At 53.6% G+C, this 125,993-nt stretch overlaps 10 protein-coding genes and 1 long non-coding RNA gene across 21 annotated transcripts in view; 6 read left to right on the top strand and 5 right to left on the bottom strand.

Annotated features, from left to right (window-relative positions):
* Positions 1 to 22: 22 nt before the first annotated feature.
* On the bottom strand, positions 23 to 23,926 carry NUMBL (NUMB like endocytic adaptor protein). Its single transcript, XM_049621771.1, has 9 exons — positions 23,760 to 23,926; positions 22,148 to 22,287; positions 21,082 to 21,156; positions 20,919 to 20,993; positions 19,596 to 19,736; positions 10,010 to 10,199; positions 5,443 to 5,748; positions 2,402 to 2,524; positions 23 to 1,530 (listed from the first exon to the last, which is right to left on the bottom strand). Exons 2-9 carry the CDS (start codon positions 22,271 to 22,273, stop codon positions 896 to 898), a joined length of 1,671 nt encoding a protein of 556 aa, XP_049477728.1. The 5' UTR covers positions 22,274 to 22,287; positions 23,760 to 23,926; the 3' UTR covers positions 23 to 895.
* Positions 23,927 to 28,088: 4,162 nt separating this feature from the next.
* On the bottom strand, positions 28,089 to 47,693 carry COQ8B (coenzyme Q8B). 3 transcript variants are annotated; one of them, XM_049621807.1, is made up of 15 exons: positions 46,092 to 47,693; positions 45,574 to 45,678; positions 45,304 to 45,423; positions 45,101 to 45,167; positions 43,238 to 43,315; positions 39,608 to 39,730; positions 39,376 to 39,461; positions 37,316 to 37,456; positions 37,146 to 37,227; positions 36,369 to 36,462; positions 34,899 to 35,040; positions 34,645 to 34,752; positions 32,130 to 32,195; positions 29,387 to 29,473; positions 28,089 to 28,973 (listed from the first exon to the last, which is right to left on the bottom strand). In XM_049621807.1, the coding sequence occupies exons 2-15, from the start codon at positions 45,673 to 45,675 to the stop codon at positions 28,692 to 28,694; spliced, it is 1,578 nt and encodes a 525-aa protein (XP_049477764.1). In that variant the 5' UTR covers positions 45,676 to 45,678; positions 46,092 to 47,693; the 3' UTR covers positions 28,089 to 28,691. The 3 variants fall into 3 exon arrangements, 2 of the variants coding, with proteins under 2 accessions (XP_049477764.1, XP_049477763.1); XM_049621806.1 differs by having other exon boundaries at positions 46,096 to 47,693; XR_007455748.1 differs by lacking the exon at positions 28,089 to 28,973 and adding an exon at positions 33,596 to 33,759 and having other exon boundaries at positions 29,453 to 29,473; positions 46,096 to 47,693.
* Positions 43,246 to 48,656, top strand: LOC125915796 (uncharacterized). 2 transcript variants are annotated; one of them, XR_007455750.1, is made up of 4 exons: positions 43,246 to 43,334; positions 45,367 to 45,444; positions 47,664 to 47,744; positions 48,522 to 48,656. It is a non-coding gene; the product is annotated as an uncharacterized LOC125915796 (long non-coding RNA). The 2 variants fall into 2 exon arrangements; XR_007455749.1 differs by lacking the exon at positions 43,246 to 43,334 and having other exon boundaries at positions 45,357 to 45,444.
* A 509-nt stretch (positions 48,657 to 49,165) lies between these two features.
* ITPKC (inositol-trisphosphate 3-kinase C) lies at positions 49,166 to 64,806 on the top strand. Its single transcript, XM_049621790.1, has 7 exons — positions 49,166 to 50,431; positions 54,519 to 54,618; positions 56,983 to 57,196; positions 58,416 to 58,620; positions 60,679 to 60,780; positions 61,423 to 61,494; positions 63,342 to 64,806. The coding sequence occupies exons 1-7, from the start codon at positions 49,325 to 49,327 to the stop codon at positions 63,543 to 63,545; spliced, it is 2,004 nt and encodes a 667-aa protein (XP_049477747.1). The 5' UTR covers positions 49,166 to 49,324; the 3' UTR covers positions 63,546 to 64,806.
* Positions 64,807 to 65,373: 567 nt separating this feature from the next.
* ACTMAP (actin maturation protease) lies at positions 65,374 to 72,409 on the bottom strand. The gene is made up of 6 exons (XM_049621798.1): positions 71,121 to 72,409; positions 68,805 to 68,873; positions 68,193 to 68,317; positions 67,753 to 67,882; positions 67,591 to 67,661; positions 65,374 to 66,817 (listed from the first exon to the last, which is right to left on the bottom strand). The coding sequence occupies exons 1-6, from the start codon at positions 71,462 to 71,464 to the stop codon at positions 66,480 to 66,482; spliced, it is 1,077 nt and encodes a 358-aa protein (XP_049477755.1). The 5' UTR covers positions 71,465 to 72,409; the 3' UTR covers positions 65,374 to 66,479.
* Positions 72,410 to 72,485: 76 nt separating this feature from the next.
* On the top strand, positions 72,486 to 83,121 carry SNRPA (small nuclear ribonucleoprotein polypeptide A). Its single transcript, XM_049621799.1, has 7 exons — positions 72,486 to 72,569; positions 73,021 to 73,115; positions 76,071 to 76,243; positions 78,919 to 79,098; positions 80,896 to 81,069; positions 81,525 to 81,613; positions 82,740 to 83,121. Exons 2-7 carry the CDS (start codon positions 73,043 to 73,045, stop codon positions 82,897 to 82,899), a joined length of 849 nt encoding a protein of 282 aa, XP_049477756.1. The 5' UTR covers positions 72,486 to 72,569; positions 73,021 to 73,042; the 3' UTR covers positions 82,900 to 83,121.
* A 2,588-nt stretch (positions 83,122 to 85,709) lies between these two features.
* On the top strand, positions 85,710 to 88,399 carry MIA (MIA SH3 domain containing). Of its 2 annotated transcripts, none has more exons than XM_049621802.1 (4): positions 85,710 to 87,167; positions 87,260 to 87,423; positions 87,872 to 87,982; positions 88,294 to 88,399. In XM_049621802.1, the coding sequence occupies exons 1-4, from the start codon at positions 87,041 to 87,043 to the stop codon at positions 88,315 to 88,317; spliced, it is 426 nt and encodes a 141-aa protein (XP_049477759.1). In that variant the 5' UTR covers positions 85,710 to 87,040; the 3' UTR covers positions 88,318 to 88,399. The 2 variants fall into 2 exon arrangements, with proteins under 2 accessions (XP_049477759.1, XP_049477760.1); XM_049621803.1 differs by having other exon boundaries at positions 86,863 to 87,167; positions 87,260 to 87,393; positions 88,294 to 88,397.
* An 810-nt stretch (positions 88,400 to 89,209) lies between these two features.
* On the top strand, positions 89,210 to 97,753 carry RAB4B (RAB4B, member RAS oncogene family). Of its 2 annotated transcripts, XM_049621801.1 has the most exons (8): positions 89,210 to 89,346; positions 90,542 to 90,622; positions 90,895 to 91,009; positions 92,351 to 92,413; positions 92,502 to 92,656; positions 93,701 to 93,796; positions 93,892 to 94,022; positions 97,377 to 97,753. In XM_049621801.1, exons 1-7 carry the CDS (start codon positions 89,331 to 89,333, stop codon positions 94,005 to 94,007), a joined length of 642 nt encoding a protein of 213 aa, XP_049477758.1. In that variant the 5' UTR covers positions 89,210 to 89,330; the 3' UTR covers positions 94,008 to 94,022; positions 97,377 to 97,753. The 2 variants fall into 2 exon arrangements, with proteins under 2 accessions (XP_049477758.1, XP_049477757.1); XM_049621800.1 differs by lacking the exons at positions 89,210 to 89,346; positions 90,542 to 90,622 and having other exon boundaries at positions 90,678 to 91,009; positions 92,289 to 92,413.
* A 92-nt stretch (positions 97,754 to 97,845) lies between these two features.
* On the top strand, positions 97,846 to 108,312 carry EGLN2 (egl-9 family hypoxia inducible factor 2). Of its 6 annotated transcripts, XM_049621796.1 has the most exons (6): positions 99,120 to 99,297; positions 100,341 to 101,413; positions 106,352 to 106,471; positions 106,947 to 107,083; positions 107,305 to 107,372; positions 107,654 to 108,312. In XM_049621796.1, exons 2-6 carry the CDS (start codon positions 100,577 to 100,579, stop codon positions 107,707 to 107,709), a joined length of 1,218 nt encoding a protein of 405 aa, XP_049477753.1. In that variant the 5' UTR covers positions 99,120 to 99,297; positions 100,341 to 100,576; the 3' UTR covers positions 107,710 to 108,312. The 6 variants fall into 6 exon arrangements, with proteins under 6 accessions (XP_049477749.1, XP_049477754.1, XP_049477753.1 ...); XM_049621797.1 differs by lacking the exon at positions 107,305 to 107,372 and having other exon boundaries at positions 99,105 to 99,297; XM_049621792.1 differs by lacking the exons at positions 106,352 to 106,471; positions 106,947 to 107,083; positions 107,305 to 107,372; positions 107,654 to 108,312 and having other exon boundaries at positions 97,846 to 99,297; positions 100,341 to 102,078.
* A 46-nt stretch (positions 108,313 to 108,358) lies between these two features.
* LOC125916159 (cytochrome P450 2F2-like) lies at positions 108,359 to 112,157 on the bottom strand. Its single transcript, XM_049622320.1, is given in 12 exon segments — positions 108,359 to 108,525; positions 108,527 to 108,596; positions 108,696 to 108,834; positions 109,041 to 109,141; positions 109,144 to 109,235; positions 109,291 to 109,430; positions 109,517 to 109,693; positions 110,064 to 110,224; positions 110,462 to 110,770; positions 111,042 to 111,204; positions 111,852 to 111,918; positions 112,105 to 112,157. Coding segments are annotated over 12 exon segments (1,560 nt in total). The 3' UTR covers positions 108,359 to 108,437.
* Positions 112,158 to 115,345: 3,188 nt separating this feature from the next.
* Positions 115,346 to 125,993, bottom strand: part of LOC125915793 (cytochrome P450 2F5) — an 11,370-nt gene continuing 722 nt past the window's right edge. Inside the window, exons 2-10 of the mRNA XM_049621805.1 lie at positions 125,542 to 125,733; positions 125,280 to 125,442; positions 122,423 to 122,572; positions 119,939 to 120,099; positions 119,424 to 119,600; positions 118,872 to 119,013; positions 117,848 to 118,035; positions 117,114 to 117,255; positions 115,346 to 115,631 (exon numbers count right to left, since the gene is read on the bottom strand). Of these exons, the coding sequence (XP_049477762.1) occupies positions 115,450 to 115,631; positions 117,114 to 117,255; positions 117,848 to 118,035; positions 118,872 to 119,013; positions 119,424 to 119,600; positions 119,939 to 120,099; positions 122,423 to 122,572; positions 125,280 to 125,442; positions 125,542 to 125,733 (1,497 nt within the window). The 3' untranslated portion in view covers positions 115,346 to 115,449. The remainder of the gene's footprint in view (positions 115,632 to 117,113; positions 117,256 to 117,847; positions 118,036 to 118,871; positions 119,014 to 119,423; positions 119,601 to 119,938; positions 120,100 to 122,422; positions 122,573 to 125,279; positions 125,443 to 125,541; positions 125,734 to 125,993) is intronic.

Below are 125,993 nucleotides of genomic sequence, written 5' to 3'. Positions count from 1 at the left end.
CCCCCCCCCCCTTTTTTCTTGCTTTTGAGATGACTCAGGAGGAAAGGCTCTGTCACCACACCATCCCCCCTGGACACACCCTGCTGTCCGAGGGGCACCATTATAGTCTTCCTTTATTGGCTGTCCTTGTATAATACAAATCTGTGAGTTTAGATACAAAAAAATCTGGAAATAAAAGATAGAAAAGTACCCGCCAGGCACCCCCCCCTTCTTCCCGGGCCCTTCCCCAGCGGGCACTGACGTGAGGTAACTGAGCATCTCCTTCCTCTTCCCCCCACCCCAACTCCTGGGCCCCCAACTTGGCCCCTGCCCCCACGAGACCTTGGCCCAAGGAAGATGTGGGCCCCCGAGTGGGGGAGAGGGGTGATAGGGGTGAGCACAGCATTGGCAGTGAACGCAGCAGGTGGGCAGAGGGAAGCCCTTTGCTTGTGCTGTGTCTGGAAGGGGACGGCCAGACTTGGGGTGGGCACTCCTGTGGGGTCCAGAAGAGCCCCGAAGTGGGCCTCCCTTTTCCATCCCACCCAACACTGAAAGGTCGAAGGTCAACAACAGAAACTGGGAGATGTAGCTTGAACCGAGGGCACTCAGTGGGACGGTGGCCATCCCGCTGTGTCTGGGGTTTGGGGGAAGGGAGGAAGGGCACCACCAGCCTAAGTCTGGCAGTGAAATGGGTCCCTTAGCCAGGCTGGTCCGTCCCTGAATCCCATCCTGTCACAACCTGGGCGTTACAATGTCGGTTCTGTAGTGGTTGTGGGGGGGGGTTCCGGGGGGGGGGGCGGTTAGAAGGGGTGTTGGGGGTGGGGCGTAGCCCCAGGGAGCGGGACTAGGGAGAGGTTGGGCCTCCATTCCCAGGTGTGGGCACCTGGAGATGCTGGGGTGGGCAGGGCAGCTCGGGCTACAGTTCAATCTCGAAAGTCTTCTGCAGGTCGCCCGAGAAGGGGTTGGAAGGCTTCTCTACAGCAGGTTTGCCTTCTAACGCTGCCCACTGAGCCTCAAAGGGGTCCAATTCGGGGGCCGGGGCAGGTGCTGGCTCTGGGGGCCAGGGTGCCCCATTGGGGCGTGGGCGGACCTGGCCCCCCGGGGCAGTGGGCATGGCCGGGGGTGGGAAGGCCCCAGCTTTCCCAAGCAGGGTGGCTGGCTGGGGCTGGAGCTGGGCGGCTGAGCAGAAGGCATTGGCCACCATCTGTGAGGGTGTGATGCCCACCACGGGCACCCGGGGCATGGGCGGGTAGCCCAGGCCCGGGTAGGCGGGCACAAAAGGGGGCTGCATGTGTGGGGGCGGCAGGAACACGGCCACCTGTGCAGGTGTAGCGTCGAAGGGCCCCACGGGGGCGGGAAAGGGCTGCAGGGCAGGGGCCACAGGGGGCACTGAGGCCGCTTGCTGTTGCTGCTGCTGCTGCTGCTGCTGCTGAGCTTTGGCCACCTGGGACACCTCCTCTAGCCACCTCTCGGCCTCCGAAGGGGTTCGCTTGTGCCCAGGCTGGAAGGCCGGTGCAGGGGGCACGGAGGACTCACCCCAGGCAGAAGTCCCTAGAGGGAGGAAACGGGCAGTTGAGGGGCATGGGCGGCAGCCAAGAGAACCCGAGCCTGGGGATCAGAGTCTGCAGCCAGTCTGCGTGCCTTGAATCGAGTTCTGCTCCTCACTAGCTGTGTTGACTTTGGGGCAAGTGGCTTAACCATCCTGGACCAGGGCATGGTTCTGAAGTGCTAAGAAAGTACAGTTCTGAGATTCTAAGGCCCTAAGATGGAAAAGCACAGGCAAGACTGACAGGCACCAGCCCAGGTTCCCTTCTGATTGGTCAGTGCCAAACCCATTATTAAAGATTTTTAATACCACCGTTCATTCTGGTATTTTGACAATGTATTGTTTTAGGAGGCTAAGATTTAAAGACTGCATGGACAGGTCTCACCTAGTGAGTGAGGTTCAATGGTTTTAAGCTTGTGTTTTCTAAGATTCTAAATCGATAGTGCAGGTCCAAGTGCTTCCATGGTTCTAGAACAAGCTCATGGCTCTAAGGTGATGCCAAGGTTTCATGGTTCCAGAACTGGACACTCTAATATCCTGTGATTCTGAAGCTGTAGGTGTCTCAATTTTATGGTTCTAGGACAGGAAAGTTTAAAATTGATCCCGTGGTTTGAAGTGGCCCCCCCCATGATTCTAATGTTATCTCATGGTTCTAGGATGAGCCCATGGCTCTGAGAAGACCCTGTGCTTCTAAGACGATCCAAGGCTCTAAACTGATGCCACGGTGCCAGGACGGTCCCATAGCCTTTAGATGATCCGTGGTTCTAAGCCCGTGGGATTCCAAGGTTCCTGGAGTGTCTGAGGTACTCCCTGAGTGGAGCAGGGGGCTGTAGGGGGGCACTGCAGGGGGGCACTGCAGGGAGGGGCAGAGTTTACCTGCTGAGGCTGGTGGTGGCCCGGGTGCCGGTGCTCCAGCACTGGCGAAAGACGAGCTGATCTGTGTGCACAGAGCATTGATGCCGTCGCTGTCACTGGCTCCAGGGGGCTCCATCTCAGGCACTGGGAAGTCAGGGAAGGGTGGAGGTCAGAGAAGAGGCCCAGGCCCTACCCTTGACCCCGTGCCCTTAGGTGGCCCTCTCTCACCACCTGGGGTCCTTTCCCTCACAGGTGTGTAGGTCGTGGGTCTACTCTGCAGTAACCAATGGCCGGGGCCATGAAAGTGCTAACTCCGTGCTTGTGTGTGCGTGACATCTGAGTGGTACGACAGCCAAGAGGTACGTGACATTTTGGTGGTTGGGGTCCCAAACCAAGGAGGATATCATGATCTGTGTATAGTGGGGCACCTGGGTGGTTCAGTCCGTTGAGCATCCGACCCCGGCTCAGTTCACGATCCTGTGGTTCATGAGTTTGAGCCCTGTGTGGGGCTCTCTGCTGTCAGCACAGAGCAGGCTTTGGATCTTCTGTCCCCCTCTCTCTCTGCCCCCTCCCCCACTCGTGTGCGTGCACGTGCTCTCTCTCTCTCTCTCTCTCAAAAATAAACATTAAAAAAAATCTGTGTGTGGCTACAAATCAGGAGAAATATTTTAAATGTTCGACAATATATATTAATTAAAAAATACATCCGACCACATACATGGCAAGAGCTCTGATGAGTCAGGATGAACGTTGGCCACACTGTTGTGCGGTGGCTGGGGATCATTCGTCCTCCTTTGGGTGGAGAAGGGGGGGGCGCCCTGTCCACCATACCTGGCCTGGCCTATTACACACATCATGAAGCTAGAGATGCACCTGTGCCAGCAAGACAGGGGACACTGAACAGGTGCGGTGGCCTCATGAGAGCTTGGGATGAAAAAAAGTGCCATCCAAATAGACAAGAGAAACGCCAGTGTGGTGGGACAAGAGCCTGTGACATCTCAGCAAGCGGTCGTCTCCAAGGGAGCACATGCGATGCCCCACTGAGCATCAGAAAGAAATGGGCTGGAGGACTTAGCAGGTGTGACAGGGGCGTGCCCAGGTGGGAGGGTGTGTGGTTTCTAGGTCAAGTCTATGATGACTGTAGTCCAAATAGGTGTGCAGCTTCTGAGGGCCTGGCATCTAAGTGTGACCGAGATCCAGGCACGTGGCGTCCTGTGATTCCCAAGCGTGAGCCACTCCAGGCAGCCGCGTGTGACGTATGAATGTGTTTGCAAGCGTGCGTGAATCTGCAGGTGCGACTTCCACGTGTGTGCGAATCCGGGTGTGTGGTTTGTGAGTGTGCGCCGATCTGCGTGGGGTATCTGGACACGTGCCTAAGTGTGTGTTAATGGAAACATCTGGTTCTGTGACACCCAAGAGGGGGTGTGACTTTTGAGTCACATTGAGCGTGTGACTTCTGTGTGTGGCACCTGCGGCAGAGTGACTTGTGTGAATCTGAAAATTCCGGGGGGGCAGGTCACATCCGAGCAAGTGTGCGACTGGCTACGGGCGCGTGAAGCTTCCACCTGAAGCCTGGGGAGCCTGCCACCTCTCAGGGAGCGTGTGTGACAGGCCTGGGGGGTGCGTCATGGCAGGGTGCATGAGGACAGCAAACGCGAGGCTGTGTGAAGGCCGAGGGACATGGCGGGACACGGAGCGCGTGTGCGTCAGTCTCGGCAAGCACTGGCATCTGCTCAGCAGTCACCTTTGCGAGCAGCCCAGCCTTCTGGACGCAGATCAACGCCTCCCACGCCAGTCCCCGAGGCCAGGAGAGGTGGGTGTCTCCGATCTGGCATATGGAAGCAGGAAAGCGGGCCAGACCACGTGACTTCACCAACAGCTGGGAGGAGAGGCAGCCCGCTTGCCCACCTCCCTGGGGCAGAACATGGCACCATGCCACCTCTCTTCCCCCTCTCTCGTGGCAGACATTGCTTTGAGAACATGACACTTGCCACCTCTCTCCTCTTCCTGGCCCATGGCAGACATTAGTAATCAAGCACGACGCGTTTTTTCCCACTCACCTCTTTGCTCACCGTCCCCCTCACCTGGCCAAACCTCATGGCTCTACTGGCCAAATGCTGGGTCCTTGTAACTCCATCTTCCTTCCAAGAAAAACAGAACAGCTATACTGCCTCTCCTATCACTGCCCAGGGCAGGCACTGCTAATAGATGATGACGTGTCACCGCTTCCCTCAGCACTGTCCCTGGAAGATGGGGGTGCTGCTTCTGCCTGATCCTCTGCCGACCAGCGACATCACAAATCCATCACTATGCTCCGTGACCCCTGATCCCCGTGCTCACGTGTGCCCTTCACCTCATGTCTCCACTGGCCAAATTCTGGGAACCTCTCCTTGGGTACAACAGAACTTCTGCTCTCTCTTCTCCCTTATCCATGGCAACCTTCACTAATCACATGGTGTATCGCCTCGCTCCTTTTTCTTGCTCATGGCAGGCACTGTAAGGAGATCATGACATATGCCATCACTCTATTCTCCCTGCCCCGGGCGGACACCGTTAACCCATCACAATCCTCCCTTACCCTGAGCCTGTATCCTTCACCTAGTCAGATCTCATGTCTCTCTGGCCAAATGCTTGGAGGGAGCATTAGCCTATGGAGTCTCAGTCTCCTCCTGAGCAAAAAGGGGCGTCTAGGCAGCTTTCTTCTCCCCCGGAACCCATGGCAGGCTTTGCTAATCAATCATGATGCGTGCATGTGTGAGGTACCTCTCGGTTCCGTACCTAGAGCAAACATTACTAATTGATCATGGCTTATGCCATCCTTCTGCTTTTCCTTGCCATTAGTAGACATTGCTAATCGATCATATTTGCACTACCCCCCCCCCCCCCCCGCCATGGTGGCCGACACTGCTAATCAACCATGACGTGTTCCACCCCTCTTTCCTTTCCCGTGGCAGACAGTGCTAATCAATCAAGGTGTATCCACCTCTTCTCTATCTGTTGCCTCCTACAGAGGGTGGTATGGTATTGATCCTGATGTTCTTCCCACTGAGACACGGGCTCACCTGTGCCCTTCACCTGGAAGTCAGTGCGGCGCTGCAGTGTGGACGGCAGCTCATTCAGCCGTAGGCTCAGCTGCCGTTTGAAAGGTGAGTTCTTCTGGCTGAGTGCTGGGAACCCGCGGAAGGAACCCTGGCGAACCAGCTGCTCCAGGGGGGCGTGGCGTCGGGGGATGGCAGCTGCACTGGTGCCTGCAGCCACCGGGGTGCCCGCCTCACCCTTCTCCCCAGGGGATGTGGTGGCCGGCGTCGGGGACACATGCCCAGGCTGGGCAGGGCCAGGAGCCGCAGATGGGGCAGCTGCTGCCTCTGCTGGAGACAAGGCGGGGGGACAGGCGGTTAGATACCCCACCGGGGCATTTGCTCCTCTCCCACCCGGCCCCCTTGATCATCCTCCAGTGCTGCCTTCCTCACCCAATGTGTCCTCTCCTCGCGACAGGCTGGTAAGAGCCCTGAAATGCCTCTCATCTTCACCAAGCCAATACCGCCTGCCCCAGGAGGCTCTCGGGAGTCCTCCTCCAGCCCAACCTTCTGTGTCGCTAGTTTCTGCCCCCAATCTGGCTTTCTCTGCTGCTTCTTCTGTTTTTCTCTCTGAGACCTTCTGTCTCCCTTTCTGATTAATTTAACGAACGCTTATTTGGTGCATAATGAATGTATCAGGCATTGTTCCAAATGCTTGCAAGCAGTCAGTGATTCGAGCCTCACAGCTACCCGATGAGGTCGATATGACCGCTATCCCCATTTTACAGATGTGGAGACTGAGGCCTCTCAATGGTACGTGACTTTGCCCAAGCCACAGTGCTAGGAAGGGGCAGGCTGACCCCAGAGTCGGTGTCCCAGACAAGTGCCCTAACCTGTCTCTCCCTCTGGCCTGCTCTCTCCACATCACGCCGTCTTCCTGTCATTCTGTCTTTTCTGTTTCCTACCATTCTTCCCACCTCAACTACTTCGCCCCTCCCACCCGTTGCTACCTACTGTTCTAGACCCAGCTTGTTCCATCCTGTCCACTCTGGGACTGCCCTCTGTCCTCTGGGGGTACCTGGTCTCCCCACCTAGTACAAGGTGGGATCTTCAGAGGCAGGGACCCTCCCCCCGCCCAAGCCCTGTCAAAACACAAATAGACACCCATCCTCCAATCAGGGCCTCACCCGAGCTGCAGCCCAAATCGGAGACTAAACTCAGGCCCAGAGAGGTAGGGAGGTCACCCAGCACTGCTTCTCCCATCTTCCAGGTGGAAGCGGTGAGGCTCTCACCCAGACCTGGCTGGGGGCAGCTTGAACCACGTGGGGCAGGTTGGAACCAGGAAATCACCTCTGTCCCCACCTTACTGGGGGATCTCAGGAAGCCCCCTCCCTTTCGAGCCCCAGTTTCCCCGACTAAACCTGGGGTAACCACCCCTAATACTGCCCTCCTGAGGCCTCCTGAGAGGGTCAGTTGAGGCAGCGAATGTTCAGTGCTTTAGAATCTGACAAAAGCTTGGTAAACAACACTGTGAAAAGTGCACTGGTTCGCAACTCCTAAATTGGAAAGAGCTCTTTGTCAAAGGGCAAGTGAGGTGCCTTGAGACTGTAAATCGGGGCATCTACGGCAAAATGCTGGGTGATGTGTTCAGCAAATCATACCATACTTCGTGAACTCTCATTTTGCTGTGCAAGCTGTAAAGTGCTTTCCATAATGCAAAGTACCTGGAAACCATAACATCCTTTGGAAACAGTAAAACCGCTTGCAAACTCTAAAGCGAATGACATGTTTTGTAAATTCCAATAGCCTCTAGAAACAGTAAAGAAATACCTGTGAACCGTGAAGGACTGTGTACCCAGTGCGTTCATTTGTAAACAATATAAAACATCATACACTGGATCAGGCCCTCTGTTAACTTCATTTCGTATCTGCTTTGTGAATGGTAAAATACTTTACAAATTCAAATAGATGATGAAGGGGCACCCGGGTGGCTCAGTCGGTTAAGCATTGGACTTCAGCTCAGGTTGTGATCTCACAGTTCGTGAGTTTGAGCCCATGTCAGTCTCCGTGCGGACAGCTCCGAGGCTGGACCTGCTTTGGATTCTGTGTGTGTGTCTCTCTCTGCCCCTCCCCGGCTCGCTCTCCGTCTCTGTCTCTCTCTCAAAAATAAATATAAAAAAAAATAGATGATGTAAACTGTAAAATATTTTGTAAGCTGTGAAGAGCTTTGTAAATTGTCAAGAGGTTTGCAAATGGTCATGTTATTTATAAATAGAAACATACTCTGGGGACACCCATGTGGCTCAGTTGGTTAAGCCTCCGACTCTTTGATTTCAGCTCAGGTCATGATCTCACCGTTTGTGGGACTGAGCCCCAGGCTGTCAGCATGGAGCCTGCTTGGGATTGTCTCTCCCTCTCTCTCTGCCCCTCCCCTGCTCCCTTGCTCTCTCTCTCTCTCTCAAAATAAATAAACATTAAAAAAAAAAAAGAAACATACTTTGTACACTCTAATATTCTAAGTAATAAAAAGTTCTGTTTTCCTAGCTCTTTAGTTAGAAATATTTTATTATTATTATTATTATTTTAGTTAAAAATATTTTAATTTTGGGGGCACCTGGGTGGCTCAGTTGGTTAAGCATCCGACTTCAGTTCAGGTCATGATCTCACGGTTCATGAGTTCGAGCCCCATATGAGGCTCTGTGCTGACAGCTTGGAGCCTGGAGCCTGGAGCCTGCTTTGAGTTCTGTGTCTCCCTCTCTCTCTCTCTCTGCCCCTCTTGCACTGTCTCTGTCTCTTCTCTCTCTCAAAAATAAATAAACATTAAAAAAAATTTAAAAAAATCATGTCCCTTATAGACACAGATAATCCCAAATCCAGTTCAGCGTTCAGGGTCACCATACCTTGTGTTTATTACTACTTGTCAAATCTCTTTAGTCTCCTTTAATCTGGGTCAGTTCCCCATGGTAAGTTCTTTGTCAATTCTTTTTTTTTTTTTTTTTTTTTGGAGAGAGAGAAAGAGAGAGGATCTTAAGCAGGCTCCATGATCAGCATGGAGCCCAACGAGGGGCTCATTCTCACAGACTTGAGATCGTGACCTGAGCCGAAATCAGGAGTTGAATGCCTAACCGACTGAGCCACCCGGGTGCCCCAGTTCTTTATGAATTCTAAGCAGTGTTTTCCAAAAATTAAAAAACTAGAATACACACACACACACACACACACACACACACACAACTGGGGGTGGGGGCACCTGGGTGGCTCAGTCAGTTAAATGACAGACTGACTCTTGGTTTCAGCTCAGGTCATGATCTCCACAGTTTGTGGAGCCCCATGTCAGGCTTTGTGCTTGACGGCATGAGGCCTGCTTGGGATTCTCTCTCCCTCTCTCTCTGCCCCTACTCTACTCTCCCCTACAGCTCTCTCTCTCTCAAAATAAATACATAAACTTAAAATTACACTGTGACTCAGAACACAGTATGCTTATATTTTAAAAAAAACACACTGTTTCGGGGCACCTGGCAGTTCAGTCAGTTAGGCATCTGACTCTCGATTTCGATTCAGGCCATGATCTCACATTCATGAGCTCAAGCCCCCCATCGGGTTCGGGGTTGGGTGTGGGGCCTGCTTAAGATTCCCTCTCTTCCTCTCCACCTGCCCCTCTTCCCCCCCCCCCCCCCCCCCCCCCCCCCCCCCCGGGGGGCACCTTCGTGCTCTGTCAAAAAAAAAATAAATAATTAAAAAAAAAAAGAACACAGTTTTAGAACTTACGAAGTATTTGCCACTTACGTACAATGTTAGAGTTTACCAGGTGTTTTCTTTTTTCTTTGTGTGTGTGTGTGTGTGTGTGTGTGCGCGTGTGTGCGCGTGTGTTTATTTTTGAGAGGGAGAGAGAGACAGAGCATGAGCAGGGGAGGGACCAAGAGAGAGGGAGACACAGAATCCGAAGCGGGCTCCAGGCTCTGAGCTGTCAGCACAGAGCCCAACGTGGGGCTCCAACTCACAGGCTGAGATATCACAACCTGAGCTGAAGTCCGACGTAACCAGCTGAGCCACCCAGGTGCCCCTTACCAGGTATTTTCTTAAACCCTTTTGATGGCAACCCAGAGCAAGAAATACCTTTTGCACGGTAACCTGTTACACACACACACACACACACACACACACACGCAAATATATATACTGAAATAATAGTATCATTCAACTACACTTACCCTTACTACATTCAGCTAATCTGTTATTTTCTATTTCTTTTTTTTTTTTTTTTTTTTTTTTTTCTTCAGCGCAAGCCACAATCCACCAAGCTGACTTCACAACCCATTAGCCGGCCGGGATACACAGTTTGAAATGCCTCATAATGAAGCGCCGGGAGCTCTGCTGTGATTTGTGGCCTGCAGCACACTGCCCAAAGAACTCCTTAAACCCAAGTGAGCTTTATAAACTGGAACCAAACTTTGTGGTTGGTGCTCTGCTTTGTAAACTGCAGAGTCCCGGTACCTCTGCAGCTCTCCGCAGCGACACCGGATCCCCAGCCCCCCTCCCCCCCCCCCCCCCCCCCCCCCCCCCCCCCCGGGGCCCACTCTGTGCCCAGCCCTGCCCTCTGCGCTGCACCCACCTTTCTTTTTCTCGGGGGCCTCTCGCTCAGCGGGCCGCCCGCCGCCCGACAGGCGGAAGGAGCCCTCGCGGGCGAAGCTGGTGCGGCTGGCATCGAAGGCGGCCGTCACCCCGCATTCCTTCTCCCGCCGCTGTTTCCGCTCCAGGCAGGCGGCAAAGGCACAGCCCACCGCGTGGCTCAGCCTCTCGCCCTGTGGGTGGAGATCCGCGCGGGCTTAGAGACGCTGTGCTGTGCAGGCCGGACGCCAGACGCCCTGGGTTCCCCGCGGCTGGGTGTCGGGTGATCCTGGACAAGCGCCCCCACCCCACCCCGGGGCCTCCGTGTGCCTCTGCACCGGGACGGAAACAAATGACAGCTCTGAGGGAAAGAAGCCAGAAACAAGAGAGCAGTGCCGTCCTGCTCCATTTATGCGAAGTTCGAGAACCAGCAAAACTCATCTACCGTGAAAAAAAAAGTCAAAGAGTGGCCGTTCTTTGGGGGGTGGGGGTGGGAATTTTACTTCAAAAGAGAATGACCTGGGGTGGGGGCGCCTGGGTGGCTCAGACGGTTAAGCGTCCGACTCTTGGTTTCCGCTTAGGTCACAATCTCAGTTTCGCGAGTTCGAGCCCCATGTCGGGCTCTGTACTTGTGGTGTGGAGCTTGTTTGGGATTCTCTCTCTTTCCCTCTCTCTCTCTCTCTCTCTGCCCCTCCCCTGCTTGTGCTCTCTTTGTCTCCCTCAAAATAAATAAATAAATAAACTTAAAAAAAAAAAAAGTTAAATTCTTAAAAAAAAATGAAAACAGGGGCGCCTGGGTGGCGCAGTCGGTTAAGCGTCCGACTTCAGCCAGGTCACGATCTCGCGGTCTGTGAGTTCGAGCCCCGCATCAGGCTCTGGGCTGATGGCTCGGAGCCTGGAGCCTGTTTCCGATTCTGTGTCTCCCTCTCTCTCTGCCCCTCCCCCGTTCATGCTCTGTCTCTCTCTGTCCCAAAAATAAATAAATAAAAAACGTTGAAAAAAAAAATTAAAAAAAAAAAATGAAAACAAAAACAGCCCATTTCTTGAGTACATATTTTTTTTATAAAGTTTTTTTTTTTTTAACGTTTATTTTATTTTTGAGACAGAGAGAGACAGAGCATGAACAGGGCAGGGGCAGAGAGAGAGGGAGACACAGAATTTGAAACAGGCTCCAGGCTCTGAGCTGTCAGCACAGAGCCCGACGCGGGGCTCGAACTCACAGACCGTGAGATCATGACCTGAGCCGAAGTCAGATGCTTAACCGACCAAGCCACCCAGGTGCCCCTCTTGAGTACATATTTAAGAGGCTCCAAGGCCACACTGATTCTGGCTTCCTACTTTTCCAACTGCGTGTTCTCAAGAACACCACTCTACCTTTCAGTGCCTAAGCCTCCCTGTCTGTAAAATGTGGGCCCCAACAGCACTCACTTAGCAGGGTTGTTGCAAGAATTACATGAGCTAATATATGCAAGGAGGCACATAGCACTGGAAGCCGGCACGAGAGCCTAGCACAGGGAAACACCACATAGGTGTCACTTTAAATCTGTCCACCCTTTGTTGGAATCTTCACAATCATGCCAGGAGATGGACATGCTTATGAGCCTGTTTTACAGATGAAGAAACTGAGCCTTAGTCAACACACCCGTTATAAGTGAGTGGCAGGGTTGGGATTCTCATGAGATCAACCTAGCTTCTGTTTCCTAACCAAGATGCTCAGCCACCTTTTTTTAATTTTTTTATTTTTTAATTATTTAAAAATTTTTTTAATGTTTATTTATTTTTGAGACAGAGAGAGACAGAGCATGAATGGGGGAGGGTCAGAGAGAGGGAGACACAGAATCTGAAACAGGCTCCAGGCTCTGAGCTGAGAGAGCTCACAGAGCCCGACGCGGGGCTCAAACTCACGGACCGCGAGATCATGACCTGAGTCGAAGTCGGCCGCCCAACCGACTGTGCCACCTAGGCGCCCCTCAGCCACCTTTTAAAGATAAACTTGGGAACAGAAGTTCTCAACAAAATACTAGCATGCTGAACTCCTCAGCAGAGTAAAGAGGTTATGCACCAAGGTCAAGTGAGATTTATCCCAGGAATGCAAGGTTGATTCAACCTCTGAAACCAGTGAATGCAATACACATTAACAGAAAGAGGGAAAAAAGCCACATGATCATCTCCCTTAATGGGGAAAAAGCATTTGACAAAATCTAACATCCTTTCATGATAAAACAAAGTTCAACAAACTTGGAAAAGAAGGGCACTTCCTCAATCTGATAAAGGATTTTCATGAAAAACTCACAGCTAACATCATACTCAATGGTAAAAGAGTGAAAGCTTTTCCATAAGAATAGGAACAAGATGAGGATGCCCATTTTCATCACTTCTTTTCAATGCTGTACTGGAAGTTCTAGCCAGAGTAATTAGACAAGAAAAAGAAATAAAGGCATCCAAATTGGAAAGGGAGAAGTAACATCATCTCTATTTGCAGATGACATATCTTATATATAGAAAATCCTAGAGAATCCACAAAGGAACTATCAGTGGTAATAAATGAATTTGGCAAAGTTGCAGGATATAAGGTCAATACACAAAAATCAGTTATATCTATATACCCCAGCAGTGAACAACCCAGAAATGAAGCTACAACAATCCCATGTACAACAGCATCTAAAACAGTAAGATGGTTAGGAATAAATTTAACCAAGGAAGTGAAAGACATGTGTGCTGAAAACTACCAAACATTACTAAAAGAAATTAAAGAAGACCTAAACGAATGGAAATACATCCCATGTTCATGGATTTGGAAACTTAATATTGTTAACATAGCAGTACTTCCAAAGTGGTCTGTACATTCAATGCAATCCCATCAGAATCCCAATAGACTCTTGAAGAAATAAGAAAAGCTGCTCTTGCAGAAACAGCAAAGCTGATCCTAAAATTCATATGGAATTGCAAAGGACCCAGAATTGCAGCCAAAGGAATTTTGAAAAAGAACAAAATAAAAGAATTTACACTTTTTTTTGAAGAATTTTAGAAGTTTTTAAAAAAAAATTTTTTTAAGGTTTATTCATTTTTCAGAGAAAGAGAGACAGAGCGTGAGCGGGGGAGGGGCAGAAAGACAGGGAGACAGAATCCGAAACAGGCTCCAGGCTCTGAGCTGTCAGCACAGAGCCCAACGCGGGGCCCGAACTCACGGACGGCGAGATCATGACCCGAGCTGAAGTTGACGCTTAACCGACTGAGCCACCCAGGTGCCCCAAGCATTCACACTTCCTTGTTTAAAATAGTACTCCACAGGCACATGAAAAGATGTTCAACGTCGCTCCTTATCAGGGAAATACAAATCAAAACCACACTCAGATATCACCTCACGCCAGTCAGAGTGGCCAAAATGAACAGATCAGGAGACTATAGATGCTGGAGAGGATGTGGAGAAACGGGAACCCTCTTGCACTGTTGGTGGGAATGCAAATTGGTGCAGCCGCTCTGGAAAGCAGTGTGGAGGTTCCTCAGAAAATTAAAAATAGACCTACCCTATGACCCAGCAATAGCACTGCTAGGAATTTACCCAAGGGATACAGGAGTACTGATGCATAGGGGCACTTGTACCCCAATGTTTATAGCAGCACTCTCAACAATAGCCAAATTATGGAAAGAGCCTAAATGTCCATCAACTGATGAATGGATCAAGAAATTGTGGTTTATATACACAATGGAATACTACGTGGCAATGAGAAAGAATGAAATATGGCCTTTTGTAGCAACATGGATGGAACTGGAGAGTGTGATGCTAAGTCAAATAAGCCATACAGAGAAAGACAGATACCATATGGTTTCACTCTTGTGTGGATCCTGAGAAACTTAACAGAAACCCATGGGGGAGGGGAAGGAAAAAACAAAAAAAAGAGGTTAGAGTGGGAGAGAGCCAAAGCATAAGAGACTGTTAAAAACTGAGAACAAACTGAGGGTTGATGGGGGGTGGGAGGGAGGGCAGGGTGGGCGATGGGTATTGAGGAGGGCACCTTTTGGGATGAGCACTGGGTGTTGCATGGAAACCAATTTGACAATAAATTTCATATATTGAAAATAAAATAAAATAAAATAGTACTCCAAAGCTACAGTAATCAAAATAATGTGATACCGCCATAAGGATAAACATACACATCAATGAAATAGAATTGAGAGCCCAGATATAGACCCACACATTTATGGTCAATTGATTTTCAGTGAGGGTACCAAGACTATTCAAAGGAGAAAGAATAGTTCTATTAGCAAATGGTGTTGAGACAAATGGATATTCACAGGGAAAAAAAATTAAGTTGGACCCCTACCTCACACTGTTTACAAAAATTACCTCAAAATAGATCAAAGGCCTAAATGTAATAGCTGAAACTATAAAAGTCTTAGAATAAAACATGGAGTAAATCTTCATGACCTTAGATTTGGCAATGGATTCTTATGACACCAAACACACACACAACAAAAGAAAAAATAGATACGCTGAATTCATAAAAATTAAAAACAATTTAGGGTGCCTGGATGGCTCAGTGTTAAGCATCTGACTTCGGTTCAGGTCATAATATCACAGTTCATGAGTTTGAGCCCCAATTTGGGTGAACCCTGCTTCTCTCTCTCTCTCCCACCTTCCCCTGCCCCTCCTAGGATTCTCTCTCTCTCTCTCTCTCTCTCTGCCCCTAGCTCACTTGCACCCTCTCTCTCTCTCTCAAAGAAAAAAATTAAAAACAATTTGTACATTAAAGGACACTACCACGAAAATAAAAAGACAACCCACAGAATGGAGGAAAATTTTTGCAAATCATAGAACTGATAAGAATCTACTATCCAGAATATATAAATTTCTTACAACGCAACAATAAAAAGACAAACAGTTGAAAAAAATGGACAAAGGATTAGAATAGACATTTCTCCAAAGAAGAGAAACAAGTGGCCAATAAACACATAAAAAGAGTCTCAACATCATTAGTCAGCAGGGAAATGCAAATCAAAACCACAATGAGATACCGCTTCACACCTACTTAGGGTGGCTATAATTAAAAAAAAAAAAAAGGAAAATAATAAGTGTTGGCTAGGATGTGGAGAAATTGGAACCGTTGTACATTGCTTGGTGGGGATGTAAAATGCTGCGGAAAACAATTTGGCAATTCCTCAAAAAGTTAGACGTAGCTCTACTGTATGATCTAGCAATCTAGCTTCTAAGTACAGACCCCCCCAAAATTAAAAACAGCTATTCAAACAAATGCTTGCACAGCAATGTCCACAGTAGCATTATTCACAATATCTGAAAGGTAGAAGCAACCTAAACATCCATCAATGGATGAACAAACAACTTGTAATAGAGCCATACAATGGAATACTATTCAGCCATGAAAAAGGAAGTACTGACACACGCTACAACACAGATGAACCCTGAAAACATTCTGCTGAGTGAAAGAAGCCAGTCACAAAAGACCGCAGGCTGTATGATTCAATCTGCATGAACTATCTAGAAGCGGTAACTCCAGAGAGACAGAAAGCAGACTAGCGGTTACCAGGCTTGGGGAGGTGGGTGTGGGGAACAGAGAGTGACTGCTTAATGGGTATAAGGTCCCTCTTAGGAGTGATGGTAAGGGTGCCTGGGAGGCTTGGTCGGCTAAGGGTCCGACTCTTGATGTCAGCTCAGGTCATGACCTCATGGTTTGTGGGTTCGAGCCCCACACTGGGCTCCATGCTGACAGCGCAAAGCCTGCTTGGGATTCTCTCTCTCCCTCTCTCTCTCTGCCCCTCCCCAGCTTGTTCTCTCTCTCAAAATAAGTAAATAAACATTAAAAAAAAAAAAAGGAGTGATAAGGGGCACCTGGGTGGCTCAGTCAGTTAAGCATCTGACTTCAGCTTAGGTCATGATCTCACAGTCTGTGAGTTTGAGCCCCACGTCGGGCTCTGTGCTAACAGCTCAGAGCCTGGAGCCTGTTTCAGATTCTGTGTCTCGCTCTCTCTCTGCCCCTCCCCTACTCATGCTCTGTCTCTCTCTGCCTCAAAAATAAATAAAAACATTTAAAAAAAAAAAGGAGTGATGAGGGGCGTCTGGGTGGCTCAGTTGGTTAGGCATCCAACTCCTGATTTTGGCTCAGTCATGATCTCATGGATCAGGCTCTGTGCTGACAGCGTGGAGCCTGCTTTGGATTCTATCTCCTTTTCTCTCTGCCCCTCCCTGCTTTCTCTTGCAAAAATAAATAAATAAATAAATAAATAACAAACAAATAAATAAATAAATAAAAATAAATATTAAAAAAAAAAAGAGTGATGAGAACACTGGAAACTAGAGATGATTAGTGAACAGCATTGCACGTATACTAATGCCATTGAACTGTATGCTTTAATTTTTTTTTTAATGTTTATTTATTTTTGAGACAGAGAGAGACAGAGCATGAACGGGGGAGGGGCAGAGAGAGAGGGAGACACAGAATCGGAAACAGGCTCCAGGCTCTGAGCCATTAGCCCAGAGCCCGACGCGGGGCTTGAACCCATGGACCGCGAGATCGTGACCTGAGCTGAAGTCGGATGCTTAACCGACTGAGCCACCCAGGCGCCCCGAACTATATGCTTTAAAATGAAGAATTAAAAAAAAAATTTTTAATGTTTATTTGTTTTTGAGAGAGAGAGAGACAGAGCATGAGCAGGGGAGGGGCAGAGAGAGGGGGAGACACAGAATCCGAAGCAGGCTCCAGGCTCTGAGCTGTCAGCACAGGGCCTGATGCAGGGCTCGAACCCACGAACCGTGAGATCATGACCTGAGCTGAGGTAGGGTGCTTAACTGACTGAGCCACTAAAATGGTGAATTTTATGTGAACTGCACCTCAAAAAATAAAGCATCACTTTGAGGAATCCTGGGAGTCCTATTGCTTAATGCTTAAAATCTGAGGCTCACGAGTGGAAAGCAATTGCAGACAAGGTCACACTCTTTTCTTGCTTGGATTCTCACCCTCAAGTACTTGTCTTTTCTTTTTTTTAAGTTTATTTATTTATTTTGAGGGGGGGGGATGAGAGTGAGTGCACAAGCAGGGGAGGGGCAGAGAGAAGAGAGAGAGAATCCCAAGCAGGCTCTGCACCGTCAGCACTGAGCCTGACACGAGGCTGGAACTCACGAACTGTGAGATCATGGCCTGAGCCAAAACACCTAACTGACTGACCGGCCCCAGGTGCCCCAAGTACTTGTCACATGAAAGCAACCGCTCCTAGTTACTGGACATTTGTTATGGGACCCTATTTAACACTTTCTGTGTGTGACCATAATATACAGGCTTCACCAACACACCTGTCAGCAGCCACTGTTATTATCTCCGTTTTATGGAGGGGGAAACTGAGTCCCAGAGAGGGAAGCCACTTGTGCCCGATGTCCCACAGCTAGGTGGGGTGACACTGAATCCACACTAGCCACATGGCAGTGTGTTTTCCAAAAATAGCCACAACAAGTTTCTGGCAACCACACGCTCTTCCAGAATTATGTCATTCCCCTATCAGAGATGGAGTCTGTGTTCTCTCCCCTTAGCCTGGGAAGTCCTCTGTGACTGCCTGGACAAACAGAATATCACAGAAGCAATGCCGTGTGGTCTTCAGGACTAAGTCCACACAGGCGACAGCACTTCCTCCTGGCGCAAGCTTGGGCTCTCACTCTCTCGCTCCTTTAACTCACTTGGGAGCCCTGAGCCACCGTGTAAGAAGTCAGCCCTCCCGAAGCCTCCAGGCTTGGAGAGACCTTCTGGAGAGGTCCTGAGACTACATGAAGAGTGGGAGACGTCCGGCCAGTCTCCTGGTGTTCCAGACTGTAACAGCCATGACCGACTCTGGACCCACCCAGCTGAGCCTTGTCCAAATTCCTGACCTACAAAACCCCCGAGAGATAGTAATTGATTGCCGCTAAACATTGGGGCAATTTGTTACGCAGCCACAGATAACTGCTACAACTGGTACACTATGCCCAAGAAACAGCAGTTGCTATGGGCTCTGGGCTTCTCGTATCTCCATGCTAGCCCCCCAGCCAGCCATAATCAGTACTGACTAATCAATCCTGACATGCTCAAATTTATCTTTCTCCCCCAGTTCTGAGATCTGGAGTTGTGTGTACGAGTGAGGAAGTTGGGGGTACTAACTAGTTTTGGGGGTTCAGAACTCCTGGAGTGGGGATTTCTGAAATACGAAGGAATCCTTGTGGGGGATACTGTTAGAATCTGAGAGGGACGCATGTCGTTTTACTTGCCCGGTATCCATTCTTCTTGCTTTTGATAACAGCACCCTGGATTCCCTTTGGGGAGCTCCCCCTCAACACTGGGTATGTCAGGCTGTGTGCTCCAGCCTCCCCTGACCAAGGGGTGGGCAGTGACCCATTGCCAGGCCAATCCCATGCCCTCTTGTTGGAATTTTAACCCACGACACTGGGAGGCTGGATTCATTTCTGCAGCAATGCAGTGAAAGGAACTGTCCCCTGACGTTCTGTCCCCAGGCTGCCCAGCTCCCTGACCTTTCTGATGCTTAATGCTCTGATTGTCCTTCGATTCTGTGAGATGACTCCTATCACACTATTCTGGATTTATGTTAGCCAGATTAGTTTCTGTTGCCAGCCACTGAAGACTGGCTAATGTACGCAGCTGAGACTGCCTTCCTACCAAGTTGGGTGGGGTCTGAGGTCAGGGTCCAGGGAACAGGACAAAATAAAGACTATATATTCCACTTTTTTTTTTTTTTTTTTTTTTTTTGCAGCCAGGGATGTCCAACGGGATGTAATTGTCCCGTGACTCCCCAAAAGGAGAGGGCGTGCCCCTCTTCATGCCTCCCTCCCTCATGTGGCTGGAATGAAGATGTGAAGGCTGGAGCATGTGCACCCATTTTGGATCATGGAGGGGAGGCCACAGCCCTTGATGAGCAGAGAGAAGCACACCAATCCTGCCCTGCCTGCCTCTGGATGTCTTTCACATGAAACAGGAACAAACTTCTATCTCACTGAAATGACTGACAGCTGGGGGTTTTCTGTCAGAGCCTCAGAATCCTAACTGTGAGACTGTATCACAGAAGACAGTCCATTTGTGGCTTTCATCAGATTCTCAGAGGGGGCCTTCACCCCCTCAAATGTAAAGAACTGCAAGCACAATGAATCAAGGTTGAAAGAAGCAGGAGGACCTGGGGGGGTATCTTTGAGAAGGGCTGGAGGGAGCCTGCTGGGGGCAGGAAACGCTCTACAACTTGACCTGGGTGGGGTTTTTATGTAAGCAAGAATTTTACGGAGCTGTGCCGGGACCACCTGTGCATGTTACTATATGCATACGACCCTCGTAAAAAAGAAAAGTAAGAGACATATGAAGAACCACTGATAATGAGGAGGACGATAACTAATGTTTCCCCGAGCGCTTCTGATGTCCGGCCATCATTCCAAATACTTGGTATTAACCCACGCAAGCTTCCCCATAATCCTCTAAGTTAGGAGCTGTGAGGACACAGGGCACAGAGAGGAGAGGGGAGGGGAGGGGAGAGTGACTGGCCCGACTCCAGGGAGACAAGACTCAGCCTGGCTTCCTCCTGGTGATCCTTCCTCCGGTGATACTCACAGAGTCCTTGAGTGCCAGGAAACAGTGGCAGATCCATCGGCGGGTGGTACCGTCACGGCAGATGTAGGAGAAAGCCTTGTCCAGGTTGCGGTCAGGGGCACAAAAGGAGACCTTTTCGATGGTCTGGTCTACCAGCAGGTCCTGGAAGGTGGCCAGGGAAACCAGGAGAGGAACTTGAACTATCTTTCATGTACTCATTCAGCACTCCCCTTAGCGACTGCTCTCTGTCCTATTCCGCACGGGGTGGGGACCCTGCACCCATTGAAACAGCAGTGGGCCCTGCTCGCATGCACGGGGATCCCGGCTTAGTGTTGGAATCAGGCCCATCACCAGACAGAGGCACAGGCGAGGGGCCAGGGCCGGGGTGGGGGAGGTGCAGGGACCTGTGGCGGTCAGGAGCGGGTGCCTGACACAGCTTGGTGAGGAACCAGGCAAAGCTTCCTGGAGGAAGTATTTTTTTTTAATGTTTTATTTATTTTTGAGAGAGAGAGAGAGACAGACAGAGCACAAGCGGGAGAGGGGCAGAGAGAGAGGGAGACACAGAATCCAAATCAGGCTCCAGGCTCTGAGCTGTCAGCACAGAGCCCAACGCAGGGCTCGAACCCACGAACCGCGAGATCATGACCTGAGCCGAAGTCGGACACTTAACCAACTGAGCCGCCCAGGCGCCCCTGGAGGAAGTGTTAACCAGGCAAAAAGGCAGGGAACAGTCTTTCAGGGTAAAGGAACTGCGTGTGCAAAGGTGTCCATCCCGTTCAGTTGGTAACCTGACTCTTGCCCTGTGCTGCCGCCTCCTTGGGCAGTCTCTGTGCAGGGAAGTCGATGGTGAGCAAACAGATGCTCAGGTCCGGGCCCCGGGATGCTCCCGTCTGGCTGGGAACATGGACAATAAACACGGAACAGCTAACATCCACTGATCTGAGCACATATGCTGCCCCAGGGACAGTTACACGGCGTGCATACACCTTCTCACGTAAGGGTAGGGGCCACGTTTATCCACGTTTTACAGATGAGGCAACTGAAGCATGGAGGGGTTGAACCTCACACTCTGGGTCACCCCGCAGATATGTGGGCGAGCAGGGATGCGAGCGAAGGCGACGGCTCCACACCCACTACCTGTGCCAGCTCACAGGTAACTGTAGGACTCGGTCCTGAATTACGACCATGAGGAGTGCCAAGATGCTGCAGGAGCACATGGCCTAGAAGGTCCGGGAGGGAGGGACATCAAGGGGGTGGGTGGGAAGGTGTCCTGAGCCCCGATTCAAGCAGGGTGAGGAGAGGGGGCCCACTGGGACCCACTCCCACCCCCCTCAAGCCTCCTACCTTGGTCTTGTCGTCCACCACTCGGAGCCCATCGGCCGACACCCAAAGGACAGACTTCACGGACTTCCGGCCCATCTGGGGGTGGGGGAGGAGGAGCGAGGGCCTGGTCAGGGCTGCCTCTTCCGGTGCGGCCCTGCCCCCTCCCGGCCCAGCCCTCACTCACCGCCTTCAGCTTCTTCACAGCGTCTTCGCACACGTGCATCCCCCGGGACTCCTCCACTTCCACGTGGCCCAGGTACTTGGTGGGGACGAGACGGGAGGACAGGAAAGCAGCACAGTAATCAATACCGCCTAGTGTTTCCCGAGCAGCTGCCACGTGTCACCCCATGTCCCCTAGCCCATCACACATATTAACTCACTCACGGTGCCGCCACTCTGCGAGGTGGGTCCTCTGTTCCCATCCCAGATACACAGAGGAGGACACTGAGGCTAGCGGGTAGTTCCGACTCCCATCTTGCCTCTACTCCTGGCCCTAACATGTTACTTCCCGTCCTTCTAGGGGCCAGAGTCTGCGTCTCCGGGCCTCAGCACCGGTCTGCCAACGACCCATGGGAGCTGGGGTGCGCTCACCCCAGCCTCCTTACCCCGTTGGGGGGATGGCTCTATTTCCCAGCATTTTCCCGATGACATCAAGCTCGAGTGCCCACAGCTGCAGGTTAGTGACACAACCTTTATTGGCTTTCTTTCCTTCCCAGTGTTTCTCACACTTCCAAATGGACCCCCCCCCCCACTCCCACCCACTCCATGCCTGCTTCCAGGGGAAGGGAAAAGAAAACGGAGGGTTTACGACAATCGGCTGTCGTCACCCCGCCAGGCAAGGGACTAAGTTGGGAGTTGAACCTGAATCCTGCTGTCTCCCTCACGGAAGCGCAGTGTGCATTTTGAAGAGTCGTGATGGTCTAAACCAAAAAGCACTTCACAGTAAAGGGCTGTGCAAATACCACAGGCTTTTGTGGCCTTCCGGTGCCTTTTGTTAATTGTGAGCTCCCAGAGGATGGGGTGACTCAAGGAAGAATGTCCCCTGGCTCCCCAGGTAATACCTTCCTGGTACAAGAGAATGTGTGTTGGGTTTTAATCCCAACTTTGAAGGGCCCAGGCTGTGGGGTTCTTTGGGGATGCGTCGTCTCTCGCATTTGGGCCAGGGCCTCAGCCACATCACCCAGCACCCCGGGACCCCGGGACCCCAGGACCGCATACACACAGCCCCTGCCCGCGCCCCGCCCACTCACCCTGACTGGGAAGCTGCAAGTGCCCTTGCGCACCGCATCCTCGTCCGCCTGCCACTGGTGGGGGCGCGACGCCTCCGGCACGTAGGCTGGTTTCCGCCGCCGCAGGCTCTGCCGTAACTTGTTCATGGTGCCCGCCCCTTCTGGTGACACAGGACAGGGGCGCAGGTCAAGGGCAGGGAGGGTCAGATAACACGGGATCTGGGTTACAGGGTCAGGGGGTCCCTGGGTCAGAGGGCGTGGCACTCAGGGAACATGCAGCGGCAGCGGTCAGGGGCCGCTGGAAAACGGGGCAAGGGAAGGCAGGGGCGTGCCAGAGTCAGCGGTGGGGATTCAGAAGAAAAACATAGGGCAAAGGTGCATGGAGGTCTGGGATGGGGGTCAGGAGTCCGCTTTGAGCTGTCTGGAGATTGGGGACGTGGCAGTCAAGAGGCATGAGGATCCAAACTAATGGGGAGTCGAGACATTGGAGGGCATGGGGGTTAGAAGGCATAGGGCTCAGGGGTCACAAGGCCAGGAGTTTTAGGGGTAGGAGGTCAGGGGCTGAGACGGTCAGAGGGCACAAGAGCTGGTGTTGCACAGGTCCGATGTGGGGGATGTGGGAGGCCTGGGTTCGATGTGGGGGGGGACACAGAAGGTCCAGGGACTGAGGTCCAGAACCCAAGGGTGTGGAGGCTGGGGGCTCGTCTCTGTGCCTCTGAGATGCACTCCTCTGACAACTGTGTCTGGTCTAAGGCAGGAGCCCCTGGGGCGGTGGGCACCTGTAACCATCAGGGGAAGGGGCGGTAGTGGAGGTGGCCACAACGGAGGTGGGGACAGTCTGTGTTGACTAAGATAGTCTTCTCTGACTGATAAGCCATACGGACTGTCCCAGGAGGAGCCCGAGAGGACACCGAGGATAGAACACTGCCAGCAGATGGGGACTCTGTGTGTGTGTATGCGCGTAACTGGTGTATTCCTGAACGTTGTCTGGATCTAAGCATGCAGACATTATCTGTGAGCGTGTATTTCTGAAGGCTGAACATACGGAAGGACACTGGTCTGACAGTGGCTGTCTGCGAAAGTGTGTGTCCGGAAATGCTATCTGTGAGGGGGGGGGTCTGGGTCCAAGGGTGTGGTTGTTTCTGGAAGAGTAGGTCCCTGAAGGTTGTTGCCGAAGGGGATCTAAGTGCGAGAGTGGTTGTCCGTGTGTGTCTGGGAGCCGTGCCTGTGAGGATGTGGGCGAGCATGAAGCCGTTGTCTTTCAAAGGCGTGGCCATGACCGTCGTCTTCCAAGCCGTGTGTCTGCCTGAGGGCGTGGCTGTGGTCTTCGATGGCGGTCACCTGTGGCAGTGTGCAGCTGTGAGGCTTGTCCAAGAGATCCTGTCCCTGGCCGAGAGTGCAGCGGTTGAGAACGCGGGGCTGTCGTCTGTGAGAGTGTGTTCACGAGTGGTATTTGTGAGGGTGTGACTGATGGTCACTGAGTGTGCGGGGAAGACATTCGAGGGTGTCCCCTCATGGGTGTGATTGCGCCTCTGCAGCCTTTGCGGTGGGAGCAAAGGGACAGTTGCTCTGGTTGTGTCAGGCTGACCCACCTGCTTGCTCAGCCTTGCCCTGGCCCCACCTGGTCACTCACCTGGCTCCGTCCTGGAGGTTTCGGGGGGCCCCAGGGCCCCACAGGGGGCTGGGGGCAAACGCTGCTCAGGCCTCTTGGGTCCGCCCTGCCCAAGGAAGGGAGGAGAAGGTGAGACACTGGCTTGGGTTGGGGCTCGGTCCCCTACCTCCCCACCTCTTTGGACAACAGTCAACCCCCCCCCCTTCCATCTCAGGCTCCCTGGTGAGAGCCCTGGTTGTCATAGCAACCGTTACTCAGGAGATCAGCCACCTGGTAGCAAGGGCCTAGGAATGAGTAGGTGTGTTTCTGGGGGCACGTGTTGGGGATGTCCTGGTCTCAGGAGGCAAGGGGACGGTGTGAGGAGGGAGTGGCTTTGACCTCCAGACGCCTGTCCAGGCTACACATAAACATGCGGTCACATGCACGCGTGCAACTCATGTCTACAGTCGCCCCAGGCACCTGGTCACAGCTCTCCACGTGTGGTCATACACAGGCACGACCACAGCCACACACACCGCATCGCACAGATGCACATAAACAGTCGCAGCCACAATAACCATCTGGTCACAGATCCACGTTCACAGACACGGACGTTGTCCACGCGCATCTCCAGCCCCAGCCTGCCGAGGCACTGCCACAAACATCTGGGCCCATCAGCTACCAAATATGTGGTCACTTCTGTCTTCTCAGCCACATACAAAGAGCTGGGCCCAGGCACAGCCCCCCCTCACCAGAGGAGCGCACTCCCCACGACAGTCATGACTCCTCAGGCCCTCGCCCAAGACACTCATGTTGCAGACCCACGCACACAGAATCACGGCAGTCAGAGGGCACCCATTCGCCCCAAGTCACACACAGGCACGAGTGCTGTCGCACCTGACACACGTTTGGCCACGCACAGCCACATCCAGCCACGTGTGTTTAATCATCTACAGGCCCACAGCGGCACACGGGTACCCAGCCCCTCTGGTATCGGTCACACCAAAGCACCGTTTTGGTCACGTGCTGTCACAGTCACACACACCCTGTCAGGGGGGCACACATGCGGTCACGGTATGAGCCACACTTACACGGATGGTCTTCCACACCCAATCACACACAGAGACACCGACGGCCATGGCCTATGCCTTCTAGAGACACAGGCACGCACACTCAAGACACGCAGGTAACCAGAGACAACCGTCCCTAAGGATGGCCACACTCAGGGATGGCCAGACAATTGCCGGTTCAGAGTCACAGCCATACACATTTCAGAAATGGCCACGTGGGCAAAGTCACACGGCATCAGTGTCCACATTACCCAGCCACGTACCCTGGTCTCGATACAGTCACCCCACGTCCCACCGTGTCACCCCATCACAGAGAAACGCACAGTCTCTCTTCAGGCGAACACACAAGTCACAGGGATAAGCATGTGGTCGCATACAATCACAGCCCCGTGTGGACAGACACACATCTCACACATAGAGACATCTGCACACAATTTCTACTTCACACATCATGAGCACACAGTGATGAAGAAAGAGAACTCAGAAATGCAGTGACCCAGGCACAGCATTTATAGCTGAGTTGACACAGGAGACATGGTCCCTGAGAGAGCCACGTCCACAGTCAGCCAGTCACCAAATCACGCAGACTGAAACCCAGGCAGTCCAGCATGCACATGGGGACACACACACACACACACACACACACACACACAACTATAAATGCACAGAGTCACTTAGCATCAACACACAGAGCTAGATGGAGTCATTTATACAACCCTTGTTACACAGATGTGGCCATGAGCACACAACCCCCGTCATAGAAGTCACAGTGCCATTACACAACCACACACAACGTGACTTCATGTACAATGGCAGACACACACCCAGAATTGCAGGGAGACTTGTGTGTCACACAGACATATGCGTGACCCACATATACAATCAGTTACGGACACAACTACAAACACTCACAAGTCAGTGGGAGAGTGGCACATGGACATAGAGTCATAGACACAACTCCATGTACACGGTCCCAACTCCACCCACAGCTTGTCAGCCACACAAAACTCGCCCAACCCCACGCCCAACACACACACCGTCACAACACAGTTATAGCTACCAAAGCACACACCCAGGGTCACAAAAGATGTAATCACAGACACAACCACGCAGTCACAACCATGCACACACAAACACACACTAAAAAGTGACAGGGTTCTGCACAAGGAGCAGCTGTCAAACACACATAGTCGCACAGATGCTGGGGTCACAAACAGACACAAACGCGCACACTGCGAGACACAACCACAAGCACAACACGCAGACACACATACAGGATTCCTCACAGTCACCAGCTCCAGCACACGCGCGCGCGCGCACACACACGCGCACACACACACACACACACCCCACAGTAACACAAACACCGGGTCACACTCTTAGCCACCTCCCGTCGCTTGCTTCCCCCCTTCCCCCCAGGTACCACACACAAAGCCGCCCGTCACCGCAGACGCTGCAGACAGACAGGGCTGTGCTGGGTCCCTGGGGAGCCGCCCCCACCCCCAGCCTGAATCCTGAAGCCTGGGGGGCCATACCCGGGAGGGGGAGGCGGCGCATTGTCTGCGGGTGGGGCCACTCCCAGGCAGCTAGGCAGCCCCAGGGACTCTTGACCAAGCCTTTGGGGGTTGCCTAAATTTTCCCTATTTTATTCAGGCTAGGTGGGGGGTGGAGTCCCAGGCCCAGGGACCTTGTTTTGAGAAGGGTCTATTCCTGGGACGCCGCCCAAGGATTGGGGGGGATGCTGTGCCCAGGGTGTCTCTGAGGCCTGGGTACAGACTGTGCCTGGGATGCCCCCTAGGCCTTGGCTTGGTGGGGAAGCCATTCCCAGGGACCCCAGCCTCAAGACCTTGCCTAGAGGGTTGTTGTGCTCAGAGACCACCTCAGGGAGGGAGGGGTAGGGATTGCGTCTGGTCTGGAATGGCCTCCTGGAGGCCTTGGCTTGATGTGGGGGTTGTGTCCTGGACCCCATCCCCAAAACCTTGCCCAGGGAGTTGTACCTAGAATCTGTCCCCCTGTCCTTGGTTTTTTTGAGGGGCAGGTCTACGTCCAAGATCCCTATCTTCAGGGCCTTGGCAAGAGAGGGCCTGTGCCCCAGACCCCCTGTCGCTCAAGCTTTGGCTTGGTGGGGGCCTGTTCTGGACCCCCCACCCAGGCCCACCCTCCCCAGTCTTGGCACCCTCTCTCCATCCGGGCGCCGCGACCGCCTCCCACCCTCCGCCACATCAGCAGCGGCGCCGCCCCCCACCCGAGTCCCCCCTCTCCCGCCCTTCTCACGCTGGCCGCCGCGCTGCGGGACATCCAGGGCCCGGGCGCCCCCGCCTCCCGCGGCCCCGGCTGGGCCCGGATCCCCGAGCGCTGCTGCTGCTGTGGCGGCGGCGGCAGCGGCGGCGGCAGCGCGGTCTGACGCGGGCCGGGGCCGGGGGCCGGGGGATGGTGCGGGATGCACGCGCGCGAGCCTGCTCCGCTCCCGGGAGGATTCCGTTCCGGGGGCGGGGGAGCGCCCCTCCTGCCTCGGCTCCCCGCCCCAGCCCCGCCCATTGGCCCGCCGCCTGCGGGATATGCAAAAAAAACCCCGCCCCGGCCCGGCGCCTGGCCGGCTCAAGCCCCACCCCCTGGCCGGTAGGCCACGCCCACACGCAGATATGACCCCGCCTACTCCAGCGTGGCCACCGCCCCGCCACGCCCATTGGCCAGTCCCCGGTTGAGGCAGCATGTGAGCCTCGCAGAGACCTTCCCCCCAGGCCCATCCTGGCGTGGGCTCTCTTCCCCTCCGTGACCCTTGACCTCCGGTCCCCTTCTGTTCCACGTCCGCAAAAGAGTTGCTTCGGGAAGCTCTTTGCCGCCCCACATACCCAAATCTTCCAGCTAACCCCACGGTTCTTCCAGCCTAGCGGGGGCGGGCAGGAGCGGTGACGAGGCACTTTTTGCAAGGAAGGGGAGGGGGAATGAACAGACCCCGGCATCCTGGTGCGGGAGCCCTTCGGCTTTGGGGGCGGGGGCGCGGGGCTGGGACCTGGGCGCGGTTCTGGCCGCCACTGCACCCCAGCTCCCACTCAATCCTGTGGGTTTGGCAAAGCAGCTGGCAGGGGCATTACGGCCCATTAGCAAAGGCGAGGTTGCTGGGAGCCGAGGGGAGGGAGCGAGGGGCCTGGGAGGTGGCCGGGGGGGGGGGGGGGGGCAAGTGGGAGGGAATGGGTAGAAGGAGGTTCCCGGCAACAGATGGCCCAGGCAGGGCTGGGGCTTTCAGACCAGAGGATGGGAGGGGGCTGGCCATCTGCACCTGGAGGCTGGCTGAGAGCTCCTCCCCACCCCCACCGCCACCCAGCGCAGAGAAAAGAGCCGGGAAGGGGACAGCCACTTTTATTCTGACTGAAGTTTCAAACACCCTCCCTTACCCCCTCCCCAGCACACAGAAAGGATGGAGCCCGGGAGAACGCAGCTGGTGGAGGGGTGAGGGCAGCAAAGGTGAGGGCTGCCTCCACCAGCCACCGCTCCTCCCCTTTCACTGGCCAGATCCGTGAGAGACCTGACCCAGAGGTGTGGGGCTCCCCATCTAGATGAGTCTGGATCTGCATGACTGGGTGCAGAGGGCCTACGGCTCTTAAACATTGGCAAAAATAAATTAATCCCTGGCGTAGAGTTCCTGGGTGCCCACACGGGAGTGGGAAGATCAGGATATGGGGGTGTGAAGTTGGGAGTTCCCTAGCTGGAGGTTTCCCCAGCCCCAAGGAAGGGAGCTAGGCAAGATGGGGAAATCAGACCGGATGGTCCCCAGGCTTGCAGGGGAATGGAAAGGAGGCATCACAGCAGTGGATGGCCTGCTTTGGGGCCAGAATCACAGGATGGAGGCCATCTAAAGGGTCTGACCCCAAGTCCCTTCTGGTCAGGAGGCTGCAGGCAGAGGCTAGGCCTGGCGACTGGCCCAATAGCGGTGGTAGGTGTCCTGGAAGAGGTCCCGGCAGGCGATGTGGGCGCGGAGGCGGGCGCAGGCCAGGAAGGCCCCTGCCAGCTTGCGGTGCAGGGCATAGGTCTCCTCCGGCGGTGGGCGCAGCCGGTGCTGCAGCAGCACAGGGATGAGGCCCTGCACTCGGCGGGCAGTGTCACCTGCCCCAAAGTCGTAGGGGCCCTGGGTGGCGAAGGGCTCCCCCAGGATCATCACTGCCTCCACATGGGCATCCGAGAATGCCTATGGACGGGGAAAGCAAGAGACCCACAGTGTGGCATACAGCCCCCCACTTAACCCATCTCCCTCATAGTCTCAAGTATAAACACAAGCCCCCTACTCCCTGAGGAGTGTTAAGTATCTGCCACTCCTTCCAGAACCTCTAGGCCTCCCCCAAATGGCTCTTTACTTCCTCTCAGAGCCTCCAATAGAAAAGTAGCCCTCAGTCCCTAGAACAGAGAAACAGCCTCCATTTCCCCACCCCCAGTACCCACTAGCAGTCCCCCACTCCCTCCTTCTAGAATAGATAAATGGGGCCCGTTTCCCCAGGGTTTCTGTGTAGCCAAGTAGCCCTCATTCCCCCACTCCTCCCCAGAGCCCCCCCAGTACAGATAAGCAGCTCCCAACCCACCCCCGCCCCCCAAGTGTTTCCCAACCTTGGTTTCAAAGCCTGTGAGGAATTTGAGGTCCCGGGATTTCTGCAGGACCCGGTCTCTGTCTCCATTGGCTGCTGCCATCACCACCTGGGAAACGGATGTTCATCAGAAAGTCAAAGGCCAAGGGAGTGGAGTTCAAGGAGGGCTCTTGAAAACTGGAGATGAACCAGCTAGAAGCCTGGCCCTCCCTGTACCCACCTGCATTCTTGTCTACTTAAGCCCTCTCCCCTAGAAGCTGCTCTCTCCTCACCTTGCCCCTATCTATATCTCCCTCAAGACCGTTCCAGAACCTGGGGGTGGGGGTGGTCAGGGGTTCTACCCACCTGGCCTGGAACATAGTGCCTGCCTGGAAATTACCACAGTGAAACAGCCAGAGGGAAGTAAATGTCAAGTGCTATTTGTGGGTCCACACACTCAACTGGACAAGGATGTGACCATGACCCAGACCTGCATGTGAGGTTGCCATGGGGCCATCTCTGTCATTGCCTAGTTGTCTGTCTCCTACAGGGGCTTGGAGCCCCAAGAGAACGGGGATCCCGGTTGTGCTTAGTCCCATGTGGCACAAGGTCTGGCATTCAGGAGATCCTTGGTGAACCTTTGTTTGGCAAATTAGTGTGCGGAGCTAGGCACCTGGCCAGAAGTGAGTGCACGTGGGGAGAGCAGGGGTTGAGGGCGCGGACAGACAGAATCCAGAGCCAGCCTGCTTGGGCTCCATCCCAGCTACTTGCTGGCTGAGAGACTCTGGGCAAGTCGCTTTGCTCTGGGGCCTCCACTTTCTCATCTGTCAAGTGGGGATGATGAAAGTGTCTTCCTCATGGGTGGCTGCAGGGACAAAGGAGGTGGGATCTGTGGGGTGCTTAGCACTGAGCCTGCCTGTAGAAAGAGCCATAACCATGATGAGCTACCATTATTAAGAGGTGCATGTGAAGGTCCCTACTTCACAGAAAAGGACAAAGGCTGACTGGGGGAATAGCAAGGCGAGGAGTGGAAATCTGAACCACTTTCTCGGGAGGAAGGGGAATATGGAATTAAATGTGGCAGTTCTAGTCTGTCTCAGTCCCCCCTGCCCGAGCCTGTCTGGCCATCTGTCAGGCCTGTGGTCCTCAGGGACTGGTGTGACAGGGCTTTTTTAAACTGGAAAAGGCTGGAGAGACTGGAGGAGAGCCTTGCCAATAGCCCTGGGGGAGAATGGGGGGACACACAAGACGTCCCAACTACACAGAGAGAGGCCTCAGCTTTGTGCCTCCAGTGGCCTTGAGAGAGGGCCCAAGGGGCCTGTGTGTATGTGTGTGTGTGTGTGGGGGGGATTACCAGCCCCTCCTTCCTGTCCTTATGTCACCAGTGGCCCCATCATCCTCTAGTCCCCAAGCCAGAGCCCTGGGCCTTGTCCTTTCTTCCCTGTCCTGGGCTCCCAGCCCCCAGTCTCCCAGGCTACCTGCTATTCTGAGGGAGTTTTCTAATTCTCTGTACTTCCCTGCTCAAATCCCTTCCATGGGTCCCCACGGTACCTGGATTAAAGTTCAAGCTGCAAAGCATGGCTTTTCAGACCCAGAGTGATTTGGCCTCAGAGCTGGCTCCTACTCTGTCCTAACCTGCTGGCCCAGTCAGAAATGAACTTCCTTTTGGTCCTCTAGGACTTTCTATTGAAAGTGTGGTCCTGTACCAGTAAGCTTTGACATCACCTGAGAGTGTGTTAGAAATGCAGCATCTTATGTCTGACTCCAGACCACAATTTGCATTTAATAGGATCATGCTGGTCGTGGGGACTGTGGGGTTCTCATATACACTAAAGTTTGAGAAGCGCTGCTCTAACGGGAATATCCCTTCTCTCCTCTTGGCCTTTTTATGTTATCAGTCTGGAATACCCTCTTTGCCTCTTCCTGACTGGCCGCCTCATCCTTCAGGTTTCTTCTCTGAGGCCTTCTCCTCCAGGAAGCTCTCCCTGACCCCCTAGGCTGGCCCAGCCTCCCCCTCTGGGGTCCTACAGTCTCCCGTGCTTCCCCATTCCAGCCCTGACCACTCTGGGTCCTTACTGTCTGTTCCCTCCTGGTCTGTGAGCTCTGTGAAGGTGGACAGTAGGTTGGATTGGTTGCTGTTGTCCGTGGGCCCAGAAGAGGGCTGGGTACAGGGGGAATTGTCAGAGAATATTTGGATTGATGAGTAAATGAATAGAAGACCCAGGTCAAATGGCTAATCTCAACAAATAAATGAGATGCCTTGGAGGCAACGAGACGCCACCAGTAAGTGGGTGGGAAGGACGGGTAGCAGAAGTGAGGAAACGCTTCCTGAGGAGAGCTGTGCCCCCCGCCCCCACAAGCAGCCTGCCAGGGAGGTATCTGAGTGTAAGGCTGAACACTAAGGCCTGGGACAGCCTGGGGTGTGGGGAGGTGGCAGGATGGCCACTGTGGGCCTCTTAGAAGGGAGCTGGTCAGGGTTTGGGAGCCCGGGCTCTGGACCTAGGCTCCCTGAGTCTGGATCCCTAACTTCTTTGAGCTCTAGTAACTTCCTCTGTAAAGTGAGACTAAAAATGGTCCCGCCCCCACACACTATGGTTTAGATCAGGTGTCACATGTATAGCACCTAAAGCAGTGCCTGACATCATATTAAGGGCTTGGTATTTGTTAACTGTTACTATTACTTTTGATTTCTTAACTCCAGACATGATACTGCTCCTTCTCCCCCTCACCTCAGTAGTGGGCTTAAGGCTTGGCCCTTCAAAGACCCCAGAGTTGGGGGGACTCACCTCGATGTAATGGTCTGTGAATTCAGTCCCAAATTCCCGGCTTGCACCAAAGTCCAGCAGGGTCACCTGGGAATGGGAGATGGTAAAAGGGATGCTGGGAGTCCACCCCCCACCCCCACTGTCCATGGTGGGGGGTGGGGCACCCGGGTCCCTTCCCACACCCTGCCTCTCCTCTCAAGAGTCCCGGCCCGGCTGCCTCCCTGGGTTCCTGGCTTTGGGCCCACACTTCCCATCCACCCCTGCATAAAACCTGAAGGGACATAGCTTTTATATTTCTGGTCCTACTTATTTTTATAATAACAGGTTTTAGGCATAGAAAGAAATCTAAAGAATAAAATACGTAGAAAAGTGAAATGAACACCCACAAATCCCACCACCCGGTTTAAAATATTAAATACCTCCCACGGCCCCCAGCCTGTCCTGTCCCCATCCTCTCCTCCAGGGCCACCACTTTCCTAAAGTTATTATTACTAAATTATCATTTCCTGAAATTCCCATGTGTGAATTTCTATATTCTCTACATATTCGGGCATGTGTGAGCAATAAATAGTAATGCTTCGTGTGTTTTAAAACTTCCTTCCTACTGGGGGCACCTGGGTGGCTCAGTCGGTTAAGTGTCCAACTCTTGGTTTTGGCTCAGGTTATGATCTCACAGTTTGTGAGTTCAAGGCCTGTGTCCAGCTCTGCACTGTCAGTGCAGAGCCTGCTTGGGATTCTCTCTCTCTCTGCCTCTCCCCTTCTCACTCTTTCTCTCAAAATAAATAAATCAACATTTAAGAAAACTTCATACAAAGGGCATTTATGATAGGTGTCCTGCAGCTTATTCTTTGTGCCCAGCATGGTTTTGCAATTTATCCCCGTTGCTATGTGCAGCTCGAGCTCATTCATTTTTTTCAGTACTGTGTAAGGACTTCGTTGTGTGAATCTATCACAAGGCGTTTAGCTGGCTGATGGACACCATGGTTACTTCTGGGTCTGGCTATTAAAAACAGTGCCCCGTGGACACATGTGTAAGAGTTTCTTTAGGGCAGCAGGGTTCACACTATTGATCACAACCCACAGTAAGAAATACAGATCATACTGGACACCAGTGCCCATGCACACACAAATATAAGGTCAAACAAAAGCATCCTGAAATACTCTGGATCCCTCCCATCTGCGACACACTGATATTCTCTACTCTATGGCTTTAAAACAAAAAATGCTGTTAGGGGCACCTGGGTGGCTCAGCATCCAATTCTGGATTTCAGCTCAGGTCATGATCTCACAGTTGTAGGATTGAGCCCTATGTTGGGCTCTACACTGGGCGTGGAGCCTGCTTGCAATTTTCTCTTTCCCCCTCTCTCTGCCCCTCCCCCACTTGTTCTCTCTTTCTTCACTCTCTCTCTCTCTCTCAAAAAATAAAAATAAAAAAAGATGTTGAGACCCAGTAAACTGATGTCAGGACTCCTATCACACCCCCTTACCTGCAGTTAGAAAAATACTTCCAAGCAGTTTGAGCCTAGGAGGGATACAGGGTATCTGTGTACTTGGGGGGGGAGGAGGTGTCAGGGGACTGAGGCTGGAGACTCAGTGGGGCCACATCACACTCAGCAGAAGGCTCAGACTTGATCTTGAGGCGGCTGGCGAGCTGCAGAAGGGACAGCTTGGCCAGATTTGTTTTTAGAAAGATCCCTCTGGGGACAGAATGGGTACAGACGACTTTGGAAAGCCATCTGGCAGCCAGGCACGCTAAGTCTTTCAGTCCAGACCCTCGGCCACCCTGTGTCCCCTGCTAGGAACACTCTTCGCTGCTCTTCAGGTGGCCCTCCCCTTCTCATCCTTCTGGTGTCAGCTTGAATGGCACTGCCTTTGAGAAAACTTCCTTGACCTGGCCTACGCCGTGCTGAGTCAGCCACTTTCCCTGGCTTCCCCCAGCCCCCTGTGCTTCCCCTTCACTGCCACTCTGGCCCACGTTTCCCCATCGTGGTACTGACTACTCAGTCATCACTGTCTGGTCACGGGTCCCTCTGCTGTTCTGGGAACTCTGAGAAGGGCAAGGATCAGAGTTGTCTTGGCATCACTGTCAAGAGGCAGTAGACGCTTGGCGCGTTCTAAGTGAATGACAAGCGTGGCAATGATGAACAGCCTTCCGTAAGCGGTGCCACTAGGCAACCACTGCCTCGCGGAGATTCCGTTTCCCAGCAGCCCTTGCACCTAGACAGGCTGTGTGACCAGTTCTTATCAATGGAATGGTATAGGGAATGATGGGCCACGTCTGGCCAAAGCAGTTAGGCAGGGCGCTACCCTCTTAACTTCTCTTTCCCCTTTCACTGGAAGGAGAGCATGGCAAGGCCTAAGGGCATGGCACAATCACAGAAGGGAAGGTGCCTGGGTCCCTGAACCACCGTGCGGAGGACGGCCACTCCAGCCTGTTATGTGGGTAATAACTACTATTGTGTTGAGCTACTGAAATGATCGGGAACTATGTGTTACAGCAGCTCATGGACCCTGATACACATCCTAGGGAACCAACCTGGTGGCTGGAGGCATCGTACAGGAAGTTGGCCCAGTTGGGGTCCGTCTGCATGAATCGGAATTCAAACAGCTCCCGCAGACACAGCCTCAGGAGCTGGAAGCAGATCTGGAGTGGGGAGGAGTAACAGACATCACTGAGTCGGCCCCTGTAAAGCTCTTTCTGACCGGAGAGGGAGGACTACGTGTCTAGCCAGCCCTGCCAGCACTGACCTGGGGCAGTGCCCTCCCTACTGTCCCCTCAAGACCACATACCTGGTTCCGGATGTCCTGGCTTAAGCCCTGGCACTGGTCCAGGGGGACCCCTCCAGCCAGTTCCATGCCCAGCACCCGCGTTGTGCACAGCTCCTCAATCACAGCTGGCACTCGGAAGAAAGGGTCACCTGCCAACAACTGCCTGGGACAGAAGGGAAGGGAAGGGACGGGACTTCATAATCGACTGAAGTAAGTGTGTCAACGTAAGATTTGGGAGGCAAAGATTATGAGCAAGACTCGTGGTTGGGACCAGTGGGAGGGCTGGGCAGGGGGTGGTTCAGGGGGGCAAGGAGGTCGTGAAGGCCAGGGGAATGATGTGGGTTTTATTCTAAGGGTACTGAGAAGGGGGCTTCCAGATCTCACAGACGAGTGCTCTCACCCAGCCCACTTCATCCTGTCCTCTTCAAGGCCCCACTTTGACACTTGTATTTTTGTCCCTGTTATAAAATCTCCGGTATTTGAGCCACTCCTGCTGGGCTGATTAAAGCACAATCCCCTTTTTCCTTCACTCCCCTATGAGGAGGATGCTGTCCCAAGCATGCAGATTTCAGCCACCCAGGCTGCTAAGGGCTGACCTGGGACTGAATCCCACATCCGAGCCCAGGGCCCATGCCCCTAGTCACTGTCTTCTACTGCCCCTTCTCTTGCTCCGTATCTACAGACCGTGGCTCAATAAACCCGTGGGCCATGCTGTGGAGGGTCTCACCGAATGTATTTTAACTGCTGCACATCACGATGCTTCTAAGATACCACCACATGGTTCCCCGTAGCTGGTTCATTGATTTTCGCTGCTGTGTGATATTCCGCTGATGGATTATGCCTTCATTTATTTATCTACCCTGCTAGATGAACTTCGTAGATCTGGGTTGTGACCACTTTGGGGCTATTGCTGCTCTGAGCATTCTGGAAAAGGCTGATGGTATACACCAGCCCAAGGGGCCCTGGAGCATTTATTTAGCAAGGAGGGCAATTACGGGGTTGTATGGGAATACTGAGCCTTGATGATGCCAAACTGAATGCTTATCTCAATTTCTCTCCCTGCCCACGGTATGTAAGGGTTGGCCTGGAGCCCTGTCCTCTCTCACCAGCATCACTGTCAGACTGCTTATTCTTTGTCCAGTGGAATGACGGTATCTCGTGGCATGACTAAGTGCCTGTCGACAAGTCCTTCTTCCTCCTGACTCCATGTGGTTATGTGTCCCATTCGACAGATGAGAAAAGCGACAGAGAGAGGAAGTGGCGTGCCCAAGCTCCCAGAGGACCCAGGGGGTAAATCAAGGCAGGGGTGAGGGAGAGATGGATGAGCAAGTGAAGAGAATAAAGAGTTTGCAGGTCCCACCCCAGGGTTCCAGCTGCCAGCGGCTGGGGGGTGGGGATATCCATTTCCCTCTCCTCCTGGGAGGGAAGCAAGGGGTCCCGGGGCTGGGGGGGAGGGTGGGGGGCGGCAGGGACGCAGGGGGCTCAGCTCACCTGAAGTTCTGGGCACAAGCTGCCTCACGGCGGTAGTCACACTCCCAGGCCAGCTCCTGCTGCAAGGCCTGCAGGCTTTGCTCAGCAAACAGGCCTGAGGGGGCAGCCGTGTCAGCCAGGGCAGGCCACGGCCTGTCCCCGCCATGACAGCCACCCCCAGGCTTCCACTCAGGGACGTTTTCTCTCGCTGTCCGTTTGTCTCTCGAAGCCCCTCATACCTTCTGCTCCATGCCTTTTACCACGTCATCTGTCCACACACCTGCCGTCTGGCCCTCACACGGGCCTCTTCTGCAGTCTCTCCTGGGGCCTCTCCCACAGGCTTGTGTACCAGTCCCCAGGCATCTCTTCTATGGTCACACACACCACCTACTCTCTCTTTTTCATAGCCTCTCACACCGTTCTCACGGCCTCGAAATCTTGTGTCCAGGACTCTCTCTCTCTCTCTCACACACACACACACACATGCACGCGCGCAAGAGGTCCTGCTTCTGTGGCTCTTTTCCAGACCTCCCTTCCTGCTACTGTGGCTCTTTTCCAGACCGCCAGTCCCTCTCTGGGCACCCTGTGTGTCTGTTTCTTTCAGCATAGGCTTCTGTCTCTGGTTGTGTCAGAATCTCTAAGTTCGTCTTCTTCTCACACACTCAGGTTCTCTGGGCTCTCCCTGCCTTGGTGTCCCTTCTGTCTCAAACGCGTGGACTTACACATTCGCCCACACTCACACCCTGCCCCGAGCCCCACTCTCTCCCCGCCGCAGCCAGGGCTGGAGCGCCGCCTCACCCTCAGGCAGGGCCACACTCATCTTTAGCACTGCCAGCAGGTTCTGGATATCACTCTGGATGCTCTGGGCAACGCCTGGGTACTGCGAGCAGGAGCAGGGAGGGACGGAGAGCGGGAGTCACTCCTCCGGGACAGCGGGGTGCCCACCCCTGCCCTGCCTGTCTCCTCACCTGGATCTTCACGGCCACCTCTGTCCCATCCCTCAGCATGCCCTGGTGCACCTGCCCGATAGAGGCAGCAGCAAAGGGCACCTCCTCCAAAGAGGCCACCTTGGCCTGCCAGTCCCTGCCCAGCTCCTCTTCGAGAACTCTCTGGGGACAGTGGCCAAAAGAAACAACCATCATCACTGTTGTGGGCAAAGGAGTTCACTCTGTGCTAAGCGCTTTATGTGTTAATAATCCCGTTCACCCCATGCTGGCCTCTAGGCTAAGCTCCTGGCTACTACCCAACTTTACAGATGAGGAAACCAAGGCTAAGTCTTTTGGCAAAGGTGACAAGCCAGGTGCTGGCAGACCGAGAGACCCGGCCTGAACCTGTACTCCTGAGGCCATGTGGGCTATTGTGGGGATTGCTATTATGTAAAGTCAAGACTGATAATAATCCTTCATTATACTCCTATATTGTATCATCAACTCAAGGTTAATGTGATAAAGAAGAAGGGGCGCCTGGATGGCTCAGTCGGTTGAGTGTCGGACTTCGGCTCAGGTCATGATCTCATGGCTTGTGAGTTCGAGCCCCATGTTGGGCTGTGTGCCGACAGCTCAGAGCCTGGAGCCTGCTTCAGATTCTGTGTCTTCCTCTCTCTCTGCCCTTCCCCTGCTTGCACTCTGTCTCTCTCAAAGATAAAAGAAAAACATAACGTGACAAAGAACTAAGGGGCACCTGGGTGGCTCAGACGGTTAAGCATCTGACTCTTGGTTTCGGCTCAGATCAGGATCTCACGGTTTGTGAGTTTGAGCCCTGCATAGGAGGGGAGGCTGTCAGTGCGGAGCCTGCTTGGGATCCTCTCTCTCTCTCTCTCTACCCCTCCCCAGCTTGTGCTCTCTTCTCTCTCTCTCAAAAATAAATAAATAGGGGCACCTGGGTGGCTCAGTCGGTAAGCGGCCAACTTCGGCTCAGGTCGTGATCCTGCAATTCATGGGTTCGAGCTCTACATCAGGCTCTGTGCTGACAGCTCGATTCTGTGTCTCCCTCTCTCTGCCCCTCTCCCACTCATGCTCTGTCTCTCTCTCAAAAATAAATAAAACCTTAAAGGGGCACCTGGGTGGCTTAGTTGGCTGAGCATCCTACTTCGGATCTTGCAGTTCATGAGTTCGAGCCCTGTGTCAGGCTCTACGGACAGCTCCGAGCCCGGAGCCTGCTTCGGATTCTGTGTCTCCCTCTCTCTCTGCCCTTCCCCTACTCATGCTCTGTCTCTCTCTCTCAACAATAAATAAACATTAAAAAAATTTTTTTTAATTAAAAAAATGAAAATAATAATAAATAAACTTAAAGAAAAAAAAAAGAGCTAAAATTTACAGAGGGCTTCCTGTGAGCCGGGTCCTATCCAGAGTGGCTCGGAGAGGGGCAGTAATACCCAGGGTCACGTGGTGAGTGAGCAGAACAGAGATCAGAAGGAAGGGAGGCAGCTGGATCCAGATTCCACACCCTTAGCCAGTTATTAGAAGAACAGTTCGTGTCTTGGGCACTTACTCAGTGCCAGGCACTGTGCCAGCCTATTTACAGACATGATCGCCTTTAATTAAAAAACCAGTACTAATAACAGTTAGAACTGGCATGTCACTTACCGTGTGCCAGGGGCCCTTTCTAAGTGCTTTACCTATACTGATTTATGTAACCCTATGATGTGGGTGTTGCCATCACCACCGCCATTTCACAGATGAGGTAACTGAGGCACAGAGAGGTCAGGCCACATGTCTGAGATCACACAGGCAGTACATGGCAGAGCCAGGATTTGAACTCACAAAGTCTGGCCCCCAACCACGGCACATCCCTGCCTCTTTAGGAGCCGTGACAGAGCCCTGAGCCTGCCAGGGACTGGACCAAGCGCCCTGCACCACTCTCTCATTTAGTCATCTCAGCGATCCTCTGAGACGTGTTTTAGTGGTCCCCGTTTTACAGACAGAGAAACTGAGACTCAGAGTCAGTCAGGGAGTAGCGCCATGAAGCCAGGAGGGTCAGGCAGGTGGAGCATGCCTCCCTCACCAGCCCTCCCCGACCGGGCACTCACCAGCATCTGCCAGCGGGGCATGAAGTCGGCGCTCTGGCGGACCCGCTCGAAGATGCGCTGAAGCTGGGGGCTGATGAAGCTGTTGTCTTGGGAGACAGGGGGACAAGGGGAAGCAGTGAGGGAGGAGGCGAGGGAGGGGCCCCCGTGGGAGTATCTGAAGTTGGTGCTTGTTGGTGTGTGGGGGTGGGGGAGACGTGAGGTCAAGGGTCAGGAGTTGAGGCTCACGCTGTACCCTGGATGCTGAGCATTTGGCCAACCTTGAGGGCGGCCCCCCGAACTGTACACAAGGTCTGCACGATCCGCTCGGCATTGGCCTCTGACAGGAAGGGACTGGAGCCTGGCCGGGTGCCGCTCTCTGTGGGGCAGAGAATAATCATTTGTGTCACAAGCACAAAAATAATCATTGTAGCACTACCGCATAATCCCCAGAATGGCTAAAATGAAAAAGGCAATGCCAAGTGTTGGCAGGGACGAGGAGCGGCCTAAACACCCACACTGCTGACGAGTGTCGTGGCACGGGCCCTCTGGGAAGTTTCCAGTAGAGCATACACCTATACCTGGTGTAACTTCTCTCCTGGGTATGTACCCAAGACAAATGCATGTGTGCGTCCGGAGAGTCCTAGAAGGTTCCCAAAGAGCACTCCTCAGAACAGTCCCCCACCGGAAACAAGCCAAGCGACAGTCCATTGCATGAGCAAAGGCATGTTGGAAACAGTCACAAAGTGACTCCTACGGCATTGAATGAACAGCCTGCGTCAACTCACAGTGACCCAGAGGCATCCCTCCAACAGAACGTTGAGCCAAAGCGGCCAGACACATGTGAGAATACATTGTCCGATTCCGTTGGTGTAAAAAGCAAAAACAGTCAAAAGTAATCTTGGGGGTCAGAAGCCAAGAGGGTGGTTTCCCCTGGAAGGAGAAGTGGCCAAGAGCGGGCAGATAGGAGCTTCCAGAGAATGAGAGGAAGTGATTCTCGAAGTGTGGTTCTAGAAACCCTGAGGGCCCCTGAGACGCTTCAAGGAGGCTCTGTGAGATCAAAACTACTTTCATAATGATATTAATGTTATTTGCCCCTTTTTATTCTCATTCTCCCATAAGTGTTCGGTGGAGTTTTCCAGAACCTCCATGACCTGTGATGATGCCATTCTTTTTTTGTAATTTTTTTTTTTTTAACATTTATTTATTTTTGAGACAGAGAGAGAGACAGCATGAACAGGGGAGGGTCAGAGAAAAAGAGGGAGACACAGAATCTGAAACAGGCTCCAGGCTCTGAGCTGTCAGCACAGAGCCCGATGCAGGGCTGTGAGATCATGACCTGAGCTGGATCATGACTGAGCCACCCAGGCGCCCCAATGCCATTTTTTTTTTAAGAGAGAGAGAGAGAGCACAAGCAGGAGAGAGGGGCAGAGGGAGGGAGAGAGAGAGAGAGAGAGAGAGAGAGAGAGAGAGAGAGAATATCTCAAGGAGGCTCCACACATAGTGTGGAGCCTGACGCGTGTGGAGCCTGACGCGGGGCTCAATCTCACGACTGTGAGATCATGACCCGAGCTGAAATCAAGAGTTGGACGCTTAATTTGCTGAGCCACCCAGGAGCCCCGATGCCATTGTTCTGACAGCTGATGGAATGTGTGTGTGTATTGTTGTGTTTTAAAATGTTCTGTTTTAATCTCTAATGCAGTAAATACCCATAAATACAACGCAAAAATATAATCCATAAAAGGGTCTTTGGGGTCCTCATTCTATTTTTTTAACAGATTGAGATATAATTCACCAACCGTGCAATTCACCTCTTTAAGGTATACAGTTCAATGGCTTCTAATATATTCAAAGCTGTACAACTATTACCACAAGCAATTTTGGAACATTTTCACACTCCAAAGAGAAACCCCATACCTATTAGCAGTCACCGCCCCCCCCCCCCCCGGCATTTCTCCCAACCGCCTCCCTCTGAGCCCCTGGAAACCATCAATTTGCTGTCTCTATGGATTTACTTATTCTGTACATTTCATATGGATGGACTCACACAATATGTGATCTGTTGTGTCTGGCTTCTTTCACTTAAGATAGTTTTAAGATTCATTCACATCGTAGCATGGATCAGTACTTCATTCCTTTTTACAGTCGAATCATATCCCATTGTATGAATATAACACATTATGTTGATCTATTCCTAAATTGTAAGGGTGTGCAGACTCCTGAGACCAAAAAGTTTGAGAACTGCTGCCTTAGGGTTTCTTGCTCTGCGGAAGCAGATGTATCCACTTTGTGAAAATGAACCAAGCTTCGCGCTTAGGATACATGCACAGCTCCACATAGAAATTATATGATTACTCAATAAAGCATTTATTTATTCATTTTTTAAAATTAATGTTTATTTATTTTGAAGGAGAGAGAGAGACAGACCGTGAGCAGGGGAGGGGCAGAGAGACAGGGAGACACAGAATCTGAAGCAGGCTCCGGGCTCTGAGCTGTCAGCACAAAGCCCGAGGCAGGGCTCGAACTCACAAGCTGTGAGATCATAGCTTAAGCTGAAGCCAGACGCTCAACCAACTGAGCCACCCAGGCACCCCAATAAAGCATATATTAAGCTTTTATTTATTTGATAAAAAAATGTACTGAGCTCTTTCCCTAGCTAGGGCTTGCCCTGTGCCAGGCAGAATTCCAAGTGTGTCTGTAGATTCTCTGGCTCAGTCCCCACAATTAGCCCAGGAAGTAAGAACTACCAATGCCTTGGGGTGCCTGGGTGGCTCAGTCAGTTAAGCGTCCAACCTCAGCTCAGGTCATGATCTTATGGTTCATGGATTCAAGCCCTGCATCAGGCTCTGTGCTGACAGCTTAGAGCCTGGAGCCTGCTTTGGATTCTCTGTCTCCCTCTCTCTCTCTCTCTGCCCCTTCCCCACTCTTGCATGCTCTCTCTCTTTCTCTCTCCCCACCCCCCCACCCCTCTCTCTCACAAATGAAAAATAAACATTAAGGAAAAAAAAAAAACCAGACAACTACCAATGCCTTCATTTTCAAGGTGAGGAAGCAAGACATTCAGAGAGGTACAGTGCCTGGCCCTGGGTCACACAGCACAGAAGTGGCAGAACAGCGTGTAGACTCAGTATGGCCTTACCTAAAGCCTAATCCTCCACTCATACACGACTTTTTATTTTGAAAAAAATCCAAATGAACAGAAAAGTTGCACACACAGTATAATGGACACCTGCACACCCGATTCAAACTTTTCACGTTCTGCCTCACCTGCATAATTTATCTGTGTGTGTGTGTGTGTGTGTGTGTGCCCAAACACTCAGTTTTGCAGACCATTTACATGTAGCTGCACTCAACCTGTGCTAAAAGTAAGGATATTCCCCTACACAATCACAGTGTCATAATCACGCCTAAGAAAATGAACACTAATTCTCTAATATCTCTAATACCTCTATTCAGATTTTCCCATTTGTCCCCAAAAGTCTTCGATAGTAACTTTTCTCAAACTGACATGCAATTATGGGTCACACATTTCATTTGTCAGTTACTGTGGCCTTAGTCCCTTTTTAATCCAGAACATCTACCCCCATTTTTGTTTCCAGACATTGATTTGTTGGTGGAATCTTAGCCACCAGGGCTAATTTCAACACCTCTCTTTCTATCTCTGTTGACCACAGACCCCCTGACACTCCTATTTTTCTCACATGATATACTTCTCCCCATCATGACCCTGAAAGCGTCTTCACAATGACCCGAAGAGGTGGGTACATCATCATCATTGACATCATCCATTGTCCAGAGGAGGAAACCGGGGCTCAGAGAGGTGAAGCCACTTGTGCCAGGTCACATAGCAAGGTCAAGGTCTGAACCAGGCAGTTGGCTCACTCACCTGATGGTAGATGTCCTCCTGGCAGGGACTTCTTGGCCACCTCAGCCAGCACTCCCAATCCCAGGCCGACAGCCAGTCCTGGGGAGTAAGAGAGAAGGTTGGGTACCTGCTTGCCCCGGGCTTCTCCCCCGATCCCCTGTCTGTGCTCAGCCTCTCCCTAAGCAAGCTGTCTCCCAGCTTTCTGTTGGCAACTCTTTGTCTGTCTTTGTCCCCAACTCAGTCTCTTACCTACTCTCTCCCTGCCTGGGGTTCCCTTCAAGGTACAGCTGCCTCTTTCCCTACCCCTCTCTCCATGTCTATCTACGGGGTCAGCAGTTCTCACCCCTGGCTGCACATCTCAGTCACGTGAGGAGTTTTGGCAAATACAATGCCCATTATCATGGCCTGAGATGATCCTTGGAATTCATGTATGTGTGTGTGTGTGTGTGTGTGTGTGTATATATACACACACATAGTTTAAAAATGCTTTATTTATTTTTGAGAGAGGCAGAGAGACAGAGTACAAGTGGAGGAGGGGCAAAAAAGAGGGAGACAGAGAATCCAAAGCAGGCTCCAGGTTCCCAGCTGTCAGCTCAGAGCCTGACGCGGGGCTCAAACTCACAAACCATGCGATCGTGACCTGAGCTGAACACCTGAGCTGACACCTAACTGACTGAGCCACCCAGGTGCCCTCATATATATTTTTTAAGCATCCTGGATGATTCTAGTGTGCAGCCAAGAGTAAGAAGGCCCCCAAATGATCCCCCTGAGTCTCTCTGTCTTCCTATGATCCCGTTTCTCTGTCCACACTTCATCTTCTTCGTGCCTCTCCTTGTCTAAGTTGGTTTTTCTCCATCTCTCCCCCTCCACATGTACCTCCACATGGTACATTTGTTTTGGCCTCTTTCTCTCTGTCCCTCCTTTTGATGTTATCTCTCAGCCTTTGATTTCCTCTGCCTCCTCTGTCTCCTTGTCCCTAAAGGCATCTTGAGTCTATCTGCCTCTTGCACTATCCCCATTTCTGTAAATAATTGCAACTGGCATTTTCTGAGCACTTGCTACCTGCCAGGAACCATTCCTAGCACCTTATATGCATTGCCTCATCTTGTCCTCACACCTGCGTGAGATAAGTTTCACAGAAAAACTTCCATTTTACAGAAAAGGAAATCGAGTCTCAGAGAAGTTAAGTAACCCGTCCAGAGTTACAAAGCAAGGATGTAGCAGAATCAACCCCTTGAACCTTGAGCCTGAAATCAAAGCTCTAACCAGTGCATTTGACTCCCTCTTTAGACTGTGAATCAGTATCTTTAAAACTTGAACCATCATCCATACTGAAGAAGACACCTGCATTATAACAGTAGATGCGTATACATACATACATATATATGGTATGTATATAAATAGATACATGATACGTATGTAATATAATATAAATGTATGTTATATATACAATATATGTAATGTTTCACGAAACGAAAATTTCCTTTACATGTGCACCCACATATTCCATTCTATTCTTTTGGATGCTGGCTGCAATCCATTGAATTATTTCATGCAGATCGTGACCTGAAGTTTGAACAATCCTGCTGTATAACATAGGGTCAAGTCACTTCTCTTCCCTCAGCCTCCATTTCCTCATCTACAGAATGGAAACTAACACTCATCACTTCTGTGCAGAGATCGAGTGCACATGGGGCCTTGCACATTCAAGCTCTCAATAAATGTTACCTTCCTTTCTATTTCTCTTAGTTTTGCAAGCGTTTGCCTTCCTTCTCTTTCCATCTCTTACTCCTCTTCCTGTCTCTGATTCACCCTCTCCCTTACTTCATTCTATAAATGTGGCCTCCTCTGTTCTAGGTCACAATTTCCCACAGTCACACCTACCCCCAAAGTTGGCCAAGCGGCTGATGCGGGAAGCGGGCACCTTGCGTTCTCGAGAGCGGTCGCTCAGCTGGGAAATGGGGAGAAAGTCTGAGGGTGGGAAGGTGCCCAGGGAGTCCAACCAACCTGCCGCCATACCCTTCCCCAAGCTTGGGAGGCCAGCTGCCTTCAAGGGGTGTTGCTGGGTAGGTGGGAGACAATGATACCTGGGGCCGGGGTGTCTTCCTGATACGAGTCTCCCGTGCCCTGCGAATGTCCTCCTCACCCAGGCCTCTGCTAGGCCCATCCTTATGGAACATTTGGGCCCAAGAACCCCCACATGGCCCCTGCAAGAAAAGTGGATATTGGTAAGGAGTGGAGGACACGGGTTCCTGGCCCTTTTGGACCCCTCCCTGTTATTTTACCCCCTAAGGCTTCCCTCAGCCTCTTCCGCCTAGGAACATCCCCCCCCCTCCCCCCCGCCCCCAGTCTCTTACCCACCAGTGGGGCCCAGGCCCCAGGGCCCCACAAGGCAGACCAACAGTCCGGCCCAGTTGACCACAAGTCCCCCGCAGTAAGCCCCCCACCTCCAGCCGCATCGCCTGGGGGAGAACAGGAGGGATTATTCGGGTAGGAGTTGGCACTGCCCTCCTTGCTTTGCCTTGTCTTTGCCAAGCCTTCACATTCCTCTGTGTCCACCCTAATAGTCCCACCCACCAAAGATTTCCTCTCCTGTCAATAATTCCCCGAATTTCTCCTGGTTCCCTCTCTGGTTGCTAGGAACCCATAGCTCTTCCTGCGCACCTCCGAAAACCCACTTTCGCCCTGTCCCACTCCCCGCCGTTGCTAGGGTCCTCCCCGGTTGCTAGACACCCACAGATCCTCCAGGGCTACCTCTCCACTCCTCTGAGCCCCCCTCTTGCTAGGCACCGCCTTCCTCTCTGTTGCTAGGCACTCACAATTCCTGCCCCCCACCCCCGTCCATTACTGGGCACCTCCCCCCGTTGCTAAGCACCCACTGTTCCTTGGATCCGGGTCCACTACGCGCCGGGGCCTCTTGCGCTTCCGGGAATCTCCGCACGCCCGCCCACTCCGGCCAGCTAGCCAATGGCGGAGCAGCAACTCACTGACTGGCACGTAGAACACCCCGCTGTGCGTGAGGGGCGGGGCCTAAGGGTGGGCGTTGGGGCCTGCTGGGGATTGTCGCTGCACCGCAGGAACGCGCACGTGCCATTTCGTGCTCTTCCGCTCACCTGAGTGCTGTGTGCTTGGCAGACCTTTCTCTTCCCCACACCGTCTTTTTTGCAAACATCCTTTACAAACTCCGCATCTCTGCTCTGCACGAACATCTTGCCAATGTCCCTTCTTATTTTTGCCCCTAGCAGGCTGGATGTCTCCTTTGAACACGTCTTCCCAGCAAACATTTCCCTTGCCCTGGGAGCCCCTCCACTTTGCCTCTGCTTCAAACACCCACAACCTGGCACCCAGCCTCTTCCTTTGCACAGATAAACCCCATGCCTTGCTTGCCAACTGTCTCTGTCTCATACTCTCAACTCTCCTGTGTACATAAACCCGCTCATGCTCAGACCCTTGCACACTGGGCCCCTGTTCTCTCATACACCCTGCTCTCTTCACTCCCCGCCCACCTGCGGGATGGTGTGAGTGGGGGCCCTCTGTTTCCTGTAGGCCTGACATTTCCCAGAACACACTCAGCCAAGATTCCCAGTGCTGAGTCAGGAGCCCTGGCATCCCAGAAAACCAGCTTCCAGTCCATCTGGGTGTGTGTTGGGGGGTGGGGTTGGGGATACAGGCAGGCTTAAAGCCTGTCCCCCCCCAACAGGCTGACTCACCCCTCCTCACAGTCTGGAATAGAAGCAGCTGGCTGGGGCATCTCTCCCACGGCTGGGAGAAGGAGCGATGTGACTCTTCCCTCTCAGAACCCTCCCCTCCCACTCTCTAACCCCTCTTGTCGGGAATCAGACCTCCCTGTCTCTGTGCCTGTGCTATGTGAGCCCTCTTTCTGGACTTCATCTTCCCAGCCTATATGATTTGTTAGGGGGATCCTGCTATGATTTTTCACTGGTCTGTGAAGAGATGACTCATTTTAGAGCCCTGGGCCTGTGCCCGATGCCCCACCCCCAGATGACTCATTTTCAAGACAAAACACCCCCATCACCTTCCACACGTAAGGGTCTGACTCAGGAGCTGGGTGACAGCTCACCCTTGGGGGCAAAAATATATAAAAAGCACCTATGACAATAGCCACAGGACTGTGGCTGATAGTGTGAAGTCCGGTGCCACATGGTTCACATTTATGGGGTCATATCAAATAGCCTGGCGGTGACCAGCAAAGACCAGCTAGAGGCTGGCCGATTTCTCAGCCTCAGGGTTCCATCTGTCAAATGGGGCTGTAGCATCCTCTCTTGCTCTGTGTTAGTGAGAGAAAGAGATGCAGTGAAATAGCGTCTGTAATGAGGTTGGCACAGGACCTGGTACGGAACAAAAGCTCTATACATGAGAGAAACTTCTTATGGAAAAGTCATTCTTTCCAAAATTTCTATTAAACACTTATCATGTACTTTTCTAGGGGCCACAAAAGGAAGAGTCCAGGAAAAACTATTTGCCCTCTGGGTGCTGGCTTCCAATGAGGGGACAATAAACAAAATAAGTAAGTATATTTAGTAAGGTGATACGTGTTAAGGAGAAAAATAAACCAGGGAAGGGAGGCAGGGAGTGGAGAGAAAATTTTGAATTTAAACAGGGTGGTCAGGGAAGACCTCGCTGAGGAGGTAGCTGAGGAGGTAGCATTTGAACAAAGACCTGAAAGAGGTGTGGGAGGGAGCTATCGGAATATGTGAGGGAAGAACATTCCAGGAAGAGAGAACAACCAGTGCAAAGGCCCCGTGGTGGAAAATATCTCAGTGAAATAGCAAAGAGGCTGATGGGCATAGTGAGTGAGGGGGAAAGACAGAGGAGAGCCGGTCTGGGATGTAACCAGAGCCGGATCACTTAGGGCATCGTGAGGCACAGTAAAGACTACAGCTTTTACCCTAAGTGGGATAGGGAGGGTTCTGAGCAGAGGAAGATATGATCTGATTTAGAGGAAATACTCAACTTCTGGCTCTTTCTCCAACACCCACAGCCTTAAACAAGTTATATTGCCCTGTAGGCAACCAAAGTCCAGGCTTTAGGTTAAGTAGGCCTGAATTAAAATCTACACAACTTAGATGTGTGATCTTGGACTCACTACTTTGTCTTTCTGTGCCTCTGTTCTCCTGTTTGTGCAAGGGAAAATGATGATCCCTACCTCACAGGAGTTGGGGTATAAACTGGCAGGTACAGCACCTGGCACAAAGCAAGCGTACAAATGTAAATGTTGTTATAAATAAGTAAAAATTCCCATAACAGTCTTGCGAGAAAACTATTAACGCTAACCTTTTTACAGATGAGAAAACTGAGGCTCTGAGGAGACAAGACTGTGGGGAAAGATCATCCCAAAAGTGACTGTTGGAGCCAGGATTTGAAAACAGGCATCCTCGCTTTGCCTTTACATAAATTCTTTCGCTGCTCTGGTTCTTAATTTCCCTGTTGTTCAAAAATGCTTGGCTCTTGTGGCATTGAACACACGTTTTCGAAAACAATAAAATGGTATTATGTATCCTCATTTTACAGGTGAGAAAGTGAGCCTGGGGCTGGGGCAGGAGCTGGGAAACAGAAGTCACACACTCAAGGTAACACTCTGCCAAGGAAGTGGCAGAGGCGGGTCTCGAACCCAGGTCACTAGAATTTCCGTCTTTCAAAGTCAGTCCTTGCCCCCTTTGAAGAATGGGCGCGCTGCTAGATTCGTCCCCGAAGGTTCCAGGGAGGCTAAACTGGTTATTCGAGGGTGTAGGAAGATCGGATTCGTTGCAGGGGTCTAGGAAGGGATCCCACCGGCCCGCAACCAGGACCCCGGCACGCAGTACACAACCTGGACGAGGATCTAGCGCTCGGAGCCCACCCTGCTTCAACCCGAGAGGGCGGGGCCAGGCAACGCCCGTCCCCCTTTCGTCACGTCCGGTGGGGCGGGGCTTCGGGGCTTTCCCGGGGCGCGGGGGAGGGAGTATCGGTTAACCCCTGGGTGGCCGGGCGAGCTGGAGCTCCGCGGGCCGGAACCCGGGAGTTGGGGCTCCCCAGCCACACCCCTCGCGGGATTTAAAGGGGCAGGAGGGGCTGGGTCGGGTCGAAGCCCGAACCTAGGGAGCGGGCATGAGGCGCTGCCCGTGCCGGGGGAGCCTAAGCGAGGCAGAGGCCGGGGAGCTGCCGGGGGCGGCCCGCATGGGGCTAGAGGCGCCGCGAGGGGGGCGGCGGCGGCAGCCGGGGCAGCAGCGACCTGGGCCAGGCGCAGGGGGCCCGGCGGGGCGGCCGGACGGGGGCGGGCCCCGGACCAGCCCCGAGGGGTCCAGCCTCTACAGCGAGCCCGAGAGGGTCGGCCTCGGGCCTGAGCCGGGGACAGACGGACAGGTTGAGCCTGAAGCAGCTGGCCTCGGAGCGGAGACTGAGCGGCCCGGCCCCAAAACGGAGACAGACATATCTAGCCTCCGGACATATCCAGAAAGGAACAGCCACTGCTCAGAGCTGGAGACAGCCGGTCCCTGGACGGAAACTGGGACAGATGGCTTTTTGACTGATTCACACTGGTCTGACCTCCAGCCTCAGCCAGAGAAGGCCAGCCTCTGGACACAGCCCGTCGTTGATGGGCCCTGGACAGAGATAGAAATACATGGGTCACAGACCCAACCAGAGAGGGCCAAGACCTGGGCTGATAACCTCTGGACCCATAGGAACAGGTCCAGCCTCCGGACTGAGCCAGAGGGAGCCTGTCCCTCAACAGAGCCAAGTGCCGATGGCTCCTGGAAAGAATTGTACACTGATGGCTCCCAGATACAACAGGATACTAAAACAGCCTGGAAGCAGGTTGGCACTGATGGTTTCCCAACACAGCAAGATTCTGTTGGCTCCTGGACTCAGCCTGGCACTGATGGTCCGCAGACACAAGATACTCATGGACCCCAGACAGAACCTGGGACAGACTGTCTTTTGGGGGAATCCAAGCAGGATGGCCTGTTAGAGGAACCAGAACCCAGGGAGTTGGGGGCTCACCTGTACTCTCGCCTGGAGTGTAGCCCCTTGACCCCTGTGCCCCGCCTCATCATCACTCCTGAAACACCTGAGCCTGATGCTCAGCCAGTGGGACCCCCCTCCCGGGCTGAGGGGGGCAGTGGCGGCTTCTCCTCTGCCTCCTCTTTCGACGAGTCTGAGGATGATGTGGTGGCCGGGGGCGGAGGTGCCAGCGACCCCGAGGACAGGTCTGGGGTGAGTGGGAACCGTTCTGCCCTTGGGCCACATCTCCCCAGACCCCTTATCTCCCTGTCTTTGCTTTGAGAAGTTTTCTAGCACCCACCAGCAATTTTATCTCCAGGTACCTCTTCTATCTGTCGACCTCCTCCCTCTGACAGCCAGGTTACCGACCCACTCCAGGCATCCTCCTGATCCTTTCCCTTTCTCCTCACCCACTGCCTCCGGTCCTGGGGTCTAAAATGGACAGCCACTGGCTGACTTAATGGTGCCTAGGGACTCCTGAAAATGTGTGATCGTGGGAGTCTGTGTGTGTTTACACACATATTTTTGAAGCAACTGTGTATGATTTCTGTCGGATCCTCTAGAAGAGCACAAGTAAAGGAGGACAGAAAGGGTACACTTTTTAACCTAAGTTTTTAAAAAATATTTTTATTTATTTTGAGAGAGAGAGAGAGAGAGAGAGAGAGCGCGAGCTCACCTGCAGGGGAGAGGCAGGGAGAAAGGGAGAGAATCCGAAGGAGGCTCAGCACAGTGAGATGATGACCTGAGCTGAAATCAAGAGTCAGACACTTAAATGACTGAGCCACCCAGGTGCCCTTTTACCCTAAATTTTTAAGGCACTGTGGCTGCCTTAAGGGGTCATGAACCTTTGCCACCCTTTAGCCATTTGCTTTTGTAGGGGGTGAGCCCCCCAACTTTTATCAGATTCTCAGAGGGCTGTGTGAGCCCCAAACGCTGAGGACCCCCAGCTTAGCCAGGGACCGGCTGGTTTCACCATTGCTTCCCAGCTCCCCAGGGGGCCCCCTGCACACTCTTGTTTACATCCTCCACCCTCACCGCCCCCTCCCCCCCATGCCCCCCACCTTGGGTGCGGTTCTCTCCTGGTGAATCAGGAGGGCTGGCAGGGCAGGTTCAGGGAAGGTCAGCTGGGAGGCAGGTGTGACAGACTCAAGTAGGTTGGCCTGCTGGGCCCTCCCATTGTCTGGGGCCCCTGGCCAGAGTCTGCCCTGAGCCCCCCTCACCCCACAGGGGCTCCCTTAGGAATGTGCTCACACGTGTGGCCACAGGTAGAGACAGACCTGCCTCAACCTGCCTGTGCCAGAGCACAGGAGCTGACCCTCTGGTTTTTCTGCCTTAGCTGTTCCCTCCACCTACTCTCTCACGTTCTTGGCATCTCCAAACAGCTGATCTGGGAGTGAATGGGAAAAAAAAAAAAAAAATAGCAACTAGTACTCACGCCCAGCTCTGTACTAAGCTCCTTGCTCGTATTAACTTTTTTAATCCTTACAGTAGCTCTATGAGGGAGATACTGTTATTATCCCCATTTTACAGATGAGGTCATGACACTTGTCCAAGGTCACACACTTTGGAAGACACAGAGCTGGGATTCAAACCCTTCGCATACCAGGCACTTTTCTAAGGGTTGTGTATGTGTTAACCCTTATGACAGCACAATGACATTGGGACTATTATTGTTTCCATTTTATAGATGAGGGAACAGGTGTGCAGAGGTGAGGTCACTTGCTTAGGGCTGGCCAAGCCTGGTCGGAGCCAGGATTCTAACTCAGTCCTGGCTGAGTTGAAAACCCAGTTATTTCAAGCTCTGTGGTGTATGGGTGGATCCGTCCCTAACTTGCTTTCTTCCCACGCCTCCGTGTCTCCAGTTTTTCTTCATCCTTCCAGAATCTGCTTCCAAGACCCACCTCTGGTCAACTCTTGAACTCTCTCTGCTTTTCAGCACCCTCCGTGGCTCCCCAGGGCCCTCCAGATAGCGATCAGGAGTTCAACCCTGTGTTTAGAGCTTCCTGTCTCCAGGCTGCTTCCCGCATTCAGCTTCCCTTCTCCCCTCCTAACCCCCCTTCACTGCAAGGAGGCCAAAGTGCACACTGTTCCTCGAACGCCCTGCCGCCATCCTGCCTCCACTCGTGAGCTGTTGCTCACTCATTTCCCACCGCCCAGAAAACAAACCCTTGCTTCCTTCTGGCTTAATTTTGAAATCCCATCTGACCTTAGAAGTCCCACGACTTTCTTCCTTTCCTCCCCGCTTCCTTCCTTCACACATCCATCCTGTCCTCCTAATCAGACCACTGACAGTCTCTGAGCCTCTGGTATGTGTCCAGCCCTGTGTTGGTTTTGCTAGGGACACAGCAGGGACTGAGACATTACCCTCATGGAGCTCCCAGGCCAGTGGAGAAGACAGGCCCATCACCATACAGAGTGGTCAGGGGGCTGGGATGGGGGACGCCTAGTGTCGTGGGAGATCGCAGGAGGTGATTGGCCACACCTGAGGTATCAGAGAGGACTTCCTGGAGGAGGGGACATGGGAGATGAGACCATCATGAAATCATCTGAGAAAGCGCAGATTAACCATCAGGTCCAAGAAAGAGACAAGATACTGAACTGCTTATGATTAAAAAAAAAAAAAAAAAGATAGTTACAACTAACCTCCCTCAATCCAAGCAATGCTTTTGGAACAGCTGTTGTGTGCTAGGTCATGGGCTGGGGACACAGTCATAACCATGACAACCCCAATCCCAACCTTCAGCGTTTATAGCCCAGCAGGGCTGTAGTGTGTAAGCCCAGGGCAGTGGGTTCAGAGTTAGAACCCCAGCACTGTGCTGTGTGATTTAGGCAAGTGACTTCATCCCCCTGAGCCTCTGTTTCCTCTGTAACACAGTGTCAACAATCCTCCTGGGGTTGTGTTTTTAGGATTAAGTAGGTTATGGCTCACCGAGTCTTTGTCATTGTGCCTGGAATGTTCCAGGTACTTAGTAAACAGGAACCTTTATTAATCACCTCCCTTCATGGCTGGCAGCTGGAGGGTGGAAGGAATAGCCCTTCCTGAATCCCGTAGTCCAACACCCTGCCTCTGCTTGACCTTCCCACTGTCAATTAGATGTCTGCTAGGTAGCTGGGCTCTGAGTACGCGGGAGAGAACATGGCCTTGACCCCAGGGTAGTGGGGGGATGAGCCACATAGATTCCTTCTCTGGAGAGGACCCATTCTCCTAATACTTGTCTAAGGGACTGCCATATGCCTGGAGCAGAGAATGTATTCATGTGTTTGCACGCGTGCTCATACATGTGAATCAGACTCTAAGCCAGTCTCAAGAACCTCTTGATTGAGTCAACGTGATACAATGAAATCTTTGTTTTCGGTTTGCTTGACTGGTTTTCTCTTGCTGTTCTCTCTCTTTCTTTGCTTCCATTTATTTTTTTCTTTCCCGTCATTACTTGGTATGCGTGTCTCCCTTTCTGTCTTTCTATATTTCTCTCTTTGTCTTTTGGTAACCTGTCACTGTATTAGTCAGGCTAGGTCAGGATTTGCTGTGGTAACAGGCAACCCCTGAACTTAGTGACTTGGAACCACGAAGGATTATTATTGTTGACACTGCACATGTACCATGGGCCACTGGTGGGTGACGTCTTCACTCAAGGCCCAGACCGAGGAAGCTTCTATTTCTCTTTCCACACTCCCCACCCACTTCCACAGCAGGGAAAGGAACATGGAGAATCACGTACTGGCTTTAACGCTTAGGCTCACATTTCACTTGCCAAAGCAAGCCAGTAGCCGAAGTTCAAGGTAGCAGGGATGTCCCTAGAAGGGAGGATGGGCTGGAGCTGTTTGGTGAGCAGCTCTCCTGACTGCCCCAGTGTCCATCTCTGTCCCTCTCTGTCTCTGTCGTCACCTTGCCATCTGTTTCTAATTGTGTCTTTCTCTGTGGTTCAGCCTCCATTCATCAAGTCCTGCCTCTATCATTTTCTTCAGAAGGTCTGACTTGGTTTCAGGACAGAAGTGAGGTTTCCAAGTTTTTGGTGTGTGACCTGGCCTATTTTTACTCATTTGAAAAGGACAGAAAGACAAGGGTCTAAAGAAAATGATGACGAGGACAGAGAGAAATGGACAGACTCTTCCCCACCTTTGCTGAGGCCTATGGGGAATCTCAAGCCTGCTGAACTAGTGGGCTTCGCTCACCCCAATGAGCTCGGGAGCAGCACTCCCAGGAAGCCCCCTGGTCCACCCGCTTCCCCTCCGTGCTGCATCCCATCCCCCGCCCTCCCCAGCCTCAGCAGTGACCCCACCCCACTGTGCCTCACAACAGAACAAACCGTGGAAGAAGCTGAAGACAGTTCTGAGATATTCGCCCTTCGTGGTCTCCTTCCGAAAACACTACCCTTGGGTCCAGCTGTCGGGACACGCTGGTGAGAGCAGGGGTGCAGGGGACGGCCGGGTGGGGGGGCGGGCAGACAGGCTGGGCAGAGACAACTGAGCTGGGGAAAGAAAGCTACAGGGCCATTCTCTGTAGTTCAAGTCTCCCCATCTGTCAAATGGGCTTGAGGACAGTCTCCACCTCCTGAGGCTGTTACGGGAAGTGCTTAGGCCTGGGCAGGGGCTGAGGGCCGTTCCCAGTGCCAGGGGGATGGGGAGCAAATCCTCAACCCTGGGGGAAAAATGGTCCTGGGCGCAAACCCTAATTCTGCACTTATTTACAGGTGATCCTGGGTAAGTTACTTCCTCCCACCGGGCCTCCTCACTTGTAATATGGAGCTGATCCTACCTCCTTTGCAGGGTTCACTGGAGGGTTACCATCAAAATATATATATATGGAGATTGAGACACAGGCCCCTCATAAGTAGAAATAATCATTCCTCAGCCCCTCCGTGTCCAGAATATAGTAGGTGCTCAATAAATAGCAGCTCTAACGGTTTCTCCCAGCACCTCGTGTGATGTCTCCGGCGCATAGCGGCACAACGCCTAGGACATAACATATTTTGTAAAGGGCTAGATGATAAACATCCTGGGTTTTGTGAGCCATACGGTCTCTGTCACAACCGCACAATTCTGTTGTTTTAGCACGAAAGCAGCCAGAGATGATACATCAACACACGACTGTGTCTGTGTTGTAATAAAACTTTATTCACAAAAATGCGTACCGGTGGGGACCAGACAGATGGGGCCCACCAGCAAAGGAAGATAAGAAGGGAGCTTACCTACCTAGTTTATCCTTAAATCTGAGTCATCGAAAAGGCCAGCCCCCACCCCCACATCCCCACGCCCCCGACACTGTAAACCCGGGGCTGCCGTTGCCATGTTTTCCAGTTACTGAGTTAAAATACCAAAGAACCCTCAAAAGTTAGTGGTGGTTAAAAGAAAACTTAGTGGAATAAAACAACTATTTTATTGCACTCCCGGGTTTGGGGTCAGGAGTCCAGACCGGGCATGGAAGGGATGGCTTGTTGCTACTCCATGGAGTCTGGGGTAGGACAGCTTGGAAGTACAAGGTGGAAACTTTTGAAGTTCATTCACTCACGTGCCTCACCACCGAATGTTGGCTGAGTCTCAGCTGGGGCCGCTGGCTGGAGAGCTTATATGTGGCTTCTCTGTGGAGCAGCCTGGGCTTCCTTACAGTACGGTGGCCTCAGAGGAGTCAGCTTTTTTTAAATTTTTTTTTTAATTTTTAAATGTTTATTTTTGAGAGAGGAGAGAGAGAGAGAGAGAGAGAGAGAGAGAGAGAGAGAGAGAATCTAAAGCAGGCTCCAGGTTCTGAGCTATCAGCACACAGCCCGATGTGGGCCTCGAACTCGTGAACCATGAGACCGTGACCTGAGCCAAAGTTAGACGCTTAACCAACTGAGCCATCCAGGCGCCCCTCATTTTTTTTTTTTTTTAAAGCTTATTTATTTACAGAGAGAGAGTGAGAGAGAATGAGCAGGGGAGCGGCAGAGAGAGAGAGGGGGACAGTGGATCCGAAGTGGGCCCTGCACTGACAGCAGAGAGCCCAGTGTGGGGCCCGAACTCACAAACCGCGAGATCATGACCTGAGCCACAGTCGGACGCTTAACCGACTGAGCCACCAGGCGCCACAAGGAGTCTGCTTTCTTACGTGGCATCTCCGGACTGCAAAGGCAATCGTCTCTGCCAACAAAGTGGAGGTCGCATCTCCTTTTGTGACCTCGAATCTGAAGTCACGGTGTCACTTCTGCCAGAAGCCCTCCCAGATTCAAGGAGAGAAGACTTAGATTCCACTTCTTGGTGGGGAGTGGTGAAATTCTGGAAGAACCCGGGAGACAGGAACTATTGTTGTGGCCATCTTTGGCGCATACAAGCTGAAAATACGATTTGCCCCAATAAGAGTTTGTAACGCTGATCTACACAGTCCGTGCGGTCCAGGAAATGCCTGAGTTGTCAGTTGACATGAAGTGGCCCCGGGCGCTAGCACGGCGGGACTCCAGGCAGAAACAGATGCAGAGCTGCTCTGGAGCCGCACGCTCTCGAATCTGATCTCACACAGATTCCCACAGCCCATCATGAGCTCACAACCCGAAATGACAAAACAAGTGAGGCCCCTACATGCTGTGAACAGGACTCTGTTGAAATGAGGAGCAGCAGTAGGCCCTTCCCTTGCCACATGTTGGCTAAGACTTTGAGAGGTGCAGGGAAGGAGAGAAAGCCTTCTGGAAGGGGTCAGGCAAGATGAGGGCAGCCAGGATCTGACGTTCGCGGGAGATGAGGGGAGGCTCCGGCTGATCCAGCTTCTGACCCTCTCGTTGGCTGTGCTCCCATAGGGAACTTCCAGGCAGGAGAGGATGGTCGGATCCTGAAGCGTTTCTGTCAGTGTGAGCAGCGCAGCCTGGAGCAGCTGATGAGCGACCCCCTGCGACCCTTCGTGCCCACCTACTACGGCATGGTGCAGCGGGATGGCCAGGCCTTCAACCAGATGGAAGATCTCCTGGCGGATTTTGAGGGCCCCTCCATTATGGACTGCAAGATGGGCAGCAGGTGGGTTTAGCCACAGGGCAGATGCAGAGGGCCAGCGTTGGGCATTTTGGAGATGGTGCCTCTCAGGTCTTCAGAGTGGTAGTACCCGCATGTGCTCCCACCAGCAGTGTGTGAGAGTCCCAGTTGTATTATCTTCTCATTGGGTGCTTGGTATTGCTAATTGTAACCATTCTGGTGAGTGTCTCATTAGGATTTTAATTTCTGTTTCTCTGATGACCAAAGAAGTTGAGCATTGGTTGGCTGGCCACTTGGAGATCCTCTTGTGAAAAGTGCCTCTTTGAATATTTTGCCCAATTTTCTTTTCCCTTTCTTCCTTTCTCTTTCTTTCTTTCTTCCTTCCTTCCTTCCTTCCTTCCTTCCTTCCTTCCTTCCTTCTCTTTCTTTCTTTTTGAGTTTATTTATTTTGAGAGAGAGAGTGAGCAGGGAGGGGGAGAGAGAGAGAGAGGGAGACGGAGAGAATCCTAAGCAGGATCCGCACTGCCAGCACGGGACCCAGTGTGGGGCTCGAACTCAGGAACCATGAGATCATGACCTGAGCCAAAAGTAGTCGGACGCTTAACCAACTGAGTCACCCAGGTGCCCCTGCCCATTTTTCTGTTGGGCTGTCATTTTCTTTGGGATTTGTAATTCTTTATATATTCTGAATACAATTCCTTTGTTGGAGACTCACATACATACACACGCACACATTGTCCAGCTTTCCCATTTCACTCTCTTAATAGTAGCTTTTGATAAACAGAAGCACTTTTGATTTAGGCCAGTTTGTCATTTTTGTCATCATGATTAGTAGCTTTGTGTTTAAGAAATCTACCTACTCCAAGTTCATGAAGATCTCCAATAAAGCTCTTCTACAAGCTTTATTGTTTTAACTTTCACATCTAAATTTGCAATCCATCTAGAATTAATTTTTATATATGGTGTGAGGTAGGGATTGAGGTTCTTTACCCTGCCCGCCCCCTCCCCCCCATATGGCTGTTCTCTTGACCTGGCACTGTTTATTGAGAAAATTTCCCTTTTTCCACCGAATTGCTGGGTCTTCTTTGTCATAATTTGGGTGAATGTACACATGTGTGTCTGTTTTTAGACTCTGTTCTGGTCCATCAATATATTTGTCTGTTTTTGTGCCATGCTGTGGTTTTATAACTTGCCTTGATATCAGGGAGTATGTCCTCCATCTTTGTTCCTCATAGTTTCCTTTGCCACGTTCTCTTTGTCCCAGGACCTACCTGGAGGAGGAGCTGGTGAAGGCACGAGAACGGCCCCGGCCCCGGAAGGACATGTATGAGAAGATGGTGGCTGTGGACCCTGGGGCCCCCACCCCTGAGGAACACGCCCAGGGTGCCATTACCAAGCCCCGCTACATGCAGTGGAGGGAGACCGTGAGCTCGACCTCCACCCTGGGCTTCCGGATTGAGGGCATCAAGGTGAGGCCAGGAGCTGCTAGCCTGTCACCAGAGTGCTAGGAGCTAGATCTGAGGCCAGGCTTCTTGGGGAGCATGGGCATCAGGGAAGGCTGGAAAGAAGCAGGATGTGGAGAAAAAGCAGGAGACTGTAGAAGATGAATAGATGGGGCCTCTGGGAAGCCCTGTTTCTCTCTCACCCCCATCAATGACTAAGTTTTGTTTATCTGTCTCCTTGAGCAGCTCCAGATTCTGTCTCCACCCCTCCCCGCAGCCCTGCCCTAGTCCAGCCCATCTCTCCTGCCCTAACCTCCCTGGTCTCTCCCTCCCTAGCCTTCCTGGGCTCCTGGGTTGTGGTCTCACCCCCTCTGATCCTCATCCAACACAGCAGCTTGAAGAATCCTTTTCCCCCCTTATGGGGAGAGATTTTCTTTTTTCTGTCCTTCCTTCTTTCTCTCCTTTTTTGTAAATTACACCTAATTATTTGAAGAGGTATTCACACAGTTCAAAAATCAAAATAACATACTGGGATATGCAGGGGAAATCTCTCTCCTAGCTCTGCTGATGTCCTTCCCATTCTGTCCCTCCACCCCCGACCTGCTCATGGGGAACCACTTTATCAATTTCTTCTATTTTTTCCTGCAAATACAAACAAATGCAATTGCATATCCTAACGTTTCCTCCTCCCAGTCTTACACAAACGGTGGCAGAAACCTGGACAGCTTTTCATTCCATAGCAAGTCTTCCTTCCTTCCTTCCTTCCTTCCTTCCTTCCTTCCTTCCTTCCTTTCCTCTCTTCCTTCCTCAGTTATATAATAGCTCTCTGTGGATGTTACACAGTCCCCTACAGATGGCCACCTGCGTTTCCACTTTTTGCCATTACAGACAGTGCCTCAGTGAATCACTTTGTACATGAGATACTTTGCAAGTGTATAGGTTTAACTGTAGACTAGATTCCCAGAAGGAGGAAGACGGGGTCAGAGATGAAATGCGCTGGGAATTTTGCCAGAGATTGCCACACTCCTTTCACAAGAGTAGAATCATTGTGCACCCCGCCTGTTTCCCCACTGCCTCGCCTGAGCCACCTTTCCAAGTTGTACAACCTACTGTCATTCTCCTATTCAAAACCCTTCCATGGCTCCCTAGTCCCCTCGGGAGAAGTTCTCTGGCCTAGAGGGCCCTCCAGGGTCTAGCCTCATCCCTCCTCTCTCCCTCCCTCTTTGTCTACCTTCAGGCCACAGTGCTTTCATTTCCCTGAAAGAGCTTTGTTCTTTTCCTGCCACAGGACCTCTGCACATGCTCTTCCCCCTACTGTTCCCTCTGATTGATACCCGGTCATTTTCCTGTCTCCTTTCAAATTTTGCTTCCTCCAAGAAGCCCACCTTAATTTCCATCCTGCTCAATCAGGGCCCTCTCTTTACCTCCTCATGGCTCCCTATATTCTATTATTGTGTTCTCTCCCTTTGTGATGATTTTATTGTTCTATACCTGCCTCCTTCACCTGACTGTGTCTGTCCTATTACCTCCATGTTATCAGCACCCACACAGCACCTGGCACAGTGTGGCAGAATGACTCAGGTGGCTTCTCTGAGCCCCCCTCAGACATAAAAATTATTAGTCTCATTTATGGAGTGCTTACTTAATTGTGCGCCAGGCACTATGCTTTGCATCCTACATATCCAGTCTCCTTTAATCCTTATACCAGCTTTAGGCAGTCAATAGCAACGCAGTCCCCATTTTCCAGGTGAGGAAACTGAGGCTGAGGGCGGTGAGGTGGCTTGTTTAGGGCTGCCCAGCTAGGAAGTAGCAGAGTCACGGTTCAAAGCCAGATCTACCCTTCTCCAAAGCCCACTTGGCTAAACCGGCTCAACCAGGGGGTTCAAGGTTGGACTCAGAAGGACTGGTTGCTCTGGAGTGTGATTTGGGGCTGGGTTGAACTGGGCTGAGCAGGTGGGCTGGCTCCCCCTGAATAACCAGCAAGTGTGAGGGGCAGGCAGGGGGTCCCAGGAAATGCCTGAGGCTGCTTGGTGTCGGGCGTGAGAAGGAAAAGGTGATACTGGGCCTTCACCCCTTGCCCTGCAGAAAGCCAATGGGACCTGCAACACCAATTTCAAGAAGACCCGGGAGCTGGAGCAGGTGACAAAGGTGTTAGAGGACTTTGCGGACGGGAACCGTGGAATCCTGGTGAGCGGGACACCGGGCCCTGTATTTAGCAGCTCAAGCCCACCGCCATCACCGCTGCTTGTAAGGCAACGGTCTTCTGCTTTAGGCCGAGGATGGCCAATACTGGCTGGCGTTGCTCACCATCTGCGGTCAGCTGGTGGCTTGGCTAGCGCTGGCTGGTGTAGGAGGGCCCTGCTCCTATGTCTGGTGATTGGCTCACGACTTGGCCGCTTGCCTCTCATGATGCAGCAAGCTAGCCTGGGCTCGTTCTCAGCGTAGAAACAGGTGGCCCCGAGAACAAGTGGAATTGTAAAGTGTCTTGATTGGCTGGGCTCAGAATGGCCACCATTATTTCCACCACGTTTTATTGGCCAAAGCAGATCTTCTGACCCAGCCGAAATTAAAGGGACTCGACTCCACTCTTGGCGGGAGGAGCTGCTAGGAATTATGAGTATGCACGTATTCTCCCAACCACACTCTTGTCTGTGTTACCCCAGTGCATCCAAGCCCCCACCCGCCACCCATTTTCTCCGTGGCTCCTTTGATCCCCTCCTGGCTGTGGTCTGCTCGCTCCTTTGAGGGTATAGGATGAGGTCAGGCCTCAAGGCGGGTAAGGACCCACAAAGTCCCTGTGCTGACCGTGAAACGCTTCCTCTCACACAGAGAAAGTACGTGGCGCGCCTGGAAGAACTTCGTGAAGCTCTGGAGAATTCCCCCTTCTTCAAGACCCATGAGGTGCGAGCCCCCGCTGCCATGGGGAGCAGAAGGCCACGTGTGCAAGGGTGGTGGGAGGTGGGGGGTTGGGGGTTCAGTGGGGGGGGGTGTCAGCGCCTGGCAAACAGCTGACAGATTACCGGGCAAGGCTATTAAAAGGAACCCCCAAGGTCTGGGGTTTGCTTTTTGATGGTAGGCAGCAAAGGGGATTTCAGGGGCTCAAGACAGGTGGCCTGGAATGAAGGCTGTTCCATGCTGGGTACGGGACTTACTTTCTAAGGCCTCAGTTTCCTCCTAACACGAAGAACAATGGTGCCTTCCTTGCAGGGCTGCTGAGGTGTGAGACCAGCAACTGTCGAGTGCCCTTTGGAGCATGGAAGCACATTTAACTCCTTGCTCTTAAAATTATTTTGTAATCATAATTATTTCCAATTATCCATGGCTGCATTCCTATTTGGTGGCTCCCCCCCCTCCCCCATCCCTCCCTTCTGCAGCCTGTGTGTCTCTGGAAGTCTGGGGCCGTCTCAGCAGGTCTATGAGGTGGGGATGTCGCAGCGTGTGTCCTTTCCCTCTCCCTCCTCTCTCCAAGCTCTTCCACCTCCCCTGTCAGGTCCCCCTCACTTTTTTTTCCTGGCGACTCCTGAAAGATCCTTGATCTGGGAGTCGGGCTGCCTGGGTTCGAATCCTGCTCTACACACCTCAGCCACCTGCGCCTGGGAGTGTTTCTGCAGACCCATCTCCTTGACAGGCAGGACGGGCTAACAGAGCACCTGCCCCGTGGGCGTGGGGAGGACGAAGCAGGTTTATATACATGGGAGCATGGCCCACAGTAAACCCTCGGCATGTGCCAGCTGTTACCGTCATGTTCATTATCATCAGATGTCATCCTCGTTGCCGTCCTCATCACTGCCCTTGGGCTTTACACACCAGTCACAAAGAGGAGGCCTGGGGACCTCATCCCTTATGTGCTCATGTTCGGTTTCACCCACCTGGTGACTTAGCATTTTAAAAAATAAGCTGCCAACATCTAAAACATGAGACTTCCAGTTTACCTGGCACTTTGGGAGACGTGGCAGCACCGGGCTGCTCACCATATGCCAGCAGGCCAGAGTGGGGTGGAGGCTGCCTCCTCTGCCAGCCACCTGCTCACCTGCCCCGTCACCTGGGTTCTCTGGGAGCAGTGGAGTTTGAAACCCGACTGGAAAAGGGGAGGGGCTTGCCCACCTGGAGTCACATGGAGGCAACGAAAGTACTGTTTCTAAAAAACAAAACCAAAAGAACCCAAAAAAACCCCAAACCAGCATCTACCGAGGGCGGTGTGTCGAGCACTGCAAAGTGCTTCATGGAATGCTGCAATGACCTTAGCATCACCATTCTACAGATGGGGAAACTGAGGTCTAGAGAATGGAAGCCCCGTGCCCTAGGGTCACCAGCAGCCCTCTGCTGGGTCTGAGCCATTCTCCAAGGGGAAGACATTATCCGCTTCTCCCGTGCAAGATTCTGCAGGTGTTTGTTTGTACCCCAGCTTGGAAAAGGGTAATGGTTAACATTGTCGTCTGTTTGCTATACTGGCAACTGTTCTAAGAGCTTATACGGATGAATTCCCACATGTAACGTGCAGGGCAGCCTTTGAGTAAATGGTACGGTTATTCCCTTATTCCCACTTTGTATGTGAGCAAGCAGAAGTACAGACAGGTTAAGTCACCTGCCCAAGGCCACCGAGCCAGTTAAGTGGCAGAGCCAGGATTTGAACCCAGACAGCTTGAGTTTGGGCTCCAGAGTTCAGCACCCTGCTCAGCTGCCTGTTGGGGAGGGGACCCAAGCCAGTGCCTGCCCCTCCCCCTAACCTCCCTCCTCTGTCCCTGCAGGTGGTGGGCAGCTCCCTCCTCTTCGTGCATGACCACACTGGCCTGGCCAGGGTCTGGATGATCGACTTTGGCAAGACGGTAGTCCTGCCTGACCACCAGACGCTCAGCCACCGACTGCCCTGGGCTGAGGGCAACCGTGAGGATGGGTACCTCTGGGGTCTGGACAACCTGATCCGCCTCCTTCAGGGGCTGGCCCAGGGATGACCCACTTGCCCACTGCCAGGTTGACTTACTGGATGGTGCCCATCTGGCTGGCGGTGCCCCGAGATTGGCCGTGGGGGTTGACCTCGGGGTTAGGAGAGGTTGCATTGTTCACCACACAAGACATGAGTGGAAGGCCTGGAGGGCCCTGGAGCCCAGGCAGCGCCCGCCCCTTTCATGATACAGAGGTTTTGAAGACTGGAGAGGGGACGTGCCGTGGCTGCATCCCACCTTGTATCAGAACCAGACTGGGCCCTCTGACCAGCCAGGAAGGTTTCTGAGGGGCGACGTGCCTCTCGCCATAGGGATGACTGTAATCACCGTCTCCTTGTCAGTCCTCTCCTGGCTGCAGGCTGGCTCCCGGAGGCCTGGGAAGGGTGAATTTCCTCTCTGGCGCCTGGGGGAACCAGACCTCACCTGTGAACAAATGCAGGAGACACCTGTCTGCCTGGGAGAGTCACAACCCCATCTGTTCCTCTGGGGCCATTCCAGCGCTGACAGAGGTTCAGGAGGGTGTGACACCACAAGGTCTGAGAGCTGCTGCTGTTGGGCGGGGACCCAGTTCTCTCTGTCCTGCCCTCCCCTGACCCCATGGGATCCTCCCCACTCCTGAGAGAACTCTGCTGACCCCCTGCCGACCCAGGCCACAGCCACGTCCTGTGCCAGCACTGACTAGCACAGCCTCGTTCCTCGGGCACCAGCCTCAGCCTTGGGACCCCCTCCTCTCACCCCTGACCCCCTTTCCCTTGCTCCTAGCCAACTGGTGGCAGGAAGGGCTTTCAGACCTAGAAGAGGAGGCTTGGGAATCAGAGCTGCCTTCCTCTAGAGATGCAGGGTAGGTGGCTGTGACCGAGGGCTTGCCGCCTGGTCCAAACCAAAGACCCCAGCACCTTCTCAGGTGTGGGTGATGCCCCTCCGTCCCCCTCCTCCTGCACCTGTACCTTGGGCTTCCTAGTCTAGGAGCCTGGGAACTAGGAACCTCCCTCTTCCCTAAGCTGAAGCTCTAATGTGTCTTCCAGGCCTGAGGAGGCGTGCCCCTTTTTCTACAAACTGTCTTTATACTTATTTATATGAGAGCTAGTCGTTAGCTGGGGCAGCGCTGGGGAACAGGAGGCAAAATCGCTTCATGTGCTTTCCCCCTGTGACGACGCCCCAATAAATCACATTCAACGTCAACTTTGTGGATTTTTTCTTTCGCATCTGGGGCGTGTGGGCTCAAAGCTCATAATTTCACCATTAGCGCTGGGCGGGGTAATGGGGTGATGACCCGTTCAGGAGAGATTCGGGCGCAGAGCAGGCTGGTTCACTCATTCAGCATTTACCAAGCTGCTACTCAGGTGCCTGGCTCTGTGTTGGACAATGTGGGGGACATACTAGTGACCAAGACAGCTCCAGGCTGTGCCCTCGGGAGGTTCCCAGGACAGTGCACTGGACAGCGCCAACCGGGGTGTCCGGGCTGGTGCAGAGTGGCCAGGGCGGGGACACCCCTCTCCTGATTAGTAACACCGTACCTTTGCTGGGCACTGGGCTACATGAGTGACCAAGGCAAACCTGTTCCTCCCCTTCCAGAGTGGAGGCAACAGGTATTCATTCAGTGAATAACCTTTCTCCACGTCTTCTAGGCGTGCCGGGTTCTAACTGCCGGGTTGGAATCCTGGTGCTGCCGCTTGGGAGCCAGGATGTGACCTTAGGCCAGTGGCTGCTCCTCTCCAGGTCCCTGTCTCTTCATCTGTAAAATTGGGGAGGATCTACTACCTTCCTAACTTGAAGAATTTGACAAGTTAGCACTTACTGTCCAGTTTCTCAATCAGAACACCAAGGTCAGGGAGGGGCCTAGCCTGGGGCTAGGGAGTCTTCCCTGAGAAAGAGAGGCCAAAATAGAGAATGGAGTTCTCCTCAGCAGAGGGGTAGGGGCAGGCGAGTGACACTCGAGGGACCTGAAAGGCCAGTAAGGCTAGTGGCCTGAAGTGTGAGGAAGAACAGTCCAAGATCAGGAGAGATGAGCTGGGGCTGGGAGACTCCCTCCCATGAGCAAAAAGTTGCTGCTGGAAAGCTTCTCTGGAGGCAAGTGTTGAGACCTGGTCTGCATTTTAATGCTTACTTATTTTTGAGAGAGGGAGGGAGCAATGAGAGAGAGACATACACACCGAATCCCAAGCAGGCTCCAGGCTCTGAGCTGTCAGCACAGAGCCCGATGTGGGGCTTGAACCCACGAACCGTGAGATCATGACCTAAGCTGAAGTGGAATATTCAATGGACTGAGCCACCCAGGCTGGTTTGCCCGCCTGGTTTGCATTTAAACATTTTTTTTTAATGTTTTTATTTACTTTTTGAGACAGAGACAGGGCATGAGCAGGGGAGGGGCAGAGAGAGAGGGAGACACAGAATCCCAAGCAGGCTCAGAGCCTGATGCAGGGCTTGAACTCGCGAACTGGGAGATCATGACCTGAGCTAAAGTCGGACGCTCAACCGACTGAGCCACCCAGGCGCCCCTGGTTTGCATTTTAAAAAGCAAGGCTTCCTAGGCTCCATGGGAACAGACTGGGGGGCAGCAAAGGGTCTAGTGAGGAGGCTCCAGTCCAGAGAGAGGAGGATGGTCACCAGTGAAAATGGCTGGATGCAACATTCAGGTGGGACAGATGGGACCTGCGGGTTGACCTGTGGTCAGTGTCTTTCCTGGACAGGGAGCTTGTCTAGCTGCTCCTGGCTTTGCTCCCAGCCACACAGTAGGAGCTTACTACCGGGGGCGCGTGTGGGAGAAGGAGACATACGGGGAGTGGGAGGGGGCCTCTGCATGGAGGATCTCTGGCTGGAGGTCCTCAGGAACAGAGCCCACTCCCACGGCTGTTGGAAAAAGGACACTGGGGCACTCTTCAAATGGTGACAGAGCCGAGCTGTGGCCGGGGGCCCTGTCACCCGGCTCAGGGATGCAGCAGGCTAGCAGCTGGAGTCCTTCGGGCTGAGGAGCAGGGCCTGGCCACAGAGGCCGGCCCGCACCCCTCCAGCGGGCACCACGTATGCCCGGCCATCAGCGGCCCGCGAGGGCGAGAAGTCTGTCAGCTGTAGGTTGCTATCCCGGACCTGGTCGTAGTCCCACAGCTGGTAATGCCAACTCTTGCCCTGCTTGGAGAGAAGGTAGACGGCTCCTGGGGAACCTTCCTCTGGCAGGGATGGTGGCTGGCGGGCTGTGCTGGGCACCGGGTGGAACAGACCTGGCAGCTCGGGGTCCTCAGAATAGCCGAGGCCTGGCACAGCCTGCGTCCCCAGCAGGACCCCTGGGAGGAGAGCAGAGGCTGTGAGCTGGAGTGAGCTCCCCGCCGTAGCCCTTCAGGGTAGGCGTGGTACCACCCTCACACCACATTACAGAGAAGTCAGTGGGCCATGGGCACACAGCTGGGCTGGGACTGACCCAGGGTATCTGGCTCCAGGCTCCAGGCTTTTTTAAGTCCCGCCTCCTCCAGCCTAGTAGCACAGGGAGGGGAGGTGGCATTAAACAGAGCAAGCATCATCACCCGATCCTCTCCTGCTGTCTAGTGAAAAAAACAAAAAACAAAAACAATGCTCAGTGGAGCCCTCGAGGCCACAGACCCCGGCATGGGGGGAGCCTCAATCCAGGCCACCTAATGTGTGAATCAACCTTCTTGTAGGCAGCTGGGAATGACCAGGCCGATCGCTGTTTACTGACACGAGCAATGTGCCTGCGTTGTTCAGATTTTATGTACTTTGCCCACTGTCATCCTGATTTCCAGACGGAGAAATGGAAGCCCAGGGTCACAGAGCCTGGAAGTGGCTGGACCAGACCTGGAGTCCTGTTTGATTCTAAAGTCTATGCTCTGAGCTTCTGTTTACAGAAACAGTGACTGGCAGATACTGAGTCACCTGCTCCCTGCCAGGTCCCTGCTGAGTACCCTGCTGGGACAGGGACAGCCCAGCCCCAGTCCCTGCCTCAAGTATGAGTGAAATGCCAGCATAAGGGTGAGAATGTAGGGGTGATAGGGGCTAGGGACATCCAGGGTGAGCATACAGGGATGCGGGAGGGAAGACCCACCTGTGCTCACTGCCCAGTGGGCCTTGTAGCCCTTCCTCTGACACGGCTCGTGGTTGAAGTCCTCGTCGTAGCTGCCACTGGGGTTAAGGCCAAAGCTGCGGTGTGGTCCTGGGAACGACCCTTCCCCATCCCCACCCAGCTCCCTTCTAGGCCCTGGGATACGGGATGAGCAAGGGATGTCCGGAGACGAGGTGCCGCAGGACACGGTCTCTGTTGGGACCACCCAGGCCACCGCAGAGCAGCTCAGCCTGGCAGCCCAGTGCCTCCTGGGCCAGCTTGCCCATGTTGGCCACTGCAGGACGACACAGACAGAAGGATCACCATGTGCTTGGCTCCAAGCCACGGGCTAACTGAGGATCGGCGCCTTTAATCGTCACCATAACCGCCACCTCTTTGTACAAATGCAGAAAATGAGGCACAGAGACGGCAAGCTGCGTGTCCACAGCCACTTGGCAGGAGGTGGCAGAGCTGGGCGGGGGAATGAAGACATCCTGTTTCCAGAGTCCAACTCATAACACTCTACTGGGTGGGGAGAAGGGCCTGAAGAACGGAACGGGGTCTCCTTGCACGCCTGGCTTGCGACCCTTCTGCACCCAACTCACCGGAGAACATCTCTCCCTGGGCCGTGTAGCCTCTGTCCACGGCCATCTGCACAAGTCTCTCCAGGGGGATGCCGCTGGGCGGTGCCAGAAGCGTGCCTGCCATCCACAAGGCCACCAGCCCACACCTGGAGAGAGACAAGCCCAGTCCCTGAACCCCTAAGTCGGGTCTTTACTGGGCCCTCTCTGTCCCGGAAGCTGGAGTGTGGGGAACAGGTCTACTGCACTGGGGGTTTCCCTCCTTCTCCCAGGCCCGGTGGGGAGACCTCACTTCCCTCTTCCTGGGGGAGAGGGAGACCATGGCCTGTGGCCAGGGCTGGAGGGCTGCAGGGACAATGGGAGGGTGGGGAAAGTCACCTGGGCTTTCAGGAGGAGGAGGTGCGGAAGAAGTGGAGTCAGAGATGAAGACCGTTCACTTGCTTACTTGCTCATCCATTCCAGCAGTTTACTCCGCATGCGCCCTGGACCCCCGCCCCCTCAAGTTCCCCCTTTCCCACCCCTCCTCCTTGCCTCATGCGGGCTGGGATGAACCCACGCCCCCCCACCCTACAGATAGGTTCTCTGGAAGCACAGCAAAGGCAGACAGGGGTTGGGGTCCCAGATCAGGGCACGTACTGAGGGCCTTCCTGGATGAGGGAGGGCAGGTCGGCACAGAAGAGGATCCACTGCAAGTCACTTCTGAAACTGAATAAGAGCCGCGCTCAGGTCACAGGGGAACCAGCTCCTCGGTCCCCCCTTGAGGTCTGCCTGTCAACAGTATGATTGGAAAAAAATAGGATAAAACAGGCAGAGAGGGAAAGGATTAGGACCTGAGGTCCCTGGGTGGGGAGAGACATATTTTGGCACAATGCTGGGAGTGTCTGACCACAGCAACCCCCCCCCCCCCCCCCCACGGGTAAGGCTCCTCTTAAGAATGTTAACAGACACTACCTACTCCCTCAGGAATTTGACAAAAGACCCGACTAAATATCAGACCCTAAAGTCTTACAACCCACAAGGAACGGTGGGGCCATAGACCACCTCTTACAATGGAAACGAGCCAATCAGGAGTGGACAACCCAGCACCTAGAGTTGTCCAGCCAATAACCTGAGAAGGAACAAGGTGGAAGGCGGGGGGGGAGGGTGACCAGAACCTTAGAAAACAAGGACCCTTGCCTAGAGTCCTTGGGCGTTCACTTTCAAAGGTCCCCTCTGCAAAGAGCACTTTCGTACTATTCTTACTTTCTCATCTTATAGTCCAGTAAACTTTTTGCCTGCTGCTCATTTTGTGTCCACCTCTTCACTCTTCGAAGCTGCGAGACAATAAACCCCGGGTATTGTGGCAAAAAATCCTGCAACAGTGGTGTTGAGGGGTGGTGAAAGGCGCCCGGCCTGGCTGTCCTAAAGCCTGAGGGCAGCTCCAGGCTCTGATGAAGACTTCCTTCTCCCCTGAGGAGACACCTCTCCCTTCCCAGGCCTCGGTGTTCCTCATCTGCTCAGTGGGAACCCTTCTTCCACCTTCTGCTCCCTCCCTGCTCCTTCTCTCAGTTATTGAAGGAGCAAAGGACAGACGTGTAAAAGCTTTGCCACTAGGAGCCAGAAAAATGGACTAATTAGAGAACATTTCTCAAAGAGGTGTCTCTATACCTATACGCTTCCTGCGATTTTTTTCTCCCTTCCCGTGCCTGTCAAATAGGGATGAAGATTCCTTAACTCAGCCTAGAGTAGAAACAGGTAACAACATGCTCACGGCCTAAGAGATCACCCTGCTAATGAGCCCTCGCAGGCCTGCCCAGCCCCACCCTTGGGGGGGGGCCACTCCGAAAATTTTGATCCCGATCCTGCCCCAGGGCTCAGGAGGGGAAGGGCAACTTGCTTAGACAGTATTTCTGTTCCAAGAGCAAGACTGGGGTCGGGGGGGAACCTAAAGCTCCTGGTTCCCAGTTTGGGGCACCCTCCGGATGAAAGGTGTTATTACAGCACAGTGGTTAAAAGCCGCCTGAATGCAAATTGGGCTCTACCTCTTCTAACCTCTTTGGCTAAGTGACTTCACCTTCTTGAGCCTCCGTTTCTTTATATGGAAAATGACATCATAGTTCCTATTTCAAAGAATCACTGAGAGGATAAAGTACATACCTAAGAACACTTAGCACAGGGCCTGATAAACGGCAGACCTGGAATAACGGGTGATTGTTACTTGCATTACATTTGCTTCCCTTTGGTTAGGGCATTTAGAACAGATTATAAATTTATCTAGAGAGCTGGGGGTTTCTTCCACGGGTCTGAGTAACTCATTGTATCGGCTCACCCACCACAGCCTCAAGGCCAGGTCTAGCCCCCTCCTGCCTGGGTCTCTTGGGCCCCCTGACTGTCTTACCACCCCTACTCCCCTCAGGTAGCCTCCCTCTCTGTGCAAAGCCCCTCAATGGCTCCCCGGTGCCCTCAGGACAGTCCACCTTCCTCCACGTGGCGCCCGTGCTCTGTGTGATCTGGCTCCGGTCCACCTGTGGAACCCCATGTTTACTACCTGCCCCCCACCATCCTGTGAAAGAAATATTTGCAGATGCCTGAAAAGAACACCTTTCCATTTCAGCCCGCACCTCTGAACAGTTTGTTTACTCCCCTCATCGCATACCCCTGCACCTACAGGATAGCTCTCAGGGGTCCCCTTCTCCAGGCAGGCCCCACTAACACCTCCCCCGCCAGCCTTGGCCTTGTGATCCCTCAGGACTCCCTCATTACAGCTCTGTCACTGGTGAGGGAGGGATCTGTCTCTGCTGCTGGACTAGGTGCCTGTGAGGGCAGGATCTCTCTTCTTTGGTGAAGGTACACCACTGAACAGGTCTAAGTAGGGGGCTGAAGCACTCAGGCTGTTTGACCTTGAGGAAATGGGAAACCCCAAGAGGAGATGGCAGAAGTGATCTGCGGACAGGTGGTTCGGTGAGACCCTACCGGTCCTTCTGCAGCTTCAGGAGCCTCTTCACGTCATCTCTGCTCCTGGGGACTGGGCCGGCCTTCTCTAAAGCCTCCTTCAGGAGCTGGCTCTTCTCTAGACCGAAGACATGAGGGGGAGCCGGACCCCCAACGGCGGGTGGAGGCGGCAATGGGGGTGGTGGGGGAATAGGGGCCTGGAGACTCGAGGCAGGGGGCAGCAAAGCTAAACTGGGTAGGTTTGGGGGCAGAGAAAGAGGTGGAGTGATGGGTCCTTGGGGAACAAGGATTCCTGGAGAAGGGGCTGGGGGCTCTAGGGGAGGAGAGCATGGAGAACTCATTTTTGGGTCTCCTACGGCATGCATAGCCTGGAAGATTTGAGGATGGGAGAGGGATGGATCCTCTAAAATGAGTTAATCGCAGGGATGGAAGTTCTGAAGGTTTTACAGCGGAGTTCCAGAACTTGGGTGCCGAGCAGTGGGATTAAAAGGATCAGGACTGACATGTGGAACTAGGGGAGCAGGGGTTAGGCTGACCCGTATCATCAGAGATCTAACAGTTAACAGGGAGTGGTCTTTTATCCGGGAATAGATTTGTGGTTTGGGGTTGCTTTGCCAGGCTCAAGGAGGGTAATTTAGTAAAAGTTACGGTATCATCCCAGGCCAGGTCTGGAAACTCGGGAGTCAGTTTTGGGAAAACGAAGGATAGGACCTGGGGCGAGGCCCTACGGGGTGGGACTTCGGGGCCCAGGGCTAGAGACTAGGGAATTTAGGCTCTGTAACCCCTCACATTCCAGGCCCGAGTTCGGAACCTTCAAGCTGACCTTTGAATCAGAGGTCAAGAGATCAAAAGGACACCCGGCAGGGAGAATGGCTTAGTCGTAGAGAAGGTCCTGGAATCAGAGCGCAAAAGGAAAAGTCCCGTGGGCTGGGGAAGGTTCAGGGATCGGAGGACGTTGTGAGCCGCAACACCGCCGGGATAGGTAGTGGAGCCTGAAAATAAAACGCTCCTCCTCTTCCAGCAAAATGGTGACCGCAGCACACATTTTTTCCCATATCACGTGGTAGTACTCGCGATCCGTGTCCGGCCCAGTGGCGTCACGTGACGAGAAAAGGCAGGGCGGTGGGGGAGAGGAGAAGCTATCAAAGGACTGCCCCCGGAAGAGACTGAAGCGCGAGCGACTTCTCCATTGGCAAGAAGCGCGTGAGGGGGCTCGGCCTTCACTGATTGGTCCGTGGACCCCCAGGGGCGGGTCCGGTGGGGCGTTTTCGGCCGAGGCGGGAACCCAAATGTCGTTTTGATTGGCAAGTTTTGGGCGAAGGGGCGAGGATTACTCTGATTGGTTAAACTGCTGAGTTTCGGCACGGGATTGGCTTGCAGAAAGACAAGGGCGGGACCAGGAGAGGAAGCCTTTACAGTCGGCTCTCAGAAACGTAGGAGGCGACACTTGCGTGAGCTGCGCCTCTGTTGGTGAGTAATCTGGGGTGCAGGCGGCCATCTACGCCGGGCGGGCGGAGCGCTTGGCGCCTGGGCTTTCCCGTGCCTCCTGTGGAGAAACTGTTTTCCCGCTGCGCGAGGTTAGGGCGCCGCGGAGTTGTCTCTCCTTAACTGGCTCTTACATTCGCACTTTTTCTCCTGGGCCGCCCTTTGAGCTCGTGGGCTTATGGGAGTTGCCACTTAGGACGCTCCGCCTACTGGTTCGCGTAGAGCATCCTGGGACTCGTAGTAAACCTCTCGAGCTTTCCCACGCGGGGAGGCGGAGCCGTGTCCTGCTTTCGCTTTGTTTTCCAGTCTCTGCCTCCTTCCCGCCTCTCCTGGCTTCCTCGTGAAAGGAAGATCCCTGAGCAGCCCGTTAAGCCCGCTTTGGGGCAAAGGATTCGGAGAAACCCAGGGCTGAAGTTAACCTTTTTCCTTCTTTCAGCTCTACCTCGGCACCTCTCTCCATGGCAGTTCCCGAGACCCGCCCCAACCACACTATTTATATCAACAACCTCAACGAGAAGATCAAGAAGGATGGTGAGTTCTCAGGATAGTCCAGATTCCAGGTTACCTCGCACTCTTCCATCTCCAGCATTCACTTCTCTTCCTTCCCTTTCTCTAGCCAGCCAAACTGTTAGGGTTAATCCTTGAGCCTTTGCCCACGCTGCATTGTGTCTCTAACACTCCTTCAGTTCATCTTATCAGCTTGGCCATCAACTTGGTCACTGTCCATCCTTCAAGGCTTCAGCTCACAGGACGCCTCCAAGAAGCTTTCCCCATCCTCTTTCCCCTCTGGTGCCTGCCTCTGACTTCCCATAGGCCCTGGACATCTCCCGCTCAAGCCCTGATTGCTCTGGGCTGTTACGTGAGCATGAGGGTAAGCTCTGGGATTGTCTTGGTCACTGTGGTGTTTGTTCTCCCTGATCAGCCCACAATGGATAGGTTTTAATTTCAAAAAGAAAATGAGGTCATAGTAACGATGGCTAGCACTGTTACCAGGTACTGGTATGTAAATCTCTGTTACAGTAAATTTTCAACAACAAACTTTCAGGAAGGAGCTATTACTCCTGTTTCTCAGATGAGGAGACAGGCTCAGGCATGATGTGATTTGCCCAGGGTCATGCAGCAAGGTAAAGTGGTTGAGGCCACCACTACGGAATTCTGCTTAAGAACTCGGTTTTTGACATTATCACCTTGATTGAACCTTATTTTCTATATTTGAAAATTGAGCAAAGTCCTCTGATATTTTCTTTGCGTGGATGTTACGTGGATTAAACTAGCTAAACATCCAAACGGTGTTGACTTTTATGGTACCTGGCAGTTAGTATGGGCTGGATGGAACTTAGCTCTTATTATCACCTTAAGAAAATTGTTGGGAGAACCAATGGAGCTTGCTGGGATTAAGTTTTGAGGTTACCAATAAAGTTACTGTTGAAGAAAGCAAAACAAGCCACATAAATTCCTTATATGCTCCTAGAGTATCATGCTCAGCCAATTCTCTATGATGCTGGGAAAACACCCGGTGACAGACATTCCCCGTTTTGCCTTCATGGAGCCATATTCCATTGGGAAAGACAGACCTGCTTCCAGACAGTGATAGCCCAGAGTCGCCAGGGCCATGATTGGGAAGCACAACCAGAGTGATCAGGACTGGGTTTGAGCATCTAGATAGAGGGATTTGTTCCCATTCGTGGAAGAGGAGATGTCTTGGAAAAGCCTTCCAGGTCGAAGAAACAGTATATATGATGGAGAAGAGCGTTCTGAACCTGGACCAACATATGATGGTGTGTAGGAGCAAAAGAGAGCCCAGGCTATTCTGGAAACTACCAAGTAGTTGTGTGTGACTGAGGCTTGGGACTCAGAACCTTCCAGTGAGCAGTGCGCTGATAGCTCATGGGATCTTGTGGGAGGATAGGCCCATAGACTTTGTCCTGAGGGCATCTGGGAGCCAGGCGAGGGACACGATGTGTGGATGGTGAACTTGAGTGGGCAGGAGAGAAGGGAAGGAGAGAGGCCCAGAGTCTGGGGGAATGGCCGAGCCCCAAACTGGGTTCACGGGTGTGGCGGATGGAGACCAACACCAGAAATGGTGTCAGCAGAATTTTTGGCTGACTGCGCCAGAACACCTTTTACTTCCCTCTTGACCCCACCCTCTCCTGAATTTTCTTTTCTTTCCTCACCTAGTCTTTCAGCAAGTATCTTCAGCTCGGGTGCCTTTTCTGTTTGAAATTTTTTTCTTTTAACATTTTATTTTTGAGAGAGAGACCGACCATGAGCAGGGGAGGGGCAGAGAGAGAGGGAGACAGAATTCAAAGCAGGCTCCAGGTGCCGAGCTGTCAACACAGAGCCTGAAGCGGGGCTCAAACTCACGAACTCACAAACTGTGGGATCATGACCTGGGCTGAAATCAGATGCTCAACCGACTGAGCCACCCAGGGGCCCTGGTATTATATTCTGTTAGGTATGGCAGTTTGTTAGTGATCTATGGTGGCCTTGGGTTCAGATGGACTTGGGTCCTGGCCCCCATCCCAGCTCTCTAAGGCTCTTCCCGGTACCTTCGGGACACTCCTGTTGAGCCAGTGACAAATCCTCTGAGAGCTGTTTCCACGTTATTAAAAAAGTGAGACCATTACAGTTGCTGCCTCAGGAAGCGGTTGTAAGAATTTAGTGAAGTTCTTTCCGTAAAAAGACGTTTAGTGGTATTGTTATTCATGCAACTGTTTTTGGAGAAGCGTGGGTGCTACAGCCTGCACTGAGCATGGGGGTACTGCAGTAAACAGTGGAGAGGCTTGTGGCTCTTCAGGATAGCTAAACGGCAGGTTAGCCAGCGTGACGTCAGGAGGTGGGAAATGCCGGGAGGGAAAAGCAGTTAGGTACAAGGAGTGGAGAGAGCGACAGTAGGTGGCATTTATTTAGACAGGGTGGTCGGGGAAGGTCTCTGTGGTGGGAACACTTTTACTGAGACCTGGGTGACCAGAAGGAGAAAGGTCTTTGCCGTGGAGGCAGCAGCCAGCGCAAAGGTCCTGAGGCCACACGTGTGTACCGGCCTGAGAAAGGGCTGTGAGGCCAGTGCGGCTAGAGATAACGGGAGAGGGGTGGAGTGTGGGGGGATGATATTGGAGATGTTGGCCAGGGCCACGTCACACAGGCCTGGGTCAAGGTGCCGGTGACAAAGAAAAGAATGCTCACGTGTATCGAGCATTTACCGTGTGCCCTTTGTTATGTGTGGCTCCTGTACTTTATGTGACAGCCCCAGAAGGCAGGTACCAGTACTGTCCGTGCACACAGGGGAGCGCACACGACCCATCCCAGTGATTCTTGGCCGCTGCTGGTGTTGCTGCCTCTTGGGGGTTCCAGACCTGTGGCACCGTGGCCTTTGGCTGATGGTGTCCATTCTGGGCCATGCCTGGCTCTGGAAAAGGAACTCAACCCCCAGGACAAGATACCAAGACCTCCAGTCACCCACGGGTGCTTTCCTTCCTCCCCCTGCAGAGCTGAAGAAGTCCCTGTACGCCATCTTCTCCCAGTTTGGCCAGATCCTGGATATCCTGGTTTCCCGAAGCCTGAAGATGAGGGGCCAGGCCTTTGTCATCTTCAAGGAGGTCAGCAGCGCCACCAACGCCCTGCGCTCCATGCAGGGCTTCCCCTTCTACGACAAGCCCATGGTGAGCGCTGTGGGTGTGGAGGGTGTGTGCGCACTGTGGTGCTGTGGCAGACTGGATGGGTCTGGGCCTCCCGTCTCCCGCCGTCCAGTCTCCTAAAGTCGGCAGTCCCTCTTGCTGTTTGTCAGCATTCACTGTTCTTTGTACTGGGGTGGGGGTGGAGGACACACAGTGCCCCCAGATGGTGACCTCTTAGAAGTGTCAGGGCTGGGATGGGGGAGGTGCCCAGAGCTTGGAGAGCTTAGAGGAGGCACCTTACCCAGTCCAGGGGTTCAGGGAAGGCTTTCTGGATTTGAGGCTCCAAGGAGAAAGACTAGCTGGGGGAAGCAGGGGAGAAAGCGTTAGATAACCGAGAACATTAGGAAAGTGGGTCAAGTCTGTTTGGCTGGAGCGAAAGGGTGGGAGTGGGGGCAGAGTATGGCCTGGAGAGCAAGTCAGAAGTCAGGCCCAGGGGCCAGAGTTTGTCTTGCAAGTGGACTTGACTCTGCGGGTGGTGGGGAGCCATGGAAGGGTTTAGGGAGTTGCCTCTGGCCGTTGGGAGAATGGATTTGAGGGGGGAGGTTAGGGGAGGCTGGGTCAGCTTCCCAGGTGTGAGGGTTTGGGCCAGGACCAGCGCGGGGGGTCGTGAATGGGGAGAATCGGGTGGGTTGCAGGTGTTCAGGAGACTAAGTGGCCGGCCGGGGGGGGGGGGGGGGCTGCCTTCTGGGAGGTGAAGAATGGCTTAAAGTGCCCGCCCTGAACTAGAATTCCTGCCACATCACTGGCAGACATCTTTGGTTCCTGGGGCCTTTCCCCTTGTCCCTCTTAACCAGTGTTTGAGTTACATCTGATTGGAATATGCCTCCCTGAACCTACTCCCTTGGGTAGGGAAAGCAATGCTCAGGTGTCCAGGTCCCAGGCAGATCGCCTCCTGTGGAAGACAGCGGGCCCTGGGGGCCGTGGGGTAGCCTGGAACCCTCCCCTCCATGTTGGGAGGGGGCACTGATTTGCCTGCTGTTTTCTCTGGGCGTGGGAGCCCAGACTTGGCCACATCTTCTGATGTTTTTCTGGAGCAGCTAGAAATTAGTTTTTGAAGTATAAAGACCACGATCTTACTTGATCCTCCTCCCTGCTCTGCTTCCCAAATCACCCCTTGGACCATATCAAACACTCAAGCACCAGTGAGCTCTGTCGGGGAGCCTGTCAACCCTACCTTCAAAATATCCACCGCTGCCTACTCCTCACCCCTCCCCTGCTGCTGACCTGGTCTCTGCTCTGACCCCTGCTCCCCACAGGCTGTTCTCTGTGCCGCAGCCACAGCGTTTCTTCCAGCACACCGGTGAAGTCTCATCACTCCCTGCTTATGACACTCCATGGCTCCCAGCTTTCTCAGGAAAAAAAAAAGCCAAGTTTCACCAAGGTCTCCAGAGTTCCTCCGATGCCTCTGTGATCTTCTCTCCTCCCTCCTAGTCTGCATTGATCTTGCCTTTCCTTGAACACACTGCACACCTTCACTCTGCTGGTCCTTTGCTAGAAGGCTCTTTCCCTCCATTCCTCTGTCTCTACACCAGGGTCACATCATTGAGGCCTTTCCTGGCCACATCTAAAATTTTTTTTTTTTAAACATTTATTTATTTTGAGTGAGGGAGCATAAGCACATGTGTACCTACAAGCCTGGGAGGAGCAGAAAGGGAGTGAGAATCCCAAGCAAGTTCCACGGTCTCTAGACCCCAACACCAGGCTCGATCTCACAAACGACGTCATGACCTGAGCTGAAATCCAGAGTTGGACATTCAACCAACTGAGCCACTTAGGCGCCCCATGAAATTTTCAATTCTTAATCATTTTTTTTTTTTAATGTAGGTTTCACACCCTATGTGGGACTTGAACTCCTGACCCTGAGATTGAGAGTCCCATGCTCTACAGACTAAGCCCACCAGGAGCCCCTGAAATTTTCAGTTTTTTCAACACTTCCCACCCACTTCTCCAGTTCACTTTCTTTTTTTTTTAATGTTTATTTTTGAGAGAGAGACCGCATGAGCGGGAGAGGTGCGGGGGTGGTGGGATACAGAATCAGAAGCAGGCTCCTGGCTCTGAGCTGTCAGCATAGAGCCCTACACGGGGCTCGAACCCATGAACCGTGAGATCATGACCTGAGCCGAAGTCAGATGCTTAACCGACTAAGCCACCCAGGCGCCCCTACAGTTCACTTTTTAATCTTTTTTCATTGTGTCTTCCTCAGTGAATTACAGCATGAGGGCAGGGGCCTTTTGATAGGCTCATTGCTGTACCCACAGAGTCTAGGTTATCCATAGACTATTGAGGTTGAGATTTATTAGCCTGGGAGTCTAAACTGTGGTGTGACCGGAACCCCCTTGCACAGTGTTCCTGTGTTGCCCTTTTTTTCCTCAGGCTTTCTGCCTTTGGCCCGATGCCCAGGACTGTCCCATTTTCCCTTCAACACCTAGTGACCGAACTACATGCCAGCTACTCTTCAAAGCACTTCAGCTCATTTAGTCCTTAGACTCATCCTTTCGAATGGGAAATACCACAGTCCCCATTTTACAGATGAGAATGTTGAGGCTGGTGATTTCTGTAACATGGCTCTCAGAGTGACTGGGAAGGTCTGCTCTTGTACCCGGGCCATTTGGCCTTGAAATAAATCTACATTCTTCACCCTTCTGCTCTCTGTTTGGCAGCGCATTCAGTATGCCAAGACTGACTCGGATATCATTGCCAAGATGAAGGGCACCTTTGTGGAGCGGGACCGCAAGCGGGAGAAGAGGAAGCCCAAGAGCCAGGAGACCCCAGCTGCTAAGAAGGCCGTGCAGGGTGGGGCAGCCGCCCCCGTGGTGGGGGCTGTCCAGGGGCCTGTCCCGGTAAGCCAGAGCCCAGGGATACTGCTCTTTCCCCCATCAGGCCTTCCTTATGGCCTGGCTTATGGGCACAGTGTATGTGTAGGGGTCTCCCCTTGGGCATTCACACCCCCTCTCCTTCATTTCCTTCTAGAGATTGTGCGCCTGTCTCAGGGATTAAACACCTGTGTAATGGTGTCTGCACTTAGAAATGCCTCCTTGCTTGCCCAGCTTTCTCAGGATCTCTCTCTGTGTCTCAGTCCTTTGTTTTTTTTTTTTTTTTTCCTCCCCTTGACCTTGATCCTGCTGCCTGTGTCTTTTAAGTTAATGCCTGTGCAGAAAATCCAGAGGAAGCCACGCATCAACTTTTTCTGGATTAGCGAATTTAATTTAGCAGGGCCACCAGACATAAGGTCGGTACGGAAGAAGTTTTATTTCCGTGTGCTAGCACCAAAGAAGTAGACTCCAAACTGAAAAAGAGCTCGGGAGTAAATCCAACGGAAGGTGTGTAGAACCCCCCACCAAAACAACAGAATCTCGCTGAGAGAAGTGGGAGATGAATTCAACAAATGGATGCGAGACTCAGTCAAGACTTGTTGAGATGTCAGTTCTCCACATTGGTCTAAAACTCAACACAGTTGCAATCAGAATGCTAACAGGAATTTTGGGAAGGCGCTGGCAGTCTGTTTCACCTATGAAGTTACCACTGGGGTCCAGTAGTGAAAGGCCTTTTTTTTTTTTTTTTTTTTTTTTTTTCTGCTGGTAAATGGTGCTGGGCCAACTGGGTATCTGTAAGGCAAAGAATTAGTTCTACCTCAACTGTATCAGTTAACTTGAGGTGAATTAGAGACCTCAGTGTGACAGCTTAGAACAAAAAAGATTCTAGAAGGAAACAGGAAAATCTCTTTGGGACCTTTGTGAGGCCACAAAAAGTAGAGCCGTCCTGTTTTCTAAACAGAATCGAGAAAGCCCCTAGTAGGATAGATGAATTGCATCTACTCCTTATTTCTGAGTCTCCACGTTGGCTTTTCTGACCGGATCACCCTGTATCTGTCCTACTTTTACCCACGCCAGCTCCCCTTTTGTCTGGCATCGGCAACGGTGTCGGAGTCACTGCCCAGCTTCCCTGTTCTTACTCACTCTCCTCTTCTGCACCCAGCTTTTTGTCCACCTTGTTTTGTCTGCAGCTGTGATTTCAACTCTAGCAGCCCCACCTCCCCGGGGTGCCTTCCCTGGGTATCTCCCCTGGGTGCATGAGTTGTGTGCCCTCAGACTGGCTCCCTTCTCCCCCTTTGCCACCACCTCTCCCGTCTCTTTCTGCCTCTGCCCCGACTGTCCCTGTCCACCTCTGCCTTGCACTGTGTTCTTTTTTCTGCAGGTCCCTTTTTTTTGCCTTGAAGTTTATTTTTGGAAGGAAAAGTACAGCTTGCTCATTCTAGCGTTTCTTTTCACTCCTTTTGTTAACAGTTGTCAGCATTTGATTTTTTCCAGTATTCTTTTTTTTTTCTGCTCCTATATTGATAAACAAAGTTAGGTCACGTTGACTGTTTTTTTTTATGTTAGAAAAAAAATTTTTTTTAACTTTCTGGCTTGAGTTTGCCCTTGAAGCTTGGGTCTGGTTTGCTCCATCCATTTCCCTTTGGGTGACCTTTGTCTCTATAGGTCCCTTTTTCACCTCTTTCCAAATCTGGGTCTTTCTCCCTGTTGTCTTTCACACCCAGGGTTTCTTCTGATGGCCTCTTCTCTCTGCCTCCTGCTGACCCCAAACCTGTCTCCTGCCCGTCAGCTGCCCCGCTCAGTCCTGCCTCCCTCTCTCTGCAGGGCATGCCCCCGATGACTCAGGCACCCCGCATCATGCACCACATGCCGGGCCAGCCTCCGTACATGCCACCGCCTGGCATGATCCCGCCTCCAGGCCTGGCGCCCGGCCAGATCCCACCAGGGGCCATGCCCCCCCAGCAACTTATGCCGGGGCAGATGCCACCTGCCCAGCCTGTAAGTGTCTACTTCTGGGGTCTCATACAAACAGTCAGAACACGGGACCAGAGAGGGATGGGTAGGGGTGCTGTTTTAGGGTGGGTGATCCGGGCAGGCCCCCCAGAGGAGGTGCCGTTAGATGATAAGAATAAGGATATGGCAGTGGGGCCAGGCCCTGGGGTAGAGAGGGATCGGTATGTTTATTGGAAGAGCTTCGGAAACGCAGGGTGAGGCTAGAGTGGTGGCCAGAACCTAGATTGATTTGGTGAACTTCTGCTCAGCACCTGCTAATGGATACAGCAGTGCTCTTTGTGGCTTATCGTCCCATGGGGGCAAGGCAGTGTCGACAGGCAACATCAGGTGTGTCAGGCGAAGGACCGGAAGGAACTCCAGCGGGGCAGGGGGTGGGAAATGGGAAGGCGGTAAGTGGTAAGTCCCCACTAGACTCACGGGGTCTGTTGACGTCCTTGCAGCTTTCCGAAAATCCACCAAATCACATCTTGTTCCTCACCAACCTGCCCGAGGAGACCAACGAGCTCATGCTGTCCATGCTTTTCAACCAGTAAGTGGGGCCGGTAGCTGGGCAGGGGCCCCATGGGCGATGGCCAGGAGATGGCGCCATGGGGACCAGTCTGGGGGTTGTGCAGGTGGAGCCCTGAGCCCGCTGGGGATTTGCAGGCAGGACAGTGACTGGAGGCAAAAACGGAGGAAGTAGTAGCTGAGCATGCTGGACCTTCCTCCACTTTTGTGAGGGGTGGGGGAGTCAAGGTTCTGGGCTTCGTCTTTCCAGCCTCTGAGTCAGAAATGCAAGGTGCACAAAAAACAGCCATGAGGTGGCATGGAGCACTGGCTGGATCGGCCATAATTGGCAACTCGAACTGCATTTGCTGGCGGTGGGGATATTTAAAATCTTGCGTGCCGGGGTGTAGGCCCCTGTGGCTATCGCACAAACTGTTCACTAGTTAGTGAAGGAAGGGGTGTGTGTGCTCACCTGATGGCCCTGCTTATGATCTTACATTCTAAAGAACTTTTTTTTTTTTAAGTTTATTTTGAGAGAGTGCGTGCACAAGCGGGGAAGGTGGGGGGGGCACAGAATCTGAAGCAGGCTTCAGGATCCGAGCTGTCAGCACAGAGCCCCAGGCGGGGCCCAAACTCAAATCGTGAGATCATGACCTGAGTCGCAATCAAGAGTTGGGCGCTTAACCAACTGAGCCACCCAGGCGCCCCAAGCGATAGGTATTTTGTAAGAATAGCGGCAGAAGAAAGGATGCCTAGTAAACTTGAAGATGGTTGCCTAATGGGGAAGGAAGGTAGGGCAGAGAAGAGGGAATGGAGAAAAACAGCCTATCATGAAAAGGGTGGTGTTTGTTTCTGGAATGGGGTGGGTGGGTTATGATTGACGAAGGACATGGCGGCAGTGTCCTGTTTCTTGGTTTAGGTTATTTATGGTTGCATAGGTGTTCATAAAGTATTTCCTTAAACGATATGCTTATGTTGTGTGTACCTGTTTGTGTTAGGGTTCCTCGATGTAGCGTTTTGCATATTTGGGGCTGGATAGTCCTTTGTTACTGGGAGCATCCTGTGCTTTGTAGGATGCTTAGCAACATCCCTGGCCTCTACGCTCCAGATACCAAAACGTTAGAAGGAGATGCCAAGTCTGGATACCTGAGGTCTGTCCCTTCTTTCAGGTTCCCTGGCTTCAAGGAGGTCCGACTGGTCCCCGGGCGGCATGATATTGCATTCGTGGAGTTTGACAATGAGGTACAGGCAGGGGCTGCTCGTGATGCCCTGCAGGGCTTCAAGATCACCCAGAACAATGCCATGAAGATCTCCTTTGCCAAGAAGTAGCACCTTTTTCCCCTGCCTGCCCCTGCCCCCTGTTCTGGGGCCACCCCTTCCCCCCTTGGCTCAGCCCCCTGAAGGTAAGTCCCCCCTCGGGGGCTTTCTCAGAGCCGTGTGTGAGTGAGTGGTCGCCACACAGCATTGTACCCAGAGTCTGTCCCCAGACATTGCACCTGGTGCTGTTAGGTCGGAATTAAAGTGGTTTTTTTGAGGTTTGGTTTTTCACAACCATTTGTCGTTTTTATTTTCTTGTTCTCTGTGCCTCCCTTTCTCACACATCAGAATATTCTGGGTGTTTGGACCTCTCAGGGTATTGGGGTTTGCAACCTTGGGAAAACACAGAATAGGGTATAACTTTGTCTCAGTTTCAGTTACCTTTACTACTTTGGGAAAATTTCTATTTTGTCTCCATCAGCATTCAGAGCAGGAAATTGAAACCTAGACTGCCATGTACAGTTGGGCAGGTTGTGTACTGCACAAGGATGCTACCTTTAAGGATACACTATTCATTTTATAGATTTATATGTTTTTTTCTAACATGATAGAGTGTTAAAAGGTTTTTCTTTCTTGTTTTTTAATGTTTATTTTTGAGAGAGAGAGAGACAGAGTGCAAACAGGGGAGGCAGAGAGAAGACGACACAGAATCTAAAGCAGGCTCCAGGCTCCAAGCTGTCAGCACAGAGCCTGATGCAGAGCTCGAACTCACGAACCACGAGATCATAACCTCAGCTGAAGTTGGTCGCTTAACCGACTGAGCCACCCAGGTGCCCCAAGAAAGAGGTTTTTCTTCACCTTTTTCAAATCTTCACAAAAATGCTTTTTGTCATAGCAGCAGTCCCCCAAAAACCATGCTAGATACTTCAGGAAGAAAAGGATGGGAGCAGGGTACTCAGGAACTCATTGGAAGAATAGTAGGAGTGGCAGCCTGGGTTGGGGACACTTGAGTTCAGGTTTGCAACCTGTGACTGAGCTGCAGTCTGGAGTCCAGGAAGGTGCCACTGCAGCTGATGGAACTGCCCATCCCACATGGGGAGCTACTAACCAGGCACAAGGGGTGTGGCCCCGTCAAACACTGCTGATCTTCCCTGCCGGCTACCCTCCAGCCAGGAGCCTGGGGCAGGTGACTAAACCAGCTCTGGCTCCAGTGCCCTGGCGGCAGGGGAAGGTCTAGGAAATGTAGTTTCCGGTTGGACAGTCGTGTAATCTAACTGAAACTATGAATGGAAGGGAGATCGAATGGGGACCTTCCTTAGTAGTCCCTCACACCCTTGATCTGGAATTTTGTTTTACTTTTGAGAGAGAGCACGGGAAGGGCAGGGGGGCAGAGGGAGAGGAAGAGAGAATCTTTTTTTTTTTTTTTTAATGTTTGTTTACTTTTGAGAGAGCATGGTGGGGAGGGGCAGACAGAGAGGGGGACAGAGGATCCGAAACTGGCTCCATGCTGACAACAGAGAGCCCAATGTGGGGCTTGAACTCACGAATCATGAGACTGTCACCTGAGCTGAAGTCGGACGCTTAACTGACTGAGCCACCCAGGTGCCCCAAGGGGGAGAGAGAATCTCAAGCAGTCTCCACACCCAGCATGGAGCCTGATGCAGGGCTCAATCTCACAACCATGAGATCGTGACCTGAACCAAAATCAAGACTTGGAAACATAATGGACTGAGCCACCCAGGTGCCCTGATCTGGAAAATTTTTAAAAGTATGTATGTATGTGTGTGTGTATAAATACATACACACACACATACATACATACATACATACATACATACATATATCATATACGTGTGTGAGTACGGGAAGGGCAAAGGGGCGGGGGTGCGGGGGAAGGATCCGAAGTGGCCTCTGCGCTGACAGCATCGAGCCTGATTGAGGGCTCTCACTCATGAATCATGAGATCATGACTTGAGCCAAAGTGGGACATTTAACCAACTGAGCCACCCAGGCACCCAACTCCTGGAAACTTTTTTTTTAATGTTTTATTATTTATTTTTGAGAGGGAGAGAGACAGTGCGAGCAGGGGAGGGCAGAGAGAGAGGGAGACACAGAATCCGAAGCAGGCTCCAGGCTCTGAGCTGTCCACATAGAGCCTGATGCGGGGCTCGAACTGACAAACCGTGAGGTCATGACCTGAGCCTGAGCCACCCAGATCCCCACCCCCACCCCCACCCCCGGAAATTTGTAATTGACTAAAAAACATACATAAATCGCATAAGACCCTTATTCATGCCATATAGATAGAAAAATTAAATCCTTTGCCAGAAGTAGAAAATTGACCACAAAAATAAATACAGGAAGACAATGTTCTGTTTGGATATCTTCTGCAAAGGCTCTAAGCCCAAGCCTGCTTCTGCTTTGCTCTTTTTAAATTTTCACTTATTTATATGTTTATTTATCTTGAGAGAGAGAGGGAGAGAATCCCAAGCATGCTCTGTGCTGTCAGCACAGAGGCCCAATGCAGTCTTTGAGCTCACAAACCATGAGATCATGACCTGAGCCAAACTCAAGAGTCAGATGCTCAACCGACTGAGCTTCCCCCAGGTACTTCTCTGCTCTTTCTATTAAAGAGGAACATCAGCATTTGCAGCGAAGACTTCACAGCACCAAATACAGTCTTTGTGCTCATAGGATCTGAAAGGGGAAGGGGATTGTCTTCACTAAGAGGCAAGTATTGTAGACAAATGCAAACACCTCGCCCACCACACCGGTGACCACGGGTTCTGTGATCAGCGGGTCCTGGTTTCTGTTGTCTGCCTGGTGGACTCCTTAGCTGCTCCCTTGTGTCGTTGATGTCCCCACTCTAAGGTTCATTTTCTTCCTGTGTGAGGGGAGAATTCCTGTAGGTTAATACTGTGGTATTGTCGGTACTCGCCACTGCCCCCAACACGCACACCCACTGCCAGGCACTTAGTAAACACCATAAATTCAGCACATGCTTGCCGAGTACCTGGCATGTGCTAGATACTGTTCTTGGGACAGGACATGCAGTGGTGAGTGAAACAGATGAGCTAACTGCAAACACTTTTGGTACAAACGACGGGGGTGGTGGGGCAGAAGGGCTGGGGAACGGTCCTGGGTGATCAAGGAAAGCCAGTCGTTTGAGGGGACATTTGAGCACAGTGGTTTCTCCCACGGTTGTGGTGATGGGTGTTGGGTGCATAGAGATAGTCAGTCCAGGCTTCGCGCCACGTGGATTCTTCCCCATCCCCATGCCCATATGCGCCCAATCTACTTCCCCCTCATGGAAGTTTGGACTTGAGGCCAAAGGTGAGAATGCCTGGGGACAGAGATGGCCACTCAGGAGAATGATCTTGGTCTGTGGATCTATTTGAAGGGCAGTTTTAGAGGTTGAGACCTGAGTTCAAATCTCCCACCGCTTTCTCTTGACAACTGACAACTCCACGCTGAGTAAGTGACAGGTATGGGCCTGGACCCCAATCTGGCCCCTCTGCTTGCTGGCCAGAGTGGGGTTATAACAGCCCTCTTGAGGTGATGGAGAGTGTCCATTTGAGTTAATAAAAATGTATGTGGTGAGTGCTCTTTAAAGGACTGCTAGCTTTCATTGCCCCTATTTTACAGAGGAGAAAAGCGAGGAGAAATAGCTGAGCCCAGGTCACCCATTCGGGAAGTGGCTTGTGAGGATAAATAGTGATTATGGTAGAGCGTTGCCTAGCCTAAGTAAGGCCTGGCATGTAATACTTGGTCCTTCGGAGTGGGGGCTGTTCCTGGGAATCAAAGGGCTGCCTTGTTCTGTCCTTTACAGGAAATTCCAAGGTAGTTTTCCGTACCGGCTCCCTGTTTCTGTTCTCGGAGGGGCCCAGGTACCCAAGTGGACTCAAGATGGAATCGAATAGCTCAACCTGCCTGTCCGGGCCTCTGGTTGTCGGGGGGGTGGCTGGCACCTGGAGTGGCCTGGGCTGCTTTGGGCCTATTTGGGTATTTCCTTGGGCGGGCAGCCCTCACCCTGTCCTTGAAATGGTTCTGGCTGGGTAGCAGCCTCTAGGTGGTGTGGATGAAATTTGGGACTGGTTAAGGGCGGAGACGAGACCAAGAACACAAGTTTCCTTGTGCTGCTGGGGAGAGGGAGGGCAGGAGGAAACTGGAGACCCCACTTCCACCCTGGCCACTCTCTTGCTCACAGTCCACCATGGCTGGGTCGCCAGTGTTCCTTGGTGTCATCATTTTGCTGTCTGCCTTCTCAGGGCCTAGTGTCGGGGGTCGCGCCATGCCCAAGCTGGCTGACCGCAAGCTGTGTGCTGATGAGGAATGCAGCTGTAAGAGTTGGGGGGTGGGGGGTGGAGGACTGGGGGCTTGGATTGCCAGCCTGTGTGGAGGGTGCTGTCATTCTCTTCTATTCCTCCCCCAGACCCCATCTCCATGGCTGTGGCCCTGCAAGACTACGTGGCCCCCGACTGCCGTTTCCTGACCATACACAGGGGCCAAGTCGTGTACGTCTTCTCCAAGCTGAAGGGCCGAGGGCGGCTCTTCTGGGGAGGCAGCGTGAGTCTTGGGAGAACAGAAGAGGAAAGGGTATGGGGCTGGGGTGGGAGTACACCCTAATTTTCCACCTAAAGGGAAAATTTGAAGCGGTGGACTGAAATAGTTTGGCAGGGGGAGGGGGTATTGTGATCTTGATTTTTAATTTGTTGAGCAATTATAGGGCATGAACTAACTATATGGTGCTAGTCTCTTACGGACACTGAAGAAAGAACAGCGAATGATCCCTTTAATTCTAATGGAAAGGGACAAGCCATCAAAAAACATCAGCAAATATATGCTCCTTTGAGAATTAGTACAGACTTGGGTGACTACATCAGGGGGTCAGGGAGGGCATCCACACAGTGCCTCGAGGCTGAGATCTGAGTGACAAGGATGGAGCCAGCCATCTGGAGACCAGGAAGAAAAAATGTACAAAGGTCTTCAGCAGGAATAAGTTTGCCATCTTTCCGGACCCTGGCTTTTAATTCTTCCTCCCCAGGTTCAGGGAGATTACTATGGAGATTTAGCTGCTCGTCTGGGCTATTTCCCCAGTAGTGTCGTACGTGAAGACCAGACCCTGAAACCTGGCAAAATTGATGTGAAGACAGATGTGAGTCTCTTGGGGGCTGGCAGGGATCTGGAGGGGGGACTCTTGGGTTGTGATGATGGGCAATGATCCTCCTACCCTTGGCTCCCCGGCTGCCTAGCTGTGTGCCTTGGTTTTCTCATTTGTAAAATGCAGAGGGATTTCTAAGTCTATGTCAGGTTGAGCGGTGCAGATTAGAGGGCTCTGGGCTAATTTGCATAGCATGTGTTTGGCCAAACCTGGCCCCTGCTGCTACAGCTTTTGCTAAAACCGCTAGATCCTTTGTGGTGTGACCGCTGGTTTTCTCCCCACTGTTTTCCCTTTCTCTTTTTCAGAAATGGGATTTCTACTGCCAGTGAGTTCAGCCTACCACTGTCCCTGCTGGGTTTTTTTCCTTCCCGGCTTTATGCAAATATATCAGCCAAGTGCAAACTGCGGGTCTCTGTGGTCTTTATGTGGGGGCGGCGGGGGGGGGGGGGGGGTGGGGGGGGTGGGTAACAAAGGAAATGTTTCCCCAGGTTTCTGAATTTGGCCAGTCAACCCACTGACTGTGGTAACGTCAGTGGTTGCTAGGCAGAGTTCCACTCACTAAAAGCTCTTTGCTCCAAGCTGGGTACTGGAGGTGGGCACCTAAGCTTAGATATCACACACAAGCAAATGAGAAGGTGGAATAACCTGAACATCCCGGTTGCGGGTTGTAGTGTCCTCTCTAGACCAATGGAAGGGAGTTGAACTATTGGGAATGAGCCAATCGGACCATGAGGAAGACATAAATCGCAGAATAGAGGTTTTCATGGAAGATCATCTGAAACGGGAGGTGGGAGGTTAGCCTGCGCGTATTCCCGCAATTTTCATCCTTGCGTTTGAGGTCAGAAAGAGCCCTTGCCAGCTCATTACCCGCTCTTCTTCGGGGTCTTTCTGTCAATTCTGCCCATGCCCCTTCTTTGCAGCTGTGTCCCCGCCCCCAGGTCCGCTCCTACCCAATCTGGAGTCTCGACTCTGCACCCGTACTCCTGACCAAATCCGTTTCTCAGCTCGGCTAAGCACCTCCGTACGGTACCTTCCCACTTGCTCAGCCAATCGCTCGTCTTAATCCCGCCTCCCTCGGCACGTCCCCCTCTCACGCCTCCAATCCGTGCTTTTTGTCCCGCCTCCTGGCCGTCGAGTTCGCCAATCCCTGCCTTTGGGCAGCGTGGCCTGGTATCCCGCAGCCCTAGCGGGTCGCGCCGTAGGGGGGTGGAGGCGGAAGTGGCGGCGCCGGCCCCGGGAGTAGGAAGGAGCCGGGGCTGCAGCCGGAGTGGAGCGGCTGCCAGCCGAGGAGCAGGCGCGGCCGCGGCGCCATATTGCGGCCCCAAGCGGCCGCGACCGAGTCATGGCCGAGACCTACGGTGAGGGTGGTGTGCCGAAGCCGGAGTCTGGGGTCTGGGCCCAGAGAGGATGCGGCCTTTGGGGAATGGGGCGGAGCCTTATGTGCCAGGGGGCGGGGTCTGGTATGGGGCAGGGCCTGGTGGATACTGGGAGGGGTTTAGTGGGTCTGAGGCTGAGCTCCATCTATTTGGGCGGAGCCTGAGGGTCTGGTGTGTGGGTTAAATAGATCTGGGGCGGGATTTGAGGTAGCCAGTCCTGGTGGATCTGCGCAGGCCTTGAGAGAAAGGGTGGGCCTTAATGTGTCAGGGCGGAGCCTGAGTGGATCGGGTGGGGCTGACTGTGAATGGCAGGGGTCGAGCCGGGTGGGCTAGGAGAATCCTGAGGGGATGCTGTGGACCCTGGGACTGCTCTGGCTTGAGAGGTCTGGAATGGGGTTGGGGATGAGTTGTCCTTGAATTAGGAGGTGGGAGGGACTAGTGACAAGGGGTGGGGCTTAAACTTGAGGATAGGGGCAGGGCCTTGGGCCTGGGAAGGAGGGGCTGAGAATTGGAAAATCTGGATGAAGGGATGAATTGGAGGTGGGAGGACAGGGTGCGATAGAAAGAGCACTGTTTTAAGAGTCAGAAGGAGCTACATTCCTTCAACAAATAAAGGAAAAGCATTGGGACCAAGTGCAAAGATTCCGAGGTGGGAACCAGCTTGCCATTTTTAGGGAATAGACTGAAGGCCTATTCAGTCTAGAGGCTAGAGCAGAGTGAATGAGAGAGTGGTAGAAGGTAAAATTGTGAAGGGTAGGATTTCAAGATGGCTTTCAAGAGGTGTTCACAACATAGTAGGTAAGATTTTGAACTCTGGAGTCAGTTGACCTGGGTTCGAATCCCTGTTCTGCCTGGCTGTGGGATTGTGGGCAAGCCAGTTAACTTTTCTGGCCTCAGTTTCCTCATCTGGAAGATGGGGATGATTGTTAGTATACTTCCCTCATAGAGTTTTTCTGAGAATGAAGCAAGCTGTTGACGTAAGTAAAGAACTTTAAAACTGTGCCTGGTATGTAGTAAGCTCTATATAAAAGTTGTCTGTTACCCTTCTTACCCATTGCTCTGATTCTGCCTGTGTCTGTTTGTCTCCTTATAACTGTGATGGTCTCTTGGTTTCCATCTTTTGCCCTGTATCATTCTCTCCATATGGGTTTTCCTGATTTTGACTCCACCTGCCCAGACTTCCTCTTCAAATTCCTGGTGATTGGCAGCGCAGGAACTGGAAAATCATGTCTCCTTCATCAGTTCATTGAGAATAAGTGTGAGTTTCTGGGAATGGTCCCCGGATCACTGAACTGTGGGCATGGGCATGACGTGGGCAGGGGCATGACGTGGGCAGGGGCAGGGCTGGCCAGAGGTACAGTTCCAGTGCTGGCTGCCTGGTCCTTGCCTTGGTATGTATTCTTTGCTAGACCCTCCCTGAGCCTCAGTCACCCCTGCAATGAGAATGGTTTTGTACAGGCTGAGGAGGACTTGGAGGACAGGGAATCTTCTGAGCCCCTGCACTGCCTCTTTTCTCCCTCCCACTCCCAGTCAAACAGGACTCCAACCACACAATCGGCGTGGAGTTTGGATCTCGTGTGGTCAACGTGGGTGGGAAGACTGTGAAGCTACAGATTTGGGACACAGCCGGCCAGGAGCGGTTTCGGTAGGTGGCCTGGACTCCCAAGGGAGGGGGCGGGCAGAGGACAGAGGAAAGAAAATGGGGGCGGGGGAGGGGGGGTTGTGTGTGCAGAATCACTTGGAGATATGACAGGAGCCAGGAGACATTGAGAGGGCAGGCAAGGTCGAGGGAGAGAGACAGAGACTGCTTACAGTTACCTCTAGCCAGAGAGAGCAGGAGTCCTGGAGAGAGAGCAGAAACAGTGAGAGAGAAAATGACATTGAGAAAGAAGCCTAGTGAAGGGAGAGACCAACAGACCCTAGAGCGACAGCGATAGATAGACCCATATGGCTGGAGGGATGGACACTGGCACCCCAGGAGAGGTGCTTAGGTTGGGGGCAAGGGGTAGAGATGGAAAAAAGAGAGATTGAAAGAGAAAGGGAAACTGGAAAGAGATATACACACTCCGAAAGGGACAGAGAAAGAGAGACAGAGACTGAGCAGAAGAGCAAGATAAGGGTGATAAAGAGACACAAAGAGAAGCAGGTCAGAGCCAGAGACAGGGAGGGTGGGACAGGCAGAGCCAGAGAGACAGAGAAATGGATGTGTTTTGGGGCGGGGGGTGGGGGGGGGGAGAGAAAGGTGTAGGGCTCAGTGCACAGCATGTCTTCAGGAAATGGCTGCAGAAAAGGTGGGAGATGCATAGAAACCCTGAATCTGAGATACAGAGACAGAGGAGACATGAGGGAACCCAGTCCATGAGGAAGTGTGGTCCCAGGCCAGCACGTCGTCACTGCTACGTTAATATTGGCGTGTAGATCCACTGTGTGGGAGACACAGAGAAGGTGAAGGGTGTGCGGCTTGCGCTGGGTTTGCAGTAAGTGCTCAGTGTACGCTCGTGGAATGATTGCCTGAGTTCCAGAGGGACCAGACAGGTGACTGGGAGATGCATACAGTCGGCCACAGTGGGAGAGGGACAAGCGGATGTAGTTGCAGAGCACGTGGCCAGGCCTGGGCAAAGGGGAGGTGAATGAATGAACGCATGAGAAATCAAGAGCGAGGGTGAGAGAACCAGGGCCACAGAGACAGACAGAGATAGAGAGACACAGAGAATGAGAGACATACACACACAAGAGAGACGGACAGGAAGACACAGACCAGTGAGGACATACAGAAAGACACAGACAGACAGACAGACAGCTAAAGGAGACAGAGATTGAGGGAGACAAAGAAAGAAATTGTGGCGAGACCAGACCACTGCCAGCTTTTGGGGGATGGGCCAGCAGTGAAGGGGGGCCTCCGAACCACCAGTCTCTCTCCGCAGAGGGGGGCAATCTCAGGGCAGACCCCAGCCTCGGGGGTGACTGGGTCCCCCTGGCCCCACAGGTCGGTGACACGGAGTTATTACCGAGGCGCGGCTGGAGCTCTGCTGGTGTATGACATCACCAGGTGGGTACAGGGAGAGGAGAGGGTGGGGCAGGGCCTGGGCAGAGCCCCTGTCCTGTGCCTGCCTCCCTCCTGTCTCCCTTCTCCATAGCCGGGAGACCTACAACTCGCTGGCTGCCTGGCTGACGGATGCCCGCACGCTGGCCAGCCCCAACATCGTGGTCATCCTCTGTGGCAACAAAAAGGACCTGGACCCGGAGCGTGAGGTCACTTTCCTGGAGGCCTCCCGCTTTGCCCAGGAGAACGGTGAGGGTCCTGTGGTGGGCCAGTGGCGGAGGGCAGGGGGTGCTCAGCAGAGGAGCAGGGGCAGTCCCTGCAGGCCTGCAGGCCTCCCTGCGGCTATGCCCAGCAAGAGAATGTGGAGATTTAGAGGTCTGGGTTCAAATTCAAGTGTTGCCACATGTGAGCTGTGCCACCACTCTGGTCCCGTTTCCTCATCTGACAAGTGGGAGTCACGGCCTTTCTGTCTCAACATAGTACGTGATGGATGGCTCAAGGGATTTGGTCCATGGAGAGCCCACCGCACTGCCCGGATGTGGCAGCGGCCTCTTGAGGAACATTGGCTGCTAAGAAGGTTTTGGCCAGTGCAGGGTATTGGTATAATGTGGGGGCTGCAAACTTCGATGGCCCGAGGGGCCAGGCCTGTTTTGTGAATAAGAGAGATAGGACAGGGCAGACCCCAGGTTAGCAGGCACCAGTGTTAGGGGCGTGAACAGGACCAACAGCCACAGCAAAAGGTGTGCAAGTATAAACTCACTTGAAAACTTCGTGTGGGCCAAACATCTACTGGCTCAGGGTCTGTCTCCATGTTCCCCAATTTGTAACTTCCAGGTTTAGAGGATGTCTCGCCATGAGAAAGATGTGGGTTTGAGTCCTGGCTCTTACTTTCTGTGCGGCCTTGTCATGTGGCTGAAGGGTAGACTGTGGTGGGCCTGGGCCTGTCCTAGATGGTGCTGGGGACAGAGTGTGAAAGACACCCTGGGCCCAGTTGTCGTGGGCTCACCGTTAGTGGGTGGGGAAAGGGGACACCACCCTCTGCAGATAATGACAGCCCAGAGAGGTCAGGGCTGGGATAGGGGAGACACAGGGGGGCCCTGGGAGCCCAGGGTGGGGCACCTGGTCCTGCTGGAAGGTCAGAGAGAACTTTCTAGGGGAAGAGGTGTGTAGGCGGGAACCTGGGGAGGTGGCCCTTCACAGCAGGACAACAGAGGCCTGGAGTGAGGGCAGAATGAGAGGTGGCAGGTCAGAGTCAAGGGGAGGCTGGGGACTGACCCAGGCCCTGCCCCCTAGAGCTAATGTTCCTGGAGACTAGTGCCCTCACGGGTGAGAACGTGGAGGAGGCTTTCCTGAAGTGTGCCCGCACCATCCTGAACAAGATCGACTCAGGTGAGGCCCCTGACTGCCCAGAGTGGGAGTGGGAGTAGAAGGCAGGGCCCAGAGGTCTCTGGGGGACAAGTCCTGACCTCTCCCCTGCCCCCCAGGTGAACTCGACCCCGAGAGGATGGGCTCAGGCATTCAGTATGGGGACGCATCCCTCCGCCAGCTGCGGCAGCCTCGGAGTGCCCAGGCCGTGGCCCCTCAGCCCTGTGGCTGCTGAGACGTCCGGAGCCAGGTGGGAGCCCAGGGCCTGGGGACGGCAGGGGTGGTGTCCTGGCAAGGGGGGGATACGGAGCGGAGACGGAGACACAGAAAAGGAGAGGTGACAAGAAAACCAGGGTGAGAAAAGAGAGACGCAAAAACGGTTTAGTGAAAGGAGCCATCATCCTGGCCTCAGGGATGTCCTCTCCATCTCACCACCACCTTGCTGCCCTGGATCTCCGACCCACCCATTTGGCAAATATTTATCGAGTGTGCACTGTGTGCCAGGTCCTGTTTGAGCAGTGGGCTAGAGAATTCCTGCCCTCGCAGGGCCAACATGCTCTGGGGAGGAGACAGACAATAATCAAGACACATAAGAAAATGATATTGTAGTTAAGGAGATAAGAGCTATGGAGAAAAATAAAGCAAGGAAGTTGGGGTGGGGAGGTAAGGAGTGGAGTTTTATGATGATGTGGGAAAGCCCTTACTGAGGAGGTGACATTTGAGCAAAGACCTGAAGGAGGAGAAGGTCAGGGTCATATGGGTCCCTGGGGGAAGAATGTTCTAGGCAGAGAGAACAGCCAGTGCAGAGGCCCTGAGGTAAGTCATGCCTGGCCTGGATGAGGAAGTCCATGGAGGCCAGTGTGGCTGGAGTGGAGTATGTGTGTGTATTGAGGGCTGGGAGCGGTAAGTAGGAGATGAGGTCAGGGATCAGGGGAAGGAGATCATCAGGTAGGGCCTGGCTGTTGAGGTGGCTCTGGGTTATACCCCGGGTGGGATGGGAGCCACAGGAGGGCTCCGAGCAAAGAAGGGACAGGACCTGATTCAGGTCTTCCCAGGGTCCTTCTGGCTGCATATAGGGGAGAGAAGGGGGTGGGCGGGGGTGGTTGTTGAGAGACCAGTGAGGAGGCTACTGCAAAGTCAAGCTGAGAGAAGATGGTGGACAGGACCAGGGTTGGGGGGGAGGAGGGACTGAGACGTGGATAGCTTTGTATCCTCCCTGGTCTCTGTCTCCAGTCTTGTACCCTCTTGATGGAGCCACTGGGTCTTTCTAAAGCACACATCTGATCCTGTCCCTCCCCTGTTTAAAACCACCCGTGGCTCCCAGGGTTCGTGGGACCAAGCTGAAGCTCCCAGCCTGGTGTTTGCCTCCGCCAGCTTCTCCTGCCTCAGCTCACACCTCTCCCCAGCACTCAGGCCACCGCAGCCACACCAAAGTTCTTTCCATTTTTCTGGCTCTTTGCTCATGCTGTTCCCTCTGCCAGGAACACCATCTCTGACCGCCTCCCCCTCCTCCAGCAAGCCTCACTTCCCCTATGGTTGGTCCAGACTCCTTGCCGGGCTTGCAGGATCCTACAGGATCAGGTCCCATCCTCACCTCTTTGGGAGGGTGTCTGTCTTGCCAATTACCCCTGTGTTTCACACCCACCCCTGCTCCCCACCTCCCGCTATTGGCAGCTCCAGAGTGGCTGAGGGGGGGAAAGTGCTCAGACCTTGGGTATACTTTGAAGCAGAGCCAACATAATTTCCTGATGAATGGATATGGCATTTGAAAGAGAGGAGTCAAGGGTGAGTGTTTAGGGCAGAAAATTCTTTTCCTTCCATGCCTCTGCCTCTGCTGTGCCTCGGTTAGGTGTGCCTGTCTGTCCTCCAGGCTCCTTTCTTAGGCCAGATGCCACTCATCTGCTTTCTGCTAAAACGACTCTTGCTGCAGGACACCTTTATCAGCTTCCCAGATGGGGTCACTGCCTCTAGCTGAGTGGTCTCACAACTGCCCCCTATTTTTTAAAGCATTCAGTCTGAATACTTGATCATTATTGTTTGTATTTGTCCTCCCCATCTGAGAAGGGAGGGAGGTGACAGATCAGAGATTCCCCAGCCAGGTTGCCTGTGTTTAAACTGACTCTGTCACTTCCTACCTGTGTGACACTGGGCAAATTATTTAACATCTCTGGGCCTTGGTTGCCTCACCTTCCAATTGGGGCTAATAATAGTACCTACCTCACGTAGGTTTTGTGAAGATTAATTACATTAATCCATGTAAAGTCCTTAGAACAGGGCCTGACACTTAGTGGAGACTCGATAAATGAGGGCTGTGAATTATTTTTCTTTTCACTATCCATTTTAAAGAGTCGGGCTGTGTAGAAATGGATGGGTGTGTATTCTTCACCCTCGGGCTTAGTATAGCATCCATTTCAGTGTTTACCCTCAGTGAATCAAATGTAATAAGACAGTGCTTTTTCAGATGTTACTGACTGCAGTCTGCAGGAGGAAATCAATTGTATACTTTGATCTAATACAGTCACACACACATAGAAGACTGAAACACTTTCCTAGCACTAATGTTTTTTGATTGAGGTGAAATTCACATGACCTAAATTTAGCCCTTTTAAGGTGCACCATTCAGTGGCACTTAGTCCATTCACAAAATTGTGCAACCACCACCTCTGTCTTGTTCCAAAACATTTTCATTACCCTAAGGAAACCCTGTGCTCAGTAGGCAATCATTCCCCAATCCTCCCAGCCTCTGACACCCAGCAATCTGTTTGCTGTCGCTGTGGACCAATATTCCTATTACACGTGATGTACTCTGATATTCTCTATTCTTTTTTTTTTTTAATTTTTTTTTTTGAACGTTTATTTATTTTTGAGACAGAGCATGAACGGGGGAGGGTCAGAGAGAGGGAGACACAGAATCTGAAAGGCTCCAGGCTCTGAGCTGTCAGCACAGAGCCCGACGTGGGGCTCGAACTCACGGACCACGAGATCATGACCTGAGCCGAAGTCGGCCGCTTAACCGACTGAGCCACCCAGGCGCCCCCTGATATTCTCTATTCTATTTTATTCGTTCATTGACAAATTGGCCAAGGCCCACCAAACTGATTTCCCAGCCCACTCATGCAGTGCCGCACACTAAAATCACCTGGAGAGCTTTAAAAGCTACTGATGTCTGGGCCTCACCCCAGAGACTCTGAAGTGATTTCCGGATTTCTAGAAGCTCCCAGGTAATGCTATCTGTAGCTGAAGCAACAACCACTAACCAAATGCGGCTCTTCAGTTTGGAAAACACTGGAATGAGCCACGGTGATCCAGGAACACAGAGATAACAAAGGTGGGATGCGAAATTTAGATATTGAGATACTCCTCTAATAGACTCCAGGGGTCAGCTCTCTGAGACAGATAAATAGGGAGATACAAGTACCCTCAAAGAGATAGCTCCAAATTGCCTGCAGAAAATCAGACGGCAAATGTAGGAACTTTGGGAGAAAAAGAAAGGTATGCGCAGACAGACACAGATAGGAGGGCAGGAAGATACCCAGAAATGAGGCAGAGATACCGGCTGGACAGACTGAGGATCCCTGTAGTTCACCACACACTTTTCTTTCAGCTCACCTGTTCTCCAGGACCAGCCCTGCCCTCTGGCTGGGGCCTAGCCCCAGGCCCTGGGAGGCAGAGCCCCTCACCTGTCCTGGCCCCAGAGAAGCTGCCCCGCCACCTATCCCCCTTCCCTGGCCTGGTGGGGCCTGGCTGAGGGGCAAGACTGAGCCACGGGGGAAGGGGGAATCCGTACCTGCTGCTGCTTCCTCTGTCTTGGCTAACCCCTGTCCCCCCTGAAACCCTAACCATACTCTAAGAGTTCCCAAAGCCTGAGACCAGGGCATTTGGCCCCAGCTTCCTGCCTGGCCCTGCCATTGCGAGTATGTGTTATTTATTGCCTGGAGGCCTGTTCAGTCCCTACTCCACCTCCATAAAGCATTGTTTACACCTGCGTCTTGGCCTCCGTTATTTTGGGGTGATGGGGAGGGAGGGGAGACAGAAGAGGTCCCTGATGGAAGAACCACGTGTTTGGGGGTCATGTTTGTGGTTTGGATATGATGTGGGGGTACACCATGACTCAGATGTTTGCTGTGGAGGGGGGTTTCTCACTGCACTTGTTGTGACAAGGCATGCTGGAGGCCCACCTGTGTAGCGCTGATGTCCTTGTGTTTGTGATGTGTGTGATGGGTGTGTGATGGCATCTGTAGGAATGTGTGCTGATTGTGTGTGACACTGTTGCTTGTGACCGCTTTGTGTCCTCAGTGATTGTATCCATGAGGCTGGTGGTGTTTGGCACCAATGCCGGGGAATGAAAATTCAGGTTTGTAGGTGAAACCTACGTGTGTTTGATGCTTGAAAGTTCCAGGCAGTGTCTGACTATTGCGTGTGTGACTGTGTATGTATGCCCTGAGGTGTGTTTGTCTTAGTGTGAATTTGGCATCTTTGATACACCCGTGTGTGACCATGAACCCTGAGTATGCCCCTAAAGGCTTTGTGGGCCTTTGTGCAACCCTGACCCTTGCATACTTGAGACTGGTGTATATCTCTCTGCGTCCTGGTGAACTGACAAAACCAGGGACAGGTGCAGCCCCCTGAGACCCTCCCAATTTCTCTGCCATCCCCAGGTCAGCACTAACCCACTCAGAGGGCAGGCCTGAGCCCCTAAACCCCCGTCTGCCCGGGCAATGGTGGAGGGGGCAGGGTATTTAAATGACATCTGCATAGTCTTCCAGGCAGGGTCGCCCAAAATGTTCATAGACCCAAGGCTGTTAGACAAATGTCTTCTCTGCGTAGCCTTCGTAGGTTGCCCACAATTGTCCCGAAGAGGCAGGATGAAGCGGATCATATTTTGGCACACATCCCTTCCAGTCCGCTCTCTCTTCTCTCAGGGGCGTTCTGCACTTCTTTCCCTCCGTTATAGAAGGTACTTAAGTAGATTACTAATGTGCGCATTTACATACATTTCCCAACTAACTGTGCAGACATTTATCACATCTCTATTCTTGGGCGGTGAGAAGGCGGGGCTGCCCATGTAAATAACCTCATTTGCATGCCACTGTCCGACCCGGCTACACGTCATTCTCCGGCGCTCTGGGCTCTGAGAGGGTGGGCAGGCCTATGTAAACAACCTTATTTGCATGCCCCTCCCACATCGCCTGGCCTACCGCAGAACCCTCCCCCCTTTCTCCGATCCAGCCCTTTTAACCCCCTTCCTCCTCCCGGGCAAAAGGGGCGGAGTGCAGTACGCAAATGAGCCTCGCGTTGGCGGCCGACCCATTTCCCCTACCTCCAGGAGGGTGTTCTGAACTTCCTTGCTCCGCCCCGCGCGGTTCACGCCTGCGCACGCACGGTCTCCTCAGCGGGTGAGGTCACGTGCCCAGCGGGCGAGGCAGGGGCGGAGCGTCGCGGGAGGTGGGGGCGGGGTATGGCGCGCTGGGCGGCGCTGGGCGGCTGGCACAAACGACGGCGCCGAGGCCGGAGGAAAAAGCTCGGTGAGGAGAGAGCTAGGAAGGGAGCGGGGCGGAGAGGGCGCGCGAGCCTGGGCGCGGGCGCGAGCCGAGCGAGGTGTGGGGGCGCCTGCCGGCCCGGCGTGGCGGAGCGCTGCGACCCCGGGAAGGGAAGGGTGGGGGTAGGGCGTGGGGGAGGGAACGCGCCGGGCGCGTTGAGTGCCGGCCGTTGAGGGCGGGGGAGCGGAGAGCGCGCGCCGGCCGACGGCGGTGGTGGGGGGGAGGGAATCCGGGGTCCGAGCGGTCCACGGGCCGGGCCTCCGTCGCCTGCGGCGCCCCGAGCTGGGAGGCCCGCACCGAAGGGGGTTGGGAGGGGCCGCCCTCTCTTGTCTTGTCCCCTCCCCCGCCCTTCCCCCTGTCGTTGTGGACCCTCCTCCCGCGGCTGCCTTCCGTCTGTCTGTCTGTCTTAGGCCCTCCCTTCCGTCTGGGTGTGTGTCAGCCGCCGGCTGGCTTCCTCTCGTTGGGCTTAGGTTGACCCCTCCGCCCCGTTCAGTCCGGCCGTCTCAGGCTCGCCCTCCCAGCTTCTCTCCGGTCGGCTTTTCCGTCTCTGGACCCCCCCATTCTCTTTGTCTCTGGACTCCCCGGTTTGCTCTGTCTGTGGAGCCTTACGTTCCCGCCGTGTGTCCCTGGAATCCCCAGGCAGAGTCCCCCCCACCTTGTGTATTTGTTTCCAACTCTCGCGCTCCCTGCTGCCCCAGTATTCCTTTTCTACTCCAGGCCCCCTCTCTCCTTGCTGTTCAGTTTCTGTGTCCGAGCCCCCACCGCAGTCCTGTGCCTTTGGGTCATCTCCCCAGTCTCACTCCTCTCTTCGGCTGCCTCCCTCACTGCCTTCTCTCTCCGTGATTCCCCCCTCCCGCCCAAAGTTCCCATGATCTTCTCCCCGACTTGGCCTGGCGTTTGGGGGGGGGGGGTCTCCGTAGCCAAGTCTGCCTTCCTCCCCACTGCCCCCTGCCACTCCTCACCGCTACCCCCCGCCGGACTGCCTCTAGCTCTTCTCACATTCTGTTTTTTCTCTCTCCCCCTTGCAGCCACCCTGACGGGTCCTTTCCCAAGCCCCTAGGGGTGGCAGAGGACTTGGGGACCAGCGAGCACCCCCAGGGCACGAGAAGAGCCTCTGCTGCCTGCCCTGCCTCATCCTGCCCCACGCCAGGCTCAGCCGTTCCGGCCCCCGGCTGCATCAAGTGGAGGAGGCGGAGGCGGAGGAGGGTGGCACCATGGGCCCGGGCCGTGCCCTCCATGCCCGGGGGATGAAGACGCTGCTGCCATGGACAGCCCGTGCCAGCCGCAGCCCTTGAGTCAGGCTCTCCCTCAGTTGCCGGGTTCTGTGTCAGAGCCCTTGGAGCCTGGCCGGGCCAGGATGGGGGTGGAGAGTTACCTGCCCTGTCCCCTGCTACCCTCCTACCACCGACCAGGAGCACCTGGTGAGGCCTCGGCGGGGAGCGGGACCCCCAGGGTCACAGCCACTTCCACCACAGCCAGCCCCCTGCGGGAGGGCTTAGGCGGGCAGGATGGTGGTGAGCTGCGGCCCCTACAGAGTGAGGGCGCTGCAGCACTGGTCACCAAGGGGTGCCAGCGACTGGCGGCCCAGGGCGCCCGGCCTGAGGCCCCCAAACGGAAGTGGGCAGAGGATGGCGGGGATGCCCCTGCACCCAGCAAGCGGTCCTGGGCCAGGCAGGAGAACCGGGAGGCAGAGGCCGAAGGGGAGGGCGGGATGGGCTGCAGCAGTGACAGTGGCGAGGCCAGCGCAGGGCTGAGGGAGGAGGTGCTGCCCGCCACGCCCGAGCGCCTGGCCCTGGACTATATTGTGCCCTGCATGCGGTACTATGGCATCTGTGTCAAGGACAGCTTCCTGGGGGCAGCATTGGGTGGCTGTGTGCTGGCCGAGGTGGAGGCCCTGAAGCGGAGTGGGCGCCTGCGTGACGGGCAGCTGGTGAGCCAGCGGGCTATCCCGCCACGCAGCATTCGCGGGGACCAGATTGCCTGGGTGGAAGGCCACGAGCCGGGCTGCCGAAGCATCGGGGTCCTCATGGCCCACGTGGATGCTGTAATCCGCCACTGTGCTGGGCGCCTGGGTGGCTACGTCATCAACGGGCGCACCAAGGTAAGGCTGCAAGGGCCTTGGAGGGGGATGGGGCAACGCTTCTCTATCGGGTACCTGTGCGCTTGGAGACCGGCTTCTGGGGTCACAGAAGGGTTTAGACAGCTCCAGTGGGGGGAGTGTTGGTGTTGGAGTTTGCTTTGGGCTCTGCCTCCGTGTGGGGACGTTGGGGGTCTGTGCACTTTCTCTTTCCTTGTTTCTCTATCTTTTCATCCATCCCCGTCTCCTGGTCTGTCTAGTCCCTCCTGTTGTCTGTCTCTGGTCCGTCTGTTCTGTCTTCCAGGCAGGAGAACCAGGAGACAGAGTGGGGAGGGTGGCAGCGGTGAAGCCAGTGCCAGGCTGAGGGAGGAGGTGCTGCCCGCTGCGCCTGGCTGGCGCTGGACTCCATTGTACCCCTGTGCCATGCTGTGGCATCTGCAGCAAGGACAGCTTCCTGAGGGTGGCGCTGGCTGCTTGTGTGCTGGCCTGGGAGATGGGGGTCCTGTCCTCCACCTTTCCTGTGCTTCCCCATCCTAGACTCTCCCCTCATCCTTTCTGTCTCGTTTATCCATCTCTTCATTCCTGTTGGTCCTAATCTGTTTTCTTGATTTTCTATTTTGTGTCTTTTGGTACCTTTTTCTTGTTTTAGAGTAGTTGTTGTTAATCCTTTTTTTTTTTTTTTTTTTTTTTTGGCCCTTTTTTTTTTTTTTGAGTTTTTTTTTTTACCTTTTTTTTTTTTTTTTTTTTTTTTTGGACACCTGGGCTTTTTTGACAATCTGTCAGAACCACAGACCCTTTTTTAAGAAAAATGCTCTTTTGTGGAGTTTATGGGCAGTCATCAGTGTCTCCAGCTGCCTGTTCAGGAACTTAGGGTCAGGAGCTTTTCAGAAGACCTTGGTCCACAGGGCCTTTCTGGACAAGGCCTCGTAGGGAGTGCCTGCTGCACGCCAGTGATGCCTGGCTGGTGGCGGGGCTGCTTGCTTCCCTGCGGGCATGAGGCTGTGCTCCTGATGTCTCCCTCTTCAGTCTGATCCCATCCTGGGTCCTGCCTCTGTACAGCTCTGCCACTGGCTGGAGCTGGCTTAGGGATCCAGGCTCCCTCCGGGCTGAAGCCGGCATCCTCCCCACCCAGCTGGAACTTGTCCTGTCCTACTTCCTTCCTCTTCCTCCCTTACCTGATAGCTGGAGAGCCAGAGGAGGCCTTTCCCTAGGCTCTGCTCCTGCGAAGCAGGAGAGATGAGTGGGAGTCTCCCTGGCCACAAGGTCCTCAGCACCTGCACCCCAGGTCACCCACCTTCATAGGAGGGAGTTTGGGCGGGAGACCACGAGAGCTGAGTGGCCCAGAGCAGCATGCTTTCCTGAGCCTCAGTTTGCTCATCTACAGGATACAGAAATCAGTTAAGTCCCCAGCTAGTCTTTGGCAGTTTTAAGAGAGAAGGGGAAAGTAGAGGGAGCCGATTTCTTCTCCTTTGGTGCTTTGGATGTGGTTGGGGACTGGGGGTGTTGGGACTATTTTAGTCTTGGGTGACTTCTGTTGCTCTGGGAGGTAAGAACAAACCAGGCCAACTGAGAATGGAGGGGAGGACCCAACCCAATCACTGGAGTTCCTCTCAGACCCTCCCCTGCCCCAGTGAGACAGCAACTCCAGGCTTTCCTACCTTCAAAGGGCAACATCTGGCCTCCCTCCCCAGGCTTTGGAATAAGAGTGAGCTGAGGTGGGTGGCCACAGAGGTGTTGGGGGCACAGATCACCAGTGTGGCTGGCGTCAGAAACAATCTGCCTATTGGTCATTCTTTTTTTTTTTTTTTTAATGTTTATTTATTTTTGAGAGAGAGAAAGAGAGAGTGTGAGCAGGGGAGGGGCAGAGAGAGGGAGACACAGAACTCGAAGTAGGCTTTAGGCTCTGAGTGTCCTCACAGAGCTGGACATGGGGGTCAAACTCAGGAACCGTGAGATCATGACCTGAGCCAAAGTCGCACACTTAACCGACTGAGCCACAGTCGCACACTTAACCGACTGAGCCACTCAGGCACCCCATCTGTTGGTCATTCTTGAGTGGAACTCCTGTTTTGTTCTCCCAACTTTCTCTAGTCTCTCTGCTCAGTTGACCTGCAGATGGGAGAGAGTTGACTCCCACTGGCATCAAGGACTGCCATCGGGGACCATAGGGCGGGCCTGGCTGGCTTGGTTTGTCCCTTTCAGAGCAGCTTGGAGGTGGGACTGTCTCACTCCCCAGTTTCTAACTCTGTGTGTTTGGGTTGGGGTTTTTGGCACATTGTCACCAATAGCCCTTAAATCTTTAAGTCTCTTGGCTCTGACACAAGCTACCCCTTCCCTGAGATGGGAGGGTGAGGAGCAGACTTCCATGTCACTCTGCTTGTTGTCCTTTTCCCTGGTAGGAGCGGAAGTAGATGCTTCTCTGGGGCCATGGTGTGTGTGGGGGTGGGTGGGTGGGGGGATCGGTGGAGTTTAAAGGGCCTGTTTCTGTTGCCAGTCTTCATGCACGACTCCCATTCCATACCAGAATACGGACGCTGTCCCTGCATGCGTGGTGGGAGACCCTGTGTAAGGGTGTGGAGGGCCGGACAGGTTGGAGTCCCTGAGACCCAGAGGAGTGCTTTCAGTCAGCAGCTACTGCCTGGGCGCTAGGGAGACAAGCTCGGCCCCAGAGGCTTCCATGGGCCTGCCTGTCAGGCCAGTACTAGGTAAACAAGTACTTGTGCTGATTTCACATTGAGAGGGTAGAATGGAAGATCAGCCCAGGTGTATTCAGCCGGATACTCAAGGTGCCCTTGGACCCGAGATGTGAACAACAAGGAGGACCAGGGGAAGTGTGTACCAGGCAGGCGCAGAGGCCTTGTGGCTGAACTTGGTCTGGTGAGAGCAGTGAGGAGGCCCGAGGTGCTGGAGCAGAGTGATGGGGATGGTAGGTGAGGTTGGTGGCCTTGAAGGCTGAGGCTGTGAAAATACACAATTTATATTTTGTATTTTCTTGGAATGTGGTGGGGGTCTTGACAGGGATCTGAGCAAGGAAGAGCTGGAGAAAAGGGTCTCTGGCTGCCGTGTGGGGATGGATTGTGGGAAAGAGGCCACAGCACTGGACTCCCTTCCTCACCCCGTCCTTGTGCAGAACCAGCAAAATCTCTGCTTGGATTCTGTCTGGGGAGGGCTTGATGGCAGGCCACCCGGACGTAGCCACATTCTTCCTCCCAGTGGTGTGGTTGCTCAGAACACTGACCCGTTTGCAGGGAGTGAGTAGTGCAAAGAAGGTTCTCCTGAACCAGGGGTGTGGGGGCCAAGGTCTCACCCTGGCACTGCCAGAGAGAAGCATGGCTCCCCACGGCTGGATGGCCTTACCCAGCTGAAGCCCTCCTGGCTGCTCCTCCCCAGGGAGGCGCTGTGCTCTTTTGGGGACACGTGTTTAACGCAGAGCTGTTTACCATTCGTGCTGGGTTGAGCCCTGGGAGTGATGTGTTGGAAGAAGGCTGAGGATTGAGTCGGCCTGGCCTGCCACAGAGTGCTAGGCAAGGCTCCTGTTTTGGCAGCAGATGCCAATCTTTCTGGTCAGGGCTGTCTTTCAGGGCTGTGGCCAACAGGTGTAGCTGAGCGTTAGTGGGGAGCATCAGCAGGTGGTCTGTGGCCTGGCACCAATGTGGGTCAAGGCGTCGAGACAGGTGGTCCAAGGAGCCAGAGGGTCTGCCTGCCAGTACTCCCCTTTTGCCTTACACAGTCCTCCCAAGTGGCTTTGGGCAAAGGGTAGGATAGGGACTTTTTTTTTTCTTTTTAGCGTCATTTTAGTCTGTGCTTTGGCTCTCCATGTGACAGGTACCTTGCTTGGTGCCTGCCCAAACATCTGTCTTGTTTGCTTCCCACAATACCTGTGAGGTAGTTGATCAGCTCCATTTCATGGATGCGGGACCTGAGACAAGGAAGTGAAGTCTCTTGCTTGATGTTACAGCTCGTGTGGCAGCACTGGGACTCGAACCTGGGAGTTAGGTCTGAAGGAATGCCTGGGCCCTTTTCCTTACACCACATCCACTTTTCTGTCAGCTCCCTAACGAGAAACAGGCACCCCGAGTGGCCAGGCCCTAGGCCTCCATGTGGTCAAGGGTGGCCAGGGGGATGGCACCCAGCAGGGGGAGGAGGTCAGAACCCTGTGGCTAGACCTGTACACACCGAAGCCAAGAGCTGGAGTGATTTCTCTTAGGTCTGTGGGGGTCAGGAATCCAGAGTTCTGAAGTCAGAGGGCAGTAAACAGAGGAGGTGTTTAGTACAGATGAGGCCATTGAGGCCCATGTAGATGATGGGACTGTCAGGGGCTACCCAGCAAGGTCATTCTTGGAGTGGGAGTTGGATTTCAGGTTCTAGTCACACACAGGGTTTGGGTACCTTTTCATATGTGTAGGAAACACACAACTTGGGATTCTTTGTAGTCAAGGGCAGCAGTCCTCAGCATTGCTGCACATTAGAATTACTTGGGGGAACCTTTAAAATTTCCAGCCTCCACCTTAGACCAGATATTTCAGAACCTCTGAGATGGGCCTGGGCATCAGCATCCCAGGTGATTCCACTCTGAAGCCAAGGTCAGGAACCATGGTCTAGAGCAGTAGGCCACATTCTTCCATACCAGAAAACATTTAAATTGGTTTTATTCCACTGAGAGGTCTCAGAGGGGCGGGGGTCAATTTATCTTTAAGTAAAATCCTCAGTCGCTCATTGAGCCCCACCTGGGTGCCAGGCTCTGGGCATGTGTGTACAGGGAGAGGGTTATCAGGCCCAAGAGCTGAAGTTTCTGGTAGATGGTGGCTTAGCTGGAAAAGAAGAAAGTCTGGGGGCTGGAGCTCTTGGAGGAGTCGGGGGACAGACAAGGGGCACGGAGGGGTGAAAGAGAGGAGGTAATGGCTGCTTCCCCAAATATCGCTGCCTAGCCCCAGTAAACCCACCTCCATCTGTCTCTGCCAGGCCATGGTGGCGTGTTACCCAGGCAACGGGCTGGGGTACGTGAGGCATGTTGACAATCCCCATGGCGATGGCCGCTGCATCACCTGTATCTATTACCTGAATCAGAACTGGGACGTCAAGGTAGGGGGTGAGGGTGAGGCGGCTGCATTGCTCCATTTTCCGCTCCCAGCTCAGCTTCTGGCATTCTCCCGTTCCTCTTCTCAGTCCACAGCCGGGCAGTGCAGTTAGCCTGCTGGCTGGCTTTTCCTGGGAAATGGCACCTCCTTCTCTCCAGCTGACCATGTGGTGGCAGCACGCACCCCCCCCCCTTTGGTGAATGGTGCTGTCTGCCTCACCTCTGGTCTAAGGAACACTCCCCTCCCCTCCCCCCCACCCCTACCCCATCCCATTTCCTGTCTTTAGTAGCTTCCTGCCCCAGCTCCATGGTGATGCAGACTCTGGGCTGTCATTCACTTTAAGAACCTGAGTGGTGGGAGGGAATGATATGTGCAGCTGCCACATCCCCTTGGCAGGCTCCGGAGGGCAGGGTGGTGCAAGGCAGAGGGTGGGGGCTGGACCGGCCAGCCTCTTGCCTCATCCTCTGGCCTGCCCTCAGGTGCATGGCGGCCTGCTGCAGATCTTCCCTGAGGGCCGGCCTGTGGTTGCCAACATCGAGCCACTCTTTGATCGGTTGCTCATTTTCTGGTCTGATCGGCGGAACCCCCATGAGGTGAAACCAGCCTATGCCACCAGGTATGACCCATGCTTGCGGGGATGTGCTCAGGTGTCCCGTTCTGTGCCAACAAAGACTTGTCAGACCCCGGGAGTGGCCAGGGAGTGGTGAGGTGCTGAGAGGGGCCTAATTGGGAACAGAACCAGGCTCCAAAGGGTGAACTCTAGTGTCACTGGATACGGTGGCTGGAATTGAAGAAAAGTAATCTCTAACTGCCCTTTGGGGCTGCTCTGGTCCCCAGGTACGCCATCACTGTCTGGTATTTTGATGCCAAGGAGCGGGCAGCAGCCAAAGACAAGTATCAGCTAGGTACCTGCTTCCCAAAGGGCATCCCCTCCCTCAAACCCTTACTATTCCATGTGCCTCCCAAGGCCTCAAGTCCCCTAATTCACCTTGTCAGTCTCTTAACTCAATTTTGTGACTCATTTTTTTCTCCTCTCTGCCTATCTTCTCTAGACAGCCCCACTCTCCCAGCACCCCCCCAGCATGAGCCCCATTTCTTCTGGCCTCTCCTCCATCTTCCCAGGTTTTTCTTGGCTTCTGTGTCCCTTCCCTGATGACTCCCCCTCTCCTCTCCTCTTAACCCCCAGCATCCGGGCAGAAAGGTGTCCAAGTACCTGTCTCACAACCTGCTACGCCCACCTAGTGGCCAGCCCCAGAGCTGCATGGACAGACAGCTTGCCCTGACTTCGGGAGAGCCTTTGGCCCCTGTGCTGCTGGCCCAGCAGCCCACCGGTCTCGGTGCCTGCTCCTTTTCTGCCACCGCTGCTGCTTCTGGCTTTGCCTCTGTCCTGCTTGGTGTGGAGGGCTCCGTCTGACGCTGAGGACCAAGGAGGAGGAGAGACCTCTGCTGCCCTTTGATGGGGGCTGGGGTTGTGACCTGGGCAGGGGCCAGCATTGGGAACTACGTCACTGGAGCTGGGGGCCTGTGGCTTGCCCTGTCTGGTCGTGCCCCTCAGACATGGAGAGCTGGAAGGAGGTATTGCTGCCTCCCACCAGGATGCAGGAATAGGGGTGGGAATGTCATGGCCTGATGCTGGCAAAGGTTTGTTGTGGCGGGGGAGTATCTCCAAGCCCCTCCCCCCCAACTCCTCCAGCCTGGAATGTGAAGTGACTCCCCAACCCCTATGGCCGTGGCACCTTTTGGACTAGGCTGCCACTACGTGGGCAGGAGAAGAGGTGCTGGGAGGAGCATGGGCGTGAAAAGTCCTGTCAGCCAAGAAATAAAAGTTTACCTCAGAGCTGCAAACTTCTGACTCTTCCTCTCCCTCTTAATGGTAAGGAGACCTGTCCATTTGCAATTCAGGGCCTTTATTGACGAAGGCAGGTAAGGAGGTCTGAGAGCCAGTGAGCAGAGGGCAGCTGAGCCTGGCCTCAGCGGGCCACCAGGCGGAGCTGGAAGGCTGGGGGAATATTGCCCAGGCCGGCGTACTGCGGGGTGAGGTCGATGCTGGTGGGGCTCCTGCAGGATGGTGGTGAGGAAGAGGAAGGTCTCGGACCGTGCCAGGCCTGCACCCAGACACATTCGCTTGCCTGAGCACACAGGGACGCAGGGTGGGAACCATGTAGCTGCTGGGGGCGGGGCGGGGGGGGGGGTTGCCCAGGCTTGTCCCCTCCCTTCCTGGCCCATACCTGGGGCAAAGGGCATGAAGGCATCTCTGCTCTGGAACTCGCCCTTGTCCAGGAAGTTGGTGGGGTTGAAGCAGTCTGGGTCCTTGAATGGGGTGGGGTCCTGGTGTGAAGACACCAGGAGAGGAATCACAAAGGTGCCCTGGGGGATGCATAAGGATTACCCTGTGGACTTGATTAGCCATGGCCTTTTATCCATCCAAGACCCCTTGTAAAAGCCACTGGGAAGGTGGACCTTCTTTTCTGTTCCCAGGACTTTGTAACTCAGCATCGGACAGGCTCAGGTCTGATGCTTTAGGTTCTAGGAGCTCTGGGGCCCTGCACAGAATCCCCTTGCTCGGTGGGTACCTTGGGCAAAAAGTAGCCACGCAGGTGGGTGTCCCGGGTGAGGGCGCGTGGCAGCCCCAGCGGCAGCACGCTGATGAAGCGCTGGATCTCGTGCAGCACGCGTTGGTGCAGGACAGGCGCTTGCAGTCCTCCAGCCTCGGGGTGCGTGTCCCACCTACCACTGCACTTTGGCAGAGGGCGTGATCTGCGTGTGTCCTGACCCCCAGCCACCCCCAAACCCTAGCCCCTCATCCCAGGCTTTCCAGCTCACAGACCTGCCACCTCAGGGTACTTAAGCAGAATAAGGAGCCCGTAACGCAGAGTGGTGCTTGTGGTCTCAGTGCCGCCAAAGAAAAGGTGTGTGGTCATCACCAACATCTCCTGGAAATGGCTCTCTGGGTCTTTCTGTTCCTGCGTACAGAGATGGGCGGCTGCCATGTGCCTGGCACCTCTTGGTGGGCGGCATGGGTAGAATTTAGGGTAATAGGGGCCTGCACCTTCTCCATCTGATCGAGGAAGCAATCAATGAAATCGCGGGGCTCCCCTGGCAGCCGTGTCTGTTGGTGCTGCTGGATTTGCTCAGAGATGAAGACCTGAAGCTCCGTGAAGTTTTGAAAGATTCGGTGGTGTGGACCCGGGAGCCAGTCAAGGAGGGAGGGGAAAATATTGTACATCTGGGGGGACAAGATGGCAACTGGACCTTGAACAAGACCACTAGGTCCCCTGCAGGGGAAATTACAACCAGGACTTAGCTTTTTTTTTTTTTTTTAAAGTAGGGCTTTAGTCCCAGCACAGAGTCCAACTCGGGGCTTGAGCTCATGACCCTGAGATCAAGACCTGAGCTGAGATCAAGAGTTGGACACTTAACAGACCGAGCCACCCAGGTGCCCTTGCACCAGGATTTTAATGTTCTTAGTTCTAGAACTCTTCCCTTCCAAGATTCCAAGACTCTCAATCTAATGATCCAATGTAGGCAAAGTGTATGTACTTGGGGCTTGGCACAGGTTTGACACGGGAGGAAGGGACTGGGGTGGGCCCTCTCACCTCACCCCATCTGGAACTCATGATGCGGAAGTTGTCATTGAAGAGGTCCAGGAGCCTCAGGAACTCTGGGTCCTCATAGCCATAGCGGTTCCCGAAGACCACCAAACAGGTAACATTAGATACAGCATTATCTAGTAGCCGCCGGGGGTCAAACGGTGCTCCTGGGGGTGGAAACAGGACGCGGTCTTAATGCGGTGGCTTGGCTTACTGACTTTGTTCACTACAAATGTGCCGCACCTCCTTTTTAAGTAATCTCTACACTCAACGCGGTGCTGGAACATCCTGAGATCTAGAGTCCCACGCTCTACCAACTGAACCAGTCAGGCGCCCCACCAACCCTTTCTTGATCATTAGCCACATCCACAAAAGGTCCCTTTCCTTTCCCGACCAGGCCGCACCAATGGTGGCTTGAAATTCGCCAAGCAGACAATCCGCCTCCTCCAAGATGCGCTCCTCTATGGTCCGCGCTCCCAACCGGAACTCCTTCAGTGCTCCCAGTGCCAAATTTCGCAGCGTCAGCCAGCGCCGCCCGTTAGAAAACACGATGCCTGGGGGTGGGGCAGAGAAGGGGACCACCCGGGGAGTTGGCCACGCCCGTCCTGGAAGCGTCCGGTCTTGGAGCCCGCCTCCTCGCCACCCTTCACTCTGCTGCTTTCCAGACCTTTTTGCTGTAAACCCAGCCTTCTCGGTCCTATCCGCACATTGGCCTCACCTCTACTGGTCTCGATCCCTTACGAGCGCCTGATCTCTTTGGCTTTGACTCTTAGGCTCTTCTCTTCTATTGGCTGCACGAGGAACCGGCACCACCCCCCGCCCCCGCTCCTATTTGGTCCCTTTTAGCTCCGCCCCACCTTCCTGCTGTTTGCCTTCATTGGCCTTTATTCTTATTAGGCACCGCCCCATTGCCCCGGTCCAACCCTTTAAATCGCTCGAACTGGGTGGTCTAGGCCAGCACTTCCGCCGCCGCCGGGGACTCACCGTTTCCGCGAGTGAAACGTTCGAGCACAGCCGTGGCCCCACGGCCAGAGAAGGCATCCGCCTGCAGCACTAATGCGTCCCGCAGCGCTGAGTAGCCGCAGAGAACCACTGCAGGGCGCCGGCCCAGCCGCACTGTGAACACCGGGCCCCAGCGGCCAGAAAGCTGCGCAGAGCCGTTGCTCAGCGGGTCCCGGTCGGGACTCTTGACCGCTTCCTCCACCCCAGAGCCCCGCCCCCATCTCTCTCTAACTTCAGACCCAGGAGTCCCCATTTCAGCCCCTCGTTCCTGGCCGAGGCGCTCAGATTCCCACCTCCTCCTTCATCCACAGGAGTCCAGGACCCCAGCTCCCTCTTCCCTCGAGATCTGGAAGACGAAGTCCCAAGCCCTCTGCACCCTCAGAACCAGGCGTCTGAGCCCTCGGTACTCTCTTCCCCACCCTGAACCAGGAGAGCGGACCTCTCTGCACCCCTTCCCCCCGGATCCCCTATCTGACGTCCCACCCTAGGCTGTTAACTCCCTCAGGACCCAGAAACCGGGGCGGGTAGAGGGAGGCAGGGAGCGGGCGGTACCGGGAGCTCAGGCCCACTGTCCCCCTCCTCCTTCAAACTGATGCCGGGGCTCCCAGCTTCCACCCCTAGTCTCCTCCTTTCCTGGAACCCAGGACTCCAGGCCCCTCAACCTTCCTCAGGACTCATGGGGTCAGAGCCCTCAGCTGTCTTCATTCAGAGAACCAGGTGTGTTCCAGCCCCCAGTCCCACCTCCACGAGTCCAGAATCCTTCCCCCCATCCCCACCCACTCTCGGGGTTACCTCCATGAGAGTATGGTCCAGCCGTCCAGACTCCAGCTGCAGCAAGTTCCCCAGCAGTGGGAGCGGCCTGGGCCCAGGGGGTAGGACCCCGCCGAGGCTGAGGGCCCTGTGCACCCCAACCCCGCCTGGCTAGCGCCAGCAGCAGTAACAGCGCTGTGACACCCGTGGACATCATGCTCTGTGTCCTCCATGCCTGCCCCCCTTTGCCTTTATGTGATTCCCTTTGGGTCTTGGGTGGAGGAGGGGCGCATACCGGGAGTGGGAGAGGTGGGCGTCTCCAGACCACTCATTCTGCAGATTCCCCATCCGAGGTCTCCACCCAGCCCCCAGCTCTAGCTCTCTGTTGTGCCAGGCACAGTGTGCCCTATTTGGCAACTTCCATGTCAATGCACCTGTTTGCATCTTTCACATCAATACACCTGGCCAACAGGTGCACCCTACTGAGCCTTTGGGTCCTTCGGGTCCATCTTACTTGGCCTGTAGATGTGCATTTCTGAATGCCCTGGCCACCTTTGGGCCCGAGACCCCCTGAATGCTGTACTCTATACTTCTGATTCCTAAATACGTTCTTGACTCCTAAAAACACCCCTGGTGACATACCCTTTAGCCTGGCACTCCTGTGCCCTGTGCTTGTGATTGCTAGGGACTCGCACCTGAGCCCTTGTCACTTCCATTCCCTTGCTCTTGGAACCTGGTATTCTGTACCTATCTACCAGATGCTCCCTCAAATCCCCTAGCCTCCTGGCACCCATCAGCCTGGCATTTCTGTGCCTAGCCTTATGACTCTTGGGTGCCTTCCCACATGCTGACCTCCTTGTGCCTTACCCTGAACCCCTCACCACCTCTGTTCCCAATGCTCTAGTTCCCAGATGTCCCTGAATGTCCTATGCCCATGCTGCTGCACCCCATGTCTCCAGTTTCCCATGAGTCTCGCTGGGCACCCCCACCTGAGGCCAGGTCTTGATGGCCACGCCTGGGGGTGTGGGCCGGAGGGCACAAGGTGCCCAGGGGTAGGGTTGGGGTTGGGGCTGAGTCAGAGTCCAAAACACTGTTCAGGAATGAGGCCCACCCTCCCACCAGCACCTGCCTCACCTGGCCGTGCCTCACCAGATCAAGCCTTCTGACAGGTGCCTGGCACAGGGCCCAGAGGTGGGGAGAGGGTGGGGGCCGTGCACTGTCTGGAACTGGGCTTGTTTCCAGGAATGTCTCTCAGTATCTCTGTCTCTATCTTTGTTTCATCTCTCACTCTCAATTTCTGTTTCTTTGTTCATCTCTCTCTCTTTCCGTTTTACTCTCAGTACCTGCTTCTGTTCATATCTGTATCCCTCCCAGTTTATCTTACCCTTAATCTCCCTCTTCCCTGTCTCCCTGCCTCTATCTCTGCCATGGATCTCCTTCCCTGTCAGCCTTTCTGTCCAGGAACCCAATGACTGGCAAGGAGTGTGGGCAGGCCTCCTGCCCCCCGCCACCCCCCCCACCCCCCCCACCCCCCGTTACAGGGGCTGACTCCAGAGACAGCAGGGGTGCTGCGGGGTGTGCCCTCCCCTGACCTGGCCCCATCCCACTGTGTCAGGCTTTCAGATGAACTGCTTTCTCTGGGTCTCTTTAAGAGCTGGCATTTGTTGTTCACTTCTGTATCCCCAGCACTGAAATACACAGTGGGGGCTCAGTAAATGTTGAACCAATGCATGACTCTCTGTATCCTGAATTCTGTCTGTTTCTATCTCTAACTTAGACTCTATTTTTTTCAGTTTCTGTCTTGCTGAATCCTTGTGACTGTCTCTCTTCTTGTGTCTCTGTCTCATCTTGTGTGTGTGTGTGTGTGTGTGTGTGTGTGTGTGTGTGTGTGTGTTTATTTATTTTGAGAGAGAGAGAGAGAGAGCGAGCATGAGTAGGGGAGGGGCAGAGAGAGGGAGAGAGAGAATCCCAAGCAGGCTCTGCGCTGTCAGTGCAGAACCTGGCTTAGGGTACGATCTCATGAACCTCAAGACATGCCCTGAGCCAAAGTCGGATGCTTCACTGCCTCAGCCACCCAGGTGCCCCTCTATCTCTGTTTTAGCATCTCCTGTCTTCCTTGTCTCTGAGCATCTGTCCACTGTCTCTCTGTCTCACTCCTGGTCTTTGGTTTTCATGATCTCTCCCATCTGTCTCTGCATCTCTTGGTCTCTCCTGTCTCTCTCCAACTCTTTTTCAGTATTTCCATGTGTTTCTCTTTGCTGTTGTCTCCCCATCTTTCTTTCTCGGGACCTCTGAGTCTCTCCCTCTCTCTCTCCACCTCTGTGTCCCTGCCTGGGCCCTTGGGGCAGACTCTCGTTGGCCTGTGGTGGGAACAGCATGGGGATTAAGGAGCCGACGCCTATGGGTGTGGGGACCGCCTATAAGTCTCAGCAGAGTGTTTTGTGTCCTAGCTTCTGGATGGCCTTGGGGAGGCCCCATTTAGGGTACGGTCACCTAAGCCACCTCCGCCCATGGCTGGGGGGCCACCGCCCCTCTGACTCTGGCTCCTTGGAGCTTAAGATGCCTGCCCACTCATTGAGAAAAGCTTCTGTCAGCAGGATGTCAGGCTAACAATCCCAGTCTCAGGTTGGGAGGCCCCATGCCTGGGACTGCTAGCCCTACCCCAAAGGGATACATTGCAAGACAAGGGAATAGTCTTTCAGGCTTCCTGGTGCCTCCCTTCCCCCCTTCATTGCCCTTCTTCTCTGGCTTTCTCTGGCCATTTCTGTTTCTTTCTTTGTCTCTCTCTCTCCTCTCTGTCTCCCCATTTCTCCGTCCCTGTACCCCTCTGCATTGCTCTGTGTCTCTGACTTGTGAGGTGGAGGGGACCAGCGTTGGAGTCTGCATCCTGATCCCAGCTCTGTCGCCCTCCGGTCGTGTGATCTTGGCCAAGGCATTTCATCTCTCTGTCTCTAAAAGTGTAACATGCTGCTTTGCCTCATAGGGAGATTTAAACGGGGCCTTAGAGTGCATTGGAAGCACTGTGTAAGTTTGAGTAATTGTTATTTCTCAGTCTCTGTGTGTCTATCGCTCATTCTCTCATGTTCTCCCTGCTTCTATCTCCATCTTTGTACCGCATCTCTGGGCCGACCGCATCCTTATGTCTCTAGACTGCTGTCTTTTTCTCTGCCTGGGTTTCTCTGCCTCTCTGTCGTCAGGCCTCACAGCCCTTACCCTGGGAAACAATTTCTCCCAGTTTTTAGCCACTCTAAGGGTGACGGTAGAACCGGTCAGTTTGGTGTCTCCTTTCTCTGCAGCCAGACATTCCTTCCCCCCATCCTGGGGGACCGTCCTCTCTATAATTCAGCCAAGGCAGTTGGAATCTTTTACAATTTACTAGAAAATGATTCAAACGGCCCCCAAGAGGGCGCGCAATAGGAACGAGGCAAGCACTTCCCCTTCCCTTTGCGCTTCTCTGCTTCTGGGGGGCGCCGACCAGGTCGAGATGGGGGGGCGGACGGACCGGTAGGCGGCAGGCTCAGGTGCGGGGAAGCGAGTGTGACAGCGAGAGGGATCACGGGCACAGTGGAACGAGAAGAGGACGGCGCCAGCCCCACGGCGGGCCTCCCGGCTCCGTGGCGGATCTGGAAGGGCCGCGGCGTCAGCGCGCGCGCAGGCACACCTGGAAAGGCCGCGGTAAGTTGCCGAGCCCGGAGCTGAGCGGCGTCAGGTCGATGTCCTCGGGCGCCCCCAGCGGCTGCAGCGAGAAGTTCTGCAGGATGGCGGTGAGGTAGAGGAAGAGCTCCATGCGCGCCAGCGACTCGCCCAGGCACACTCGGCGACCTGCGGGGGGTGGGGAGGTGGCCCAGGAGCGGTGAGATGAGACGGGGTGAGGGGCTCCGGTCCCAAATTCTCGGAGAAAAACGTATGAAGCTAATGGTTGGAGACGTCACAGACCCACCCATCTAAAGATCTGTAAAGGCGCTTTAAATCCGGGACCAACAAGGATCTGGCCGACGATACAAGGGCGAGTTCACGGGTTCCAATCCCGACTCTGCAGTTACGAGTTCTGTGATCTTGGGCAAGCCAGTTTCTGGGTATGTAGAATGGGGATGATAAAAAGTGAAATGAGGGGCGCCTGGGTGGCTCCGTCGGTTGAGCGGCCGACTTCGGCTCAGGTCACGATCTCGCGGTCCGTGAGTTCGAGCCCCGCGTCGGGCTCTGTGCTGTCAGCTCAGAGCCTGGAGCCTGTTTCAGATTCTGTGTTTCCCTCTCTCTCTGACCCTCCCCCGTTCATGCTCTGTCTCCCTCTGTCTCAAAAATAAATAAAGGTTAAAAAAAAAAGTGAAATGAAATAAAATGGGGATGACAATAGTACCTCAGAGTGTTGTGAATGGTAAATTCAGGTAAATGAGAATATGATGCCATGTAGGTCATTGCGTGTCATAGGTTACTCTAGGCAGTATACTGATGTTAAGTTAACCCTCATAATAATTCCAAGAGGTGGGCCTTATCAATCTCCACTTTATAGACGTGGAAGTTGAGGCACAGAGAGGTGAAGTAACATATTCCAGGCCGTTATAGCTGGGGGATGACTGAGCTGGGGTCTGGCTGTAAAACCTAACTCTTAGCCACCACTCTAATAGGTCTTCTTAAAAGTTTTGCCTGGCACACAGTAGACAACATGGTAAGTGGCTTATTATTATTCCTCCTTCCTCCTTCCTCCTTTTTATTTCTGCTACTGGGTTGAACAGGAAAGATATTTTTTCAGCAGGATAAAGACCAACGCCAAGGAAAACTAGAACTGCTCACCTGCGCCACCCAGTGGCTGACGGTGACCCCCCCCCCCCCCTCCAAGTTGAATTAATATCCTGCCTCCCCGCCTCCCTCAGCAAGGATTTTAGTCATTATCTGCCTATAGGAACAGAGTTCGGAGTGAGGACATCCGAAGCTGAGGATGCGGTGGGATGAAGAAGTGAGAGGGTTTGAGAGTGGAATTAGGACTGAAGAAAAAAAAAAAGGTGGGGGGGGGCGGTGGGGGGAGGGGGGCGGTGCGTCTGGGTGGCTGAGTCCGTGAAGCATCCGGCTCTTAATTTCGGCTCAGATCATGATCTGGGGGTTGGTGAGACTGAGCCCCAAGTCTGGCTCTGCGCTGGCAGAGGGGAGCCTGCTTAGGATTCTCTCTCACCTTCACTCCCTGCCCTTCCCCTGCTCGTGCCCTGTCTCTCTCTCTCTCTCTCAAAAAGAAAAAAAAAAAAGGACTGAGGAATGTAGGTAGGAATATGGGGCCCCAAAGACCCTGACTCTTGCCCCTGTGGTTCTCACCGGCTGAGAAGGGCATGAAGGCAGGGCTCTTCTTGAAGGACTGATTGGCATCCAGAAAATGCTCAGGGTTGAATTCCTGGGGCGTCAGGAACTGGCTGGGGTCATAGTGGACTGTATTAAGGAGGGTGATGACATCCGTGCCCTGTGTGAGTAGGGAGGCAGAATCAGTGGGGTAGAAAGTCTGGGAGATTCTCAAGCTAAAACTTCCATTTGACCGGGCTGGAGGTCCCAGGGACTTGAGAAGGCGATGTGAAGCATAGGACTCCATCAGGGATTCAGGAAATGTGTGTCACTGTCTGGGGTCCCAAGCGGGTGCTGGAAGCTGTGTGCACAGGGGTGGGGGATACCTCCCCTTGTCAGAGCAGGTTTGGGGTTTCTGGGAAGAGGGAGAAGTCTCAGGACAGTGCTTAGGCACAGGGGACCCCCAGGATGAAGTCTTAGAGCCTGGGGATGCTGGAGAGGGGTTAGGGAACCTGTCATGGGGAAGAGATCTGGGGTTCAGGGTCAGGATCCAGTCCATTACAGTACCGAATAGGGTCTTGGGAAAGGGGCTGAGGCTCTGGATTGAAGAGCCTCAGATGTCTGTTGCTGGGGCTTGGGATGCCAGTCGCTAAGGCCCAGGGTACTGATTGCTAGGGCCTGGGATCCTCCTTGCTAGAGCCCCGGAAGCCATTAGCAAATCTGGGATGCCTCTTCTAGTGTGCCAGCTGTCCATTGCCAGGTGCCCAGCACACCTTGGGTATCTGGAAGCCGCGAAAGGCTGTGTCCCGGGTGACGCGGTGCGGTAAGTTCATGGGGATGACGTCTGCGAAGCGCTGCACCTCGTGGATCACCGCATCTGTATAAGGCATGGCCGCTCGGTCCTCCAGCGCCGGCAGCCGCGCGCGTCCCACAACGCTGTCGATCTCCTCCTGTACGCGGGCTGCAGGTGGAGAGGGGAGCCTAGTCGGGGGTACCAGGGGCTCGACTGGGCTGGGGAGAGGGGTATGCTTGTGTGGGCGGGGTCCAGCCCCTGCTTCCCAGTAGGAGGGCCGCTGCAGAGGTCCCTGTGGGGGTCAGCGGGGGCCACGGAGGGAAGGGTTGGTTTGAGAGTTGTAGGTGAGGACGAAAATTTGGCGCAAGGGCTCCTAGGGGCGGGGTTGGGCGGGAGGGGCTTAGGGGCTGCCTGGAGTCCAGGTCCCGGATGGGAGGACATGGCCCGCTGGGGGGTGGGTCGAGTGGGTGGGCTGTGCGTAAGCTCCGAGAGATCCCGGATGCGGCAGGCGGCGTGGACCCTAATAGACTCTGTGCCTGAGGCCAGGGTTCCGGGATCCGCCCAGAGGCGGGGTTTGGGCGAGATGGGGTCGCAGACCGTGCTGTGTGGGCAGGTGGTGAGACTTTGTGGGTCAGACTGATGGTTCCTGGCTGGCCCTGCGGCTGAGGCTCAGGGCCAGGCTCTAGGCGGACTGGGAGATCCCTGCTCCGAGGCCGGACGCGTGCTGGGTGGTCAGGGTCAGAGGTGGGCCGCAAAGCAGGACCATGAGGGCGGGGTCCGGGGTCCGGGGTCCAGCAAGCTGTGTGGACCGCGGGAACCGTGTGGGTGGGCTGGGCCTCCGTGTGGGTTTGTGGGTTTGGCTGTGGGTCCCGGGCGTAAGCCGGAGGATTGGGCTGTCTGGCATGCTGGGCGGGGCTTCGAGGCGAGCGAGCTGAGGCCCGTGGGGCACGCGTGCGGAGCCGGTGTGGCCCTTGGCGCTGTGGGCAGGCTTGGCGCGCGCGCACCTTGCACTTTTGGGTACTTCATGAGCACAAGGAAGGCGTGGCGCAGCGTGGTGCCCACGGTCTCGGTGCCCCCAAAGAGCAGGTTATGTGTGGTCATCAGCAGGGTATCCATGTGGAAGTGGCTGTGCGGGTCTTGCTTCTCCTGCGGAGGTTGAGGGGCGGGGATATGAGCCTGGGCCAGGAGATCCCGCCCGGACACTGACCACAGGCTCAGCTCTGCACAACTCCTGTTGGGTGTCAGCTCAGTCCCTCCTCTGTTTAACTTTCTTTCGGTCGGGGAAGCTGGGGAGTGCGTAAGGGCTGGCTAGAGAAAATCTCAGCCGCAGGGCCCACAATTAACAGAGCCTTAGGGACTTCTTAATGAGCTGTTAATCGGGGCGGGCCGTGGCCCCGAGTGGCTCTGGGCTCCCGCCCGAGCAGAGCCGGGAGTTCTAACTGCACTTCCCGGGAGGCAGGGAGATCATTCTCAAACCCGCTCAACCCGGGATCCTCGTTGGCTTGAGGCTGGGGCAGCAGGTCAGATCAGGGATGAGACTTCCGGGCCGGGCTTACTTGTGCCATCTTGCTGAGGAAGCAATCGATGAAGTCGCGGGGAGAGCTGGGGTCGAGGGAGTCCTGATGGTCGCGGACGCTGCGGGCGATGAGGTCCTTCATGCGCCCGAAGTTCCGGAAAAGGCGTCGGTGCGGCCCAGGTAACCAGTCCAGGACGCTTGGAAAGATGTTGTACAACTGGGGATGGGGGGAGGGTCGGAGGGGTTTGGAGGATCAGGCAGTGTGTGGGGGGCAGAGGCCGGTGAGGTCAGGGCGGAGCAGGTAGGCACGGGGCGGGCGGAGTCTTGAGGGTCAGCTAGGTTCTGGAGAGGCCGAGGTGGAGCGGGGACTCTGTGGCAACTTGGTGGAGAGAGTGACCTTAGGCTAGGCGGGGCGGGGCCAGACGGGAAAGGGCGGGGCCAGACGGGAAAGGGCGGGGCCAGACAGGGTCAAGCGCACCCTTTCTCCGCCCGTCGTTTCCCCTACGTCCCAGGACGAACCCCAACCCTGTACCCCCTCCAACTAGGCCTCCTGACCTCTCCCCAGGGGGTGCTCATGATTTGGAAGTTGTCATTGATGAGGCGGATAATGGTGAGCAGACGTTCATCGTCGTAGTCAAAGCGGCTGCCGAAGATCACAGAGCAGATGATGTTCGACACCGAGCGGCTGAGCACGAACGTGGGGTCGAAGGGCTTGCCTGAGGGTCAGGGGCAGAATGAGTCAAGGGGCACATTGTGCAACATACCGGATTCCTGAATGGCAGTGCAACGAGGCAAGGTCACTTGGAGCACAAAACAAGTGCTCGTTGGCCACCCAGCATGCGTCATAAACAACCGCAAGAGTACCTGACAACGCAGAACCCACAACGCCCTGCGGCACATCCACACCACCACCAAGCAACGGAACAGGCTCCTCTCCGCCATCCGACCCGCAGCACGCACCACACAAGACAACACACGCAATAAACAACACAACACAATACTACATCAGCGCCTGACAACACTACAGCCTCAGCCAGCAGTGACACAGCGACACAACCCCTAACACCCAGTGGTCTGACCACTGAAGGGATCACAGAAAATAGCCCATTAGCCATGCCACACAGCACGGCCCAGAAAGCTGAGTCTGGAGTTAGATAGATACAGTTTGGACTTGGCCTTGGCTTCTTAATCTCTGTGTGACCTGGATAAACTGACTTCCCTTCTCTGAACCTCAGCTTTCTCGTCTGTAAAATGGGCTTGGTGACAGTCTTCTCCTCATGGGGCTGGTGGAAGGAGTTGGAAGTGTGGCTGGGTAAGGGCCTGGCCCATCCTGAGCCTGTATAAGCCAGGGTGCTGTGGTAGGCTGAATAATGCCCCCCCTCCCCAAATGTCCATGTCCTAATCTCTAAGAGCCTGTGAACCTGTGATTAAATTAAGGAATTTGAGATGGGGAGATTATTGTCTGGCTTATCCGAGTGGATCTAATGTAATTACAATGGAGGCAGAAGGGTCTGAGTAAGAAAAGGTGATGTGATGATGGAGAGGGAGAGTGAGGGAGGAGGGAGAGAGAGAGAGATAGAAATACAGATATTGGGAGATGCTGTGTTGCTGGCTTTGAAGAAGAGGGGAAGGGACCACGAGGTCAGGAACGTGGGTGGCCTCTCTAGAGGCTGGAAAAGGCAAGGAAATGGATTTTCCCCTAGAGTTTCCAGGAGTCAGCTCTGCCCACCCGTTTTAGTTTTAGACTTTGGATTCCAGAACTGTAAGAGAATAAATGTGTGCTGCTTTAAGTCACTAAGTTTGCGGCTTTTTTTTTTTTTTTAATAGCAGCTACAGGAAACTAACTCAGGCAGTTATTCCTTTACTTACATCCCATCATTCCAACCCTGCAGCATCATTTTTTTTTTTTTTTTCCCTGTCAAAAGCCAGCAAGATTTGGAGATCAGGGTAGAGGACTGTCTGCCTCTCTGTGTTTTAGTTTCTTCTCCTGTAAAATGGGGTTTAAAATAGGACTCCTGCTTAGGTTTGGGTGATTGTTCAAGGAGGTAATATACACGAAATTCTTGGAACAGTGCTGGCCCATGGTAGGCACCATGTAAGTGTCTTTATTTTTAACTTTTTTTTTTTTTTTTTTTCATGGGTGGGCAGTTTTGAGCTGGGTTTTACACCCCAGCTCTGCCACTTCCTGGGCACATGACTTAACCTTTCTGGGCCTGAGGTTCGTCACTTGTAATAGCTTCCTAAGGTTTCAGGGGACGTGGGATGTGTTCATATGTGTGAAGAGCTTAGTACAGTCCCTGGTCTCAGGAAGTACTCAGTAAATGGGCATTCATGTGCAAAGTGTGGACCTTGGTGTCGGCAAGAACCGGGTTTAAACCTTTGCTTCTCCACTGACTAGCTTGATCATTTCAAGACAGTTGGTTGATCTCTATGCCTCTGTTTCCTCATCTGCAAAATGGATCGTTCTGAGGCTCCAGGGGCTTATGCACGAAAGTGTGCTTAACCCAGGGCCCCCATAAGTGGTGTGGTGTCAAGAGTATCATCATCATGGGGCGCCTGGGGGGCTCAGTCGGTTGGGCGTCCGACTTTAGCTCAGGTCATGATTTCTCAGTTTGTGAGTTCGAGCCCTGTGTCGGGCTCTGTGCTGACAGCTCAGAGCCTGGAGCCTGCTGTGGATTATGTGTCTCTTTCTCTCTCTGTCCCACCCCTGCTTGCGCTCTGTCTCTCTCAAAAATGAATAAATGTTAAAAAAAAAAAAAAGTATCATCATCATCACCATCCACCACAATGATACACACTGCGTTCAGAATACCACGCAGGGACAGCGCAACGGAACAACCACCACATAACCCGTCTTGCTGCCGTACCTCAAAGAACATAGCACCTGGAGCTGACCCACCTCCAGGGGGCACCACTCTGACCGTGGGCCGAGTGAGGAGCCTCCAGCAGTTTTAAGTTCACGCCCACACTCTCTGGCAGTCCTGACGACTAAGGAAGATGGATGTGAGTTAGGCGTATCAACTGCGTTCGAGGACCAACCTTCAGTTTTCCGTAGCTCCGCCAGCAGGAAGCGGCCTTCCTCCAGGATCCGCTCCTCGATGCTCTTCTTCCCCATCCCGAAGTTCCGCAGAATCTGGATGGAGAACCTCCTCAGGGCCTTCCACCGGTCCCCATTGGAGAAGGCGAGGCCTGGCGAGAAGGGGAGGGGCCAGCTCTACTGATGGCTTATTCCCAAGACCGCCGCCACCTGAGTCCCCTTTCCCGGTGTCTTCTGGGGGAGAGACTCAGAGTGTGGAATCTACCCCTTCCCAGGAAGCCCTTCCTAACCCTCCAGGCCAGGTCAGGTGCCTTCTCTGAGCTTCCCTAGGGCCATGGGCTTCCTCGCCATAGTCCTGATCTCTCTGTTTCCCTCATCACAGACCTGATCACTCTGGACCATCACTGTCTGGCCATGGGGCTATCTCCTTCTCTAAGCTGTGAAGATGGGGGGTGGAGGGGCTGTCTTGGTCACCACCTTGTCTCTAGCATTGTCCAGCGCGGGCCTTACCACACGGGAGGTGCTGGTGATTGCTTATTAATTAATGAAAGCACAAACGAGGGAGAAAAGCAAGAGAGATAAACATTAGGACCTCGTCTAGGAACCTTCTTTCCCTGGACTCGGGGTCTTTGCACAGGCTAGTCCTTCCAGAACACTCTTCAACATCTGTCTGCTCCTGAATGGTAGTCCTCATCTTTTAGGTCTCAGCTTAGAGGTCCCTTCCTCTGCGATGCCCATGCTGACCCTCCCTTGGCTGGTTCAGGCACTTGCCGCTGGTCTCCTACAGCTCCCCATTCCAGCCCTGACTACGCTAGGTGGTCATAATTTAGTGATGGGGCTACAATAGGATAAGGTCTCCCGATGTGTTTGTCTCTGGTTTCCCTGGAGCAAGCAGAGAACTAGAAGCTAAAGAAGAAAAAAATGACGCTGATTGCCTTGCACCGTCTGCCTTATCTCATTGACTTGGAACAAACAGCTTTCTCATCCCAGCCAACTCAGGGTCAGAGAGAGGAAGCCACTTGTCCAAAGGCACACACCCAGGAAGGAGCAGAACCCTGTTGTTATCCTTTGTACTATGTAAGGAAGAACTAGTAACAGATAAAGTATGTATCCAGATGGTTTCTGTGTGGCAAGTAGAAAGAAACCGCTACTGTCTCCACTTCCTTGCACCTGGTGCACCTGGACGGGTGAGGTCATCAGACCAAGACCGGGAAGGGGACATGAAGGTGGAATGTGTACTCAATGCACTGGATTTTTTGTTTGTTTGTTTTAAAGTTTATTTTGAGAGAGAGGGAGAGGAGAGAGAGAGAGAGAGAGAGAGAGAGAGAGAGAGAATCCCAAGCAGGCTCCATATGCCATCAGCACAGAGCCCGATGTGGGGCTTGATCTCACCAACAGTGAGATCATGACCTGAGCTGAAATCAAGAGCTGGATGCTTAATCCACTGAGCCACCCAGGTGCCCTGTTCTTGCTTTCAACTAGAGCTCTTTGCTTCCAAATCCTGGAGCAGCTGGTATCCACCTAGTGAAGGGGACAGGAGGAGCCTCAGGGGTTCTTTAGGGGGAGAAGGATAGTTGAGGATGCAGGTCTCCAGGATCCCCCTTTCAATCAGAGCAACTTTCTGCCAATCTTATCTCTTTCTCCCCCTCCCTTTCCCTTGTCATTTATTGGGCTTTGTCTTATGGCTTTCTCTGAATAAAAGATTTATGTTAAAAAAAAAAAAAGAAGAAAGAAAGAAACAGGGTGCCTGGGTGGCTCAGTCCGTTAAGCGTCCAGATTTGGTTCCGATATGATCTCATGGTTCATGGCTTTGAGCCTCGTGTTGGGCTCTGTGCTGATAGCTCGGAGCCTGGAGGCTGCTTTAGATTCTGTGTCTCCCTCTCCCTCTATCCCTCCCCTGCTCACACTCTGTCTCTTTCTCTCAAAAATAAAATAAACATTAAAAATTTTTTTAAGAAAAAAAAAGGAAAGAAAACCCAGAAGACTAGGTGATTTCCAAACCTAAGGAGGACAGGGTATTGAGACAGGAGAGGTTTGGAGTTGATGTGAGTTGTTGGCTGGGTGGGATGGACCTGGGTTTGGATTGGGATGGGATGACAATGGGGGAGGAGGGGGGATTATGGGGTTGATGATAAATTGAGGTTGCTGATGGGAATGGAGTTGTATAGAATGGAAAAGACTGGTAGATTGGGCTTGAGATTAGCTTGGGGCTGGGTGGATATGTGCTGGGGTTAGTTTTGGTGATGGCGGTTTGATTAGGGTTGAAAATGAAACTGGGAATGAGCAACTTCAATGGGTGATTGGGATAGAAGATAGGGCTGGGGCTGGGGAGAAAAATAATGGTGGAGTTCAGTTTGATGGTCAGGATGGGGTTGATAACAGATTTTAATGTGGGGTTTGGGAGAGGGTTCATAATGGGAATGGAGGTTGGAGGGAGATGAAGTCAGTGTTGCAGGTAACCATGAAAGTTGAGGTTGGAATGGGGAACATGGAGGTAGGGTTGACGAGGACTGGGTTGAGGTGGACAATGTGGGCTGGGCCAGATAATTTGGCCACTTGACTGAGATGGAGATTTGATAATGTGGTTAGGCTAGAGATAGGGATTGGGATGAGAATGGGGTTGGAGTTGGACGCAGGTCGGGGACTGGTGTGGAAGTGCATTTCAAAATGGTGGTGGGATTTGGGGATGGGGAAGTGAGTCCACCTAGACTAGCACTGTCTGGCTCCATCCCAGCTGGTGTCTTTGGTGAGATCAGTAGCCCTGAGTGTCACCAAAATTGGGAGGACAGTCCCCTACCCTTATCCCCTCCCTCAGTGTGGAGTGAGCTGGAGAGGGGAGAAGATGGGGAGCAGGCTTACCATTGCCCTTAGTGAAGTTGAGAAAGGTGGGGTAGTCGCCACGGCCACTAAAATCGTCCCCTTGGTCCACAAGGGCCTCCTTCACGGTTTGGTACCCGCTGAGGACCACTACGCGTCTGGGCCCCAGGTACACTGTGTACACCGAGCCATAGACCTTGCTCAGCTGAGGGTAGGAAAACAGATGTCATGGGGGGGGAGGGTCTGGGACCCTGGGACCCCTCCCCCTGTTCCTCCCTTCTCACCCCACCCTAGGTCCTTGCACCTTGGTAAGAGAAGTCAGCATGTCTTGGGAGCGAAGCTGCAGCAGGTTTCCCAGGAGTGGGAGAGGCCTAGGGCCTGGGGGCAGCCGGCTCTTGCCCCTTGAATTGAGCATCAGGAACACACAGGTGAGAGCCAGGAGCAGGAGCAAGATGGCTGTGCTCATACTGTCTATGGTGAAAGCAGCCGCAGGCATCTGGGGAGCGAAGTGGGAGAGCATAGGACCCGCAGGGCCAGGGAGGGAGCAAGATCCCTTCACTCTGCAGCTCCTGGGACTTGCCTCCCCCACACCCTGGAAATGGGGGCAGAAGAAAAGAAGGAAGGAGGGGCACCTGGGTGTTTCGGCTGGTTAGACATTGGACTCTTGATTTCTGCTCAGGTCATGATCTTGTGGTTCCCTGAGTTTGAGCCCCACCTTGGGATCCTCTCTCTCCCTATCTCTCTGCCCCTCCCCTG

Source organism: Panthera uncia (assembly GCF_023721935.1).
Source record: "Panthera uncia isolate 11264 chromosome E2 unlocalized genomic scaffold, Puncia_PCG_1.0 HiC_scaffold_19, whole genome shotgun sequence".
NCBI classification, from domain to species: Eukaryota; Metazoa; Chordata; class Mammalia; order Carnivora; family Felidae; genus Panthera; species Panthera uncia.
Note: the sequence above shows the minus strand (reverse complement) of the source record. Positions and strands in the feature narration are given on the sequence as shown.

Bases quoted from the DNA above. Each gene is read 5' to 3' on its own strand.
- EGLN2 (XM_049621792.1), top strand. From the start codon at position 100,577: ATGGACAGCCCGTGCCAGCCGCAGCCCTTGAGTCAGGCTCTCCCTCAG.
- COQ8B (XM_049621807.1), bottom strand. From the start codon at position 45,675: ATGCGGCTGGAGGTGGGGGGCTTACTGCGGGGGACTTGTGGTCAACTG. The intron at 43,316-45,100 runs GTAGGTGTGACT...CTTACTCCCCAG, and splicing joins CCGCTTGGCCAACTTTGGGG to GACTGGCTGTCGGCCTGGGA. The intron at 37,457-39,375 runs GTGAGTGCCCGG...CACTGTCCCCAG, and splicing joins TGCCCCGCTGGCAGATGCTG to AGAGTTCTCGAAGAGGAGCT.
- MIA (XM_049621802.1), top strand. From the start codon at position 87,041: ATGGCTGGGTCGCCAGTGTTCCTTGGTGTCATCATTTTGCTGTCTGCC. The intron at 87,424-87,871 runs GTATGGGGCTGG...CTTCCTCCCCAG, and splicing joins GGAGAACAGAAGAGGAAAGG to GTTCAGGGAGATTACTATGG. The intron at 87,983-88,293 runs GTGAGTCTCTTG...TCTCTTTTTCAG, and splicing joins AAATTGATGTGAAGACAGAT to AAATGGGATTTCTACTGCCA.
- RAB4B (XM_049621800.1), top strand. From the start codon at position 90,803: ATGAGAATGGTTTTGTACAGGCTGAGGAGGACTTGGAGGACAGGGAAT. The intron at 91,010-92,288 runs GTAGGTGGCCTG...CTCTCTCCGCAG, and splicing joins GCCGGCCAGGAGCGGTTTCG to AGGGGGGCAATCTCAGGGCA. The intron at 93,797-93,891 runs GTGAGGCCCCTG...CCTGCCCCCCAG, and splicing joins CCTGAACAAGATCGACTCAG to GTGAACTCGACCCCGAGAGG.
- SNRPA (XM_049621799.1), top strand. From the start codon at position 73,043: ATGGCAGTTCCCGAGACCCGCCCCAACCACACTATTTATATCAACAAC. The intron at 76,244-78,918 runs GTGAGCGCTGTG...TCTGTTTGGCAG, and splicing joins CCTTCTACGACAAGCCCATG to CGCATTCAGTATGCCAAGAC. The intron at 79,099-80,895 runs GTAAGCCAGAGC...CTCTCTCTGCAG, and splicing joins CTGTCCAGGGGCCTGTCCCG to GGCATGCCCCCGATGACTCA.
- NUMBL (XM_049621771.1), bottom strand. From the start codon at position 22,273: ATGAACAAGTTACGGCAGAGCCTGCGGCGGCGGAAACCAGCCTACGTG. The intron at 20,994-21,081 runs GTGAGTGAGGGC...CCCCACCCCCAG, and splicing joins CTGTGAAGAAGCTGAAGGCG to ATGGGCCGGAAGTCCGTGAA. The intron at 5,749-10,009 runs GTGGGTGCAGCG...CCTTGTCTCCAG, and splicing joins GGCCCCCGAGAAAAAGAAAG to CAGAGGCAGCAGCTGCCCCA.
- ACTMAP (XM_049621798.1), bottom strand. From the start codon at position 71,464: ATGCATGCCGTAGGAGACCCAAAAATGAGTTCTCCATGCTCTCCTCCC. The intron at 68,874-71,120 runs GTAGGGTCTCAC...GCTCTTATTCAG, and splicing joins CTGAAGCTGCAGAAGGACCG to TTTCAGAAGTGACTTGCAGT. The intron at 67,662-67,752 runs GTATCCCAGGGC...CCCCAGTGGCAG, and splicing joins GGACATCCCTTGCTCATCCC to CTACGACGAGGACTTCAACC.
- ITPKC (XM_049621790.1), top strand. From the start codon at position 49,325: ATGAGGCGCTGCCCGTGCCGGGGGAGCCTAAGCGAGGCAGAGGCCGGG. The intron at 54,619-56,982 runs GTGAGAGCAGGG...GTGCTCCCATAG, and splicing joins CCAGCTGTCGGGACACGCTG to GGAACTTCCAGGCAGGAGAG. The intron at 57,197-58,415 runs GTGGGTTTAGCC...TCTTTGTCCCAG, and splicing joins GACTGCAAGATGGGCAGCAG to GACCTACCTGGAGGAGGAGC.